The 118,639-nt window shown below is 44.8% G+C and overlaps 1 protein-coding gene across 1 annotated transcript; it reads left to right on the top strand.

Annotated features, from left to right (window-relative positions):
- The first annotated feature begins 51,142 nt into the window (after window positions 1-51,142).
- TACR1 (tachykinin receptor 1) lies at window positions 51,143-116,449 on the top strand. Its single transcript, XM_088151948.1, has 5 exons — window positions 51,143-51,541; window positions 74,815-75,009; window positions 113,238-113,388; window positions 114,086-114,282; window positions 115,210-116,449. Exons 1-5 carry the CDS (start codon window positions 51,144-51,146, stop codon window positions 115,499-115,501), a joined length of 1,233 nt encoding a protein of 410 aa, XP_088008074.1. The 5' UTR covers window position 51,143; the 3' UTR covers window positions 115,502-116,449.
- The last annotated feature ends 2,190 nt before the right edge of the window (window positions 116,450-118,639 follow it).

Raw genomic sequence — 118,639 nt, 5'->3', positions numbered from 1 at the left:
CATGGCATCTAAACGAAGTAAGAGAGCTCATGCAGAGTATAGATATGCAGTTTAGATGGTGCAGTGGAACCACTGAAAGGTTCCTTAGAAGGTATGACTAAGTATAGCGCTAAAGTTTTTCTAAAACCTTTGAAAGCTGTTGAAGGCATAGCTGAGACATCTGAGGTGAAATTTTCAGAGCAACGTGTGAGAAAAAATTGCCAGCTTTCCTGAGATAAGCAGGAGACGAGCCCCCGGTGGTCCCTCAGGAAAAAAAACACATTGAGTTCTTTAACGATACAGCGGATGAAGCAACGTTTTCAACGAAAGGAGAGTTTTAAACCAAAAGTAGAATTTAGGGGCAAGTGTGGCTTCGTATCTGATGTTAATTCATTATTAAAAATGCATGCTGAAAGCACTGAAATGAGATGCAAAACTGTATTTTCACACTTCGAGGGAGACACTGATTCTGCTAAGCTGCCGACCGAAATCAAGAGCTTCTTTGGACTGTATAACCAACCTCAAGCAAAATGTGCAGCTTTGGCACACCTTCAGTTTATCTTTCAGGGTAACCTTCGAAGGTGTGCATCCAAGCTTCACATTTCTCTCACTGTACCATAACAGCTGCATCTAGTAAGAGGTCATTTTCAAAACTGAAAATTACAGAAAGTGATCTACCTTCTTCCACGTCACAAGAATACCTAGTTGGATTAGCAATGATCTCAACTTGAAAATAAAATTGGAAAAGAGTTTATGCCTATCTTACTGAGGACTTTTCATCCCAAAAGACTTGCAAAATTTCATTCTACTAAGCTATAGCTATGACACTGATTTCTGTTCTCATGTGAAGGTAGAATGAAGTCTTCATCATGAGGCTCTATGATGAAGAACAGGATTTTGGTGTTTCCTTTCATTTATGAATTAGGATAACTACTTTTACAACTACATCATGAGTTGAGAATTCTTGCATATCTGAATAGTATGGTAGGTTGCTGATGGGTTAAAATCTTAAACTTCCATGGGGACCTCCAATGACAGTTTTGCCGCAGGTCCTCAAAATTCTATAGTCACCACTGACTTGGCCCTCTATTATATCCAGAACATGCAGGAATTCCAAAAGTTCTGTTTGGGTTCCAAGATTTGCTAGTCTCACGAGTTTAAAAGTGTCTAGTAGGGAACAGAATGAAGAAAGCAATACAAGAAGTTACTTAATGGTTCTGTAGCTTTATCTAGATGTTATCCAAAAGGTAGTGAAGTTGGTGGTGCTCAGTGTTAGTGGGGAAGAACTCTCCTTGGTCCTGGGCAATAGCAGCTACCGGCTTCAGTGCCATCCCTGGACCTTCTTCAATGGCCCTTCTTTCCCTGAGGAAAGTTTCCAGTATTATAGAAACTCTCCTTGACTTCTCTACTGCATAGATCCCCCCCATTATATAAATATAATTTTGTTGGCAAAATGATACAGCAAAAGACTGCAAATGTGACAGTGAATAAATGGTTAGAGAGTGAAATTGAAGCCTGGGAAACATTTCTACTGAAGAACATCTCAGCATGACACCTTAATCTCACCACAAACCTTCCTTAAAGGCTGGAGAATTCTAAAATTGTATAAATGTTACTGAACGAACAATCTCATCTCTTCTGCATTCTTCAGTCTGCTCTCCACTTCCTTTGCTTGGCTGTTAGCAACCCTGATTGCTTCCTTATAAATAGATTTGCTACACAAGAAACCTCATAACTTGAACGGTCTCCAAGATAACGTATTAAGCAAAGTTAGCCAAGAATCATTGACAGAATAAAGGTTCTACAAGCACATAATATGGACAAATTAATGACAAGAGGAAAGAAGGGAAAAGAAGAAGTTGTCCAAATAGTCTTTGGAGACCAGGAAACCAGAGGACAAATGTGATAAAACATGTTAGTGTATTTCCAGTTTGGGTTCCCACAGAACTGTGATGATGGCTTGGTCTACCTGCATGCCCGGGTGAGTGTTTGATCCCTTTCTGGAAGGGGTTCAAAAATGCAAAAGATAATGTCTTGAGTTACTTTTGCCCAGGAGACATCTTTTCAAAGGATCAGAGCCCAGGGCCTCGTGAAGAAAACCTGTCTGGGGAATTGCACACACAGCTCCTACGAAGGAGAGGCAGCAGCACGGTTGGAGAACAAAGTGGTATCTGTGCAAACTGTCCTACAGTCCTTAACCTAGCCTGGAGGAATTGCAAACTGGTTCCAAGAGTTGTGATACTTTTTGAGGCTTGTCCGGACACACAGCGACAAAAAATATTTCAGATGCAGTTCTAGAAAGAGTAATGAAAGGAGAGGGGGCTTTTTTGGCTATGGGAGAAAGAAAAAAAAAGGGGGGGGCTGTCATTTTTCAGAGGAATTTAAAGAGCAGCAGGGGGTCATCTGCCAGGGGTGCTATAGTGGTGGATTCCCGCACTAGGCAGGAGGTTGGACCAGATGGTCTCCAAGGTCCCTTCCAACCCTTACATTCTATGCTTTTATGATCCAGATTGGGTCTTGCTCGGATCCTCATCAGCTGTCCTGGTTAAGGTCTCTTCCTTCCTCACTGACTGGCTTTCCTCAAGTGCCTTTCCCACCTTTGCACCTTCTGTTTCCTGCTCTGCCTCAGGCCCAACACTACTTGCCTGATGGCCTTGCTCAAGGGATGCCCAAAATCATGGCAAATGAAGCCTCACCTTTCCTCTTGGGTCTACTGGAAAGGAACAAGGAATTCGCAGCAGTATTTGCATTTGGGACTGTAAGCCAAGCTTTGTTTTCCCTCTAAGGCTTTCTCTAAATCCAGCTCCAGGATTCTGGCTTCTCTGATGCGAAAGCATGTATTCCACCCTAAATCTGCAAAGAGCAAGATTGTGAAGCACAATGATGAGATGGGCAGCCATATACAGGTGGTCCTCAGTTAATGACCTCTTGTTCAGGGACCATTCAAATTTACAATGGCACCGAATGAGTGGTACTTATGACCGGTCCTCAAAGCTCTGACCGTTGTAGCATCCCGTGGTCATGCAAACACAATTTGCGACCTTCCCTGCTGGCTTTCCATAGCAAAGTCAGTGGGGAAGCTGGCAGGAAGTTGGAAGTTGAGATCATGTGAAGTCCTTGCTTAACGACCCACAGTGATTCGCTTAACTATGGTAACTGGGGACTGATGGAACTGTCGTCACTAAGCGGCATGGTCATGTGACATCACGCTTTATGACCACATTGCTTAGCGACAGAAATTCTTCCAATTACCGCAGTTAAGCGAGGACTACCTGTAAACTGAAATACTTACATAAATACATACATACATACATCATACAGGGAAAGGAAGATTCAGGAACTACAGCCAGGTCAGTCAGCCACTGATAACTTTGAAATTTTCTGGAATGGTTCATAGAGAGATCAATCTGTACAATCAATTTTTGAAAACAGAAATTAGCAGAAGACAGCACAGAGTTGTCATGGAGTTAGTCCTGCCAGCCTGATTAACGTTACCTTAGTTTTGGTTTAAGCAACTTCCTTAACAGACAATGAGATTGCTCTAAATGCAGTATTTTCATTTCAGCAAAGCATGACAAAGTACCTTGTGATATGATGATTAGCAAGCTAATTACGTGGGGCTGGATGGGAGGACAGTTAAATGGCAGCATTCCTGGCTCAAAATCATACTCCAAGCAGGATCTTCAATGGTTCTTCCTTAAGCAGAAAGAGTGATTAAATGGGGTGCCACAAGGATCAGGCTAGAGTCCTAACTCTTCAATATTTTTGATTAATGATTTGGTGGAGGGAATGTTCATTAGCTTTGTAAATGACGCTAGAATGTGTGGGATAACTCCGGAAGACAGAAACAAATTTCAAAACTGTCTTGGCAGGATGGAGGCAGTTTACACTTAGAATAACATAATGAAATTTGGGAGACAAATGCACAGTTCTTCACTAAGGAAGCAAAAATCAAATACTGTATACCACCAAAGAGGATAGGGGCTAGCGAAAACGAGCTGGTAGGAGTAATTGGCTGCAAACTGAATATGAGCCAGCAGGGGGCGATGGCTCCGTAAAAGGCAGTTCAGACTGCATTGGCAGAATTTTAATTTTCAGATCAGAGGAAATCATCCTCTCACTTTATCCTGGTTTAGTCAGGCCCACTTTGAGGCCTGAGGCCAGTTCTGGGCACCACCCCTTAAGAAGGATTAGGGGAAAGTGGAGCTGGCTCAGGGAAGGGCCGTGAGGAGGACTGGGGGAGATGCGTCAGCCTGGCTTGGAAGAGGCTGATGCTTCACCCGTGCGGCCTTGCTTGCTGTCCTTGGCCACTGGCAGTTTAAGGGAGGTGGGAAGGCGCCCAGGCTGAGGAGGAACCTTCCATGCAAACTGGACGGACCAGCAGGCTCTGTTCCTGCCTGTGCTTTCCCCACACCTCCGATGTGCACCAACTCCTAGAACTGACTGGGGGAGCCTGGGCTCCGTCTACACACCTGGGGAAGGCTAACCTACAGGTCACGCAGGCTTTCTTGAGTGGTCCCCTTCACAGAATCATAGCATCATAGAACAAAAGAGTTGGGAGGACCACAAGGATCCTGTAATCCAAGCCCCTGCAACGTGCTTTGCACGAATTTGGCCAGGTTTATCTATAAAGACATTAAGGCACCAAGGGGACATCACATATCCTTGTCTTGCTCACTCCCTGCTCCATGTTGAATCATTCACTAAGTGTTTCCTATATTTTCACACATCATATGCTACTCTTATCACATTCAGCAACTAACGTCAACTCCATAATTGCACTTAACACACCAATCTTCCTGTTTGCCACCTTTCCCTTTCTATAGGAGAGTAATGACAGCATTCTTCCCATCATAGAATGCAAGAACGGAAAGGTGTCTTGGGATCATCTAGGGCAGTGTGCTTCAACCTTGGCAACTTTAAGATGGGTGGACTTCAACTCCCAGAATTCCCCAGCCAGCATTCTGGGAGTTGAAGTCCACACGTCTTAAAGTTGCCAAGGTTGAAACACACTGATCTAGTCCATCCCTCTGTCCCATGCAGGAATCCTTACAGCATCCCCAGCAGTTGTCTGTTGGGTTCATTCAGGATGTTGCACAATTTTTCATGAATCTCATCTCTGGTATTATTAGTACTATTATTAATCGCATCAACCTGTAGGACACCAATTCATACTTCCATATATAAAATTCATACGTTTTAGCCCTTTCACATCCTGTTGCCATATCCCACCAGTTTGGAAGGTATTAACACATTCAGGATGCCTTAAGAAAGTAGGCTTCAGAACAACTCATTGATGAGAACAAGATCCAGATATCTCAACTGATTCTATTATTATTACTATTCTTTTATAGAAATGCAGACATACAAAATTTTATTGAAAAAGAAGTAGCAGGAGAGGGGTGTTTATTTCCCAGATCACTTTTCAATCAGCTCTCATTCAGCTGGTTTTCCCTTCCTTTTCCCTTCCCATCTGGAGCAGTGACTTTGATCAGAAATGAGAGTGCAGGCAAAAGATTCAGCCTTCAGTCAAATTTGCGCCCCCCTCCCCATTTCTGCATTGTAGTTCCAAAGGACCTTCTGCTAGGAGAACTCTTGATCATGGAACAACTCTGGCTTCTGCGTTTTGGTTCTTCCTCAGTACAAAAAAGACATATCAATACAAAAGCCACATAGAACTAGGGTTAGTTTCTCTTGGATAAGCAAACTTCCAGATTAGTGAATATGCCTGTCCTTAAATTTCTAATGAAGCGAGACACATCACGTTCCACCACAAGGTAATTGAAAATGACTGGAGTCTGGGTGAGATGATCACTTGGTGCCTTTTCTGCAAGAAGACCTGGAGTGTTTTCAAGAGTCATTTCCATATATTAAAGAGCTATTTGATTGAAGAATGATCGCTGAATTGCTCCAGGTTGCATCTGTTAAGGAATGTCGTCTAGTGGGACCCAGGAAATATGCTTTTTCTGTCACTGCGCCTGCCCTTTGGGAAACCGTTCCCCTTGAGATTAGGTTGGCCCTGATCCTGCTGGTCTTTGAAAAGGCCCTTAAGACCTGGCTATCCTCCCAGGTATGGGGGTTGAGAGGTCAGGTGAGCCTGTGAGTTATTGTAATTTATTGCTGACCGTTATTCTCAGCTGCCATTCTTTTTATTTCTGTTCTATATGGTTATTTTTTATTCTTATATTGATATTCTCAGTAGCTGGGCGGTCCTCAGAGGCAGAGAATAAAACACAGCACAACAAGGGGAGGTTAGAGAAGGAAGAAGGGTAGTTAAGGATGTGGAAATCAACTTTCAAAGCAGAACCAGGGAAAGACAGCAGGACTCGGATGGAGTCTGAGGGAGGAGCAAGCTTAATAGGGACTAGTATGCCCTTGGCGGGTCATTTGGCAGCAGGCTCAACGTAGATGATTCCCTCCAAACACAGAAGCCAGGCTGACAGAGTGCTGACAGAGCAGGAAATAAAGCCACGCAGAGTGATGTGTCCCACAGAGGTGTTGAGATCAAGAGGGGGGTCCACCAGCCAGGCTGAAAGCCTGGTCACAACAGGTGGCTCAGATTGCTCCTTCTCAGCCCCGACCGACAACAGGAAGTGAGTGCTGGCCGGGTGTCTCTGGCCAAGATAAGCAAACAAGCCACTTCTTGTCAGGCCTCCAAGGTAGACCAGACTAGGAAACCAAAGCCACGCAGGCCAACGCTACTTGTGTTATAAAGCGATAGCAGCAGAATCTTGCAAGTCTGAATGTGCTTCCCGTTCCCCCCTTTTATCTGAGAACTAGGGAGGGGCTTGTCTGGGGTGTTTTCTCAGGTTACAGCTCTGCCCTGGACTCAGGTTTCTTTTATCTGACCACGTCTTGGTAGCAGCTCTTCCTCCTGTCCCTCAAGGCCATTCCTTCTTCTCATTAAAGTTCTAGAAGGGCTTCTAGGCCTCATTGTCTCAACTGCCAAGCCCTGCTCTCCACTTTCCAGAACCTGACTTAGTTACTGCAGACCTCCTTCTGCAAAGTCTTGTTTTACCCACCCACCTATGCAGGCCTTTTATGGCCACAGCAGTTACTGCCTGCTGCGGTGACATTTACACAATTGCTGGCTATCGTTTCAAACTTTAATGAACTCTTGCCTCCAAAACCCCAGGCGGCCACCCCATTACACCATTTCAATTGTCCTCTAGTACTCTTTCATTCAGCCACGTATTAATGCTCTAATTCATTCATTAAATTTGCACAAAGGAAAATGTCAGATTTGAGAAAATGTACAGACAGTGTAGCAGTGTGCAGAGCAGGAATGGAGAGCCCAGGACTCTGGTAATGTAGAGACCCAGCAAAAGAATTCCCTGTCATTTTTTGTCAACCTGTTTCATGAGTCTGAAAAATGAGAATTCGATTTCAGCATTGAAAAAGAATTTAGGAAAAATTTTCATAGGTGGAATGTGCTAGTTTTTCACTTCTTTTGTGTTGTGGTGATCTAAGGATGTGTGTATGTGGGTGAGTGCCTTGTCCAGGTGTGTCTGCAGGGTGTGGTCAAAAATGTCAAGATGTCAGCTGCGATGGTGCAATAGACACAAATAAAGAACAGGTGTAGCTTATATTGCACCATCACACTGACTTTTTTGACCATGCTCTATGGACACCTTTAGTCCCGTCTTTCATTGCTTAAATCTCTCCCCCTCAGTCTTCAGCATCCTGGATGACCTCCTTCCATTCAATCCTAAGGAGGGTCCCCAGCAGCAGTGCTGCCATCACCAGTTGGGAGAAATCCTGGCCTTGTGGAATTACAGAATTTCTCCTTTCCTGAGAGAAATTCAGGTCAATCTGCCATCCGGCTCCTCCAGCAGCCCATTAGATGGAGAATATCAAAGGCCATTTGTTTCCTGCTCTAATGTTAATTTTGTCAGGCATACATAATTCAGGACAAGATTGCTTCAGAACCGACAGACAGCCATAAATCTATCAAATCAAGTTAAAGAATTTGTTTTTAATATAATCCTGGTACACTATTTTATTAGCCATCTCAAGCAATATGTTGACATAGTTCTTCTATTATTTAATTCTCAGATTAGGCTATTCAGGTCTTCATCTTATATAGCATCCCATGGAATTCACACTCAAACATTGCAATGGGTGCTCTATTCTGCAGATTATCCCAGAAATGGATATTCCTGAATTTAACTGAGATATCTTTTTGAAACTTAATCTAAGTGTTTTCTCTGAAAAATGTATTTTAAGATTTTTGCGTCATTTGACATACATTACACACCAAGATTTGCATGTAAGTTCAGTTCTGTATTCCACTGTTATCCTGAAGGGAGCTAAAGTTATTCATGTCATTCACTGACATTGACAGTGAATTGAGGATGGTCACCACCAGAGGCTATTTGGCTGATTGGGGTTGTAATATTTTCAAACAAAAATAATAATTAATTTGTAATGTAGGGTTGCCTTTCACACAGTTTCACAATAAGTAGTGTTGCTCTGGGAAGTAAATTCCTCATCTGAGTACAGAAGCAGCTCTATTTGGCCAAAAAAGAGAGGGAAAAAACCCACCTTATTCACTGATTTGCACACTGATTCCCACACCTCCACCAAGGGCACATCGTTTGTCATCCGATTTCATCCATTTCTATCTTCTCCTTACTTGCCATAATGACTAAACCCAAATGTCATTCTTTTGGGGGTGGGGAGGGGAGGGGAGGCCAAGCCACAGACTTTCTGAAGATCAGGTTCTCAGGACACCTTTGACACGGGGCTCCATCTGACTGACGAAAGGGAGATTGATAGCTTTGCTGCCTATTCATCTGGCAGTTGGGGGCTGCCAATGATTTTCAAAAAACTTTTCAAAAAGTAGATGAAAAGGGCTAACTAAATTAAGCGCCTGATGCTGCTCTTTTCTCATTAGAAGTATTGCAATGCTGAAACAGCTTTTGGAAAAGCCTCAAGGCTTCACGGTTTATCTCTCAGACTTGCATCCGAGCTTCAAGTGGCCTTGAAATGTGGATGTTTTGGAAAGGTTTCGTGCAGCCCTGGGGGCAAATGACCACTGCTCTTCCTTATCTTTGTTACTCTGCAGGGCTTTCCCCTTTCTGCTATATCAGCGTTGGTCCCATCATTTGGCTCTCTCTTGGGGATCAGAAGCATCCATTACAAACATCAGAATGATGACCCTGTTCATGGCCTCATCGCATGAAGGCTCTGCTCTGAGGAAAGGAGGAGGCCCTGGGGATGTCTCCAAGGGTAGTTTGTGGCTCTGAAAATGCAGAGAAACAGCTAAAGTAAATCCTACTTATTTCAGCTTTTTAAAATTAAAACTTCAAGAGGAGCCTCTGCTTCATCAGTGTCACTGGGGTGAGCACGTCTTTTGAACTAGCATGGTTGCTAGGTGGCTGCTAAAGATGGCCTTCTTTCTTGTCTTTTAATACCAAATGTCTTTCGCTAGATTATGTTTCCATTATAACTTTTAGCAGAGGCATCAGTCTCTCTGTTACTGTTTTCCAGATGGGTTTTCGATTTCTGAAATTATGATGGAAGAGGTAGTTTTTGTTCTTACTCTGGCTAGATTTCTTCTCTTATTCATGTCTTTCTTCAGTGTGAGCAAAATACGAGCAGTGAAAGCATCATTATTCTTCCAGAAAAGGAGAATAAGGAGAACTCCAACCTTCTAAGAAGGCATTAGCAACATGGCCTTCTACGGCTGGTGGTGGGGCAAAAATCAGGCTTGCTTCAGGGTTGGGAGGAAAACTCGCCTGATCACAAATAAATATTTGGTGCCCTTGTTTACTGTCGTAACGAGACCATAATTTCTTCTATCCCAGGGAGACTCCCTGGTGGCTCTGACCCTTCCTCTGCTCTGACTGCTCACAGAAGAACATTCAGAAGGAATGGGGGTTTTCTGCAGTGACTCCTTGAAAACTAACAGTTTATTATCACTTAACCCTTCATGGATCATAATCCACTTTATTAGATGCATGGAATAGATTCCCGAGAGAAGTGTGTATGAGTCTGCCTATCTGTGACTGAGAGAAAGGGGGGCTCATGAAAGGCACAGTTGCTTTTGAAGTGACCAAACATAATGTCCCAATGAGGTGTGACACATTATTTCACCGAGCATACTTCAGTTAACGTAGTTTACATACATAATCTGCTTAGAAGACTTGATCTTTATTTATTATGTGACAAATGGTGTTAAACCTTGGAAGGACTCCCAGTCTGGCTGATATGTAATGAAATTTTTGTAGAATTTGGCCAGTTTCTCCTACAGCTTGGTGAGAGAGGATAGCATAGATCACACTAAGGGATGTTACTAGATTCCATATTAATATGGTAGAGTACTTTCAGGTGAGATCTGGGACTGGGTTGCATGCCAAGTGACTGAAGACTTGAAGAACTTGAATGGCAAAGCAGAGCTGCAACTTAGAGGGGCATCATGAAGAAGGTTTGGCTTGATGTTTGAAGGTGAAGAAGCATACAGATTCAAATTCAAGAGAGAAGCACATGCTTGTAATGGGAAGTAGGAATAGCCTTCAGGAACAGGAGGAACAGCTGCAACCAAGACAATGGTAAGATAAAAGAAATCTGAGTCGGGGGCAGAACTGTAATGTGAGAAAGTGACTTAGACAAGACCTTCCCTAGTTCTCACAATGATAAAGGGAGGGAGGTGGGAAGCATATTCAGACTTGCAAGATTCTGTTACTGTAACCTTATAATAAAAGTAGTAAAGGTAGTCCTCGACTTACAACCATTCATTTAATGACCATTCAAAGTTACAATGGTGCTGAAAAAAGTGACTTATGACCGGTCCTTGCACTTATGACCATCACAGCATCCCTCTGGTCATGTGATCAAAATTTTGGGGCTTGGCAGCCAGCATGTTACAGCATCCCGGGGGTCACAATCGCCATTTGCAACCTTCCCAGGGGACTTCCAACAAGCAAAGTCAGTAGGGGAAGCTGAATTTGCTTAATGACCACGTGGTTCGCTTAATGACCGCAGCACAAAAGGTTGTAAAATTGGGTGCAACTCACTTAACGACCACATTGCTTAGAGATTGAAGTTTCGGTCCCAGTTGTGGTCATAAGCTGAGGACTACTTGTATTAGCATTCATAACTTCGGTTTCCTAGTCTGGTCTGTCTCATAGGTCTAACAATGCTTTGGCAAGAAGCAACAAGGGCCTCACCATTTGGACAGTTCAATTTCAGCATTAGGATCATTGAAGGATCATGAACTCGGTTCTATCAAGTTTCCTCAACTGCAGCTTTCCAAGACAGATATGTTGTGCTCCCCAGCCAGAAAGTTCAAATCACTATAGGCTGCAAACACATATGGAAGGACTCACTTGGTCAAAGAGGCAAAGGGCAGCAGGAGCCATCCTTTTGTAGCACCGTACGGCCTTCCGGAGTAGTTAACTTAATTGAGTTGGTGATGATGACTTCCAAACTCCTGCCCTGCAGGATTCATCTGCACTACTAGCTGAAGGGTCCAACTGGTCGACTTGGTGAAGCCTCTAATTTTTAAAATATTATTATTATTATTATTATTATTATTATTATTATTATTATTTAAATGTATATCCACCTGACTCACAGCAACTCATGAGGGATCGCCTTCTTGTGGTCTGATTCAAGTGAGCTCAGATGCGGTGTGGTCGCATCAGAGAGATCATAGGGCTCGATCTCTTGTGTCCTGATGGACAATGGGATTTCTGAGTGGCTACTGTTGTGAGTGTAGCCTGTTTCCCAGAACAGGTTCAGACGTTCTCTCAGGTGAGACATGGCTGTTGGTTACACGCAGAGTCAGATTACTGCAGCCCCCTTTGTTGGACATTGAAGAAGATTGGTTATTTGAAAACTTGGGCAAACGCCAGAGGAGTAGCTGGACTGAAGCTGGAAAGAGTGGGTTTACTGTCTCTTCCACAACCTCTGATTCAAGTTTTGAAACTTCAGAAAAAGGGAAGCCCAGATAAAAGGAAGCTGGGCTTCCAAACTATTTATGTTCTGGGTTTGTATTCAGTGTTATGCTAAAGTCTAAATGCTTTTATTTTTCTGTACAAGTTAAGGAATGGTGTGTAACTCCAGCATTTACAGGTGCTGGAGGCATGTTCAAATGATATCCCTCTAGAATATTCTTGGGATATGTGACATTTTGTACCCATACCCTGGGATCTGAAATATTCTGGGCAGAAAACCCTGGCTTCTTTGGCTGCAGAGCAGAGCTATCGTACGTACTTGCATGGAACATTGCATTTCCTTTTTTCCTTTTAAGTTGATTTTTTAGATGTTATGTTAGCTGCTGACCTGTAGGAGGCACTATATGACGGGCTTCCTCCTCATCTGGACTCTTCTGGCAGAGGTTTCTGCATACCAGATGTTCTGCGTTTAACCCTTTGACGGGAGTTGGACTGACAGGGCCTACATTCGATGACAGCAGTGCATTTAGCTTTAGAGTGCCTTGGTCTGCTTTCGGTAGTAGGATAGCTAATGATGTATTGAAATATCTTGTATTTTGTTGCCCCTATTTTGTTCTCTGTGCCTGATTTCTTCTTTGTGCTACTTATTTCTTATACTATTTCAAAATATAGTAAAATAAAAAAAGAGTGGCTTTTTTTAGAGAGTCACTGTGAGAGACTCTTAGCAAGATTTGCAGAGGAGAAAGGGAGGGGTTACAAGGATTCCAGCAACTGATCTATTTCCTCTCTATGGCCAGTATATCCTATTGTACACTAGGGCAGAGAATCGTCTCATTTTCTGTCAAGCGGACTTCTGTGATCTGGAGAGAAGGCAAGTTCTTGCGCTGAAATTCTTGCAGTCAGCTCTTTACATAAGGGTCTCCCAAATCCTTTTCATTTTAGGAAGAAACTAGAGCGGATGGGGCTTTGCCTTTCACCTTACAACAGGCCGCTCGGTGCTGCATGTGGTCGATCAAGGATGGGCCACTGCACGTGGTCCCTGAGTCTCCTTTCTATGGTCCTTAACACCTGCATTTGGCTGAATATTTTCTTATATATTTCAGTTTCTCTCCACTTTGGTATAAGGGGAAGCAGATGAAAATGCACTGTCAGCCCTAAAATGGGCTAACACAGTTAAAATGATACTGATAACCTGCCCACCCACCCAGCTCAGGCCAAATCCACTCGCCAGCGTGGTCTGGTCCGATAACTTTGTGGGGCACTCCTTCCCCCGCAACGTTAAACGCGGCTCTCGGCCACCAAATGTTGCCCGTCCCAAGCTAGGCTGGGCAATGGAGTTGAAAAGTACTTTATCAGCACTATCCTAGGCTTAGAAGTAAGCCCCCTTGAATTTTAAAGACCTTCTTCCTGGCAAATGGGCACAAAGTTACAGGCCAAGCAGGCCGGGGGCTGCCTCCCCAGGCATGGCCTCCATCAACAGTTCAAGGAATCTGCTCAAGGCAATTCTTCGCGGAAGAGCTCGTTTGCAATCAAGGAAGCCTGATTACAGTTCTGCTGCATTTCACTAAAAGAACCTCATTATATTTAACTCTGGCATGATTTTGTGTGTCTGTTTCTTTTGTTTGTTTTTTGTTTGGTGTCTAATCTTGGCTTAGAAACAGATGCTCCAAATTACTCGGTGATCCATGACACTTAAATAATTTCCTCTTGTGCTGGTATTTCTTTTTGTTGTTGTTCTTATATCTATTGTTGCTGAAGGTATTCCCTGGCTGCCCGCTTGGTAGGCAAACAGAGTTGTGTGTTTGTATGGACTGGCCTTTCTTAACTTGGTGGTCTCCAGATTTCTGGAGCTAGGATTACAGTGTCTAGCATTCCAACCCACCTTTCTTTTCCTTCCTTGCACTTTTGACACTTTGGCTCATAACAACATGCTAAATCTTCATGCCAAGTCAGCAAGGCTCAAGGGCTATGCTCACAGGACCTCCAGACAGGATTCACACATTATGCTGAGATCCCGTAGTTGCTTCCTTTGTGAGAACAGCCCTTGATCAGCAGAAGGGGGTGAGACAGCTTGCTTTGTGGGTTGCCCAAAGACCCTTGATAGTAAGGAGATGCAGAACTGTAATAAGTGACCACAAATACATCCTGGAGTCCCCAGGAGATGCAGCAGAGAGCATTGGTTTGGTTTGTTCTGCTTCTCTTTGCTATCCCAGGACAACTGCTTGGAGATCTGCAAAATAGAACTAAGCTAAGCCCGAATTTGGAGCCAAATCTTCCATAATGTCCTGTTTAGGGGATTTACTGGGTTTCAAGTGGAGCTTCAGGCAGAAGTCATGGCCTGGGCTAACTGAATCCAAGGAAATGCTTCAAGCAATGGCTTTCCTTAGCTAGGACTTCTGATGTCAGCTTCCTACAGATGTCTTGAATCCAGTGTGTGCAACCAGTAAGGAACAGGGCAGGCAGATCTCTTATGTTCAAGAGATAGGCATTATGCCTTTGGGCACCAACTCTTCACAGGAACTCACATTAACTATGGTGCCCACTGCATACAAAGGAGTTCCCAAATAGGGCCAGGCTGTTCTTTCCTTGGCATCAGAATGCCCTTTTGGTAGCCTTTCTTGCTGAATCTACTGCCTTCTTGGATACAGAGTCCTTGTTAAGACAAGACACTGGAACAATGGCCATGGAAGATCCAGGGACTTTTTTAATGGAATGGATTGCAAATGATCAGTCCAAGTATTCTTGGCAACAGGTTTTCAACCCCCTCCAGCTCCAGCTTTAAATAGGAAAAAAATATCTGCTATTCTTGACCCTTATGAATCTAAGTTAATTTCACCAACTTAACACTCTACTTTTAACCAGATTTTCAGATTTACAATATTTTAGTGCTGCTTCATAACATAAAAATCTTTGGGAGATTCACAATAAATATTTAATGGGACAGGAAAAATGCAGCTTAAATAAAAGTGAGATTGGCAGTCAATGCCAACCCAGTGCCAACTGGTAGAGAAAATATCTATATAGGAACAGTCTTTATCTTCCTAGACTCCCAAATTCACTGGCATGATGACTATAGCTATAAAACAAGAGATGTCTGTTACTTGGGACAGACTACAACACATCTAGGCAAAATATTAAAATGCAAAAACATCCCACTAGCAACAAAAGGACATATTGTCAAGGCCATGGTTTTCCCAGTTGCAAAAGTTGGACTACTGAAAGACTGAAGAAAGAAAAAATTATGCCTTGACTGTGGGGCTGGAGAACATATCTTGGAGCTTTGAGTAGAAGAAATAATTCAATACCAGATGAAGTAAAACCAGATTCTTACTAAAGATTCAGTATTTTGGACACGTGATGTGAAGGCAAGAGTGCTAGAAAAGATCCTAATGCTTGGAAAAGTGGAAGGCCGTTAAAAAAACAATGAGGTCAACAGAGACTGTCACTGATGAGCCAAGCAAGACCTTTCAAGAATGCAGAGAAGCTGCTACTGCCTTGACAGTCCTGGTGAAAGGATGTCTGTTGAGTCATGAAGAGTCAGACACGACTGACCAAGGACAAAATGAAAGCAACCTGGTGACATTCAGGAGGGAACTTCAAACTATCCTCTTTTGCTGTGCTTTTAGAGTCCAGTATTGGGGTGGGCTGCTCTTATATATTTCTGGCCGGGTGGATTAACTTTATTCTTTTATTGCAGTTATATGCTTTAAGGTCTTTAAGGTCTTAATTGTTTTTATTTACTAGAAGCAATCTAGAATGGAAAGATTGGGGCAGCATAGAAATAAAAGTCCAAATCGTCGACCCAATGGACCTTGAATCCAAGCAAGGTTGTTGGGCTTCATGGGGCAGGAACAGGTGTACCAAGTCCACTTTTGACTAGGACTGACATGCCCAAAGCATCACATTTGTTCTTGTTCAGGTACAACCAGCCACAGTTGGTTTGAAGACCTAACAGCTTTGAAGATCCCACAAGAGGACAGGTGGGCACTAGAGATTAGGGGTAAGGTTTAGGGAATTTTTTATTACTAAAAGGCCAAGAAGGAAGGGAAGAAAAGTGAAGGAATAATAAAAAAAGGGCTGCTGATCTATTATGCCAAGGCAGCAGGAGAGAGAAGGCTGAGGAGAAAGGGAGAAGTGAGGGAAAGAGGCGAGGAGAAAGACCATGGTGGGAGTGGAGAGAAATCAAGAAAGGAGGCATTCATGAATCTGCTTGATGCTCAGAAAAGAAAGGAAGGAAAAATGCTGTGCAACAGAATCAGATCCAACAAACCAGAAGTCAATCTCAGGATTTGAACTGTTTATGAGTGTTTGTTGAGGGGAGGGAGGGGAGCACATCTGAGACCTCTTGCCACCTCCCCACAGGTCAGCGTTGTCAGGCATGTCCTTCATGAAAGATAAATCCCAATGAGCTAATTCATCGAGTGGGAGACCTTTGCATGGCTTGGATGATATCTTGGTGCATCAAAAATAAATTGAGCCAGATGTCTTTGAAATTGTTGCTAGATGAGAATAATAAAAGATAACACAACACTTTAGCATCCCACTGAAAATACCTAAAAAGATATTGATTTAACATTTTGCAGTTATGGCTGCAGAGACATTTACGATCTTTTCTGAATAGCTCTTCCATCTTAGCTGTGAGTAGCTGGGGGCGGGGATGAGAAGCCCTTTTTTGTCCTACTTAATATTCTGCCCTGTTTCTCAAACTAGCCTCACTTTATGGTTAATGTGTGCAACTGCTCTCCTGATCAGATCAAGTCTTGTCCTTCGCTTTCTGTCTCCAGCAGTGGATGGCTTCATATTCCAGGTGATGGGCAGCTGTGTTAATGAGTCTATATGCGTGGGTGTTAGAGGGCAAAAGATAGAAAAGGATGGGGCATAAGTACTGTAGAAAACAATATGGCTGCATTTCCATGGATCTCTCTTAGTCTATGCAGTGTGTGTCAAATCATAGGCTGAACTGTAGACAAAACACCAGGATGCAACCCTTCCCTTAACACTGTCCTTCTGCAGCAGGATACTAATCAGCAAATGCTGGACACCAGCTCAGCACCATTGGCTGTCCATTCCCTGAAGGCTCACACTTAATTATCCAGCCTTTAGGAGGAAGGGGCTAGACTCCGGTGATCTCACGGAGATAGATGTCTCACAGTGGTTTCTGGAAGCTGCTCACCCAGAAGAGCCTTTTTGGTCACGGCAGTGAGAATGGTGCACCTTGGTGGATTGTCCTTTGTCTCCATGCTTGCCTAGCTGGCCCCGGGTGTTAGGACTGGCAGGGCAACCAGGCTATTGCTCTGATCTGCTTGAGAAGAGCTCCATCCAAGGACAGACGCTCTGTCTCAGGGCTGAAGCCAGACCTGGAGGCATGAAAGGTCCAAGTGGAGTGGAACCAACTGTCTCTCTGGATCAGCCCTGCATTGCTGCTTGCTTGGCCTGCTATGACCTCTATCCTCTGCCTGATAATTGGCAAAGACAGAAAGATATTGGAAAATTGAACGCTCTTCAGCCCCAGCAACTGCCTTCCAAACATCATTATTTCTCTCTTTCTAGTGTTCCTTACCTGAGCTCTTCGGTACTGGAGCTCCTGTTGTCAAATACATTGAAGGGAACAGAGTGAGAATGAGAGATTGCTGTGAGCCCTATTTTTTTGTGTGCTTCCTAAGGAAAGGATTCAATTACACAACACATGTTGAGGCTCTGCTCAGCAGCTGGAACTGGAGGGGGCTGCAGGGACAACCTTCCACAGATTCCAGGGCAGGCCCACCAGGGAAGATGGATTGAGACAGGTCTCAGGTGAAACAAACTTCTCAAATTCTGCTGGAGGCTCAGCTGAAAATGATACCAAGAAAAATGAACCTTTCAGAGCAGCAAAGAGGATGGTTTTCAAATTACACCCTAACCCAAAGGATTTACTTTTAGTGTCAGGGAAAAATTATAAACATTTTTTTTTAAAGACTGGAAGCCTTATGTGGACTTTTTGTTGAAAGAAGAAAAGACTGAATTGATGATTTATGGATTTGGGGATTAAAAAGGGTTAAAGAGGAAGGGGAAAGAATAAGATGGCAATTACTTGACAGAAAAAAGGACAGAAGTCATAATTCTATGTTTTCTTTCTTTCTTTCTTTAATTTTTTATACTTTTATTGTATTGAAGAATTCTAAAAAAATATTTTAAAAAAGATAAAAACACTTTAATGACCTAAAGATCCCCAACGTTTTCAGCTTAAAACAGTCTGCGGCATGAAATTTAACTGCTTCACTAGGCATTTTCTTTTTTAGTCCTATCCACACTGACAGGGCAAAATTGCTGTCCTGCACGGTCCCTTCACTGTTTCTCCCTTGACCCTCCTGCTTCTCCTCCTTCTCCCCACCTGTGTGGACAGCTCCCTACTTTCGGCCTTGGTGGCTCCTTTCAGATCCAGAACAGGAACAGTCTGGCCCTCAGATGGTAGCTCAGTATGTAGGCCATAATATCTTTGGGAGGTCCATCAGTGTCAGAGGTGCAGAGCCTGAGGCTCCAGGATCCTTGTGGAGACCTCAAAGACTTGGTGCAGATGCTACAGACCTCCAGAAGTTGTCACCAAATTGTCATTTTTAATGGGACAGGAGAAAATGGCTATTATTAAATACATAACTGGAGATATAAGTATATAAATAGAATAGATAGATAGATGATAGATAGATAGATAGATAGATAGATAGATAGATAGATAGATAGATAGATAGATAGTATATACTTAGTATATAAATATAAGTATAAACATATACATTATATCTATCTCTATATATATCTATACACACACACACACACATATTTAGATGGCGGCTGGATAGTGTAGTGATTAGAACACTGCCTTTGACGCAGGAGACTGGGGTTCAAATCATGGCTGGTACCTACCTTACCAGTAGGGGTCCTTGGGCAAAGACCCCCTAACACTTCACCTGCCTACTTCAAATATGAGAGTGACACAAACTAAGAGAGTCATGCCGGCTTGGACGTCGCCCGGATTAACAAGGTCTGCATCAGATGTTGGGGAACCACCATACATGGACGAGATAAGAGAACTTGGAATTGATGGAATGCTACTACAACAGCAGACCTAATGAGAGGGGATATATGAAACATATGAGGAAACTATGGATGGACAGAAGACCTACATCCACACTAACTGAGAAACAACTAGTTACCCAGCACTTCAATATAGTGAGGAGGAAGCTGCTCTCACAACTTGAAATAGACCAACTCCACATTGCAACCCAGACTCAAGCAGACTTGGAAGAACAACTGGATGTGCAGCCAACACCTGAAGCTGGAACATCACTGCCACCTCCTCCGTTACAGAGCACAGCAGCTGATATGAGGCAGAAGATCATGTATAAACTAGCTGCAATCAACCCTCGAGACCAATTACCAAGGCTCAGTGGAGAAGTACCATCAGATAGTATGCTAGAAGATGCCAACAGAGCCCTCCAGACAATCCCTACTACCACCATAACTGAAACCAATGAATTGGTATATGCTACAGCCGCTGTAATCCTGGAAATGCTTGGCTACACGATCAAGAAGAACAGCAGTACATACCCACCCTGGAAAATGAGATTGGAGGCTAAGATCAAGGCAACTCAGAGAGAAGTCAGTCAGCTGATGGAACTACAGAAGCGTGTGGAGATTAAGGATAAGACTTGGCTACTGAAAAAATACATGGGCCTGACTCCATCTGAAGCCCTAGAGACTGCTAAACAAAGGCTCACAGCACTGGCTACCAGGCTAAGGAGATACACTAGAGAAGCAGAGGCCAAGAAGATAAATGCCCTGTTCTCCAAAGAACCATCCAAAGTGTACTCCCAACTGCAGTGCAACCACAGAGTAACAGCTGAGCCCCCAGCAGCGGAAACTGAACAGTACTGGAAGAACATATGGGAGAAAGAGAAGACGCATAACACCAGTGCAAAGTGGCTGCAGGACCTGAAAGCAGACCACAGCAATCTCCCAGAACAGGAACCAGTCACCATCACAGTAGCAGATATCCAACAGCGGGTCAAGAACATGAAAAGCTGGACAGCACCTGGCCTGGACATGATCCACACCTACTGGCTAAAGAACAGATGAACCAACTGCCAGCAGCAGGCTCCCACCCAGACTGGCTAACACAAGGAAGGACAGTGCTGATCATGAAAGATCCTCACAAGGGAACAGCTCCGTCCAACTACCGGCCAATAACCTGCCTCCCCACAACATGGAAAGTCCTATCAGGCATCATAGCTGCCAAGCTACAAGACCATATGGGCCAGTACGTGAGCACAGCTCAGAAGGGCATTGGGAACAACACCAGAGGCTCAAAACACCAGTTACTCATAGATAGGGCAGTCACCCAAGACTCAAGGTCTAGGCAGACCAATCTGAGCACAGCCTGGATTGACTACAGGAAAGCCTATGACTCAGTGCCACACACATGGATCTGTGAATGCCTGGCACTATACAAAGTCAACAGGACACTAAGGACCTTCCTCAACTCAATGGGACTGTGGAAGACAACACTGGAAGTCAACTCAAGACAGCTCACACAAGTGGCCATCAAGTACAGCATATACCAAGGTGATGCAGTGTCCCTGCTGCTGTTCTGCATAGGCTTAAACCCCCTCAGCCAGATAATCACAAGGTCTGGATATGGGTACAAGTTCAAGAGTGGAATCACCATCAGCCACCTCCTCTACATGGATGACATCAAGCTGTATGCTAAGAGTGAACGAGACATCAACTCACTGATCCACCTGACACGGATCTACAGTGAGGACATTGGGATGTCATTCAGACTGGAGAAGTGTGGCTGGATGGTAGTAAAGAGAGGGAAGGTGGTAAGACTGATGGGGTGGAACTACCAGTGGGCAACACGGAGACCAGCTACAAATACCTTGGTATCCCCAGGCACAAGGAACCACAAAGAGGAGGCAAGGAAGACAGCAACTTCCAAGTACTGTACCAGCAAAGGATAAGACAGGTCCTGAAGAGCCAGCTCAATGGGAAGAACAAGATCCATGCCATCAACACATACACCCTGCCAGTCATCAGATACCCTGCTGGTATAGTGAGCTGGCCAAAGGGAGACATGGAGGCTGCTGATGTGAGGACACAGAAGCTCCTCACAATGTAGAGACTGTACACCAGCCAGAAAGGGGGGGGTGCTGTCTGGTGAGTGTCACAGCCACTGTCCTGGATGAAACCCAGAGCATCCAGAAGTACATCAGTAAGATGAGCTGCTGAGGGAATGCCTGAGGCAGCAGCAGACATGGAAATTCAAGCAAAGGAAGTGCCATGGCAGGACAAGCTCCTGCATGGGATGTACCATCGACAGATAGTTGAGTGGCTGACATTGGGAAATCCCACCAGTGGCTGGAAAGGGCTGGACTAAAAGACAGCACAGAGGCACCAGTCATAGTAGCACAAGAACAGGCACTAAGCACCAGATCCATAGAAGCAGGGGTCTACCACACTAGACAGGACCCAAGGTGCAGATTGTGCCAAGAGGCCTCAGAGACAGCCCAACACATAGTGGCAGGGTGTAAGATGCAGGCAGGAACAGCATACACTGAACGGCACAACCAAGTAGCTGGCATTGTGTACAGGAACATCTGCACAGCGTATGGGCTAGACCCCCCCCAGGTCCAGATGGGAGATTCCGCAGAAGGTTGTGGAGAATAACAGGGCTAAGATCCTGTGGGACTTCCAGATCCAGACAGGCAGGTGCTGGCCAATCAACCAGACATCGTGGTAATAGATAAAGACCGGAAGACAGCAGTAGCGATAGATGTAGCAGTGCCAAGTGACAGCAACATCAGGAAGAAGGAGCATGGGAACCTGGAGAAGGACCAGGGCCTGAAGGAGGAAATAGAGAGGATGTGGAAAGTCAAGGCCAAAGGGGTCCCAGTGGTGATAGGGGCCCTCGGGGCTGTGACTCCTAAGCTGGGCAAGGGGCTCCCACAGATCCCAGGAGCAACCTCAGAGCTCTCTGTGCAGAAGAGTGCAGTGCTAGGAACAGCTAAGATACTGCGCAGAACCCTCAAATTCCCAGGCCTCTGGTAGAGGACCCGAGATTGAGGAAGACACAGACCACCCATAGGGGTGAGAGGGGAATTTTTTTATTTTTATATAATTTATATGTTTATATAATTTATATATACTTTATAAGTATATTTTATAACTTATATATGTATGTATGTGTATGTATGTATGTATGTACGTACGTATGTACAGATGATAGATAGATAGATAGATAGATAGATAGATAGATAGATAGATAGATAGATAGATAGATATACTTTACATGTTATGTATTTAATATTAGTTAAGTATAAATATAAATGAGATGAAATTTTTACTCCCGATCCTACCAGGATTTTCTGGAGTGAATCTCCTGGTGCATCATCTGATGTGCATGTGAAAATGATGCGTATCCCTAACCAAAGGAATTTCCCCTGAGAACATGACCTGTCAGATCTTTTATTGTTGTGATCCAAGACCAGCATACATCCAAAAATAAAACTAAACTAAAACTGCAGTTGGGGGAGACCGGTGCAGGGTGTGCTAGAAACATAAGTGCTAAAAGTGAGTAATGTAAAACTATGCAAAACAGAAAAGTGCAAAACTGCTAAAAACAACTGAGCACATAAAACCCCGAGTCATAAAATAGCTGAAATTAAACCTAAATCTAGGGGAAGGGGTAACCAATAAACACTAAGAGGCATCTGATTAGAAAATAGAGGTTAACATTTAGAGGTTAAAATTTAGAGTTAAAGGTTGGGGGCTAAAAATAGCTGGTTTGGATTACCCTACGTACAGTGTTTATGAGCTTGGGCACAGACCTGTACAGACCGGGTAATTCAGGTGATCTGAGGCTCCCCATGTTTTCCACGCTGGTCCAGATTCTGCTCCCAGGTCTCGTTTCCCACCTGGGAGACGGAGACTGATAGCATTGATCATTTGCCATAGAGTCATTTTCGACTCCTAGCAACCGCACAGAAAGGTTTTCTCCAATGACGATCTACCCCTGCCTTTCAGGTCTTCCAACAGTGCCTCCATTGCCACTGTAACTGAGTGAGAGGGAAGAGGAGAAGCCTTCGGGCCTTCTTTTGCAGCAAGCCTTCTGCTCTCAAATCCAGGATTGATTTTTCTTCCTAAATAAAACTAGTCCAATTAAAACCTCAGGGAATAAATCTGATGAGCAAATATGTTGGCCTGCCATCTCCAACAAGATGACAGCACCTTGCAGTTTTAATTAGCATTAGTGGAGATTGCTGTGCTGTCTCTCAATTCCAACTGGGTCTCCGATGTGGTAAAGGATGCAAAGAAATGCTGTATTGGGGTACAGTTCTACAGCACCCCATATTCCATGGACATATGGGAAGAAGGCAGGGGCCTCTGGAACCTCTGCCGGGTAAAGCCCGACAGGCTTGGGCTGGGGGGTTCCATCTGACTGGCCAGGCTGGAGACAGCAATGGCAAGAGCAGAGGGGAGTCAAAGACGGAGGAGAACATCAACTCTAGGCCCAGCATTGCTGGAGCAGCAGGCAGCAAGCAGGGAGGCAGGCAAAGGACAGGGAGGGGAGCTGCCAAGAGCCAGCAGCCTTAGACGTGGGGCCTCCTCAGTATGGGCAGCAGATTCCAGGGAGGGCTTTTAGGGAGGGAAAATGCAGGAAGAAGGAGATACCTGTTATGGCAGAGACCAAAGGAACGTGTAACTTAAGATGTGCTACACGTAACAGAGCAAAGAGGAATCTGATTATATGTGCACGTGAACCATTTGGACTTTAATGTGACATTTCTTTTTCTCTTAATGACTTTGTTCCTGGTTTATATCTTGTCCCTCAATTTTATGTATTCCTGCACACACATATGCACCCTCATACATGCAGGTCTCAGTTCTAAGGCTGTCGAAACACACACAGGACATAAATGAGAGCGGGAAGGAGGCTCCAAACCACTTAGGAGAGGAAGTTGATAGCTGCCCTAGAATTTGTCTCAAAACGAGTTAAGTATATGTGCTAAGTTGCTTGGAGCACCTTTATGTAGAAAAGCATCAACAGCAGATAAGGAGAACAGCTCATGGTGAACACCCCAGCAGGTGCCTCTCTTCTGCCAGGTTCTTCTTTCTATCAGAGGATGCAGGAAGTGCCCCCTGAATTCAAGCTACCTGGATTTGCCTCTCCAAAGCAGACCAGCTTTAAACTGTCAAAGCACAAGTAATTGTGGTGATCAATCAAAGAGGGAGAGTTAGCTGTGGAAGGGATCTTAGGAGGCAAGGCTAATGGAACAGAAATTAGGGGAAGAAATGGTTTGTATTTTGATTTTCAGAAAGTAGAGCCTCCTTAGAAGGTAAGGAGGAGGAAAGGTACATAGAATCAAAAGCGGAAATACTTTGCATTGTGACTTACAGGAAATTTCCAGACAGATTGTTTTTAAGGAAAAATGGGACCATGGCATGCTTGGTCTGCCAACTTTTAACTTTAAAAAGTCACTCCACCCTTTGGGTGGATCCAGAATTGAACTGGATGCCTTCCAGGTAGAGCTGTGGGCATCAGCTGGAGCCTGGCAGAGCCACTGGCTTTCCAAAGTTCTCTTCTGGTTGGGTTCTTGAACCCAAACACCCGTCAATCCTTGCAAGACACAGCAGTTGAATACAACAGCAGCAATAAGAGCAACAGCCAATAAAGTGGACAAGTTACATTTTATGGGCCAGCAGGACACACAGATACTCTGGGTGGAGTTCAGCCTGGCACCATTCACAGTACCCCACTTGGGAATTCATTATCCAGGAGGTCAGCTCCAGCCCAGGAATGCACCCAGCGGCCCAGCCGTCCGGGAACTCTCTCACATTTCATGAATGTTTGTTCAGCTGAGCCAGTTCCCCTCTTGTAATGGAATGTGAGAATGACTCTGGAAGACGGGGAAGAGATGCTGCCCAGGGCATGATCTGATAAAAGGGGGAGGAGCCCCCAATTGAGAAATGGACAGAGAAAGAAACTTAGAAAAGACTCACCCTAACTGATCAGGCAGTAAATAGGGACGGCGGGAGATTTGTACTTTCAGACTTGCCAGATTCTGTTAATATAGCTGATCAATAAAGCAGAAGTGGCTCATCTGGTGGTGTTTCCTATCTGGTTTACCTGGGAGGGTTGACATCTCTCTATTTCACATCTGTTCATTTGCTGCCATTTATCTGCTGACCAAAAGCTTCTGGTTGACAATCTGTGCAAGACCAGAGCTTAAATCCTTCCTCCTCCTCCTCCTCCTCCCCCCCCCATTCCATTCCATTCTGTTCCATTCCCTGTAACGGCAATCCTGGTGCTTCACACTAGATTCCTCCTTTACCTGCCTCTCCCCCACACAAATGCAATCAAAGCCACTCACCTGACATTCTTGCTAAATCTGCAGCAACTGTTGGCCACGGGGTGACCAACTGTTTGGGACACGTTTTTACCCGGTGCGAGAGAGGGCCAAATTACACACAGAGTAGAGGGAAGGCTTTCACACTTTATTTCTGTACAGAAGCTAAGAGGCGCACTCGGGACCAAAATCCAAATCGAGTGCGCAAAGGGGCATTGTCCAAAGGTTTTTATACATTTCATTAAGCAAGTAACATTCATCACAATTCTTATTGGCTAAAACAAATCCATGGGTGAATTATATCATGCACATGTGTACTACACTGTGTACCCCATAATAAGCCATGAGGGGGGCTCATTAGCATCTGATGTTTATTCCTAGGGGTGTGGTTTTTACTATTATAATGAGGCAAAGGGTACTACAGTTCAACTTTTAACTAGCCACATATCTATAGTCACATATCTAATCAAACCAGAACAAGCAGGAGCAACACAGGAAATTCCTAATCCAACGGGGCCCCACAAACACAAACAGCTCTCAATACACAAACAGCCCACAGGCCCACACAACCTAACAGTCCCAGGGCCAGTAATATGGCAGCACCACTCACACTAGCACCCAACATCAACTAACCAGCTAATCAACCCACCACATACACCCTTCCACAAACTTCCAGTTTTACCCTCAATCCAATAGAGGTTTACCCCCCCCCCCATTCTCTCATTATAAGTGAGAACTTACCTTGGGCCGTTTCATAGCATCATAGAATTTTGGAATTAGAAGGGACCACAAGAGTCATCTAATCCAACCCTCTGTAACATGCAGGAAAACCAGTTAAACCTTCGATGAAAGGGAACTTCTTAAAGTCCAACCTCTTCTTAAAGCCTTCAGAGAAGAAGCCACAACTTCCATAAGTAGACTTCCTCCACTGAACGCATCTTACCACCAGGAACTCTATGATGTAAACTGCATGGACGTGACCAACATTTGGCTGTTTGGGTGTCAGATAATGAGAGCCCCAGGTTGGGGGCTATCCCTTTGGTTACTGGGGAACAGCTGTCAACTTCTACAAGTAGATCTGGAGGTGATGGTGCAACCAAGCCAAAGTCCAAGGCAGTCTGGTCACTGATTGTGCCAGTATTCAAAGAGGGAGCTCTTTATATTACAAGGAAATATGCAATGGAACATATAATGTGAGCTGTGTGAACTAAGGGAAAATTTTTAATTTTCAAAGTAGAAATGAGACATACTACATTGGAACTTAATGTGAACTTAGGTGAACCAGAATGGACCAACTTGGATAGATTATGACATGACAAACTATTCAGGGCATGACACCATCCAAAGAGATAGAGTGGCAATTATACTTAAAAAGGACATTGCTAAGTATGTGCTTGGCTGTAGTCCAATAAATAACAGAAGCATATTTATAACAATCACTGGATGTCCAGTGGCCATGAGGAAAATAAAGTGACTTGATTTTATCAAAGTATAAGTATAAGCAGTCATTACTAATGCAGTTGTAGAAGTCACTGAGCTTTTATGTGACAAACTGCAAGAGGTACAACATTCAGCTTCAGAAAAGGACAAAATACTTCTAATAGGTGATTGGAGTGCAAGCTTTGGAAATACAGGAACCTGAAATTACAGATTGATTTGGAGTGGTAAAGGTAATCATGCAGCAGTTGGTTAATGGAGTGTTGTGATGGCAATTCTTTGTTTCAAGCAACACGCATAGAGACTCTATGCACAGACAACAGTCAAGTTTAGTACATAACTGGAAACTGAAGATGTAGAAGTGCTGTCAGCCAGATGCAGATTATGGAACAGATGATGAGGTATTGGTATCAAATATATGGGTTCAAGTAGATTAGAGAAGAGGTTGACCTGGTGGACACACAGCCAGTTATGAGTACAGGTAAGAGACACTGTTAAAAGTGAAGCATTTTCTCCCCAGAATTTCAAAGAGGAAAAGATCCAAGTGACTTTCAGGATAAGCTGTCATAAATGCCACAGAGAGATAGAGGACAAAGCCTTGGGCAATAAGAATGGCTGAGCGCAGACTACCAAATCAAGCAAGTTAGGAGAATGTCAACAAATAGAGAACAATATCAAGAACAGGAAAATGAAAGTTGTTTTTAAGAAGAGCAGACAAATCAAAGGAAAATTTACAGCTAAGGTAGAATAATGGAGAAGATCTAACAGAGGCATATGAGCTTAAAGGAAGATGGAAAGTTCGTATTGAAGCCCTCTACAAAGGATGATAGAAGTGCAGAAACATTTGCACAGAGACAATATATTCAGGAAACCCTCACTAAAAAGTGAGGAATGATCAGCTGGCAAGAGGAAAGTTCCAGGAACAAAATAAATTCCTGTTGAACTGTTTAAAACTACAGAAGAGGTAACTAATGTGCTAACAAATCTTCATCAACAATATGGAACGAGACCAACGCTGCCTGGAATTTTGAAAAGGTCGATACCTATACAAAGGAAGGAGATGCAAGTACATTTAGAAATCCAGCTTTCTAGGTAGTTTCTTTGCAAAGGCTCCTCAGTAAAAATTCTTGAACTGTTGTACTAAGGCTTGACACAAACAAAGTTCTGTGTAAGATCTTACAAGAAGAATAGAGCCATAAATGGAGAGAGAAAGGCTAAATGAGCAGGCAGATTTTGGAAACTGCAGAAGAGCACAAGATCAGAGAGGTAAGAGTCAGATGAGTAATTGACACAGCAAGAAAATTTAAAGAGCAAGAAAATTTAAATCTTGTTTGGGGAACAAATAATATATTAATAGTTTTACTGACTACAGCTAAGGCTTTGATTGCATGGCTCATGCCAGAAAGTGAATTACAACTAACATGTTTACCAGAACATTATGAGGAACCTTTACAAAGAAGCTGCTATGAGAACTGAATTTGGAGAATCAGAAGAAATGGAATAAGGTGAGGATGGATCCTGTCTCCATATAAGTTTAACTTGCACATAGGATATATTGTAAGAATAGCAGGATTGCAGGGTGGGTTATTAGGAATATGAATTATGCAATGACACTATTCTGTTAGATGAAAGTAAAGAAGACTAGCAAGAACTCATTATGAAAACAAAAATGGAAAGTTAAAAACTCAGGTTAATATGAAATATTAAGAAGACAAAGAACATGCCATCCAGCGTGCTTAATAATGAAGAAGTGGAGATGGTAGTTACAGTAGTTTCGTTTTTCTTAGATTCATAAAGATGAATAATGGGGTGGAAGTAAATAAACTTAAACTTTCCTAAGTAATGACAAAAATCATGGAGAAAAAAGGTTCAGAATAGTGGAAGCAATATTCCAGTGGCCATGAGAGGATGTCAACAAGGATCCAGAGAGAAACGGCAGCCACTGTCAAATGATGGATCTGGTGACAGCTAACCAGTGGTACAACGGACTGCAAGAAGAATCCAAACAATCCCGGACCACATAAAAATTAACTGCTCATCTGAGCAAACACGAAGTCACGCGTTTTGGGCTAGCGTGGTGAGCAGATGATGGACTAAGAAGGTAGGGTGGTCAAGAAAAGAACGGGGGCTGTCCTGGAAAGAGCTATGAGATACTGCTTGACAAGTCACAAGGGTGAACGTTTGTCCATCAGGAACTGCACTTGACTCAATGACACTTAACAAACAAATGTATTGCAATTATTATTTAGCCATGTATGTGAGATGGGCAGCTATATAAATTGAACAAATAAATATATACTTTAGAAAAAACAATTATTATTCATGAAGAATCAGGGGTGTGAGGGGTGTGATCAGAAAGTTAAGATGACAATGACAGTGTGATCAAAGCTTCACCTGTGTTTATGTGTATTGTGTGTGCAATGCAGATAAAAATGGGTGGAACTTCGATTGCACCAGCATGGCTGCTTTCCTGACTTTTTTGACCACACCCTGCAGACACCCCTGGGAAGAGTCCATGAAAACCAAGTGCTTCCTCTTTTCATTACTGCTTTGGATGTTTTCATCTCTTCTTTGGACAACATCATCTTAATTTGGAAGGAAAATGTAACTTTCTTGTTTTGCCCTGGAGTCTCTCCTAAGCCTTTTATGTTCTAACTTCAAAACCCATTTTGCCTCTCACTTTGCTTTTCATCTGCTGTTGGAATTCTTTTCCCTCCATTGCAAGAAGCCTTCTAAAAGTACAGGTGAACTGTATTTCAGGAAGGAGCCTTGGGACTTTGGATGCAAATTTCAAAATTAATCTCAAGAGTTGCTATGGTTAAACAAGCTGGTGATTTAGTCAATGTTTGACTTGGGCTGAAGAGAGGTACTTGAGTTTTGCAGATGACTTCACCTAAGGCGTCTTTCTGTCCCACTGGCACACGACTCATTCAGAGGTGTGCTGAGTTTGTGCCAAGGATTTAAAAAAATTAATGACTTCAATCTGAAAACCTGTTCTGTAGACATAGGCAGGGTCTAGTTTTGAAATCTGGCCCATCAGAGGGGAACAATGCAAGGTGGGGAGGCTCCATTCAGGGTCCAGAAGCCTTGCAAGCGAGACCAATTAATTCACTATTTGCTGGACTTAAGAACTTCAGAGTGATTGTAATTGAAGAAACAGCAGTGCATTTCAGGGCAGTTTTTATTTTGCCCAGGCTGAAAATGAAAGACATCTTTTTTCTGAAGATCAGCAAGATTAACTCTTGCATTTTGTCAATGCACAAGAGGTTGTGGGGACTTTCTTATTTGTATGTGCACGTAAACTGAGCTGGGGGAAAGGGGCACCCTCCCATACTGCATTGTCTCAGGGTCTCCATCTCCACGTCAAAGTGGAGGTGCCCTTCCATAAACAGAGTTCACACCCAGGATTGCTACTTCTTCCTTCGTCATCTCCTTTTAAGGTTTCAGCACTAGGAACATTACATCTCCCTGGGAGGAACTCAACTTTGCCTGAGAACAATGGGAAAATCAGAGAGCTGGAAGGGGGTTCCAGTAACTTCTTGTCCATTTAGAAATAAAACCTCATCCTACTGTTTTTCCCCACCCCAAAAGAAATTTCCAGCAGCAAATGTTTGATAGGGTGAGGCAAATGTCTGAGGGGTCATATAGCCCCATAATCTGGACCAAACAGCAAGTAACAGCATAAATGGCTCCCCTTTGAAGATTCTTATGGAGAAGACAGATGCCAGTGTCCACTGCTATAGCGACTGCCCTACAGTCTGTGGGGTATAGTAGGAGGGGGTGTCCAGACCCATGACCAGAGATGGAATGTGGGTTGTGGTTAAGATACTGGACTGGAGAAACCCAGGTTCAAGTCCCCCTTCAGCCATGGAAGCTCATGAGGTGACCTGAGTGACCACTTTCTCTTGGCTCAGCCTATCTCCCAGGATTGCTGTTGTGGGGATTATCATGTAAACCACTTTGCACTCCTGGAGGACAGGAGGATGTACATCCCACAAATAACATGTATAAAACTGGGGGGAAGAGAGTAACCTGCCTTCAAAAAGCAGCTTTTAGTGTTAACAATGCTTCATGAGTCAAGGCATAGCATAGATTTCTTCTAGGAAAAAATGTATGAATATGTCCTTCTCTTTGGTCAGGTGGCAGGAGCAACCTCTTATCTCAGCTGCCCCACCTGGGCTCTTCAAGGCATAAAACTTAACCAAACCAAAAGAAGTCTTCCCCCCCCCCCCACTCCCCCGGCAAGAGTAGGCTTGCTAACTGGAGAAGGACAGCTAAGCCAAGTCTGGTTGGCTGTAATATTACAGCTCTACTGAAGCTTGGTTTCGTTGTCCACCTTCACACAGGCACAGCTTGTTGCTTCTCAGACACATTGCTAATGGCAGAACCTTTGAGGAATCAGCACGGTTAGAGAAAAGCTTTCTTGGATTAGAGGAAGTGATAGCCTTGCAGAAGACCAGCTCCAACCAGGAATCTAGCCTCGGCGTGTATCAGTCCTCAGCATTTAAATCCTAGATATATTTCTTTCATTCTTTTGTTGATGACTTTTTGCATCTAAATACATGAGGGCTGGTCTACCTGGTGTGCAGCTCTTTGCTTCCTAACTTGCCACCTGGTTCTAGCAGTACATGCTCAACCTTAGCTGGACCCAGAAGCTAAGCAGAGTCAGGCATGGACAGCGGTTGGACAGCCCTGGGCCTTTGACTAGATGGGAAAGGAAAGGGGAACTTTCTGGAAGAAAGCAATAGCAGCACTTTCCATCTTGTGACCAGGAAAGCTTCCTGGACTGTGATCACCTGGAGCTGGAATCCAGGACACTTTCCTTTCTTCTTTTTAAGGAAACTCCCAAGGATCCTATCAAATGCTGCATGGGCAAGGATCAGAGTTCCCTTATGCCCGCAAGTCCTTTTGCTCAGCAAGGCTGCATAGAATCACAGAATCCTAGGGTTGGAAGGGACCTTGGAGGTCTTCTAATCCAGCCCCCTGCCCAAGGCAGGAGTCCTCCTCATACCATCTTGGACAAATGGTTGTCCAGCCTTTTCCTGAAAACCTCCAGTGATGGAGCACCCACAACTCCAAGAGACAAGCTGTTCCACTGCTTAATAGTTCTCACTGTCAGGAAATTCCTCCTTATTTCCAGGTTGGATCTCCCTCTGACGAGCTTCCACCCATTGTTTCTTATCCTACCCTTAGGTGCTATGGAGAATAAATTGACGCCCACTTCCCTGGGACAGCCCTTCAAGGATTGGAAGACTGCTATCATGTCTCCCCTCAGTCTTCTCTTTGTTAAGCTAAACATACCTAGTTCCTTTAGCCATTCTTCATAGGATTTGGCCTCCAGACTCCTTTTCATCTTTGTGCTCTTCTCTGCACTCTTTCTAGGCCCTCAGCATCTTTTTTGTATTGTGACCAGAACTGGACACAATATTCCAAATGTGGCCTCACCAGTGTGTTGTGGGGCGGTACTATCACTTCCCTTGATCTTGATACTATCCCTCTGTTGATGGGCCTATGCGGAGGAAGAGCCACCCTGGCGTCTGCCATCTTTAATCGTGCCTGGAATCTGTTGTCCACGGTACTCAGCTTGGCTCAGCTCTGCAGCCTAATCTATCCAGTTTTATGAAATGCCACGCATTCAGTTACATCGTTAGTAGAAGGGAGTTACTCACTTTAAGGAATTATTCGCATTACTCTCTTGAACTGGCTTGAATAATGAGAGGTGACAATGGTCAAAGCAGGATTTTATTGCAGCAGCACCTGTGTAATTACCACATCGGTTGCCATCTCGGACTACCCAGCTTTGATTAAATTAATGGAAAACAGCAACCTCTCTAATTAAAGGCAGCAGAAGGTCAGATCTGGACAAAGTTGTAAAGTGGCATTTTCAGCCTTGGGGGACGAGGGGAAGCTGCTGAAACGGCTGCAATGCAGAACAAGGCCGGCCTGACCCCTCGGACCCGACCGAAAGCTTTCAGACCCCACAAGCCAAGCCAGGGGATAGAAAGGGACCTCGCAAATTCCAGACAGGACTCGAATCGTGTAAGCAAGCTGGAAATAGGATGGCTTCTCTCTGGTGAACCGGGCTGGGCTGAAGAAATGTCAGATCTAAGAAGACTGGCTGAGTGAGGGGTTGCTTTCCTCGAAATGGTATAAATAAAGGTGGGGTATTTGTTTTATTTAATTTATAGTCTTGCTGACTCCCAGACCACATTGGGTGGCTTACAGCTGGGAACCAAAGTTAAATAAATCTAATAGGAATTGTAAAAATAGTAGCGAGGACATTATATAACAGTATTGTTTCTAGCTTCTCTCAAAAAGATAAGCTTGTCCAGACACAAGCCTCCTTTTGCATTTCTCCTACTTGTGAAACTGAAACAAATTGGCCACACAATCCATTTCTGTTACCTACGTTATTACACAGAAATGCGTAGTACCCAGTGGGTGGATCAGGATGGGGCGGACTCGGCAAAGGTTGAATTCTGCAGGTATGAGATCCTGCAGGAATTCATTGCTAACGCCCTACGAATAATTGTGATGGAAATAAAACGCGTCTTCTATCATAACAGCCTTATAAACCCTTTGCATCATGATGTCAGGAAGGCAGATTTTCAGAGAAAATGGAGGAATCGACTCTACATACTTTGGGCTTTATCTCCTAGAAGGTCATTGTGTGTTTGTGTACCTTCCTGAGCTTCTCAGAATCAATATTAAGATCCTGGAATTTCAGCGTGTACATTTTTAAAGTCACACATGCGAGTGAGTGAAATTCCTGTGTGCGTAAGCCCCAACTTGTGGTTCATAGGAATGAACAGGGATGTTGCAGATAGAGGAGAGTGTTCTGTGCATGCATGAGATGTTCCTGAGAGTCATAATCTGACCTGAGCAGGATTAGTGAAGCAGGTTTCATGCCCTTACAAAGAGAGGTACAGAACTACATTACAGATGCTGGCAAAGCTGAGCACCTGGCTGTATCCTGCAGAAGGAAAGTCCAAGAGCATGTGCATGGCAGAGGACCTGACCTCAGATTAGAGATCTCTTAGACAAGGGTCCTGCAGAGTGGCAGACAAGGAAGAGACCCAGAGTCAATCCTTATCTCTCTCTTTGTACCCCACTCCCGCCTTGTGGTCAGTAGGTCAAGATGTCTGAAGAATCACTGCCAGGGGATTTGGCTCTCCAAGATAGGAGAGGAACAAAGAGTTCAACTGCTAATTCCAAAGTAATTTCCCTGCTGAAAACAATAGAAGCAACACATGAAGAAATCTCTTTACCTTTACAATTTGCATCTAAGTAAAGCAACTCTCCCTATTTGGAGTGAAACTGAAGGAAAGTAAGAAAAAACAGGGAGCAAGGACTAAAAGATGCTGGGCACACTGGACGGAAGCAGCTTAGATGTGCCTCCTCCTCTCCTGGGTCCAAATATAGATGGGAAATGCATGGGCTTTGCTTCCTTCCTTAAGCCAACAAAGCTCGATGAAAGCATGGCATTTTGGGGAATAACTTCGGAAATAGTTGCAAAAACCCCCCCAAATCCTCTCTTTTCCCAGAAGATTATATTCTCCATTTGTAGATCTCAGCCCTTGGAAGCCATCTGCTAATACCATGGATCTGCTAATACCATGGATCACCTTTAAACAAGAAAGCAATGCCATTTTGTTCCCAAAACAAAAAGCAATGCAAATTTCAAGCTGGGGAATGTGAGAATCCAAGCATGTTTAGTTACAGTATCGCTAGTCACATTTCTCAGAAGGATTTCATCCATCTCTAGATTCTGAATTGAATCTAGAGTAGTCTAGACCCTTTGCAAATTGAATCTTTTGTTAACAGGACTGAAACTATGTACAACATTTATGATTTTACACTTGGCATCTGCCAGTTCAACTCAGTTAACAAACAAAAATAAACAAATCTGCATTGTTACTAGAGCCAGGGAGGATTAACTTGGCAGAGGCTTGGAAAAGCTTTTTGTTACAATTTCTCCCAAAACTTTGAGCCCCTGTGCATCCCTAGTCTGCCTACTGTTTAGATGTGAGAACTCTGAGAAAGTCTAGACCTAAATCCAAGTGTTCTTGCTAGTGTGCAAATGTGCCTATCACACAATTTCCTGTTCTAGATTTATGCTCTGCTGGCTGTAAAAACAAAGCCTGCCTTGAGGGACCCAGCCGGAAACCTGTCTCTGACTTAAAGCATAGCTTCCAGCAATTTTCTGGGATAATGTTGTTATGCTGTCTCATAGAGGAGATCCTAAGTGTTGAAAAGACATATGCATTTATCTGATGTGTTATTGCTAAAATGTATAAATTTTACCCCCTTCATGGATCACTGCCTTGTCGTGGCGAAGGGGCTTGCGTAACTCAGTGAAGCCATGAGCTATACCGTGCAGGGCCACCCAAGACGGACAGGTCATGACAGAGAGTTCTGACAAAATGTGGTCCACTGGAGAAGGAAATGGCAACCCACTCCAGTATCCTTGCCAAGAAAACCCCATGGACAATGTCAAAAGGCTAAAAGTTATGACGCCGGAAGATGAGCCCCTCAGGTTGGAAGGTGTCCAATATGCTACTGGGGAAGAGCGGAGGGCAATTCCAAGTAGCTCCAGAAAGAGTGAAGCGGCTGGGCCAAAGCCGAAAGGACGTTCAGCTGTGGATGTATCTGGAAGCGAAAAGAAGGTCCGATGCTGTAAAGAACAATATTGTATAGGTACCTGGAATGTAACATCTATGAACCAAGGCAAGCTGGATGTGGTCAAACATGAGATGACAAGATTGAACGTCGACATCTTGGGAATCAGCGAACTGAAATGGACGGGAATGGGTGAATTTAATTCGGGTGACCATTATATCTACTACTGTGGGCAAGAAACTCTTAGAAGAAATGGAGTTGCACTCATAGTCAATAAGAGAGTGGGAAAGGCAGTAATGGGGTACAACCTCAAAAACGACAGAATGATCTCAGTGCGTATCCAAGGCAAACCATTCAACATCACAGTAATCCAAGTCTATGCCCCAACCACTGATGCTGAAGAAGCTGAAGTTGACCGCTTCTATGAAGACCTACAACACCTTCTAGAACTAGCACCAAAAAAAGATATCCTTTTCATCATAGGGGATTGGAATGCTAAAGTAGGAAGTCAAGGAGTAATCGGAATAACAGGCAAATTTGGCCTTGGAGTACAAAATGAAGCAGGGCAAAGGCTAATAGAGTTCTGTCAAGAGAACAAGCTAGTCATAGCAAGCACTCTTTTCCAACAACACAAGAGACGACTCTACACATGGACATCACCAGATGGTCAATACCGAAACCAGATTGATTACATACTTTGCAGCCAAAGATGGAGAAGCTCTATACAGACAGCAAAAACAAGACCAGGAGCTGACTGTGGCTCAGATCATGAGCTTCTTACTGCAACATTTAGGCTTAAATTGAAGAATGTAGGGAAAACCACTAGACCACTCAGGTATGACTTAGATCATATTCCTTGTGAGTACACAGTGAAGGTGATGAATAGATTTAGAGGGTTAGATTTGGTAGACAGAGTGCCTGAAGAACTATGGACGGAGGTCCGTAACATTGTACAGGAGGCAGCAACTAAAACCATCCCAAAGAAAAAGAAATGCAAGAAAGGAAAATGGCTGTCTGATGAGGCTTTGTGGAAAGAAGGAATGCAAAAAGCAAGGGTGAAAAGGAAAGATATAAGCAACTGAATGCAGATTTCCAGAGAATAGCAAGGAGAGATAAGAAGGCCTTCTTAAATGAACAATGCAAAGAAATCGAGGAAAACAATAGAATGGGGAAGACTAGAGATCTCTTCAAGAAAATTGGAGATATGAAAGGAACGTTTAGTGCAAAGATGGGCACGATAAAGGACAAAAAAGGCAGGGACCTAACAGAAGCAGAAGAGATTAAGAAGAGGTGGCAAGAATACACAGAAGAACTATACAAGAAAGATCTTAATGTCCCTGATGTCCACGCTGGTGTGGTCACTGACCTTGAGCCAGACATTCTAGAGAGTGAAGTCAAGTGGGCCTTAGGAAGCATTGCTAACAACAAAGCTAGTGGAGATGACAGTATTCCAGCTGAGTTATTTAAAATACTAAAAGATGATGGTGTTAAAGTGCTGCACTCAATATGCCAGCAAGTTTGGAAAATGCAACAGTGGCCACGGGATTGGAAAAGGTCAGTTTATGTTCCAATTCCAAAGAAGGGCAATGCCAAAGAATGCTCAAACTATCACACAATTGCACTCATTTCACATGCTAGCAAGGTTATGCTCAAAATCCTACAAGCTAGGCTTCAGCAATACGTGAACCGAGAACTACCGGATGTACAAGCTGGGTTTCGAAGAGGCAGAGGAACTAGAGATCAAATCACCAACATTCGCTGGATCATGGAGAAAGCACGAGAGTTCCAGAAAAATATCTACTTCTGCTTCATTGACTATGCAAAAGCCTTTGATTGTGTGGATCACAACAAACTGTGGCAAGTTCTTAAAGAGATGGGAGTACCAGACCACCTTACCTGTCTCCTGAGAAATCTGTATGCGGGCCAAGAAGCAACAGTTAGAACCGGTCACGGAACAACCGATTGGTTCAAAATAGGGAAAGGAGTACGACAAGGCTGTATACTGTCACCCTGCTTATTTAACCTATATGCAGAGTACATCATGAGAAATGCCAGGTTGGAAGAATCACAAGCCGGAATTAAGATTGCAGGGAGAAACATCAATAACCTCAGATATGCAGATGATACCACCCTCATGGCAGAAAGTGAAGAAGAACTAAAGAGCCTCTTGATGAGGGTGAAAGAGGAGAGTGCAAAAGCTGGCTTGAAACTCAACATTAAAAAAACTAAGATCATGGCATCTGGACCCATCAATTCCTGGCAAATAGAAGGGGTAGAAATGGAAGCAGTAACAGACTTCATTTATTTGGGCTCCAAGATCACCGCAGACGGAGACTGCAGCCATGAAATTAAAAGACGCTTGCTCCTTGGGAGGAAAGCTATGGCAAGCCTAGATAGGATATTAAAAAGCAGAGACGTCACCTTGCCGACAAAGATCCGCATAGTCAAAGCTCTGGTTTTTCCAGTAGTAATGTATGGCTGTGAGAGCTGGACCATAAAGAAGGCCGAGCGCTGAAGAATGGATGCCTTTGAACTGTGGTGCTGGAGAAGACTCTTGAGAGTCCCCTGGACTGCTAGGAGGTCAAACCAGTCAATCTTAAAGGAAATCAACCCTGATTGCTCATTGGAAGGATCGATAATGAAGCTCAAGCTCAGATACTTTGGTCACCTAATGCGAAGAGAGGACTCTTTGGAAAAGACCCTGATGCTGGGAAAGATTGAAGGCAGAAGGAGAAGAGGATGGCAGAGGATGAGATGGTTAGATAGCATCACTGAAGCAATGAGCATGAAACTGAGCAAACTCAGGGAGGCAGTGAAGGACAGGAAGGCCTGGCGCAATATGGTTCATGGGGTCACGAAGAGTCGGACACGACTTAACGACTAAACAACACAACAATAAATTTTACTGAAATTTGAAATAGAAGAAGAACAAATGAAAGAATGTATGATAAAATGGGCTAAAAATTTTCATTATAACATACAAATGGAACAATGGGAGAATATGTGGATGAAAGGAATGAGATTTACATTATGTTATAAAGAGAATTTTTATAAAATGATGTATTGTTGGTATTTGTCACTGGAAAAATTGTCTAAAATGTATAAGGGTACTTTGAATTTATGCTGGAAGGGTGAACAACTACAAGAGGGGACTTGTTATCATGCTTGGTGGATGTGTAAAAAAGCTAAAAAAAATGGATCCAAATACATGCATTATTTCAAAAGATTTTAAAGATTAATATAGAACTGAAACCAGAGATGTTTCATTTGGGACTGATCATCAGAAAGTTGGAAAAAACTCATGGAACTTTGTTCTTATATATGATAACAGCAGCGAGACTTTTATATGCACAACCGTGGAAAGATTTGACATTACCCACAGTGGAAGAGTATGAATGGTGAAGATGATGGAGCTTGCCGAGATGGCTAAATTGGCAGTCTTGATTAGAGAAAAGACACTGATTAAGGTTAATGCTGATTGGAAACCCCTTTTGGACTTTTTGCATGAAATAGACAAAAATAAAATTATGATATATGGGTTTGTTTAGAAAAAATAGTAGAAGATAGAAAAAATGAAAGTTATGTTGAAACCCTAGAGTAAGAGGTCAATTTAAATTTATACCTATAACTGTTGTAAAAGAAAATCAGAAGTCACTTCTTTATATTTCCTTTCCTTTTCTTCTGTACTCTTTCTTTCTTTCTTTCTTTCTTTCTTTCTTTCTTTCTTTCTTTCTTTCTTTCTTTCTTTCTTTCTTTCCTTCTTTCCTTCTTTCCTTCTTTCCTTCTTTCCTTCTTTCTTCTTTCTTTACTTTTTCTCTTTTTTGTATCTTAAATATTAGTCTCAGTTTTTATCTTTCTTGCTTAAAATTTAATAAAGTTATATAAAAAAAGATGTTTCATCCACTCAGGAGCTGGCAGGATCCCTCATTTTAAACATTAAAAAAAAAAAAAGCCAGCTGGCCAGATTTCAACATCTGGAAGCAGGGCATGTCCAGGGAAAAAAGTCTCAAAAATGGATGGGATATTTCCTTACAACATAATTTCTTCATAAGATTGACAACTTCATATAATTTGTTTTCTGCAATGTATAGAATAATGATGGAGTTTATGTACATTTTAAAAATGCTTAAAAGTCAGCGTATTAAAAAGCTGACTCAGATGTGCTACAAACTGCTGCCTTCACTCTCACGTTGTGTTTTGAAGGGGGCTGCACCATAAACTGCCTGAGGATCCTGGATTTTTTTACTTGTTTTTCTGGGGGAATTTTTTTTTAAATGATGTCCTTTGCTGTGAAAAAAAAGAACCTTGGCTGCAACAACTGTTTCTATCGGCTAAAACAGTGAATGAAGAAAAGAAGGAAAGGCAGGTTCCCTTTCTCTAAGGCGGTGTTTCTCAGCCCCGGCCATTTTAAGATGTGTGGACATCAACTCCCAGAATTCCCCAGCCAGCATGCCACTCCATCTGTGCCGTAGCTTGACCATCAGCAGCTGACAGGGCACTGAAGGCCTGTCCGAAGGGCCTGTTTGCAGCCAGGATGGTGCTTATTTCACAGACGTGCTTCTCCCAAGGAGCCCTTCCCAATGCTCCTACACCTGCCAGCTGACTGACCTTCAAATGCTCCCACCTGCACCCTGCAGGGTTTGTTGTTCGAGACCTCCCAGCTGGCCTCCTGCTCTGAATCCTTGGTCACAAGGAGACCTGACTCTTGTCTTGAAACTACTGAAGATCCTGGATCCTTGGTGGGCCTCCCGGAAGGTTCTTGAAGCCTCTTCTTTGAGATGGAGCTGTTTCTAATTTTTTTTTAAGGGCCAAGCAACCTTAAGTGGAATGCTGTAGAAGTAAACCTAAAAACAAACAAAGCAATCTTAGCATCCCCTGGACAAAGCACCTGGGACCACCGGGGATGTTATTGTTCTCAGGACTTGGATTTTGGTCTAGCCTCCTTTGCTGAAGGCGGCCCACGCTGCAAACTTACAAGACAACGTGTAACAAAGGTTGCCTCAAATGCAATTTTCTACAGAAGGCTAAAAAGTTCTGCAAAGGCTCTTCCTTCCTATGCAGTCTTTTCTCTGTTTTTCGGTGCTGCCCCCAGCTGGATGAAAATGAGTTCAAGCTTCTGAACGTAACAGAGGAGGGCAGGTTGGAAGCATCTGACAGCTTTATTGGTTTTCTCGTGCACTCCTTCCAGAGATGCTTGTTCCTTGATTTGACATACCATCTGGACTCACACAGCTGTGGTTTGCTTAACTGGGCTGAGACAACATGAAGCCATAAATCCTGGTTTACAAGCTACAAGGGTTCACTCAACAATGAAGCGAAAATCAACCAAAACTTATCATGGCTTAACTCAAGGTACAAATGCAGGCTTCCTTTGGTTTGCTTAATGCCCACATCTAACCTCCTTGTAGAGAAGTCTTTTGCTTCCAAGTTGGCATGCTTGGACTTGGACAAGCCACCTCACCTGACCAAAAAAGTGTCTTCTTCCAGTGGCAATAGCCACTGGGTGCTCCTCTTCTTGAAGACCATCAGGAGCACAAGGCCATTAGGAAAGCAGATAACTACTAGACATAAGTAAGATCTAAATTAGGATAGGATTTCAATATGGAGCACCACTGAATGCCCAGAGAATTTGATCTCTGTTACACATTTATTGATTTAGTACAATGTTTATTTATTGTTGCCTCCACATGGACTCCCAGTGGTTGACATTTTCATAAAACCTTAAAGAACATTTGAACATGCCATTAAAACTGTAAATTATACACTGTAAACAAACCCCTCCCTTGGCATCCCCTCACGACAACCGTAAAGCATTTAACAACCATTAAATGCTCTATGGAAGAAATCTGTTCACACTGCTTTCCTAGGAGTCACCAGAGAAGGTGTCATCCAGATCTCCAGGGGATTAACTGTCCCATAGGGATGCAGCAAAAATGGATAAATATTGTTTTCTGGCCATTCTTCCAGAACTTCAAGGGGGACAGGAGAGACTTCCAACAACCTTAATCAAGACATAAGGCTTTATACTTTAGGATCAGCCTCTGGTACAAAGCCTGTAACTGGTACATAAAACCCTATTAAATACAACTTTCTGTTCAGTGTAGGAATCCAAATTAAAATCTTGCAGAAAAATGGCAGTCCAACCTCTAGTTTTCTGTAGGGTAAATATACCCTGATCCTTTAACTGTTCCTCACAGAGCTTCGTTTCCAGATGCTTCACCTTCTTGGAAGTCCTCCTAGGACTTGCTCCAATTTCATGCTGTCCTTTTTTAACTGTGGTGCCCAGAACTGGATAAATGTAACTAAGAGATCTAACTGGGCCAAGAGGGATGTGCTTTCACCTTCAAGGACCTGGCAAAGATCAACTACTGGAATGAACAATGCAGCATACTTGTATCTGAATCCTGATCTAAGATCCCTCTGAAGCTCAGCCACTACTCTCTTCTCTGAAGTTTCTCCAACAAAGGAAGGTTGGAGACAGGTGGTAGTCCTCAAGAGTGGACTGAGAGATGGCTTCATCACCTGCAGGCTTAAAGAGCTCTCTGGAAGGACCATCTCAGGAACAAATGGAAACCTGCCACCTGCCACCAGTCAGAGGAATCGTCTTGCCATTTTTTTCATCGGTTCTCATTGCATTCATTGACTGAGAACTTCTCGAATTATTTCAAAGGAGAGTAGAATTAAAAGGAAACTTTCATAAATGGAGAGTGATTTCTTGCACTTATCTGACAGGTGGCCACAGGCCAGGGAATATGGGAATGTCTTGCCTTTCATTGTCTTGTCCTTTTTCCATTGGGCTGCAGTGGTTTCCTGTCCTTCAATTCAGTCTTAAGAGAAGATATAAGGTGGAACTTCCACCCAGCAGGCTTTTTCAGCTGCAGTGCTATTCTCATGTCTGGTATGGTGGTGGTGAATACTGCCTTAAGAAAGTGTCAGAGAGTACTTCCACTGGACACATCTGGAGAACCATCTGCCCAATTTCTGTGTCCAGATTCCAATCTTGCTTGCCACAATAATTTGACAAAATATCACTCCAAACTACTTCATCTTCCTAGTTGAATGATCTGTGGTTTCATCAATTGGAAAACAAAAATCTCAACATTATGGAGAGCCTACATTGTTCTCACCTTGTTTTAATGCAAAGGACATCCTCAACCTGCAGAGCTTTACAATCCATTCGCAACAGGCTCATATGAAGTCAGAACTGGAAATGTCCCAGTGAATCCAATATCATTTATCAATCCCAAGGAAGTATTCTGAGAGCTGCACCTCTAGACCATCTCTCGTAAAGCAAATCATGAAAGACAATTCAGTAATGTTTTGCTTCTGAAACTACTTTGTGAAGCTAAGCAACTCGCCCCCACCCCCCAGCCCCTATCAAGGCTGCAATGAAGCTGCTGGTGGCCTCTTCTGACATGGTCATGGTCAGAGTGCAGAAGCCTCTTCTGGGCATGGTCATCTGAGGCCACTGGAGCTCCTCAATGAAGCAAACTAGGCCACTGCTCTGCCTCGACAAGACAAATAACATTTTGCCATTGAAGCAAATTGAGGCTGACTTGCACAGGCCTATTGTCTGTAATACAATTCCATCATATACATCTTGCACTCATTGGGAAATCCTGGAGAAGTTGTCATAAATGATCTTTGCCTGGTCTAATGGGACATCTACATCCGACCACAGTGCCTGAGAGTGGTGCTGTGGAACCCAGATCTTCATTGTACCTTCTGGATACCCAAAGCAGACATAGCAACCAACGTCCAATGCAAGCCCCAGTGAAGCATGGAGTGACAGGAAAACACGGCTCAGCTAGAAAATCCCCAGCCCAGAATCTATTGGTGAGAGATGGCAACCACATTTAATATGGGAAGGTCTTTGCCCCCAACTCTTGGAAGAACGTCTTTGGCCCTTCTCTCTTCTTCTCTTCTTCTCCTGAACTATTTCCTGGTGTGGACAGATGGAAGCAAGATCATACAATGGAGGTGGGAAGACAGGCCAGGAAGCAGAGCACTAAGGCTGGGAAACAGTTGAAGGGCTATCCACCCATCTCTGAGCTGGCGCAAAAATTGTGCCTGCGTAAATTTTTCCCATTGCCATACAATTTTCCTCTTCCCTGTCCAGTCTCCACTGCATCTGTTCCAAGTCATTCTTGCCCTAATTTGGGAGTGTGACACTGAAGGCAAGGCGACCAGCTCCTTCTGTGGCTTGTTTCTGCTCCTTTCAGCATATCACTAGCCGGGAGGAAAGATCCACCCAGTGGAGGAGGGTGACAGGAATGGGGAGGGCCTGATTTCCAGACTCTGCCTGGGCCTCTCTAGGGTTGTTTCTCTGCCCTTCTTCCCCTGCCCGACTGAGGCATCTCCCAAGATAAAATAATTATTAGCATAAAGGTACTGAAAGGGGCCAGGCCAGAAAGAGTCTCAGAGAAGAGGGGGCAGCCCCTGGCATGTTTCTGCAGCTAGTCTGCATCCTGTGGAGGAGGAGACTGAAAGGGCAGCCGCTGGGCAACCGCGTGCAGTCTTTCGTTGGTGGGGACAGAGTGACTGAAACTGACAAATACAGGGAAACTGGAAAATAAGTACAGAGATTGTTGTAACCTGGATGACAACAACAACAACCAAGGCTGCTGTGTCTACTCTGGATGTCTTCCAGAACAGTGCCAAAGCAAAACAGGGAAAAGCACATCCGCTCCGCCCCAGCCCCTGTCCTGTCTCTTGACGAAAGCCTGGAGAAGTTGCTTTCAGTCAGAAGTGGGGCAGGGGGGGAGCGCAATGCAGGAAGCCTAATGCGAATGGAGGGCAGATACCGGGAGAGGAATGGTCGTGGCGGAGGCCGCTGGTGACCAGAGGAGGCCTCCCCAGCCTCTGAGCGCGCTCTGAGCGCTCCCGCGGCAGTCAGCCGCCCTGGGCTCCAGACCAGCAGTGGCCCAGGATAGCCGATTTCACTCTCCTGGGCGTACTTAGGGGTGCCGTCTGTCGGTCTGGTCCACTTTGTGGGAACTGGCTGTTGAATTCTCGCGCCAGCTTCACTGTCATTCTGCGCTCTGGGCTGCGCTCTCTATTCTGCCCGAACAAGCAAGCTGCCAGGTTGTCCGGCACGCCAGGATAAAGGTCTCTGGCTTAGTTCTGACTGGACTGAAAATATTCGGTCTTCAGCACCTAAAGACGCGTTTAGCTTCTATTGATTCCTTGTCGTTCACGGATGAAAAGTTTTCCCTATTTTTTGTGTGTGCATAAACTGGTTTAGTTTGGGCTCCCGAGGTGAGGTTAGCCGCGTCCCTGCCAGCCTTCCAGAAAGCCCTTACAACGTGGTCTTTCCGGCAACCTTGGGGATCCCAGGGGGAGCCTGCAAGACGGTTGCATTGTACCTCGATGGTTGTTATTCTCCTGCAGTCTTGCTGTTTATTTATGTTCATTGGTTTTAATTGTCTGAACGGTCATGATATTGTTTTAACTGTTGCTGATTGTATGCCGCCCAGAGTCACATTCGCTGAGATGGGTGGCCACATACATTTGCTAAATAAATAAATATTACACCAGTCCTTTACATGCAAAGGATGGCCACTGAGTTTAGGACTGCAGAGGATGCCTCTTAATTAGAAAAATATTTACAGTGGTCTTAATATCTCCCTATGCACTGTATCAGGAATATTTAAAAGAAGGAAAAGTTAACTAAGGAAAACATTTCTCTCCAAGCATTCTTATCACCGACACTCAAGAAAGATGCCAAGCTATTTCTCCTCATGAGAAACATACTAACATTCATTATATTTTTAAAATAATTTTTAATTAAATTTCAGAAAACAGTAAAATACAAAAAGATCAAAAGAAAAAAAATAAAAAGTGCAGAAAAAAGAAAGGTAACGTCCGACTTTCTTTGGTACAGATGTACCAAAATCTGTACCAGGTGGTAAATTCACCTCTACTAACGTTCATTATCAAGAAATGCCATTTAGCAAAAAGGAAATCCATTACATGGGATCTTTAACTTTAGTTAAACCAATTTTGTTTACAGCAAATTTTGAATTTGTGGGAGCAAGTTGAGGAGAAGGTTCAAACCTATTTGAAATTTTAGGAAGTTAACAGCATCACAGAGTCTTTCTGGCATAGTTGTGTCTTGTTTTTTTTAAACTTTGTTGAAATAATACAGCTTCTTAAGATGCATTGGTACTTTGGCATTTCTCATTTTGAAGGGCTAAGATTATGAATTATTGTTGGAACCAGCTGTTGCTTAACTTAGATCAGCGTTTCTCAAGCTTCTCGATGCTGGCTGGGGAATTCTGGGAGTTGAAGTCCACACATCTGAAAGTTGCCAAGGGTGAGAAACATTGATTTAGATCATGCTGTTCACCAGAATAAAGGGGGAAACACAGTTTTAACAGAGGTACAGCTAAAGATGACTTAAGGCTCTCTCATTCATGAGCTGAGGATAAGATCAAGGCAGCATTACAGGAGAAGAGGAAAAATGGCCGTTGCCAGGTTATGAATGTGCCATAGTTAAATGCAAGGGGGAGCGCAGGCACTAAAACCCTGAGATGTGTAAAACACTCTACGCAGGCATAGGGAAGCCTTGCAGTCCCTGCCAGGACCAAACTGGCTTTCCAGGGTGGCAAGAGGGAAGGGAAGGCGGGCTGGGAGTGGGCGTTCCCCAGCGCACAGCTACGAGCAGCCAAGGAAAAGGAAGGCACGCAAAGTGGGTCGCAGGGAGGAGGAAAAAGAAAGGGAAGGGCTCTGCTCCCTTGTAAGACTGGACTGGGTCTCTTTTGGTCAGAACCTGGAACAATCAAGAGGTTCTGGCTTTCAGTCTGACCAGGCCATGATTCACCTGGAACAGCCCAGCTGAGCTTCTGACTGCAAGGGGGTTCTTCCGTACACATTTTCTTGTGCACGCCCTTCTTCGAAAACCTCCATCTAGCAAGGCGGGGTGAAATCGTAGATAGCGAGGAGTTTTGCTTCTTCGTAAATCTAGGGCAAAGATGCTCAGCTTTTGGGTGCTGAGGGTTGTATCTGTGTGTGTGTGCTACTCTGAGGACTGGGCTCCAAAGAGGAAGGACAGCCACGGTTACAAATGCAGGAATTGAAGTAAATTAAAAGGTAATTAAATGCAATTCACATAATTAAGATTAAGGCTACTTTTGATTTAAATTTAAATAACATTGAATCAATTAAATACATTTCAAACTATTATTGTCTGGCTGGGTTCACAGAAATAAAAGTGGGATATAAATCTAATGTAAACAAACATGCTAAGCCATAAAGCAGTTTAACCAAGCATAGTTCAATGCCCACATCTATATGAAAAATAAGCAATTTTCTGGATGAAGGTGATGGGCTTCCCACAACCCATTTTTCACCTAATCTAGTAGACGCCCATCTCTATGCATTTAATGTTTCCCCTTCTGCCCCATTACAGATGACAAATTCCACATGAACTTTTGAAGGAGCTCTGGCACAAGCCACAATGCAATTTATGGACAACATGCAGTTTGCCTAATCATGGCAGGACAGCTATTGCTCCCTTCCTCCCAAGGTCCTCTGTGGTTCCACAGGCCCAGAGGCCCAGCTTAGCTGTGTGGGGTTGCCTACAGCTCTGGGCACTCACTTACTCCTACTCTAGAATGCCAAAGGCATTTCACAGAACGGGGGAGAGAGTTGGCATCAACAACAGGGTTGGACTTTGAGGTCCCTTCCAATCCATGAAGGAAGAGATTCCTACAGTTTTTAGAATTCAACTTGGCAGGCCCTGGTTTCCTGCGCCTATAAACTGACAGACCTCTTGGGGCCACAGAGGTAGGGAGAGTTAGCAGGGAGAGGAGACCCTCACTTTCCTTGTCCCAAAGACCGACTCTGCGTGCCTCGTCCTTCCTCAGCTCAGCCTTCCCTCTCTGGCTTGGACATCCAGAGATAGACCCGACTTGCATTCCCTCCATAACGGAGGACACCACCACTCTCCAAGCTCTTAGCTTTCCTACCGTCACAGCTGCAAGCATCAGCTTATGAAATTATCCTCCTATACTCTCTCCACGCGTTCCTTCTGCTCTTAAGGCTATGGAACAACTGTGGCAGCTGCTATTGATGAGTGTGCAGGAGTCTCTACGTTGCCTTTGCTGCGTGTCTCCTGCTTCTCATGGCTGCAGCGACAGGATTGCAGCTGCCCAAATTAGCCATGTTCCTTCCTGGTGAGTGCTGATCTCAGACGGGCTGCCCCAGAGAATGCTTGGAATGCATGGCAAGTAGAGCAGCTGCGGTCTAGATCTTCCTGCACTCCATTTCTGAGCCCAGTTCAACAGGCTGATTTCCACCTGGGGTCAGATGCCTCCTCTCTCATCACGCTGCCTCTTCTTTGCAGTTGTCACTGGAAGTCTTGTTCTGTCTCCCTCCTCCAGAGAAGTTAAGGTTTATTTGTTAGATTAAATCATGGTGGCATAAATATCATTCCCTCCCCCCATTTTCTCCACAGCAACAAGCCTGCGAGGTAAATTGGGCTGAGAGAGCACAACTGGGCCAAAGTCCTCCAGGAAGCTTCCATGGCTGAGGAGGGCCTTGGACCTAGGTCTCCTCACTCCTAGTCAGTCCTTCAAGGCAGTCCAGACAGGAAGCCAAAACCAGGAGTACTAGCATTACCTTTATTGTGGGGTTACATAACAGAATTTCGCAAGTCTAAAAGCACTTCCCCCTCCCTTGCTTTTACTTTCCAGAGAACGAGGGAGGGTCCCTTCTGAGACACTTTCTCCACCCCCCTCCCTCCCTTGCACTCAGATTTCTCTTACTGGACCATTGTCTTGGCTGGGCTCTTCCTTTGGTCTCCCGAGGTTATTCTCACGGTCCATTACACTCCTATCCAGCACCTCCTAGACCACCCTGGCTCTTGGGCTCAGAAGAGGGGCTGTCCCAAGGTCACCCAGCCAGATTCTGTGTCCAAGGGAGGACTCGACCCTGCATCTCCCTGCTCCTAGTCCAGCATTTTCACTGCTGCCCTACCTTGTCTCTGGGGAGTGACAGAGAGGAACTGACCCAGAGTTCCCCATGGATCTAGGGTGGATTAGATCCTGGGTTTCCCTGACGCAAGTCTCACATCTTCAATACTCCACCACAGTATCTTTCCAAGGTTAGGGAAATGCCTGTAATTCTATCTATAATTCTGTGCATTTGTATAGCATTCCGTCTTCAAATTTTCCTTACAACGACCCCCCCGTGAGCTGGCCCCAAATCACGTTGGAGCTTTCTATGACTTCTCCCTGGGTCTCCCTGGGGCCATTCCAACCTCATGCCGACTCTCCAAACTGATGAGCGCTTGGGATAACCCCCTTTCCAGGAAGGTCAAAATACTTCTGTCTCCATTATTTACTTTTATTTCTGTTTCAGACGGGCAGCACAAACTGTATTATTCTTTTGAGCTTTTAATGGCTTTTAATGATTTATTCATATTTTCTTGGGATGAATGTTCCGCTTTTTGTTTTTGTTTCCACTATGATATATTGGTTTTCTTATTCTGTCTTTATCTGAATTTGGTATACCACCTCAAGCATTCAGTGGACAGAGGGCAATTTATAAATTTGTCAAGAAAATAAATGTACAGATGAGAAGGCAGAGACCAAAGGTTTCCAATTAATGTTATATCTGTGTTTCTCTGTGAAATCTGACTTCATACTGAGATAATATGCAAGAGTGGGAAACTGTACCAGAAAGTCAAGATGACTTTTGATACTCTAACCTGCAATTAAATATGACTCTGCTGAAGACAAAATGTATTATTTGCACATTCATATGCATACCTGCAGGCCAGGTTTGATCCCCCTTGTTACATCTCCGAAGTTTTACTTTTCAAAAGAGATAAATTTTTTAGCATTGGGTGCCAATCCCCCCTCCCACCATTCGGGTGTTGATTCTGCTTCTGCATTGCTACAATTCCTCGCTGGCATCTAGGGAAAGAACAGCTGCAGACACAAGCATCTCTCCACCACTTGGTTTTACACGCGTTGACTCTCTCTTGCTCTCTGTCCCTGGACAGAGTGGCCACAGAGAGGGCGCTCCCAAAACTGAGACTCAGAAGGGTTAGGACTCTCTCTCCTGCATTATTGTCTGTGTCTTTAAAGCCCTGTCCTCGGGCTTAGACCTGAAAAAACACAAACACACAGTGGAAGAAATAATTAGCCTTCACCAACCTTCAGAGTTGAGATGCAGAATGGCTCTAGCCACTGCCCCCTGCCCCCCCCCCCCCCGCAAGCCTTCTGGCTAGCTGGCAGCTGGAATTCAGCACCCTTGCTCCTGCTGCAGCTTGATTAGGTCTCCTGTTCCTTCCTTTCGCACCTTTTGCCCTGTGGAAAAGAGAAGGAGGCAGGGGAGCCTCCCCACCCCCCTGACCCAACTTAGGCAGGCTGGTTTTCCTTTTCTTTCAGACTTTTTAGTGTCCATTGCGACCCTCACCTGAAGTGTGGGGTACAAATCCTCTAAATCCATTGGTCAATCCAGGAAGAACTCCGAGCTGAGTCCAGAAGGTTGGACCCATGATTAGGGACCCAGACATCCCAATCACTGAACAAGGTGAATCAGTACTGGGAGTTTACATGAATGACTGCAGAGGCATTGATTTCATTCCCAGTGAATGGGACTTCTGGCCAATAATGCTTCCATTTTCAGAAAAAGCAGTGCACAGAACTATTCTGAGAAGAGAACAATAATCTCTTCCTGGGAATGTTCTTTTATTGATTTTATTTTACAAGGCTTATAAGCTGCTGCTCCAGTTGAAGCTGACTTTGAGTGGCGTTCAGTTCCCATGGGTTTATCCTAGGCCATTTGGTTTGCAGAACCTAAGGGTCTTTTTACTTAGTGTCACTTTTCCTTTTATGTTGCATATTTTATGTTGCAAACCTGAAGGAAAGGACTGTTTTATTTTTAACACTCCGAGAGACACATTTGGAATCCTTCAAGGTGAAGAGTTCAAATACAGCTATACTAAGTTTGGTCAGACCTCACCTCAAGTCTTGTGCCAGGCTTGGGCCAACATCTTTTAAGGAGGAGGGTTCAGAGACGTTGACCGGGGCACCAGAAACCCCCTCCTTCTCTGACGACCGGACCGAAGACAGCCGGGATATGGCCCACAGCAGTTCTGAAACACCCGGGAAGAAAGTCAAGGCTGTTCTCTCGCCATCCGGAGGCAGGCAGGCAGGCAGGCAGGCAGCAGACGGGCTTCACGCCGAGGAAGGACTGGCTCTTGGAAGAACGTTCCTAACGCGAAGGGTTCGCCAGCCGGCCCGAGGCGCAGAGGAGCGGCGGAGGCCGGGGTGGACCGCCTTCTCCTGCGCCGCAGCGGCCCCGGGACTCGGTGGCTGGACTGGCCCTTCCAACTCCAGACGATCCGGCCGGCGGGCCTCGCCGGAAGGCGCGGGCAGAGCTCGGTGCCTGTGCCCGGAGCCCGCCGCTGCCTCTCCCCGCGTGCGCGCCCCGGAGGGAAGCGTGAGTGCTGCTGCCTGCGCGCCGCCTCCGCCGCCGCTGCCCACCTTCCTTGACGCGCTGCCGCTGCCGCCGCCGCCGCCGCCGCTGTCGGGCTATAAAAAGCCGCCTCGCTGTCGCAGCCCAGCCGGGCGCGGACGCTCCAGTCGGTCTCGGGCTCGGGCGGGAGGCGGCGGCGCGGGGCGCTTCGCTCGGCGGCCCGACTTGGTCCCGGGCGGCGCGATCAACAGGCGCCCAGGAAGGCAACGCGGCACCGGCCGCTCGGCGCCCCCAAGCCCGACGGCTGCGGGAGCTGCTCCGCGGCGCGGCCAGCAGACCCGGGCGTCTCCTCCCGCTCCTTCGCGGCGGCGGCGGCGGCGGCCCATGCGGGACGGCGGCGATGGAGGCGCGGGAGGCGAGCGCGGCGGCGGCGCCCAACGGCTCGCACAACGCCTCCGACGGCGACAGCGACGGCAACCCCTTCGTGCAGCCGGCCTGGCAGGTCGCGCTGTGGTCGGCGGCGTACGCGCTGATCGTGCTGGTCTCGGTGGTGGGCAACCTGGTGGTGATCTGGATCGTGCTGGCCCACAAGCGGATGCGCACCGTCACCAACTATTTCCTGGTCAACCTGGCCTTCTCCGAGGCCGCCATGGCCGCCTTCAACACGCTGGTCAACTTCACCTACGCCGTGCACAACGTCTGGTACTACGGGCTGGCCTACTGCCGCTTCCAGAACTTCTTCCCGGTAGCCTCCGTCTTCGCCAGCATCTACTCCATGACGGCCATCGCCGTGGACAGGTGAGGCGCCCGGCGCGGCGCACAGCCGGCCTGCTGCTCCCCACGTGCCGCCCGACCGCGCGTCCGGCGGGAGACGGGGCCGCGGGGCTCCGAGGCGCGGCTCGGCTCGGCTCGGCTCGGCGCGCAGTGGCGTCGCCCTCGGGCGAGCTCGGGGAAGGCGGGCGGGATTCCGGCGCTCGGGCGCCCGAGGGAGCGGGACCGCCTCCCCGACAGCCACGGCGGGGAGACGGAGCCCCGCTCTCTCCGGCGCCGCTTTGAGCCGGGAGAGGGCGGGAAGCCCGGAGGGCAGCCGCGGGTGGCGGGCTCCGCTCCCGCGGCAGCGCCTCTCCTTCGAGCCCCGGCCGCCCGGTTCGGGGCCGGAATGGTCCCAGCGGCCGCCCGGTTCCCGACCGGCTTCTCAGTCGCCGGCAGCGGTTCGGCGAGGTTCGTTTGGTGGAGGCGGGAAAGCAGCCGCCCTCGCCTTCTCTCGCCTGGGCGCCCCCGGGAAGGTGGCTTGCTCGTTATTTCCGAATGAACTTGACATTTATCCTGCCTGTTTATCACGAGGAACCTCAGGGTGAGACCAGAGGCTTTTGCCCCCCACCCCCCACCCCCGCTTTTGCCCTCGCCGGCAGTCTGATGGCCGCAGGCGAGCTTCGTAAAAGGCTCGGAGGCTTCCTGGAGGGAGCGCGCGTGTTGACACCTGAGGACCCCATAGGCAGTCTGTCCTACATACCGAGCGAGCGCAAGGAAGTTCTCCCCAGGGGAAGGTCGCGGCTGCCGCTGGGCCTCTCTTGCGGGCTCCCTGCAGCTGGAACTGGCCCGGGGGAGGGCACGGACTCACAGGCCGCCTTGGCCCGGGGCGAGGGCCTCCTTGGGAAAAGCGGCCGTCCGTCAGACCCTGCTCAGCCTCGCTGCCAGCAGTTCTGGGCAAAGGGAGCGTCTCCCAGACTCAGATCCCCAGCTGTGGGCTCAGAATGGGCTGCTGTAAATGAGGAGGGCAGGTCCTTTCGTGCTCTCTGCTCCCGGGCTGCAGCATCAGGTCGTTCCAACGATTACTGGACTTTGTACACCAACAGCACTGCAAAAATGCTGGGTCTCTTGTTGTGTGAGAGCCCAGAAAAGAACGCCGTTCTCGCAGCAGCCTTATGAAGTGGCTTGGCTGAGAGGTAGAGACTTGCTCAAGGCAGCCTGAGTTGTTTGATGCAATAGCATCACTGTGATCAGTGCAGCACGGTTTCTTGCCTCTTACTTAGAGTCAGCTTTCTTTTTTACTGGATTGGAGAGAAGACAGGAGGTCGTCTAAGGCTGGTGCAGGTTTACTCAGAAACCATTCCCAGTGGCTCGTCACACCCTGTTACAGAATTCATCTGTTTTCTGGATTGGTAAAATGCCCTGAACCCGGTAGTCTGGCTTTGCACAATGTGCTAAGTCACAGAAACAAACAAACCTCAACAAGCTTGGAGATGATGGTGATGATGACGATGACGATGTTTAGATCTCTGTTCTGTCTTTCCTCCAAGGGCCCAAAGTGGAATAGATGTGCTCCCTCCTCCTGTTTGTTCTCACAACAACAATCCTGGGAGTCGGGCTGGGCTGAGGGAGTGCCTGGCCCAGAGTCCCTCACGGAGCTCCCATGGCTGGGGCTCCTTCTGGGTTCCCGGCCAGCTTTTCGGTCACTGGTAGCAGTTTGGCGAGTTTGACGGAGGCTGGGAAAGTGAGCTGCTCCTCTCTTGCTCTCGGTCTGGATGCCAGCTAGGGAAGATGGCCTGCTTATTTCTGTGCGAATTCGAAATTTGTCCTGCATGTTCACATCATCAGAAATTCATCCAGGGTGAGACCAAAAGGCAGCACTTTCGCTCACGCCTGGCTTCTGTCATTGCAGGCAATTGATGGCCCCTAACCCAGGTTTTCAAAAGGCTTGGCGGCTTCATGGAGGGAGTGATGAGAACCGGATCTCCATGGCTGACGCCCAACACCTTTACCACTACCCCCATTGGCTGTGCAAATGCTTCGGTGCCCTCTGCTGCCTATGGTGGGATGAGGGGCTTTCCAGTGCATGAACCCGGAAGGCGGACTGGGAGTCTCCTTGCACTGGTGATGGTTGGCCGGTGGGGAGATCTGCTGCTTTAATGAAAAACGTTCGCTGCAGTCCTTCCCAAGGGGGAGGAGAGATTTGCTCCCCACACTTTGTAAACATCTCCTTCGAATCTGAGGACATTCATACCTTTATGTTTTAGCGAGGCTCTTTGTGGTTTTGGAAGGATTTTATCCCCCCCCCCCATTTTTCAGTATTTCTCAGGGAAGAGTTTCATGGGGATTTTGTTTGTGTTCTGAAACCCGCCATCATTACATGAAATGAAAAGCATTCATTATTGTAGAACGTCAACAGCAGTGCAGGAAACATCTGCCCTTTACTACCACAGCAAAACTGGATTTTTTGTTGCTTCCCCCTTGACTACCCTAAAACATTCCCACCATAAAAAGCAGGGGGCTTATCTCTAAAAAAGAATAATGTCTAGATTGTTGCTTGTATTGTTTTCAGTTTGTTGCTTTCACCTGGTAACATGCTGGTGCATTCTAGTGAGAAGTCCATGGATGGCAGGGGCGCTTCCTGTAGGCTGCATCATCACTAATTTTGGATGTCAGATCGGCAGATCTTCATCCATTTGTGTTGCTGTTATTGCTGTGCAGTAATGAATGCTTTTCATTTCATGCAGTCGGGGTGGGTTTCTGCCATCCGTGGACTCCTAACTGCCAATATTTAGAAAGCTCTCCTTCTGCATATGCACAAATCTCAGAAGATTCAGAATAATGCAAGATGTGGTCTGTAGTCTGCAGAAATCTCCATTTCGTTTTTGTTTTCTTTCATTTTAAAGTAAGTGTCCAATCCTTAGGATTAACAACAACAGTTACTTTCAAGGGTGGAACATTTGAGGACAGAAGAGTGTCTGGGTGTTCACATGTCAGTTGGCTGGGACCTCATCTCTCCACAAGTAGCTTAGAAAAGCAGAGTGGAGGAAGTCAAAAGCAAAATTGGCTAAATAAATGAGGCAAAGTCAGGAAACATGCAGGCATGCAAATTGTGTGCCACTGAGGAATCAGATCACAAACCTGGCATTTCTTGTCGCTGAAGCGAGATTCCTTAAGTGCAGATGATTTCCTGTGCATTTAGATACACGCTAACATTCCTTTAATTCAAGCACCAGCATTTTGAACTGTTGATCAGTGGGCAGTTTTACTCCAAGATGGAAAGATGTTGTACCACTTCAGAGCGGCTGCAATGTCGAAGCTGCTTCAGCACCGGGAGATGTGGAGTCCAGGCTAGGTACATAAAAATAAAACCAGTCAGTAAATTAAAATAACAGCTGGAAATACATTGCTCTCTAATGCCCAAGGGATATGCTTTGTGCTGGGCATGGCTGCAGGTCAGGGAGAGAATAACTGCCTCAGGAGCAACGCAAGGACTATATTACTCATATTAGGCAGGAAGAAACCGAGCGGGGCAGAAAGTGTCCACTCAGTGGGGAAGAACGGTTAGCCCTTTCTCTGTCTACCATGCCGGTACAATACTGTCAGAGTTCATCGCTGGGGATACTTTTTATTAGAATCTCCCAAAGTGGCATGGAAGGGTGTACAGTCTTTTGAATTCTCCAGAGCTGTTGGTCAGGCAAGGTGTTCCTAACAAAACAGGATGGGGAAAGAAGTTAAATAAGCCCTTCGGTTTGGCCACATCTTTCATGCATGAGCTCTGCAGCTCCAAGTCAGTCTCAAGGTGATGGTTACAGGCTAGATGTAGAGTCAGCAGTGGGCATTGCTGGCATCAGAGCATGCCACATTTTCAGGGGAGGGTGGCTCCCCCAGAGCTCTGCCCACAGTCTCTCTCTTATCAGGATCGATGCGCACGGGCACCTATTCTAAGAAAGAAATAAGGAAAGGTATTTAAAAACTATTTATTTGTCAGGTTGTCCCACCATGTATTTCACTCTCTGTTTGGGGTTTGATTAACATTCGAATGCCAACAAAACCATTTCAGCTGGGAATGAATTCAGACCCGGTAGAATCCTGGGTGAATTCAAGATGCTGGTTGTCACCTTTAAAGCCCCACATGGCACAGGGCCAGGTTACTTGTGGGACTGTCTCTCCCTGAGGGTATCTGCCTGTTCTGCTAGGTTAGACAGGGTGGGTGCGCTCCCCGTCTCCTCCCGTAAACGTTGCCATCTGATGGGACCTTAGGAACAGCCTCCCGCCTGAGATCCTTGCCGTTTTAGCCTCCCAGAGGGCTGTGAAGACCAAGCATTGGGCTAGGATGGGGGTTGAGCTGTGAGGACGATGGGCTTGGTGCCTGGGGGGAAGGGTACTTTTGTTTTTAATCATTTTTTATGGATTGTTGTGAGTCATCATTTGAGATAGGTGGCCGTATAAGTCCTGCAAATAAATAAATAAATAAATAAATAAATAAATTCCATACAAAGAACACATACAGGAAAGGCAACGTTTCATGCACATCCTTATGTGGCAATGAATGCCACTGACCACCACGGGACTTCCTTCTGAGTAGATCTGCAGGGGAAGGGAGCGGAAAGTATATCATCCGCCCACCCCAGCAGATTCCTCTCTAGTTTCAATTCTGCCTTCATCACCTTTTAAGCAAACAGCCTTCTATGCGAAGTGAACCACTGAAGTCAAATCATGATGCTTAGTCCATTGGGACTGAGGCAGTCCATAAATCTTATGAACAAACAAATATTTTTGATTTACTTCCCAGCAAAATATATTTGCAATTAATAATTTTCAAGCAAGGGGTTATGAATAGTCCATTAAGTTACAAATAGGCCATTAAATTTCTCTCCATAAGATCTGAAGTTTCCCAGTGCGTTCTCCCCTCAGGATGCTCGATCCCTCTGTGTGCAGCTTCTGCCATTGATGGGTGAGGGTGCGAGGCATGCCTTCGGAAAGGCAAACCATTGGGAGCTTACGAAAGCCCTGTTTCCAGTGTTGTGTTTGGGATGCCTTTAAAAGCAGAGCCTGATGTTACCATCATCCGACGACAACGGTGAGGAGGTGCAACTGGCTGGTCTTTGCCACATTGCTTGTCTTGCATGCCAAGTGATAGAAAACAGAGCCCGTTGCCAAACTACTGAGGGTACTGAACTGGGTTGAGCAGAAAAGGGGACTGGATGTGGAACATGGGAGAGCAGACATTTATCTCTCCAGGGCCCTCCGGATAACATTTCACAGGAAATTCTAGAGGCAGAATAAATATTGCATCCATGGCCAACTGCTTCTGTTCAAATAATCCTCCTCCTCCGCCTCCTCTCCTGAGCCTGCCAGGTTTTTGAAATGAAGCCAGCCCACGGAAATTGCCATGCGTGGGCCAGAAGATTTGGGCCTGACGTGGGCCATGGAGGAGCCAGGCAGGCTCAGCCTGGTATCTGATATGTGGCCATGGTGGAAATTAAGAGCCCAGGAGGACTCGAAAGTAGAGCTGAGGCTGAATGGGTAGCCCAGGCAGGAAGTTCCAGGCGGCACCAGAATGTAAGGACTGCGCTAGCGGCCAGGGTGTTTTTTGCGGGGTGGGGGAAGCAGTTGGCAATGGCTTCCGTGCCTGAAACAAAGACGTGAAGCAAGCCTGTCTTTAGCTGAAGGCTCGACCAGAGGCCACTCAGGAGATTTCCGACCGGATGTCCCGACTGAGCACAACTAGAGCTCCTCCTGGGGCTGTTCTGAAGTGGGGGAGCAGAGCAGCCTTACAGGAAAACTCCGGTTGGGCTCCAAGGAGCAGGCGGTCAACCTGCTCCTCTCCCTAAGACAGGTCGCTGTAATTAAAACAAACACACAGAAAAGATGTACCCCTCTGCGGTGGGGATTTACACCTGGCAGATGGTCCAGGGAAGAAATGGTGAATCTCCACCCCCTCCCCCACTTTCCAGAACATGGAACTATATATATGAAACTCTGCTATATATGAAACCGGAGCATCCTCCTCCATCCCACAGTTATGGCACTCTCCTGTGCTGTTATGTTTCTGGTTAATTGTTTAAATTGTTTAAATTTATTTATATGAGTTTTTCTTTGCTGTTTTAACGTGTGAGCTGCCCAGAGTCGTGTGAGATGGGCAGCTATATAAATTGAAATAAATATATTTTAAAATAAAGGCTATTTCAAAAAAAGGGGGAAGGAAAGAAAAGGGGATAACACGTAGCACAGGTCTTGTGGACTTTGCCTGAAAATCTAACTTTCTGTAGAACAAAGGCAGGGTGGGAGAATCCCCCCATCAAGTTCTCCGTCTGCCTCTGGCCACCGGCTCTCCTGGCACAAATGCCAAGAGCCTCAATGCTCAGCAAGTGCCCTGGTGGGCCTGGGTGGGTTTCCCACTCAAACAAGGAGCCCATCAGTGCTGGGGACAAACCAGGGAGAGATTCGGAATCAGGCTCCAGTTGTGCAAGATGGTGTTTGTGTAAGTCAGCAATTCCAGGGAAACAGTCAGAGAACAATCCAGTAGGACTGAATGGCCGAGCCCTCACTCCCCCCTTAAACTCGTTCTTAGGATGTCGGCCGTTACGCTTACACGAAGCTTCAGAGGGCTGAGAATATTTTGTGTGTGTGGGTGTCTTTATAACCTTTGCCGAAAGCCAGCAGCTTAGGTCAGTGTTATTCTTCTCCTATCGAGGGCGAGGGAAACCTTGGCTGAGAGAAGAGAGGCTCCTTCTGAAGGAGGCAAGAGGCAAATGGGGGGCTTCTCTGCCTCCCATTCCCAGCCCCCTTGCTGCTGTGCTTAGAAAGAGAAAGGGTCCTCCTTTTTATCAGCTCTCAGCAGATGATAACTTTGAGCAGTTCCAAGGCCAGGCTTAACAGAATCTGTTGCTGATCAGGGAAGAATTCTGATTGCTCCAGCTAGATCTTCCTTGCGCCCTACAATACCTGGTATTTTATGAGGAGCCCAAAAGAAGCCCAGAGACCCTCAGACAAACACGAGGAGGGGTTCGCCCTGCAAAGATGAAATTAGCTCTTGCATCAGAGGGAGGAGCGTGGGGCCAAATCCCACGTACCTCTGACAGCACTTGGGGTAGAGCAACGTACAGCAGCTGCATAAAAGCTGCTCTAAGAATCCCATCCAAGGAAACGGCGTTTTCTACTCGTCCTCTGCAGAAGAAACGTCGAAATGCAGAACGCTGCATCCTTGCTGCTCCCGGAGCGCAAGTGACCTTTCTCTGCCGTAGCCACAGCTGTGCTGGTGTTCTGGGGCTGCTTGGGATTTTAGGCGTGATCCAGAGCGTAATGGCACCTGCCCGCTTTGAAAATGGAGCATCTCTGAATGGCATGATGGAAAGAACCAGTCCCTGGGTGACGGCCGGGAGTTGAAGCAAACCTGGCAGGTGGATAAGTCAGCGTTTTCGAAATACGAAATTCTCAGCTCTTTGGTTCGTGCTGGATGGGGGATAGCTTGTTTCTGTGCTCAATCAATCAATCAATCAATCAATCAATCAACCTGCACGTGCCAACATCATCTGTACAAGTGAAGAGACAGAAGCAGAGGCAAATGAGATTTTCCAGGGGGGTGATGGCATCGAGGAGGTTAATGTTTCAGTTAAGTGGGGGAGCTGCTTCTGAACCTGGGGCTCGTTGAACAAGCTAGTAGGAAGTTGCAGAGCATGCCTGGCACAGATATTGCAAAGGAGAAAAAAGGCTAATACAGTTTCCCCTGGCATATACATCAGTATTCTAGTTTTAATAGTCCTAGTGCAGAGACTGAGGAAGTCTCCCTGTGCCACAGCAGGGCTGGACGATCAGACCCCTTTAGCTAAGCACGAGAACTGAGCCCCTGTTCAGTCCCTCCACCATCGCCACGAGAACTGCTCCCGAGGGATCGTTTTGGATAATGTTGCTTCGAAGTGACTAGGAGCGTGTTCGTCCTCAGTGTCACAATGTTGTGTTTGGTTTCCATACACGAGCAACTTGGAGGTGCCTTTTGATTGCTGGCAGCAAGGACAGCCAGGAGCCTCACGACAGTGGGAAGAGCTGAGGCAGAGGCCAGAAAAGTCATCCTGGGCGGGGGCAGCATGGATGACACTTGCCTGAGATCTGCATCGTGTCCCAGAAGATGCTTGGTCTGCTGTGAACACGTATAGTGAGTCTACTCGCCATGCACTAGAACTCCTCGGCATGTGAAGTAGGAACACTGGTTTCCCATAAAAAATGCATGATGATATCTTCCATCAGATGACTGTATACCAGCATCCTCTTTGTTTTCTGCTTCCTGCCTAGAAGCATTTCCTCTCTCGTTGGAATCAGGAGTGTTTCTCAGGAGTACGCAGGGGCTTCAGAACAGGGTGCGCCTCTTGAGGTTCTGCTTCCGGGTGTGGGTGGGAGAACGCGAAAAAATCCGATGTAGTCTGATGGTAGCTTGTTCAGCATTGTAAGTTCGGAGCTGATGATTTCAAGAGAAAATTGGGAAATAAAACTTCTCACCTTCTCTAGTCCCAATTTATCAGGGGGTGCAACAGAATTTTTTTTTTTAAGAACTGCAAAGTCAGTGCCCAGGCATTCAGTTCACCTTCAAATCATTATGATGGCTGGGCTCAAGAAATATGCTAGACTAAGCTAAAATGAAATTAGGTGGTTTATGGCTTGGCATGTTGTAGGAATCCAGCTACTGACTTAGTAAGTTGACTGAACCAGAACGTCATGCTAAAATGGACTGTAGTCTGATTTATTTATTTATTTGGACATAGTATGTTATGTGAACACAGTAGTTGTGGTTTCTTATCCCAAGTTTAGTAGCAAGTTGTGTGAACTCAACCAGTGAATGTTGGATGATCTCACTCCCCACTTCTATACGTTAATTTGGTGTCTGCTCACAGCTTGGGCTGTTGATTAAATATGCATTTAAATTCATGCAGATAGCTCAAACCACACAATACAGCAGGAATGCATCTGTTTAAAAGCTACCTGTAAAGAAGATAAGGACATCTTCAAGAAAACGCTTGTTTGAAAAGAACGAGAGAGCAGCTGGATCAAGCCAGGGGTCCATCTTGCCCAGCTTCCATCTACCAGATGTCCATAAGTTGTCATCCAACAGCCAATATTCATTCAAGAGATGTGTTTCTGAGCTGAGTATGTCATTAAGTATCTAAAGTGTGCCCCTTCCCCTAAGGAGCTTAGAGTGGAGATTAAATTTCCTGTAGGGTTGGTCCAGAGGAGATTTACCTTTCAAAACAGGTAACAAGTAAAAGCTGGCTAGGGGTCTAGTCAAATTGCACTTGTGCTGTGACCTTAAAGCCTGGTCTTAGATCAAGTGCATTAACTTGTGTCTTCCTTCACAAGCAGAAGATTCATGCATAAATATCTGCAGAATGCTTCAGGGGCTCTCAAGAAAAATTCAGGAATTACCAGGGACATTAGTTAAATTAAGCAACAACCTGTCTTGCTCTAACTCCAGTTTCTCCTCCAGCTTGACCACCCGACTGGACCCTCATCCTTGACCTTGCCTAGCAGGGAAAACTGGGCTAGCCTTGTTCCCAGATTGAAGCAGGGTATTCATCAGCAGCGGCCACGATTTAGGGAGTCCAGGCTTAAGATGTAGAGGAGGCAGCTGATGGGGGTCCAGGCTGTGAGAGTCAAGCATCCTGAACTTTTGCCTGGAGATTGTGAGCTCTCCATTCAGCTAGAGCCTGCTGGGCTTGGTCTCTTCCTTGGGGGAAGAATTTAACAGCCAGTTTGCAAGAATGAAACTGGCCGCACTAGACAACAGCCTTGAATACCGCACAGTCCTCTGTGCTTTTTCAAGAAAATCGGCTGCCTTCCCTGAAGGCGTTTAGAAGCATCTCCTCAGTGGGAACACGTGAGGGGTGAGTGCACCCATTTGTTCAGCTACCCTTGATTTTGTAAAGTGATGTGGAGGAGTTTTAGACCAGCTAGCCAACATCGTGGGCACTTGCTCCCACTGGAACAGGGAAGAAAGGGTGGGGGCGGCATTTTCCTTTGCAATTAACTGGAAACAGAAGAATCGAAGCAAGAAGAAAATTGTGAGCCTCAGTGGACATTGTGGAAGGGAAGAAAAAGAGTGGAGACTTGATGCTCTTTGACACATTCTGAACAAATTTCTCAGCCAAGGAGGAACTTGTAGTTCTGCCAACTTGGGAACTTCTGGAACTCTTTTCTGGAGCTTGATTTTTATTTTTATTCTTATTTGGCCTTAGAGAAAAACATGGAGGCAGTGTGATGTTTGCAAAACGATGCTGGTGCTTTAAAAGGTTGCAGACTGCAAATGTTTACCTCTGAAGCATTCGGTCACCCAGATTTCCCTGAAAGGATCACATGGAGAGCGTGGGGGGGGGGGGGGAGGCAGCATTCAGGCTGTGGCCAAGAGCCCCATGGGCAGCCTGACACACACACCAAGGCTGACACTGCTTCTTGCACCAGCCTTTCCTCCTATTTTTCGGAAAGCTTGTGATAATTGGGCAGTGGCTACAGATGCTCTTTTGACTACTTCTACTGAGAAAAAGAACATATGCTCCTTTCTACCACAAAATGCTTAACATTGACTAACATAAGACTATTTTCTGAATAAAATGCTGAAATATTAATTACTAAGCAAACGTGTATGTGTATGAGTGTATGTATATGCTCGTGTGTGGAGATGTGTTTTTTTTAGTGCCTGCATGTGTACATAATCGACCCAAATCTGCTGCAGAATGAAGGTTCTGGACTGTAATCTGCCCTGCTGGTCCAGTGAGGCTTGGTTTCAGTCTTAGTTGGGACCAAGAGAGAGGGACTGGCCCAGACCGGGGGGATTTAAGCCTGGGCCTCCCTGCTTCCACTCCAGCACCTTCCCCTGCCTCGTGGGTTGAGAGGGAGGGGCTGACACGGAGGCCCTCGGAGAACCTCTGTGCCTGAGGGGGGATTTGAACCCAGGCCTCCCTGCTCCTAGTCCAGCACTCTAGCCATCTCACTGTGTTGTATCTTAGGCAGAGAGTGAGGGACTGGCCCAAATTCTCCAGCTGCCATGGATTGGAGCATAGGCCTCCCCACTCCTAGTCCACACACACACACACACACACACACACACACACTTGGAGTCTTGTAATGTTTTACAATTTTTTTATAAAGTGCTGGTCAGTGACCATAATAAAGATTGTACTACTGCTAGAAAATGAGGATATCCCCAAATAAATGTGCTTAATATCAGGGCAGCAGATACCAAATCTTTTTATCTCTATAATTGCAATTGTCCATGCATTTAAGATGTGATACTGCACATAATCAAAGTATTCCTTTATTTTCAAATCAGGGATGTCAAAGAGCTCCCCTTCCCTTTAATATCGGAGGGTGGAGAAGAAGTCGTAAAGCATGACACAGCAGTGGAGGGAAGAGAATTAATAGTACTTATGTGCCTGGCCACAGAAAGAAGCACATCGCCCAGCGAAGGGTCCTCTGTTTAGCCATCAATCCAAGGAAGACCAATTCCAGCCGCTGCTTAAATCACGCGCAGCCGGCATCGCATTTGCCCAGGGGTGTTTCGCTGTGATTTTCAGTGTATTTCCTCACAAGCAAGTGCCATGGAAATCAAGAGGACCAATGGTTTCATCTACTGAGATCGGACTTTTCATCGTCTGATTGGAGCCCTGCTGTGGTTCTTGCATGATTGTGCCTATGGATTTGCACAACAGCCAAGTTATAAAAGCCCTCCAGAGGGGTCAAAGGCCATCTGGCGCAGTTCGTTCTGCTATAGTTCTGCAGGGCAAAACCAAGGTCCCTTCTAGAGTTGGCAGGTCCAGACCTGGAAGGCAGAGCTCCTGCCCTGGGCAGACACAGCGTTTCTCCCTTGGGAGTCTGCAGCCACAGGCAAGCTCAGACTTTGCTGCAGTGAGCTGCCCCCCACTGAAGTTTTTTCCAAATATTTATACTTTCATAAACCCCAGGATTCTTCAGACCCACAGAGCATCTTGTGCTTCATTGAGATCTGTGGCAATAAGGCAAAGTTTGCTATCAGCGTAGATCTGAAGGGCCAGTGAGGAGCCTGGCAGTGGTTCTTGGGTGTCTGTGAGAAGGCAGTATAATGGACCCCCAGAGCAGGAGGATGGGCAGCCCTGGCATCGGGGCTGTTGAGGGCCTTGGAACACACTTGAAATGCCCTCTGCAAGTGGCTAGTCCTTTCTTTCTACAACCTTCTCCTAGGAAGCAAGGAAGATGAAGGCGAGATGACTAAGTCGTGGGCATGCACAGGCTGCTGCATGCCAGCGGGTGCCCCTCAGCTCACGGCTATTTCATGGGGTTGATTCAACAAAGCAAACCTAGGTTGACAGATCACCAGTGGCTCTGTTCACAAGACCTTCTATACCCAAACAAATAAACCTGGGAGGGCTTGCGTGATAGCCCAGTTCATACCCACAATACACTGAATGGGAACTTGATTTTAGCCTAGATGAGCAACCAGTCAATGGAACTGAAGGAACATGTCAGTAAGGAACCAACAATTGAGCCTGCCTCTGCCCACCGAAAATGACACCTTGTGCCTCAAACAGCCTGTAAGATACTGGAGCAATTGTCTGTGAGCAAGCCTCCCTAGCAGTCCCCATAGCAAAGGCCTGCTTTTCCTGATGTCCTTATCTTACTCACTGGTGATATGGGGGGGGGGGGGGGGGCTCCTTGTAACCAGGCCACTTTGAGCATATTGTTAAAACTGGTTAAAAATACCAAATAAGTACTAAAAACAAAAGTACAATGTTAAATCAAAAACACCATGATTGATAAAGTCAAAGCAATTCAGAATCCCAACGAAAGTTCTCAAAGGGCCTTAAAAAAACTTGGGAGCAAATTCTCTAACCTTGCAAGGGGCTAAGCAGTAGATCCAGTGATCCAGGGAGGGTGGGCTCCCCTCACAGAAGCTGGATGGACATCTGGCAGAGACCCTCTTGTGTGGATCCTAGGTTGGACTCCATGCTTTAAACTTAAGATTTCTGCCCCCCAGCTGCTTTCCAGGTTGCCAGCAGTGGCCAGAAACACCCTGGAAGTGAGTCCAGCCGCCCAGATGCACGCACCTCCGACACGTCTTTCCTCTCCAGCGATCTCAGAGCCACTAGACTGTTGAGGAAGAACCCTCGGAACCCTCCTCACTGTGGCCAAGGGGGACAAGACGGGATCCTTGTCCAAAGGGCCAGGTCTCCAACCTTTCTGGGACCCGCTGGTTAAGCAGGAAAAGCCTCTCTGAAGCCGGTGCTCTGAAAGCATGGGTCCGCAGCCTGGCCAGAGGAGCCTCTCAAGAAAACTGATCCCCTATTAATGAAAGGCAGACACACATCCCACAGAGCAGCCAGGGGGCCAGGCCCGAACCAAACCTCTGCAGCCTTTCAGCTGTACAAGCCAGCCTCACCTAACGTCTGGGCCCCAGGGCAGGGAGAAGAGCCAGGTTTCTAAGGCTAACGAGGCTGGGGCCCAAGAGGGTCGAGGGGGAGTGCTGTTCCAGAGAGCAGGGACTGTGATGACAAAGCCTGTTTTTCGTGTCCATTTGATGACAGTCTTCACAGAAGGGACTCAAAGCAGCCCCACTTTGCTGGATCTGGTGGGATGAGCAGAGGTGATGGGAAATAGGAGGTCCCACAGAGAGAGAGACAGTCCCACCTCTCACTTGGTTCCATGCAGGGTTTGCACTTTAAAAAATCCTCTCCAAAATAACATTTAAATACAGGTTTCCTCCAAGTGCAAGAAATGGGAACTGCTTGGGTGGGAAAAGTGAAAGTCGATGGAGAACAAGAGGGCCTCCCTTAAAGTCAGCATAATGTATTGCTTAGAACTGGGAGCTCCCCTTCAGATCTTCACTCAGCCATTATAAATCACTGATCTGCCCGGGTCATGTAAAGAGCTAGTAGCCATACGGGTGCAACACACTAAGCTGGGGTAGCGCTAAGATTGGTTGGTTAGTTTTGTGGTTCAGCTTGCTTGGTTGGTTATATGAATCCAACTCGTTGGACCACTGTGTGGCTTGTCATATTGTGCAAGTGAAGAAAGAAAGTAGCTAATTCAGTAATCAGGTTAAACATGTTCTGTGAATACAGCTACTTTTGTCCCTCAGCCTAACCCAACTCTTAAGGTTGTGAGAATAAAATAGCCTGCCCTGTGGTAGAGAAGGTTAGGATAGACATTTATGAAATGTAGCATATATTTTCCCCAAAGCAACAGTACTTGTCATGCTTGTTCTTTTCCAGCTGCAAAACTGGAGATGTATTTGCCAATTCCATGCTGCCAATTTTCTTCATCCATCCTCTATCAAAGCACGTGGTTGCTCCACAAATTCCACCACTTTGCTTTTTTTTCTTTCCTTTTTAAATATTACAGCCATTGATAAAGATAATACCTGTGCATGTACACAGAGCCCAGGATGAGACTACGCCAGCCTCATATCCTTGAATCTGACTAGAAAAATCTGGCCATTCTTTTGAAACAGGACACATTAAAATGAAGCAAAGTAGGGCACAAAGTAACATCAAAGAAATAAGGAAGGCTGTGCAGAGGTCCGGATTCAAAGGGCAAAGGATGATTCTGAGGGTGTAGCACCTGTCAGAACACCTTTCAGTAGCCGTGTGTTTTTCTGATGAGGCTGATGCCTGACCCCAGAAAGGAGCACATTTGCACCTACGCATACTCCAAATCACTTTTGCTCTTCACATCTGGATCTCTGCACTGCCCTAGTCATCAGCAGCATCTGTGGAGTAGGGGGTAAAAATCCACAAGATGGTGGTCGTGGTGTTGCACAGCAGGCCCCGTCCCTTTTGTATGTGTGTGCACGTGGGGTAGGGCTTGGGTGGCTACATCACACCCAGCGTCTTGTGGGCTTTGATTCCACAATGTTGGTACTCATTTCTAAAAACCATTTCTAACAATTTTCTAATCATGGAAAAAGAAGGAGGTGAAAATGTCTTGTTTGCTGCTGAAGGAGCAGTCTCAACTCTGGTAGTGGCGCTCGGCCATTGAGGGCTATTTTGTTTAAAGGCAAGGGGAGAACAACATGGCCAAGATGTGCACGGTTAAAGCTTTCTCCTCTCATCATGCAAGAACCCCACGGAGCTGCCTAATGAAGTGAGGTCATCTCTTCACAATAAGATGTGTGGACCACCAACTGGGATTAGATAACTCCATAAAGCATAATAGCAACGTAGTCAAGACGTTTATGTATTATCCCCAATAGCAAAGGGAGCCTGCCTGTCAGTGCTAGTTGCTGGGGAATACAAGTGGGGAACTCATTAGATTTCCCCTTGGCATGTAGTTGGCCTCTGGGAACCCTAATGCTGCCTAGAGAGGCCTTGCGTTTGCTCCAGCGAGGCACTTTAAACGTTTCATGTTCACCCAAGTGATGGAAGGACACCTCAGGGAAGTTGTGGACTGCACAGTCTGCTAGATCTGTTCAGCGAAAACTGAGATGCAGGAATAAGCAGGTATTGTTGTGCAAAGTCAAAAGGCACTTTATAAGAAGGGCTGCTGAGATGTTACTTGGCCGGATTTGTCTGCTTGAAGGGCATATTTGGGGCTGTTTCCCAGCCAGGCCTTTAGGGTGGTCAGTGGAGACTATCGCCCTCCTGAGTTCTCTGCCTGGCAGCTGACTTGGCGAAGAGACAGGTCGGCAGACAGCTGCATGACACAGACATGATGTGGGAACCACACCTGTGGAAGAAGGCTGCCATTCCTCCTTCAGTTAACCCAGAAGAAGGCGCTTAAGCTGCTGGGCTCACCTCTGCTGCAATTCTCCAGTGGAGTCTCCCTCTTCGTAGGGTTCCAGCCTTTGGCTTGGATGCTTTTTTCTAGAACAAATTGTATTTTTGAGCAACGGATGGGACAGAGCTATCTGCCGATGGAGACCCAACCACCTAAGCTCCTCTGTGTCAGAAATGTTACCTGGAGGAAATAATATTGTCCTTATTTTCAGAAAGTTACAATTCAAGAGCCTTCCGTTTAATACAAACATAATTACTGCTTTCAGTGGAAACAGAAGAGAACCCTACAGGTGAAATCTTTCTCTATATAATTATACATTAAGAGGCCAGATTTTTTAACTGGGTTTAGCAACCAGCTGTTTCTATTGTGTTTCTTTACAGCTGCATGCCAGTGTGTTTTGACAATAATAGCCAAGAAAGAAAGAAAGAAGCAGGATGCTGTAGAAACTTCCTGCAGAAATTTAACCGAAGGGACGTACCGGTGTCTGTTCTGTTGCAACCTTGCTACATTTTCATCCTTTCACTTCAGCACTTTATTAAATTCAGACCCCTCCCCTGGCTTTCCAATCTCATAGCGAGGTCATTTGGATGAGGATAATTATTCCTCTAATGCCATTTGTTTTGGTTTTTTTAATAAACTTTTTATTGGCTTTTAATTAATAACAAAAAAGAAAAAAAAGAAAAAACACAAAACACAAAAATAATAATACACTATTAAGAAGAAGAAAAAAACATTAAAAAGTGGTATTACAAAAAATGACAAAAATACAACAAAAGAAATAAAAATTTAGCATAGCATACCATTATAACAGTAAATAGTTAGAAATCTATACAGTATATATTTATTTAATGCAAATATTATTCAAATGCATATATATTTCCATGTATGTCTGTGAGAGCCGGACCATAAAGAAGGCTGAGCGCCGAAGAATTGATGCCTTTGAACTGTGGTGCTGGAGAAGACTCTTGAGAGTCCCCTGGACTGCTAGGAGGTCAAACCAGTCAATCTTAAAGGAAATCAACCCTGATTGCTCATTGGAAGGATCGATAATGAAGCTCCGGCTCAGATACTTTGGTCACCTAATGCGAAGAGAGATCTCTTTGGAGAAGACCCTGATGCTGGGAAAGATTGAAGGCAAAAGGAGAAGAGGACGGCAGAGGATGAGATGGTTAGATAGCATCACTGAAGCAATGAGCATGAAACTGAGCAAACTCAGGGAGGCAGTGAAGGACGGAAGGCCTGGCGCAATATGGTTCATGGGGTCACGAAGAGTCGGACACGACTTAACGACTGAACAACAAAAAATCAATTTTTTTAACCTACTGTATTTTGTATAAATGAGTCCCATATTTCATTATATTTGTCCATACCAAGTCTACACCTATAGGCAATCCGCTCATAGGCGGCAAGCGCAATCAGGTCTTCAGTCCATTGAACAAATGGGGCTGTACATTTATCTTTCCAATGCTGCAATATCAGCCTTTTGACCATAGTAAGGGGACGCAGAATCAATTTATGTTGTCCAGATTTCAAATTCCATGTACTAGGTATATAGTTCAAAAGAATATTATCCTCTGAAAATTTTAGCTTTTGTTGTGCAATCATGTTTACATAGTCCACTACTTTCTCCCAAAACTTGGTAAGTACAGGACGTGGTAGAAACATACGCTTTAAAGAGGCATTGTCCTTATTATATCTCCAGCAAAATGCTGTTTTTGACAATCCTTTTCTATTCAAACGTAATGGAGTCCAGTAAATTCTAAATATTATTTTTTGTTGTATAAGTCGTAGTTTGAGGTCCATTGACACTCTTGTTATAGAAGTTAAGACACTCTCCCATTGTCTAGGCAATATAGAAACCTCTAATTCTTTATTCCACTCACCCCTTAACATCTGCATACCAAATTGATTTATTGATAACAAATATCTATAAAAGCTAATAGTAGGCGTTTTGTAGTTCTAAAGGTTTTAACAAGTTGTTGTAGTATCTCAGGTGTCACAGAAGCTGAAAATGCTGCTGGTCCAAACTGTCAGGCCTAGCCCAAGAAACTCCAAGAGACCATGCAGAATCAATCCAGCAAGGTTTATTAGCTACAACCCATTTACAAGAATCTTCCCAGAATGAAAACCAGTTCCCAGGCTCAGCCAGTTCACACTGATGGATTTTCTTAGGGAGATGCCAGTCTCCTCCGTTATCTCTTCCTCGCTCCTCTGGAGATGAGAGCACATTCTTTACTCCCCTCCCACCATTCCAGCCCATCACACAAACAATGTTAACAAAAGTTGTAGCTGTAAATATTGCCATTGGGGTACGTCTGATAGATGATATTTATCTCTTAACACAGCATATGTCAAACATTCATCTTCATCATCTATCAGTTGGTCCAGAGTTAATATCCTTGCTTCCATCCAACTTTTCCATATCACCATCTTTTTCCCAATTTTTAATGTTGCGTTTCCCATAGAGTCAATTCAGCATGGAAAAAAGGATCACATATTTTTATTAAACATTCTATTCCATGGCTTTCTAACTGACATAATTGTTTCCAAAGATATTAGAGTTTTGTTGTATTTAGATCCTAATACTGTCCATCCAACCAAAGGTATTATATATATATGTATATTCTAATGCTGCCCAAATTGGAAAATTTACCCCAATTGTTGGCTTGCAGTATTTAATATTTGACAATAGGTAAGCGTGGAAAACCAAATCCTCCCTCAGTAATTGGTAGTTGCATTTTCTGTAAAGATATTCTCAGAATTGAAGAACCCCATAAAATTTTCTAAACAAAGAATTTATTTTTTTAATGTTTTAATGTTTTATATATTTATCGTTTTAATGGATTTTGTGAGCCGCCCAGAGTCCCCCATTAGGGGGAGATGGGCGGAGATAAATTTAATTAATTAAATAAATAAATATTTTTGGAAAATATTTTCCAGATATTTGAAGAAGAATTCCACCTGGAATATAAATTATTCTGGGAATAATATTCATTTTAAGAGATTCACCTTTCCCCAAAGGGTGAGGTTTAATGACTCCCATCTATCCATGTCTAAAGAAACCTCTTAAACTGAGTTTTATTTTTTGGTATACACATACCTAAATATTTAACAGAATGGTACAAATACGAAACTGATATTTCTAAAATGGATGGGTAACTAAATTTTCACCTACTGGCATCAGTTCCAATTTGGATCAATCAATAGAATGTCCTGCTATTTTACTCAAGGCATCTGTCATTTGCATCAACACTGTGAGGTGTAGAAATAAACAAAGAATGTCTCCTGCAAATAAAACCAATTTGTGTTCAGCCTCTAACACCATTTGTGCCATCTTTGTAAGTTCTTACCTTTAGCTTTTTATAGCTCTTTGTCCACTAATATTTTCTGCTATGAACCATAACACTGGGTTTTAAAGTTCCTCCAGAGATCACAAGGATTTCAGCTATGTACAAGAAGCAACTTGGCCTGGATTTGTGTGATTTCTTGTGCTGCAGAACTTCTGGCAAAAGATGAAACAAGAGCAAAGTAGGACTTGAGGATAAGCTCTGGTGAAGAGAGAGGCTGAAAGTGCACGTGAAGAGAGCAGGATTGTGCCCCGGCCACCTGCTTTCTTGTCAAGGAAATGGGAGATAGGGCTGGTGCTGGATCTTCTTCAGGGGTGATTTTAAGCAGAGCCCACTCAGAGAAGATGAAAATAATGATTTCTGAGGATAAGAAACCCTAACTCCAAAAAATGTTGATACTTGGGACTGTATCTTTGGCGAAAGCATGTTGAGAGTGTTCTGAAGGAGTTCCAGCTGAATCCTGTAAGAGCTGGAAACTCAGAAGTAGAACTTTGAAGAAAAAGGGTTTTGCACTGCAGGAGTAAGTGAGAGAAAAGATCTCCTGGGGCCATTAAACCACTGAAGACAAATATCAAGAACAACATTGGCGCATACAGTTCATGGCCCTGTTGGCCGCACACTAATGCTCAGAGTATGGGAAGTAAGCCAGATGAGATGATCTTCTATTATAGGAAAGCATCTAACAGTTGTAACCTAGTAGGATGATTCTCAGTTTTGTTGAGGATGTTAGGTACCATCATCTTGGGATCAAAGATCTGCAATGTGGGTGATACGCATGAGCTCTTTCATTCTCATGCAGCTCCCTGGTGTAAAGATATTTGAGCGTGGCCCTGAACAGCCCCACCTGGATGGAGGGATCCATCCTTCCCACTGCCATTAGCCAAGTCGAGAGGGTCTTCAGCCCTTGTTCCCCATAGTTCTTGCTCTGCAATATCCCATTTCACAATATCCTTTCTTCCCAAGGAACAGAAGCACTACAAAAGGAGGAGGTTGCATGCTAAAAATACCCATTTCTGCTCACAAATCTGAAGGGATGTGATTATCTTTTTTTTTTTTACCTACTGTGTTTTGTATAAATGAGTTCCGTATTTCATTATATTGGTCCATACCAAGTCTACGCCTATAGGCAATCCGCTCATAGGCGGCAAGCGCAATCAGGTCTTCAGTCCATTGAACAAATGGGGCTGTACATTTATCTTTCCAGTGTCGCAATATCAACCTTTCGGCCGTAGTAAGGGCACGCAGAATCCATTTACGTTGTCCGGTTGTCAAGTTACACGTACTAGGTATATAGTTCAAAAGAATATTATCCTCTGAAAATTTTAGCTTTTGTTGTGCAATCACGTTTACATAGTCCACTACTTTCTCCCAAAACTTGGTAAGTACAGGACGTGGTAGAAACATACGCTTTAAAGAGGCATTGTCCTTATTACATCTCCAGCAAAATGCTGTTTTTGACACTCCTTTTCTATTCAACTGTAATGGAGTCCAGTAAATTCTAAATATTATTGTTTGTTGTACTGTATAAGTCGTAGTTTGAGGTCTTGAAGTTAGGACACTCTCCCATTGTCTAGGCAATATAGAAACCTCTAATTTTTTATTCCATTCATCCCTTAACATCTGCATACCAAATTGATTTATTGATAACAAATATCTATAAAAGCTAATAGTAGGGGTTTTTTTTAGTTCTAAAGGTTTTAACAAGTTGCAAATATATATGTATTTGAATAATGCTTGCATTAGATAAATATATATAGATTTGTAACGATTTACTATTATAATGGTATACTACACTAAATTTTTATTTTTTGTTGTTTTTTTGTCACTTTTTTGTAATAGCATCTTTAATGTTTTTTTCTTGTGTATTATTATTTTTGTGTTTTTTTCCTTTTTGTTATGAATTGAAAAGCAATAAAAAATTAATTAAAAAAATAAGGAATGAATGTGGTGGGACTGCTGAAAGCATCTTCATAAAAATAAGCTGAGGAACAAATAACCAAACGAAAGAGAAGTTGTGGACATTTTCCCAAAGCAAACTGAATTATTCAAAACAGCGTGTAGTAATAATCAGGGGTAATTACCCAAACCTCTACTAGGAGACATACCTTGCCAAGCATGACCCTTTCTCTTTCAGAGGATGGAGGGAACACAAAAGGATGAGCTCTCCTTGACTTGACCTTAACTAATAGTTAGGACTAAGTAGATAAAGCAGAAGCAGTGAGAACTTTAGAGGAAAGTGACCAAGTAATGCTGGAGTTGTTAATATGAAGGGAAAGTAAAGCTGAATGTAATCAAATACATTCCTTGGATTTAATAGTAAATAGGATTCCATGACAGAAGAAACTAATGGGATAGGAGCCTAAGATTTGTGGGAGATTTTTAAAAAGGAGATACTAACAGTCATTTACAAATAATTCTACAAGGAAAAGAAATGAAGAAACAAATGTGGCTGCAGAAAAAGTTTAATGAAAAATCTAAAACTCAAGAAAGGCACATACAAGAAGTGAAAAGAAGAGTAGATCACCACAACATAGGAAATGGTTAGCCAAGGATGCCAAGAACAGCTAAAAGACCTTCCTCAGATCTGTTCGAAAGAAAGGCAAAGAATCAGCAGATCCACTGCTCCACAGAGATGGCACACTGCTCCCAGGGTAGCAAAGAAAAGGCAGAGCCACTCAACTCTTGCTTTGAGTCGGTGTTCCTTGAGCAAAGGATGTGTGTGGCACCCAACGATTAGGAAAGTCTGGTTGAAGGAGCAGAATTTCAGCTCAAACTTGATAGAAATATAGTAAAGGAACACCTACATTGAGGATATTCTATTGTAATGTTACAGTTCATCGTGGAAAAATGATAACATCATCATCATCATCATCATCATCATCATTTTAAAATAGAATTAATTTGTTTTATTCAATGTTGCATTTGTTTTAATTTGGTCAGCCAGCTTAGGCCACCCAGCTGGCTCAGCGGTTGTATCAGAATGGTCATCGATGGTCCCTTGTCAGATTGGAGGAAAGTCAGACCGGCTGCCCCAGGAATCAGTTCAGGGTGTTCTGCTCTTCAATATTTGTATTAATGCCTTGGATGAAGGGTGGAGGGAAGGCTGATCTGACCTGCAGGCAGAATGGGATGGCTCATAGCTGAGAAGACAGAAATAACATTCAAAATGTCCTTGATAGGTTAGAGCAGTGTTGACCAAACTTGGCCACTTTAAGATAAGTGGACTTCAACTCCCAGAATTCCCCAGCCAGCCATGGGAATTCTGGGAATTGAAGTCCACTCATCTTAAAGTGGCCAAGTTTGGACAACACTGGGTTAGAGGAAAGGGCCGCAAGTGACAGGATGAAACTTAAGTACAGAGTTTTTCACTTAGGAAACCAAAATCAAATGCAGAGGTGGAAGAGCAAAGGGATTGGTCAATCCCTGTCAACAGAGACAGGTGGTAGCCCTGAAACTGACTAACCAGTCCCTGCTTAACATACTTCACTGGGAAATGTAACTGAAAGGACCTTTGGTCCTTCTGTAGCCTGCCTGGCTTGCAAGTTCCTTTCTGTTGGCCACTGCTCGCATCAGCCCTGTCCCCTCACCTCCTCCTCTCACATAATATCCAAGGGCAACTGACCCCCACAGCTAAACCCTTTTCTCGAATTCCAGCTCTTCCCCAGCTTTCACTGACCGCTAGATGGCATCGCAGAGATATGTCTCTCGGCTGACACCTAGTGGTCAGTAGGCTGAACAGTTGACTGGCCGACCCATCATTTCAAGGGATTTAAAAAAAAAAGTTCAATCAGTAAACAATACAGTGGGAAAGAAAAAAATTGCAATGGAAAGAGCCATCGCAGTGTTGTGCATGCTAATTGGAAGAGGCTTTTCGTGCTGGGAATGAGGCTGGGTGGGGCTGGACTTGCAGCCCCGAGAACTGCCAGTCACAGTCTCACTGAAGCTGCAGGACAGCAGTCCAGCCCAGACTCCCTCTGGGGGACAGTAAGGGCGCACTGTGGGGCCAGCAAGATTTAGGGCAGCATGGCTTCCTGCCAGCTGCAGATGGGAAAGGAGCACAGCAAAGCAGCTGAGTGGATGTGGGCTTCCAACTGGAATGAGAATGAAGAAGCCCTCCTCTGCACATTTAACAAGGAGAGGCATATGGCTGCAAATGGGTGTAAACTTCTCTCTGTTGTCGAATATTCTCCTGCTACATTTTAAATCTCTCTCTCTCTCTCTCTTTCTCTTTTAAAGATATATGGCCATTATCCATCCTCTGCAACCAAGGCTATCAGCTGCAGCCACCAAGATTGTCATCTGTGTTATATGGTTCTTGGCTCTGTTATTATCATTCCCTCAAGGATACTATTCCACAACTGCACATTTGCCTGAGCGAGTGGTGTGTTTTGTGGAATGGCCGCAAAATAAGACCCAGGTCTCTGCAATAACGTGAGTTGGGGCGTTGCTGCTGTTGTTGGTGGGGGTGGGAAGAAACTGTTCTGTGGCCGCCTTCCAAGAATGCTGTGATTATTCCAGAGAATGCCAGAGCTGCCAAAGAGGACCCAGGTTCTCAAATTCCACCCTCTTCTGGTTTTCTGGCCTCCCTAGAACCAAATATTGTTGCTACGGGTCACATCAGGTCTTGGCTGCATTTCCTTCATTGCAGTGAACACGGGGATGGTCTACCCTGACATCCTCAAGTATCATATTTGGCTAGGAAAATGCCACCAGGGAGTTAGCCATCTACAAAACCAGTTTCTGTTTCTTTTTCTTTTCTATTTATAATTTGAAAAGGGAATTAAATAAATAGCAAAGCTCAAACAATTGACAACTACGATGAATTTACATTTGAAGAGCTAGGTGGGGAATGGGTGAGTTGTGAAGAAAGCGGCGTATTTTGACACAACATCCGTGCACTTTTTATGACTTGAGATAGCTACAGGCAAAGAACCCTTGGAGGAATCACACTTATGTGCCACTCTTCCACTGATCCTGGTTGGTGGCACATGGGTGCTATTCCTGAATTCAGATTTCCTGAAAAATAGCAGCTGGAAGACCCTGGAGGTTAATTTGGTCGTACCTAGCAGTTCAGGGTTGTTACATGCATCAGTTACCAATGAATACAAGTATATCTGCACCATTAAACTCAAAAGATTGGCTGGGTTCATACAGCATATGAGGTAAAGATAAAAAGGAGCGAGGAGGGGAACCCGCCTGTTTTTTCAGTGTGTTGCATCAACCAGCTATAATATGATTTATTGCTTTGGGCAAAGCTGGGGCATCCATGGAGGTGGGGGCAAAAAAATCACAATGTACACAAAGGCAGGGAAGCTTTGATTACACAGTCGTGGTCATTATCCTGACTTTCTTGGTGCCTCTGGCCATAGCGTGTTCGCAAACACAGCAATTATATTTTGTTTTCCTGGACTTGGAGCTTAGTGTGTTATGTGAATCCGACTATTGTCTGTGTAGCTGAATCTTAACACTTCGCTCTAAGGCGTTTGTTACCCCCCTTCTTTGCCGTCATCTGCAGACTTGATCATTTTGTAGGTCTTTCCCATAGGCACAAACACTGTTCTGTGAAGACAGTTTCACTGGCATAAAATTGGGTAAGATAGTTATGTGATATTCAGTGTTGTACATTAAAACAGAATATTTGGTATCCAGAACTTTGTGTACACATTCCAGTGAATGTGTGGGGAGGATGGTCGCATGTCCTGGGGTGGACTGGAACATCTGCAGAGTGCTTATGCACAGGTTCTGTGCAACTTTCATCATGGACCTTTTGCCCATTGAAGGGGGGAGATGGGGCCAGGGCCAAGATTTCGCCTCTTCAGCGAAATCAGGGCTGCTAGGAGCTGTGGTTACACTCGCTTTTGGCCCTAAGGTTTAACAGGGCCTCGGTTTAAGAAAACGTTAAGCTACGTTATAACGAACATATCGCTTATTAATTTATATTCCACCTCTCCACTTGGATGAGCCAAAAGCCGCTCATAATACCAGAACAAGAAATAGGAATATTTTACAATGACATTCAAATGCTTTTCCAAATTTAGAATGGTAATCTAAATCAACTGTTTATTTCAAGAATAACAATATTATATCATGTTCCAAAATGAGTATAAATAATCCGAATACAGCATCTGTTGCTAGGAAGTATCAGCTGGGGAAATGGTTCACAGAGCCAGCCTTTGGAAAATGGTTGGTCCTAACCAGTAAAATGAGGAGTATGGGATCATGGGGCCCATCCGGTCCAGCTGAATGAGCAGGCAAGCTGTGCTGAGCCAGGAGGACCTTCTTGAGAACTTCTGGCCTGACATGGGATGAGGTTGGGTCTCTTCCCAGACAGTCCCTTCTACTCTACCTCGCTGAGATTCTGCTCTCCTGCTGGATGCCAGCTGCCACCCCCTCAGCGGTGGTCTGGGGAAACAAGGTTAACCAAAGAGGGTTTTTTTTTTTTTTTAATCTGCACTCAGTCGTTACCGACTCTGCAGTGACTGCTTTTTTTGGGACGAGTCCTTTTTTTTTTTTGCAGTTTTCAAGGCAAGGTGTTTCGGAAGTGGTTTGCCAGTGCCTCCTTCCTAGAGCAGAGCCCAGCTGGTGAGCGCAGGAGGCGGGGTTTCTGTTGCTTCGCGCCTTTTTTGGGCGAGCGCGGCTTCCGCGCTACCAGCAACTGCTCCCGACTCCTTTTTGCAAGGCGCCGCCAGCATTTTTCCTCCCACCGGAGTGAGAGTACCCATTTATCTACTCACATAAGTTTTCGAGCTGTTGGGTTGACAGAAACTGGGGGAGGAAGCAGGAGCTCACTCTGCTACGCGAAGTATTATTGCTGCTGCCGATGCACTTGTGTTCTTCAAATGTCCTGCCTCTCCCATGAACTGGGCAACAGAAATGGGTAGGGAATATTCTGGCTCTGGTGGGAAGACTGGAGTAACCTGACTCAAATCCTCATTCAGGCATGAAGTCAAGAGGATCTGTGTCTTTGCCAAGCCTAACTTGTAGGGTTATTGTGCAGATGAATCCATCTAGAATTATGTATGTTGCTCAAAGCTTGTCAGCTCCTCAAGGTAGGCCAGGTCAGGGAACATACAATGCAAGAACTACTAGAACGCTACTTTATTGATATAAGATATAACAACAGAATCTTGAAAGCCTGCCAGTTTCCCACTGCCCCCTCTTATACCAAACAGGATCAAGATGAGGTTAACCTGAGTTTCTTTCTCACCCCTTCTTCTTTCTCAGGACTGAGTAGTCATTTACTTAACAGTTCTCGCATTCCTTCCTCAAGGTTGTCTCCATGCTCCTCTATGGAGCTTTTGAAGGAAGATCAAGTCATACCTGAAAAATTGAAAATGGGGGGAGACTTCTGAAGTGTCTGCTTGTGTCCTTGAGAAGATTTCGGAAATTGGTGTCCCTTTCAGATCCCATGATGCAAAGGTGTGGGTGGCTGGCCCTGGGCACAGGCTCGACTGGGCTGCGGTAGAAACAACTCTGGGGGGGGGGGGTTTTTTGGTCACCCATGGTAATTTGCTTCCTTTCTTTCTTCAGCATCATATTTTATTCAGCTCAGAGAACCTGGCTCCATTCCTGGGCAGCCCTTTCATGACGCTTGTGGTCCACTGTTTTATGCTGGGCAAACATTGTTGTCATAACGAATCTGATTATTGGCATCACTCTAAGCATTTTAGTGAGTCCATGGGTTACATTTTAGATGTTTTCATTAATAACTGGGTTTCGGATGTCATTGTAGATGCTGCATAACTTCCGTTTTTTAAATGCTAATCTCTAGTGAAAAACAGAAGTGGTGAATGCACAACAGTGAGTGACACAGGAGGGACAGGAGGAAGCGCGTGGCTGGTTGTTGCTCCGATTCTGTGGCTCCTGCTGTGCACATGTGTCCCAGTGCTAGTGCAGATGCCTCACGTCCAGCTCGATGCAGTCTTTGCCCACAAAAAGTGTGCATTCCACCATCGTGAGAAGTAGGACGAGCAGGCGGAGGGTTGACATTTGAGACTGATAGGAGCATCATCGTCTGAACTTTAAATGAATTTAAATTTCCAGGGATGGTTGCCTGGTACTGAAAGAACCAGCTGAACCTTTATATGTTCTGGAGAAGTTCTGGAGAACTGGTGAAATGCTGGAGAATTGGAGAAGGACAAGTGTTGCTGTCGAGTTTAAATAAGAATCATGATTAGAAAAGGAGGGGCAGGAACTGGGAACTATAGGCTAGTCTGACATTGATACCTGGAAAAATTCTACAGCAGATCATCCAGAGATCAATTGAAAAGTACCTTGAAACATGCTGCATGTGCCAAGCCAGCAGGGATCTGTCCAGAAGAAATCTTGCCAGACAAATCTAATCTAATTTTTGATCAGGTAATTTCCTTAACAAATTATGAGATTGATGTGGATGTAATATGATTTCAGCAAAGCATTTGACAAAGCATTCCATGCCATTTTGATTATCATGCCAGTCAAGCTGTTGCTGGATGGCATGATAGTTGAGTGAAAATTGTACTCAGGGCGCCCATCCATTGTTCCTCATCAGACCAGGGAGAACTATCAACCAGCCACAGGTCCAGTCCTGGGCCCTCTGTTTTCCAATATTTTTATTTATGTCTTGTCGGTAGAGGAAATACTTATCAAATTAATAGATGGCCTAAAATTGGATGGAATAGTGAATACTCTGGAAGACATAAATAATCTAATGAATTAGAGAAAGTAACAGAAAGAAATTTAATAGAGACAAAGCAAATGTCTTCACTTAGGAAACAAAAACCAGATGCACAAATATAAGAGGGAAGATACCTGACTTGGTAACAGTACTCATGAAAGCAGTCTTGAAATAATAGTTAATGGCAAACTGAATATGAGCCAGCAGTATGGTGTGGTTGAAAAAATGGCAAATACAGTTTTAGGGTGCCTCAGATTTAGGAATTAGAAAAATCCTAAGTGGAATAGTTCTTGTATTTTCTTCTGCTCTGCTCAAATCCCACCTGAGATTGTGTTCACTGTGTTCTGAGTACCACATTAAGAATGACTGAAATAGGTCAAAAGACAAGCAATCAAGGATGATCAAGGAATTAGAAACTATGCGCTATGAAGAGAGATTGAAGGAACAAGCACTGTCCAGCAGTTTTATTCCCCTACTCTTGAAACTTTGCTGGCCTCAACATGTTTCTTTGAGGCAAATCTCACATTCACAAACTAGCCCTGTGCGGCCTGTCACCCAAAGATCATGTGTTCTTCTTAGCCAGTTGGGCTTACCCTTTTTCAGGATCTTTACCCTCAGGTTCTTGCTACTACCGTTGAATCTAGGGATCTGCCTCATTCAGCACCTGAATGAACCTATCATGTAGAAAGTGATGAGTATGCTTCTGACAGAAGAAGAGATGTCTTCTTCTAAATCACTATCTAATATTCAGATTGGAGACAGAGCACTCAGCTCTCTTCCTGAAGGCCTTATGTAGGACAAATTGGAAAATTGGTACAATCTCTTGATTTGGAAGTTCTGCAGTTCTGTGGAAAACCCAGTCTACCAATTTGTGCAAGATGCTACTTGCAGTTCTCATCTACTACTAGTACTTCTAATCTTCCTGAATATAGCAAGAGATTCTAGGGTCAACCTGACTATTCTGCCATTGATCTCTTACCTTGTCAGAAATCTTTATAGAATGAAAGAAATATGCTGGATCTTGGAGTCATGCAGTTCTTATTCTAACTTCCACCTTCTGATTCTATTGTCGGGGAGATACCTCAGTTGGGCTCCCACTGCCAACAGTATTCTGGACTGACAGAAGCAAACTACTCAGTCTTGCTTGCAAATAATACTCCTTGAAGTCCTTTCCATCCAAATTACCTACATTCAGGACAGCTGAGGGACAATATTAGAAATGTATTGGACATTTTGAAAAACAAGCCACACTGATTTGTGTTGATGCAGAAAAGGCCTTTGACAAATTGAACTGGACTTTTTTGTTTATAATTTTGGAAGATATGGACTTTGGCTGGAATGTTATCAAATGGGTAAAATTGATTTATACTTCACAAAAGGCACAGATAGTTGTGAATGGAGAATTAACAAAACCTTGTGAGATACAGAAAGGGACAGGACAAGGATGCCCCTTGTCACCATTGCTATTTATTTTAGCTTTGGAAGTATTGAATAGAAATATAAGATGAGATGAGAGCATTGCTGGAGTGAAGATTAAAAGAGAAATATACAAATTATAGGTGTTTGCTGATGTGATAATTTTGGAAAATCCCCTGGAAAGAATAGAAAACTTAATGGAAAAACTAAAGGATTATGGAGTATTAGTTGGTTTTAAAATTAATAACCAAAAGACGAAGAATATGGAAATGGAAAAACAAATGGAACTGGTGGGAAAAAAAATGGTTTTAAGATTGAGAAAAAAGTGAAATATTTGGGTATCACTATGACTAACATGAATTATATGTTATACCAGAATAATTATGATGACATGGAATAAAATTAAGAAGGACATGTTAGACTTCCGGTGGAGGTATGGTGAGCTAAGCACGTCTTCCTGGAGAGTGGAGACGACCACAGCAAAGACCAAAGAACCAGTGAGTAGACTGATTCTTTGGAAGCTCTCCAAACAAGGAGAGGATGTGAGATCCCCAAACGTGCTCTGGACCACAGGAATCAATCAAGCTCACAACCATGGCAAAGCCTTTTAAAGAACACTAGGTTCACTAACCTCGCTTCTAATCACTTTTGAAAATTGCTTATCTAACCATTTAAAGCTATTAGAGATCTTTGGAATGACAAGTTTGAAAAGCCACCTGGTGTGTCTATCTACATTTCTGAAGAAAAGAAAAATTAACTATAAGTTTAAGAACTGTGCCATTTTGAACCAAGAATTAAGGGTCCAGACAAATTTGGAACACTGAAACTTGTACAAAATCCAAACTAGAATTTGGAACTAACTATATAAAATAAACAGCTTTTCGTGGGAACCAGAATTATTTTTCTACTGTAATTCATAAAAGAGACCTTATGATTTGAATTGGACACTAGAGGGGACTAAAGATGCCAGGAAAAAAAGGAAAAACCCACTGCCTTTGGTTTTGATTAGAATTGGGATTTACAAAATGACACAAAACACTATAACATTTGAAATATTAAATGAGATCTTTGAAGAATGGGGCCAGAAATTAGTAGCCACAATATCAACAATATCAGTAACAATGTCTGCTTCTATGAATTGTTTGTTGTTGTTGTTGTTTAGTCGTTAAGTCGTGTCCGACTCTTCGTGACCCCATGAACCATATTGCGCCAGGCGTTCCTGTCCTTCACTGCCTCCCTGAGTTTGCTCAGTTTCATGCTCATTGCTTCAGTGATGCTATCTAACCATCTCATCCTCTGCCGTCCTCTTCTCCTTTTGCCTTCAATCTTTCCCAGCATCAGGGTCTTCTCCAAAGAGATCTCTCTTCGCATTAGGTGACCAAAGTATCTGAGCTTGAGCTTCATTATCAATCCTTCCAATGAGCAATCAGGGTTGATTTCCTTTAAGATTGACTGGTTTGACCTCCTAGCAGTCCAGGGGACTCTCAAGAGTCTTCTCCAGCACCACAGTTCAAAGGCATCAATTCTTCGGCGCTCAGCCTTTTTTATGGTCCAGCTCTCACAGCCATACATTACTACTGGAAAAACCATAGCTTTGACTATGCGGATCTTTGTCGGCAAGGTGACGTCTCTGCTTTTTAATATGCTATGCTTGCCATAGCTTTCCTCCCAAGGAGCAAGCGTCTTTTAATTTCATGGCTGCAGTCTCCGTCTGCAGTGATCTTGGAGCCCAAATAAATGAAGTCTGTTACTGCTTCCATTTCTACCCCTTCTATTTGCTAGGAAATGATGGGTCCAGATGCCATGATCTTAGTTTTTTTAATGTTGAGTTTCAAGCCAGCTTTTGCACTCTCCTCTTTCACCCTCATCAAGAGGCTCTTTAGTTCTTCTTCACTTTCTGCCATTAGGGTGGTATCGTCCGCATATCTGAGGTTGTTGATGATTCTCCCTGCAATCTTAATTCCGGCTTGTGATTCTTCCAGCCTGGCATTTCTCATGATGTACTCTGCATATAGGTTAAATAAGCAGGGTGACAGTATACAGCCTTGTCGTACACCTTTCCCTATTTTGAACCAATCGGTTGTTCCGTGACCGGTTCTAACTGTTGCTTCTTGGCCCGCATACAGATTTCTCAGGAGACAGGTAAGGTGGTCTGGTACTCCCATCTCTTTAAGAATTTGCCACAGTTTGTTGTGATCCACACAATCAAAGGCTTTTGCATAGTCAATGAAGCAGAAGTAGATATTTTTCTGGAACTCTTGTGCTTTCTCCATGATCCAGCGAATGTTGGCGATTTGATCTCTAGTTCCTCTGCCTCTTCGAAACCCAGCTTGTACATCCGGTAGTTCTCGGTTCATGTATTACTGAAGCCTAGCTTGTAGGATTTTGAGCATAACCTTGCTAGCATGTGAAATGAGTGCAATTGTGCGATAGTTTGAGCATTCTTTGGCATTGCCCTTCTTTGGAACTGGAACATAAACTGACCTTTTCCAATCCCGTGGCCACTGTTGCGTTTTCCAAACTTGCTGGCATATTGAGTGCAGCACTTTAACACGCTTCTATGAATAGACTACGTTTAAAGGTTGTTAATGAAGGAATGACAGATGTGAAACAAATCTTGCTTGACCCAGAAATAGTGAAATCAGAAATATTGGATTTAAAAAAGTGTGGATTACAAGACAGAGAAGGTTTGTAAAGTGGGAATACAAATGACAAGATAGCAATCTGGATAAGGAATCTTTACTGGATATACAAAAGAAGCTGGCTGAAGTTTTAAAAATTAAAGGGGAAATGCAAATGATAAACCAAGAGAATGACCTAGATATGTCTTTTTACTGGATTTATAAAAAGAAATTTGTTAAAGCCTTGAAGAAAATAATGCAATGGAACAAAGAAGAATTGACGAGAGATCATATCCTATGACAATATTGGAATGAATTAAAGATTAAGATTTTCAGAGGTAAAAGGAAGGAATATAATGTTGGTTTATTTGGTCAAGGTTAAAATAAGACATGTTTTTATGATATTCTGGCAACCCTTTACTGACTTTTTCCTGACACCAGGATTGAAAAGTTGATATCTTATGGGTTTGCTTATAGGTAAGGGATGGGTTATGGGAAAAAGAGATATCTGTTTGTAGCCTTATAGGGGGTGAAGAGCTATCAAACATGCTTATATTTGTTGTGACAAAAATTGGAAGTCACTTCTTTATATATTTCTTTCCTTTTTCTTTCATTTCTCCTTCTCTTTTCTTTGGTTGCACTTTTTACTCTCTCTTTTTACTTTCTCTGAGTTTAGTTGTATTAGTTTGTATTACTGTAATTAAAATCTTAATATACAGTATATACAGTATATATATATATGTGCGCACACACACGCACACACACGGACATGATAAGTTGGAAGAAATTACACAATTATCATTGTTGAGGAGAGTTTCTGTGATAAAAATTAATGATTTGCCTAGAATGATGTTTTTGTTCTAAACAATACTTATTCTGATAACTGACGTACCATTCAAGCAGTGGCAGAAAGATATGTCTAACTTTGTATGGCAGGGAAAAAAACAAGGGTCAAATGGGAAGGAACAAGGAGGATTGGGACTGCCTGACTTTAAATTGCATCTTGCAGCCTGCTGTTTGGTTTGGATGAAAGCTTGGCTGCTGCTGAGAAATAAGAGAATGTTAGCAGAGCACGTTGGCAGGGTTTCTTATGGTACAAGAACATTAATGTTAATGTAAGTTTCAGTAATCATTTTATTAGAAGTGCCATATTGAGAATACAGAACAGATCTAAACCCAGACTGTGCCCGAAAATACCTTTATGGGTCTCAGCACAAGAAGCATTTTATAGGAAAGAAACAGCAGGCAAAGAGAGATGGTTTAGATATCGAGAGTTGTTAGAACAAGAGAACAAGAATATAAGATGAAATCAAAAGAACAACTGGCTGCAGAGGGATTTCGTTTTCAGTGGTTTTCGTATCCACAGTTAAGAGAAAGATTTAAGGTAGATAATAAGACATTTGGAACTCAGCAGCAGAAGACAGAATTTGAAGTTGAACTTTGTACAAATGATGAACATGCAATTGCTAAAATGTATAAACTTTTATTGAAAATTGAAATGGAAGAAGAACAAGTAAAATACTGTATGATAAAATGGGCTAAGAACTTTGGACATAATATATTGATGGAATAGTGGGAAAATATGTGGTTAAAAGGGCTGAACATTATGTTACAACTTAAAAGAGATTTTTTATAAAATGATGTACCATTGATATATGACTCCAGAAAAATTGTGTAGAATATATAAAGATACTTCAAATTGATGTTGGAAATGTGGGTGTGAAGGGTCATTTTATCATGCCTGGTGGACTTGTAAAAAAGCCAGAAATTTCTGGGTTCAAATACAAATAATGATACAAAGAATTTTAAAGATCAACATTCAACTGAAACCAGATTTTGTTTTTGCTGGATTGAATGGACACACAATTAGAACAGAGCCATGGAAGGCTGTTCTTATATATGATAACTTATGCAAGATTATTAAATGCACAGAAACAAAAGACTCTGAAATACCCACAGTAGAGAATAGGTGGTAAAGATGACAGAATTAGCAGAAATGGCAAAATTGACTTGTCTGATTAGAAAAAGGACAATAACCACATTTATTAGTGATTGGAAACCCCTTATGGAGTTTTTGCTGAAAAAAAATTAACTTGTGATTTAATGGTTCGATGATTAGAAAGGGTAGAGTTGTAGAAAGAAGGAAATTATGTTGTAACCTTAGAGATAGGGGGTAAAATAAAAATGTACTTGTAACTGCTGTTGAGAAGATTGGAAGCTGCTTTATAACTTTGTCTTTCCTTTCCTTTTTTCCTCTTTATTTTTCTATTTCTTTCTTTGTACCTTTTTTCATTTACTTAATACTTTTCTTTACTTTTTCACTTTTTTCTTTCAAAATTTGTATTGCTTTTATTCTCTTAAAAGTTTAATAAAAATTCTTTAATAACAATATCCAAATTACCTACATTCAAGCATATGTGGCAAAACATCATTTTTTGTGGGAGAAAGTGTCCCCACACTATCACATTTGCCAGAGAACAAGTGATAGATAGCCCAGCTGAGTTAGGCAAAGCTGTAATCTTTTGCTTGACGAGAACTAAGAATTAATCAGCAGCCAAGATTGTGGCATTGTCTATTAGCCTTCATTCCCACATTTGACTCCATTCTGCTGAGCTGAACTGGAGACTAAAGCTAGAATTGAGGACCTTCCATTAGATGAGGAAAGCTTGTCGAGAGTTTGCTGACCCTCTGGGCAGGATTCAAAACTTGGGTACAATGACATGTGAATGGGGACTTCAGTGACCCTATGTTGTCCCTTTTCAGAACCACGTGTGGTTCTGTTTATTGCTCAGTCAGAACTGCCAGCCTGTCCGACAGGGCATACATATTGCACTGCACACAGAAGCTCTCACTAGACGCCCAGACTGCCTCCTCAACTGGCATAGCAGCATCATAGGCACCAGATTCCAAGCAATGCCTTTGACCAAGGTCTTCATCTGCACCTGCCATTTGAGGACTACCTCGCTTATTTCAGGATATGTGGACCTCTGTAATGAAGGACCTGTGAATTTTGTTGATTGTCTACCAGGTTCACCATATTGATTATCCTCACTAAATTGCCTGGTGCTTCTAGGGCACTTCCTGAATAGCACAAAGGAGACTTTCGCACACAGAAAGAGACGATGAGAATAACCTCCATGGAGAAAACAGTACTCTCGCTTTCTTTTCAAGATAATCCATGATTCCTAAGAAGAATCTGGTGTCCCTAGGCCAAGAATGAACTTGGCTGAAGCTCCCCAAAGACTCCGCAGAATTAGCCAGGACTATAGCTTTACTAGGATGTCTGTTCCTTTATCAGACTCTCTGTGATACAAAGTTAAACACAACATTTTTCTGCAAATTGGAAGGCGTACATGCTATTTATATGCCATTGTTTACCAATTCAAAATAAGATAACTGATTGGATTGGCCAATTATCCATACATTTAATTTGAGTTCCTGCTACCTTTTTAGTCTTTTAGGCTCCTTACATTTATATCTTAATCATTTACTTATGCATTTTTTTAAAAAGATGATTGAATAGTGGTATCAAGATATTGTAAATAAATCATGAAAGAATAAATAAGTAGAAATGAATAGGTAGATTGCACTGGGAGATTACGAGCCACCAAATTTGTTTCAGATGTTTTCTCTAGAAAAAGGAAACATAATCTTTTAAATTAGAAAGTTTGTATCTTTAACAGTTTGAATGTCAAAGTGAATGTTTCCCTTGTTTAAGTAAAAAGCTTTATTCTTTGATATGGATTTTTTTCCCTTAAATCATAAAAGCAATATTATGCTCAGCTTTAATTTTACTGATGTATGAGAGAAAATGTTGCATCCAAGAATGTTAGTGGTGTTAGCATTTGATTGATAATCTACATTTGACATTTTTACTGAACGTGTTTAATAGATTAGCAAATTGCTTTGCAAATAGATGACCACCATCATGACATTTTCCTCAATGTAACTTTGAACTGCTTTTGACCCTCTGGGAATGCTGGTAGAACATCAGGATAATTACAGTCCCTTTCTCAGATTTCAGAAACCAGAAAGAAAGGCATCAAGGATGCAAAGCAGTGCCCTCTCCTGAAGGGTCAGTCACAGCAGATTTCCCATGGCATCGAAGCTCGGAGGGCTGGCCCCCAGGTCTCCCCCCAGGGTCGAGGAAAGTCTGCTACTTACAGTTCAGTAGAGCCCTGGTGGAATTGGTGGTCAAAGCCTAGGTCATCTGTACCATTCACAGCAGAGCAGGTGAAATGCAAGCAATTAGTACATTTCTAACTTCAAAGGTAGAGTAAGTTTATTTTGAAACACGCAAATAAGGTAAGACCCCCATATTATGCTGTTGTTTGGCTCCAGTGCCTTAAATGTAATGTAATAATTCGTGTCTCCCTGTGTTCTCTCTCTCTCGATCCTTGGCCTGTTTCACTACTTATTTATTTATTCAATTTGTAAGGCCACCCATCTCATCTTAGCGACTCTTGTAGCTCACAACAGATAAAAAACAGCAACAATCCAATAAAAACAAGTTAAAAACCAATATACCAGCATATAAAACCATCAACAATTATTTTAAAACAAAAATAATCCTGGTCAGCGGAATCCATCCTTGTGTCAGCTCAACCTGGCCATTGTAAAAGGTCCCCAGCATGTTTGTCCAGCTATCTCTGGACACATAGGATTTTTAAAAAGAATTTGAGGAGCTCGCCATCCCTGGGTTTCTCTGATGGCAGTCTTTTCAGCACCACTGAGTTGAAAGAGTGCCTTGGGCATCATCAAGTTTCACTGCCTGCTGAGTGCAGGGTTGTAAAGCACGTTCTACCACCGGCCTCTCCTGAGAAGGTGGGCTGCTCAGCACCTGTTCAGATGTTTCCAAGAAAGGTGAGCCTACCTCGCACCTCACTACTGCTGAATAATTCCAGACTTTAAGGAAACTTCTCCTAATGTTCAACTGAAATCTATTTTCTTGACATTTCTACCCATTGGACCTGGTCTGGATCAACAGAAAATAGATACCTGACCGCTGCTATCACATCTGTCCTTGTCAAGCCCAACACAGCTAGGCAACACCAAAGAGCCAAAAACTACACAGATTTCAGCAAGGTCTAGGGTAAATACAGAACCTTGGAATTCTCTTCCTCATTTATAGTGAGCTCATGAAGGTGGAGTCTCTGAATGCTTTGGAACACTTCTGCCCAGACCTCTCCCCCCGAGACTGAGTTGCCGTTAATGAGACAGGCTGTCAAGAACTCATCCGCTGCTACATTTTCCCGTTCTTCCCAGCCTCCCCACAGTCCCTCACAGTCCTCCCTCACCTGACCCCAACTCTGGCCCCGAGCTGCCTTACCCATTGGCTTCGACTATTCTGCTTCTAGCACTTCATCCTGGTTGCTCTCTTCCTCGCTGGCTCCAGCCTTTCAGTGGCCTTTCTGGCCCTGCATATTTTGCATCACCTTCAGCCAGCCTGACGTGGAATGGAGTGGAGCCATGACTTCCAGTGGCCTGGACAGTGCACATCGGTTAGCACTGCCCCAGAACACATTATCTTTCTCTCTGTTGTATCACACTACTGGATCATCATGTTACATTAGGAGCTTTGACTTTGGTGTCCCCCAACAGATGCCTTAACATTTTCTCTTCCAATTTGGGTTTTGTTCACTGTGGCCGGTTGCCGTATCTTGATTCTGAGTTGTGTGTGGGCTGCGTGTGCAGTGGTGTGCTGGAGCTAGCTCGCACCAGCTCGTGAGTGCCGATTGTTAAACTCTCTGGAACTTTGCAAGCTGGCTGAGTGCAGAGCTGATGCCTGGAGTGTTCATCAGCTGTTCGTGGCTCGTGGCACGGGGCGGGGGTGGCGGCAATCGGGTCGCCTCCGAAGCATTTACCAGCACACCTCTGGGCATGTGGCTTTCATGCCACTGGCAATTTGGAGAAGCGTCTAGAAAAAGAACGGCCAGTGCCGCATCCGACGAGGCAAGGCTAAAATGGCTCAGATACTTTGTGGTTTTTAAAGAACGCAGCACTAACAATTTACACTCCGTTTCTCTACCTGATGGAACCCAAAGCAGCTCGTGATGCGAACGCGACAAGACATCAGAATACCTTACTTCTGTCTTGGTCTGTGTTGGTTCAAGCCCAATTCAATATGATACTGAGCATTTTGTAACATTTAAAATGTTGCAATGTTACCAAGAGAAGAGAATATGTGTAGCTCAGGGTTAACGTTTCTCAGCTGTAGAAGACCAAGCTACTGAATTAATTCAGGAAATGCATACAGCGTCAAGTCCAAGAGAAAATATTGTTCCTCTCTATTCTGTGTTGATCAGACCACACCAAGACTATTGCATCCCGTTCTAAGCCCCACATTTGATGTGGTGTCCAGAGCAAGCAGGTCCAGAGGTGAGCAACCAAGCAACCTTGATGGAAACAACCTGAAAGGGAAAAAACTATGAGGAACTGGGCATGTTTAGGCTGGAGAAGAGAAGAGAGCTCTCTTCAAGTACCTGAAGGGTGTCCTACAGAAGATGGAGCAGTTTGTTCAAAGTCATTCCAGAAGACAGGTTAAGAAACAGTGGACTTAAAGGGCAAGGATGCAGATTTCAGTTGGGCATCTGGTAACCTAATGGTAAGAGCTGTTCAACAACGGAATAGATTCCAATGGAGGAGAATCTCTGTAGCTCAGGGTTGAGCTGTGGAGTCCGTGGGGCTCTCTGAGCCTGGCTTTTTCATTACCCGTCTAGGTAACATCTCCAGTGCTAGAAGGAAGTGGCTTTGCTCTCCGTTTATATACAGTGGCTTGCCCTGTCAGTGTTGGTGGGGGTGTCGTTTTCTCCTTGATAGTTCCTAGATAGGCTGTTGTTTACAGTTTTATTGTCTGAGTTGCTAGTTCCTTGATTAGGGTATTGTTTACTGCTTCACTGTTTGTCTGGTGTTAATCCTGGTGTTAATTTCTGCTTATCTGGGTGTTGATTGCTGGTGAGGAGATGTTCTGGTCTTTTTGTTTCCTTTTTATTGTCTCTTTTGAATAGGGTGTAGATGTTATTTATCTCCATGTGCCTGTTGATGGCTGACTTGTCTTAATACCAAGCTTCCAGGAATTCCCTTGCATTTTTGGATTTAGCTCGGTCTAAGATGCTCAGCATCTTTTCTCTTTTGAATATGAAATAATCACAATTAATATGGAAAATGTCAAAGAAAATAAATTAGAATTCAACATTCTACTGAAATGATAAACCAGAGAGCAGTGAAGAATGCATTTGCATCTGGCCCTGAGAGCTTCGAGTCAAGCATCCATTAAAAGCTGGCCTTATAAAAAGGAAAGGAGCCACATGTTACACAAGCTCAGTGCATCTGCATCAGATATGGAATAGTTGAAAACAGGATAGGCAACTGGTGGAATGAACTCTAGTCAGTTGAGGCCAGATTCTGCTATGTTTCTCTGGCTGAACAGATAACTCAAGAATTCTCTGACAGGATAAGAAGACCTGGAGACCTGTTTAAAGAACTAGAAGTAGAGAGGAGGAGGAGCAAGAGCAGAGTTACAGTGGAGGGATGTACTAGAGTCCTTCAGAGATGGACTTCAAGGTTTTTGAAACTTGTTCAAAAACACCTTGGTGTAAAGGTTGAGCAGTGGTAATTGTTGAGTTCTAAATGATGCTCGATTGTTCCTTGTAGATCTGTAGAAGGTTTCAAAAGGACCTCTCCAAATTGAAGGAATGTGGTACATTGTAGGTGTTGTGATATCCCTCACCATATTCACATATAGACCATATTTGTACAGCATGTTACTTGTAATTTCAATATTTTAAACATTTTCCACTCTTTTTTTTAATCAGAAAGTTGTCTCCACCTAGAGTTTAGGGACATTTTGTCACCAGGGTTCCAAGGACATGAAACGTTACGATTTTTGAAGAACGATTTGATGTGCTGTGTGGTTTCACTTAGGCATATGATTGTAAATAAAACAATTATTTCTCCCATGCGCTTTCTAGTAAACATTGCAAAAAGAAAAAAATCACACGTCTCTGGGAACTTGCTTCTGGAATTTCTCAAACTCATAAAAGTGGACAAGATAAACTTCTTCCTCCTCTTCTCTGTTTCCAACCTTCGGGACTTTCTTCTGAAGTCTTCTCTGTTCCCCATCAGCCCTTTCTCTTTCTATCTGATGTTTGGCTCCAGAAAATTCCCTTGCATTAATAAGAGAGAGTGTTTTTGCACTGACAAAAGCAATAAATTAACCAACTTGAGAGCCAGAAAAGGGAAAGCATGTACCACAGAACAGTGTTGTAAAAATGCATGTGGGAATTCTGTAATGCTTTTTCATTTGCTTTTTCAGGCAAGGCCATTTGCATCTGAAATGCATGTAAAACAGCTGGAAAGAGATGGTCCCACTGAAATGTACAGTATTTCTCTGCCCATCATGGTCAATAGAGACATTTTCCCTGGATTATACATCCATAATATGAAAATACAGTGCAGACAAAATATGTACAGTCAGTTTTCCTTTTGGGGAATGTACAACAAGGATTCAGATCAGCTGAATGCTGAACAGCTCAATGCTGGCCGGGTGACACAGCTGTGCGTGGCAATATTGCCAGAAAGGGTGGACTTGAATCTGGGTCTCCCCACTCCTGGCCTTACCCACAGTAGTTCTCTGTGGTGGTTTAAGGTGGTGGCTTTGGTCACATCACATGCCTAAATGTACTTGAACCACAAAAGTCCATTTTAGCCTAGTTTAGTGTGTTGGGTGTACTCAGTTTATGATTCATAAAATATGTGGGGTAGATCTGGGAAGCACTGAACTTTAGGGTTTGGAATGGGCCATATGTATAAGGAGAGAAATGTCGCTTGGGAGATTTGGTTGGACAATATTTTGCGATCCCTCCTTCAGTTGAGTTTGGCAATGAATTTGGCTGATTGTCTCTTGCAAGTGGGGGAATCTTGGCCTCAGCCAAGATGAGGTTGGTGTTCAGGTGGGTGTCCAAACAAGTGATTTAGATTGCTGCTCAATGAACCGCAGGCCAAGGGTGAATCCTTGCAAGCTCTGGAAGGCCAAGCCATATTTCTATAAATAGGAAGAATTTTATAGAGCTTGAGTTGGGAGAAATTGCAAAGGTAGGTGAGGACAGCTGTGATGAATGGAGCTGTGTTACCTTCCCTCACCAGTCTTTCCAGTTACGTATGGCATTTGGTATTCATCATTCCTTCTTATGTTGGAAGAGAGATGTTTCATCCAATCAAGAGGTAAAGAGAAACAAAACACAATAGCCCATAGATCTGTAAGGTCAGGACTTTTGATAAAAGTGTCTACAAAAACAGGAGAGAGGAGATTAAAACATCTCGGACTACTGACTCTTTTTTCACCCTCCTACCCACCTTTGAGTAGGATGCTCATTCTATCCACACAATACAACAAAGTGCTGGTGTTTGTTTCAGAGGAGCTGCCTTCTAGCATCTCTGCTTTCTGTTATTTCGTACCACTATCTTTTAAGCTGATGCCTCAGTTTTTCAAGATGAAGCCTAATCTTTCCATAATTTATTAGTTGGGAGATGCTTTCAGCACACAAAGCAAGTATTTCCACGTCTTGCACTTCTCCAATTAACTCTCTCCCCCTGCTTCCACTGTTCATTTCTGCACAGAAATAACATGTCCAGGCTGATCAAATCACATAGTTAACCAAAGTTTTGGAATTTTGTCTTTGTTGCTTTGCAAGCTTTACTTTTTAAAAATTCTACGACTAAAGCACGGAACTATTTTCTTTTCAGTCTTGACAGACTGAGTTAGAAGAGTAATTCCACTAATTATTGTTTGTGACAATTCCTCATTTCTATGATAAAAACGTGGCTCGTTCCCGAAGCTACCTAGAGGTTTCCTGCATGGAAGAACTTTTTCTTGGAATGGGGAGAGTTATATGAATGGGACAGAGGAAACCTGAATGGGGATTGGACTAAGGAACGTGAGCTTTCAACCTCATTGTGGCTTCTCCTGGGGTGGAAGGCTTATGATGAGCTGCCAGGAAATGGGGTGAAAACTCCTACAAGATGAACTTGCTTAGAGTGCTAGTTATTTTGATAATAATAATAATAAGATGATGATGATGATGATGATGTATTGAATTTGTATGCTGCCTGACTCCCAGTGACTGTGGGTGCTTTAACTGCTTCCTCATTTCTGGGGCCAGCCCTCATTTTCTGACACGCAAATCATTTTTCCCAGGAGATAAAAAAACTCAAGAGGGTGGTCATAACTGTGCCATTGAAGCACATGCATCACACATGAAAAAGGTGCAGGGCTCCAATGGCACAATTGTGACCACCCTCTTGACTTTTTTGACACACCCCTTCCAAGGCCACTGCACTGCCTTTTTTTTCTGGCCACATTTCCAAACCAGACGGTTGGTGGCAGCCAGTCACGTGTTTTATTTTCTGAGAAGGCCTCTGGAACCTCACCTTGAAGCAGGGGGTGGGGATCTTCAGAAGGCCTTCTGGGACTCCTGGAGTTGCAGATGGACATCCCCAGGAAGGCCAGAATGTCAGATGGTGGCTGCCCCCTGGAATCCAATTCTTTCCCCTCGTGTGGGGCTTTGACGGGTGATTGCAGGCACCTCCGTGACCTCTTTTATCTTCCCCTTGGGCATGCCTTTGCCTGCTTCCCCTTCGGTGTGCACCTCGGCAGGGTTCTCCTCACCGCCATCACAGCCTGCCCTCACCTCTGGCCTCCGCTGCACCATGAGAATCCAAAAGATGGAGGCAGCGCACTCAGCCCCCTTGCTGTGCGCAAACCTCTCCCCCCACCCATTTCTCTGTCTCTCTTGGGCCAGTGTGCACGATGCATAACAGTCTTGTGTTTTGGATTTTTCCCACTTCTTTTAAAAATTGGAAAACCAGCAAAATGAAAACAAACCAACAAACCCCACCCTTTGCTCTTTCAGTTATTGGGAAGGAGGAGAAAAGGCCCCAAACTGGCTGGCCCAGAAGTTGGTACTCATGATATAGGGAGAGACATCCCTGAGTTTCCTCAAGAAAAGACCATAAAAACAAGATGGATAATAAATTACTTGGGTTGAAATGGCTTTCAGGCTAATCCAAGAACCAGAATGGAGCCGTAGCCAGGTTATAAAGACCCCAGGCAGATTTTGAAAAGAGTGACTACGTGCAACCATTTTCTCCCTTGAGACATTCATGCATCAAAATGTTTGTTTCTAAGCTGAAAATGAAAATGGGAGGCCATTCAGCACACCTCTAATGACACATAATCAACCTTGCTATGATTGAGAGCTTGTATCAAATTTCTCTGCCCTCTAGGCACTTAAGAACTTATATTTTAAAATACTATTTTATTTGAATTACAGTTAAAAGCCATTCCAGAAAGGTACTTTTTTCAGCTGTCAAAATTGTTGAGGCTGATATTGAGAAAATGCTGCTCGGAATAATGGGACAATGTACTCCTCCAGATATTCCTAACTGCAATTTCCAGCAGTTCTCAACCTTTGGCCATCCTGCTTGGATCTGTTGGAACCTGTAGGTCACCAAATCTGGAGGGTCCCAAGTTCCCCATTCCTGCGGTCGTCCTGGGTATGTTTGAGTTAATGTCGCTGTCTGGTTTGGCTTTTGGCTTTGTACTTCTTGTGCTTTGGGGCCTATAACCTTCTCAGAGACTGGGCTTGCAACGTGCTCGGTATGTTGTTTTGCAAAGGCTGATAGCCACTGGTAGAAAACTTGCTCAAAGAGTAGAAAGACGGGGATAGAAACTCTTCTGTAACATTTTTAGCCAGTGCTGGCTGCCCAGTAGGGCACATGGCTGTTACAGCCACATGTCAACTCTTTGCCAACGTACCAGCTACTTCCTGTATCTGAAAGCCTCCTGGCACCGTGCAGAAGAAGCTGGGTCAGAAGCGGCTGCACTAGTAGCATTGCAGGACAGTCACCCCGGGAGGTTTTTCCCTTGTATTCCCTTCCCCAGCTTTCGAAGGAGGGACTGGCTTAACACCCCTTATTAGTTCCTTTGTTGAGAAACAAAGCAATGGGTGGGAATTCCTAATGGGATGAACTCTGCAATTATGAGTGTATAAATATTTATATCAAGCACACAAGAGACTCCTAAATGCATTTCACTCTTAATTATAATCTTCCCCGGCTTCCCCAACCTGGCATCCTCCCAATATGTTCGATTTTCAAGCCCCAGAACTGTGAAGGCCACACTGGAGGTCCTAGATGGGTTGCCCTGGCTCAACAGAATAGAAGCATTACACTAAAGGGGACTGAAAGCTTGGCTTTTCTCCCAGGCCTCAGTGAGGGTGAGGGAACCCCCTTGGATTGGGAGGGTTTCTTTGTTCCTTCCATTCCAGTCTGGTTTCTATCATCTTGCTGTCTTTTATTCCTTATTTTTGTTTCTTATTGTATTTTTTAAAAAATGGTTTTACTTGTGAGCCCCCAGAGTTGTGGGGGTCAGGCAAAACAAATTTAATAAATAATTAAATAAATATTGCATAATACATCCTTTCTGAGTTCCAGAGAAGTTGCTGAAAATTGCCTAAAGGTTGTTTACCAGACATGGAATAAAGACCCTAGTGATTTACTCTTGGCTGTAGAAGGGCTGAAGGAACTAGCAACGTTCAGTCTGGAGAAAAAACACAGGAGAGGTGATATCCGTGTTCAGGTGCATAAAAGGATGCCACAGGGAAGAAGACCGTGAACTGTTTCCATTGCTATAGACTTCAGGATGAGAAATAATCAGTGTAAGTTGCAACTACCTAGATTTCACTTAAATAGAAGGGAAAACTTCTAGTAAGATCTGTACAAGACTGGAATAGACTACCTCCAGAGAAAAGGCTGGGCAGCCACCTCTAATTAGTTTTCCTACACATTGCAGAGAGTTGGACCAGATGATCTTCCAGGTTGACAATTCTATGATCCTATCATCTCTTTTATTTGGTTCTGTACTTCTGTTATCAGTTCTCGGTGATGGAAAGGGAGGCACCTTCTGCATTCTACCAAACAGTCTCTTTCCTAGTTGACTCTCGGTCTCCATGTTATGGAGCTACAGTTCAGACTGAATGCTGGCAGTTGTTGCCAAGGGCTCAGTTCGGGTCACCTTCAGTCATATGTGCCCCTCCACCTCCCAAGTTCAGTGTTCCAAAGACCAGAATAACTTCTCATCAAGCAGATTGCTCCTAGATAAACTTCTGGCATATTTTGTTGCTGCAGCGAGTTCTAAAATGAACCTTGTGTGATGTCAGTGTTTATTCTTGATGTGATATCTCATATTTCAGCATTTGCCATACTGAAAGAGCTCACATTTGAGGAGTAAATAATGCCTCTCTGGGAAAATGTCCAGCCCTTATTCATGTCTCCCCCACAGCAGCTGAATCATTTCCAGCCAAAAAGATACAGAGCCTAAGTTTCAGCCCACATACTGAAGGTTTCAAGACTTAATTTTGAGACGTAAGCAAGATCAATGCTTATCAGTAACATAACTGAGATTTTATCCCTGTGTATACTCAATTTACTCATTCTAGCATGTAGTCAAATAATTCAGCCTCTTGGAAGCCATCTTATCCAGAAGGGACACTAAGCCCTTGGGGAAAGGCACAAATTAGAAGGGGTGAAAACAATGTACTGGGTCTTTTGCCTCTGTCAGAAGGGAGATGAGCTAGGGCTCAGCTTTAAAGGAGAATACGGTATGGGGAAGAATGGAAATTACTGCAGATGGAATGGAGAGCACTGGAGGAATGCAGTTGTTCCTTGCCACAAACTCTGGAGGAGGACCAGGAGCTGAGGCAGTTACAGTAAAGAGAATTGGTTCACTCCACACATTTTATCTGATAGCTGAATTTTGGGGGAGGGGTGGATTGCATAACAAACTGAATGATAAATTAATCCAACAGCCTGGTTTCATGCAACATGCATAGAGACACCAAATGAATGAAATCTAATGCTAAGAGTATGTTAACATGATGTGCAAATGCAATCAGTACATCTACCCTTCTGTAAATACAGCCAAGTTAGGATTAGATCTCTGTCAAATAAATTAGAAAACTCAGCAGGGGCAGATACTTCTAACTTAGTGCTGGGAATATACTGTTCTCCCTGCAACACACAGACTCACACACAAGCAATTAGGGTGATCTTAAGATGAATGAAGTACCCAAAAGTGAAAGAGTGGGAGAATCACACTATGTAATGGGAACGTCATTTACCTCATGTGAGCTGAATGTTGACATAGTGAAGAGGTGACATTTCTATATACCGTGTGATAAAGATGTACAACTACTGAAAAATGTGTTTTATTTCATGCTCAGAACAAAGCAGCTCCATCCATAATCTTCCATTGGAAAGTTGCAATTGATTACACTCCAACGGAACAAAACTCCAAACAGTTCAACAGTTCTGTATTTTGTCAGAATCAAACTTGAAATGTTTCAAGAATTCCAACCATAGAAAGCAGTGGGAACTCAGAATAAGACCCTTGCTCCCTTGTTTCTTTAGGGTGAAAGCAACAAAAATAATTAAGATAATAATCCAATGGCTGGCGTGGGTCTTCTGGGCTGTGTGGCCGTGTTCTGGAAGTTTTGTTTCCTAATGTTTCGCCAGCATCCGTGACCGCCATCTTCAGAGGACAGGAGCACAGACAGGAGCAGTTCTCTCTGTGCCCAGGATGATGTGACCCTTTTGTGGGTATTGATAGAGATCTGAAGGGGGGGATTGGGGGGTGTGTGGGGTGTGGGGTTTGGGTTAACGAGTGGCTGCTTGTTTTGGTGTCACCATATGTGTGTATCTTCCTGGGGATTAGGCAGGGTTTTTTCTTCTATTGAGTTGTTAACGAGGGACTCCTGGGGGTGATTAGTATGTTCATTGTGTGAACCGTTCACAGGTCCTGGTGGTTGAGCTGAGTTCGTTGACCTTTTGCAGGCTGTATTTTTCAGGATTAGTAGCCAGGTTTTGTTGAATTTTAGACTCTCCTCTTTTTTATTGAAGCTGTGCTGGTGTTTGTGAATCTCAATGGCTTCCCGGTATAGCCTGGTATAGTGGCTGTTGGTGTTGTCCAGTATCTCTGTGTTTTCAAATAGGATTTTGTGTCCAGTGTGCTTGAGAGCATGTTCAGCTACTGCAGATTTTTCTGGTTGCTGTAGTCTGCAGTGTCTTTCGTGTTCTTTTATCCTGGTATGGATGCTGCGTTTTGTGGTCCCGATGTATACTTGTCCGCAACTGCATGGTATGCAGTATACTCCTGCGGCGGTGAGGGGATCCCTTTTGTCTTTTGCTGATTTTAGCCAATATACCAGGCTATACCGGGAAGCCATTGAGATTCACAAACACCAGCACAGCTTCAATAAAAAAGAGGAGAGTCTAAAATTCAGCAAAACCTGGCTACCAATCCTGAAAAATACAGCCTGCAAAAGGTCAACGAACTCAGCTCAACCACCAGGACAACGAACTCAGCTCAACCACCAGGACATGTGAACAGTTCACACAATGAACATACTAATCACCCCCAGCAGCTACTCGTTAACAACTCAAGAGAAGAAAAAACCCTGCCTAACCCCCAGGAAGTTGGACTTTTGGAAGTCACACATATGGTGACACCAAAACAAGCAGCCACTCGTTAACCCCACACACCCCCACCCCCGTACCCCCCCCACCAAACCCCTCCCAATCCCCCCTCCCCTCAGATCTCTATGGTTGTTGTTTAGTTGTTAAGTCGTGTCCGACTCTTCGTGACCCCATGAACCATATTGCGCCAGGCCTTCCGGTCCTTCACTGCCTCCCTGAGTTTGCTCAGTTTCATGCTCATTGCTTCAGTGATGCTATCTAACCATCTCATCCTCTGCCATCCTCTTCTCCTTTTGCCTTCAATCTTTCCCAGCATCAGGGTCTTCTCCAAAGAGATCTCTCTTCGCATTAGGTGACCAAAGTATCTGAGCTTGAGCTTGAGCTTCATTATCAATCCTTCCAATGAGCAGTCAGGGTTGATTTCCTTTAAGATTGACTGGTTTGACCTCCTAGCAGTCCAGGGGACTCTCAAGAGTCTTCTCCAGCACCACAGTTCAAAGGCATCAATTCTTCGGCGCTCGGCCTTTTTTATGGTCCAGCTCTCACAGCCATACATTACTACTGGAAAAACCATAGCTTTGACTATGCGGATCTTTGTCAGCAAGGTGACGTCTCTGCTTTTTAATATGCCATCTAGGTTTGCCATAGCTTTCCTCCCAAGGAGCAAGCGTCTTTTAATTTCATGGGTGCAGTCTCCGTCTGCGGTGATCTTGGAGCCCAAATAAATGAAGTCTGTTACTGCTTCCATTTCTACCCTTCTATTTGCCAGAAATTGATGGGTCCAGATGCCATGATCTTAGTTTTTTTAATGTTGAGTTTCAAGCCAGCTTTCACGCTCTCCTCTTTCACCCTCATCAAGAGGCTCTTTAGTTCTTCTTCACTTTCTGCCATTAGGGTGGTATCGTCTGCATATCTGAGGTTGTTGATGATTCTCCCTGCAATCTTAATTCCGGCTTGTGATTCTTCCAGCCTGGCATTTCTCATGATGTACTCTGCATATAGATTAAATAAGCAGGGTGACAGTATACAGCCTTGTCGTACACCTTTCCCTATTTTGAACCAATCGGTTGTTCCATGACCGGTTCTAACTGTTGCTTCTTGGCCCGCATACAGATTTCTCAGGAGACAAGTAAGGTGGTCTGGTACCCCCATCTCTTTAAGAATTTGCCACAGTTTGTTGTGATCCACACAATCAAAGGCTTTTGCATAGTCAATGAAGCAGAAGTAGATATTTTTCTGGAACTCTCGTGCTTTCTCCATGATCCAGCGAATGTTGGCGATTTGATCTCTAGTTCCTCTGCCTCTTCGAAACCCAGCTTGTACATCTGGTAGTTCTCGGTTCATGTATTGCTGAAGCCTAGCTTGTAAGATTTTGAGCATAACCTTGCTAGCATGTGAAATGAGTGCAATTGTGCGATAGTTTGAGCATTCTTTGGCGTTGCCCTTCTTTGGAATTGGAACATAAACTGACCTTTTCCAATCCCGTGGCCACTGTTGCGTTTTCCAAACTTGCTGGCATATTGAGTGCAGCACTTTAACACCATCGTCTTTTAGTATTTTAAATAACTCAGCTGGAATACTGTCATCTCCACTAGCTTTGTTGTTAGCAATGCTTCCTAAGGCCCACTTGACTTCACTCTCTAGGATGTCTGGCTCAAGGTCAGCGATCACACCAGGGTGGACATCAGGGACATTAAGATCTTTCTTGTATAGTTCTTCTGTGTATTCTTGCCACCTCTTCTTAATCTCTTCTGCTTCTGTTCGGTCCCTGCCTTTTTTGTCCTTTATCGTGCCCATCTTTGCACTAAACGTTCCTTTGATATCTCCAATTTTCTTGAAGAGATCTCTAGTCTTCCCCATTCTATTGTTTTCCTCAATTTCTTTGCACTGTTCATTTAAGAAGGCCTTCTTATCTCTCCTTGCTATTCTCTGGAAATCTGCATTCAGTTGCTTATATCTTTCCCTTTCACCTTTGCTTTTCGCATTCCTTCTTTCCACAGCTATTTGTAAGGCCTCCTCAGACAGCCATTTTGCTTTCTTGCATTTCTTTTTCCTTGGGATGGTTTTAGTTGCTGCCTCCTGTACAATGTTACGGACCTCCGTCCATAGTTCTTCAGGCACTCTGTCTACCAAATCTAATCCTCTAAATCTATTCATCACCTTCACTGTGTACTCATAAGGAATATGATCTAAGTCATATCTGAGTGGTCTAGTGGTTTTCCCTACATTCTTCAATTTAAGCCTAAATTTTGCAGTAAGAAGCTCATGATCTGAGCCACAGTCAGCTCCTGGTCTTGTTTTTGCTGTCTGTATAGAGCTTCTCCATCTTTGGCTGCAAAGTATGTAATCAATCTGGTTTCGGTATTGACCATCTGGTGATGTCCATGTGTAGAGTCGTCTCTTGTGTTGTTGGAAAAGAGTGTTTGCTATGACTAGCTTGTTCTCTTGACAGAACTCTATTAGCCTTTGCCCTGCTTCATTTTGTGCTCCGAGGCCAAACTTGCCTGTTATTCCGATTACTCCTTGACTTCCTACTTTAGCATTCCAATCCCCTATGATGAAAAGGACATCTTTTTTTGGTGCTAGTTCTAGAAGGTGTTGTAGGTCTTCATAGAAGTGGTCAACTTCAGCTTCTTCAGCATCAGTGGTTGGGGCATAGACTTGGATGACTGTGATGTTGAATGGTTTGCCTTGGATTCGCACTGAGATCATTCTGTCGTTTTTGAGGTTGTACCCCATTACTGCCTTTCCCACTCTCTTATTGACTATGAGTGCAACTCCATTTCTTCTAAGGGTTTCTTGCCCACAGTAATAGATATAACGGTCATCTGAATTAAATTCACCCATTCCCGTCCATTTCAGTTCGCTGATTCCCAAGATGTTGATGTTCAGTCTTGTCATCTCATGTTTGACCACATCCAGCTTGCCTTGGTTCATAGATCTTACATTCCAGGTATCTATACAATATTGTTCTTTACAGCATCGGACCTTCTTTTCGCTTCCAGATACATCCACAGCTGAACGTCCTTTCGGCTTTGGCCCAACCGCTTCACTCTTTCTGGAGCTACTTGGAATTGCCCTCCGCTCTTCCCCAGTAGCATATTGGACACCTTCCGACCTGAGGGGCTCATCTTCCGGCGTCATATCTTTTAGCCTTTTGACATTGTCCATGGGGTTTTCTTGGCAAGGATCCTGGAGTGGGTTGCCATTTCCTTCTCCAGTGGACCACATTTTGTCAGAACTCTCTGTCATGACCTGTCCGTCTTGGGTGGCCCTGCACGGTATAGCTCATGGCTTCACTGAGTTACGCAAGCCCCTTCGCCACGACAAGGCAGTGATCCATGAAGGGGTCAGATCTCTATAAATACCCACAAAAGGGTCACATCATCCTGGGCACAGAGAGAACTGCTCCTATCTGTGCTCCTGCTCTCTGAAGATGCCGGTCACAGATGCTGGCGAAACGTTAGGAAACAAAACTTCCAGAACATGGCCACACAGCCTGGAAGACCCACACCAGCCATCGTATTCCGGCCGTGAAAGCCTTCGACAATACATAATAATCCAAGCTGATCTCTACCAGCCAGCAAATTTGCAGGGCAATAAGTCCAAAGAGATTATTTTAAAAACATACAGAAACTACATGGAAGCCACTCACTTCCTCTGGAAGGATACTAATTGAAAGGAATGTGAGAACAGATTAGGCAGCACGTTAATCTCACCTTTCAATGATGGCTCCAGGATAGGCTGCCTGAAGGTTGGACGAGTTGCGGGAAGATCAAACAGGCAGGCAGAAAAGGAATATCGGTCAGACATTAACACAAATGGGGTTTCCTTCAAATGTGTTTAAAGTGGACCTCCTAATGTAGGTGGCCGTCAGAAAACAACATGGACTGATTCCATCTCAGTACTTTGCAAGTTCAAGTAGTAGATGTCATGAGGGAGGTTGAGATGGACAGGCTGTCTAATGACTCCCCCCCCCCCAAAAAAGGCTCCCATTTCTGTTGAAGAAATAAAAACATTTATCAAAAAGAAAAAGAAAAAAAAATCACATTTGCTGCCCAGGAGAGAGAACTCACTGGTTGTATGCTCACATTTGAAATCCTCCTCAGCAAAGAACAGAAGAGAAAAATTATGCACAAGCCCTGTCAGCAGAACAACTCTTTTTCTATATCTGCAGTGCCAAAAATGCGGAAAAACTCTGTGTCAATATGTTCAGAGAAGTCTTGGCTGCAAAATGCACCAAGCCCATCTCAGTGGTATGAACAGAGTGTACAGTTAATGTATCAAAGCTCGCCAAACCACCCCAAGTTAACTAACATAAAGTCTTATGTACTGTATGACAGGGTTCCTCAACCTCATCAATTTTAAGATGGGTGGACTTCAACTCCCAGAATTCCCCAGCCAGCCATGGCTGGGAGTTGAAGTCCACCCATCTTAAAGTTGCTGAGGTTGAGGAACCCTGATGCATAAACTCTTCTAAACACAGTAGAATAGTAGCCTCTGTTTCTGTTTCTCCACTGCTGTCAAAGATTTGGGATCAAAACAATGTTTGCTTCTTTAACATGGACATTTTCTTTGATAGCCCAGTTTGGATGAGGACATTCAGAGAGGGTGGCTATGTTCATAGTACACCTTGGAGCAGTCTTTGGCCAGCCACATTTTAGATTAGCATATTGTGCCCACTGCATGGCCGGTTTATGACTTAGTAAATCCTTTGAGCCCAGATATATATTTTTTAGGGAGAGCTGCTGGTATGTGCGAATCTCAGATAGAAGTAAGGATATGAGAAGCTGGAAGGATGGACTACAAATGGGTACAAAAGTAATAAATACATTTGACACAGTTAGGTCAGTGATTGGGGTCCAGGAACATAATCATTGACTTATGTGAAGGTGCCAATTGAGGATGGAAAGGCGAAAGGAGGGGTGGTGGATGAACCCATTGCAATTCAGCTGCTGTAGAAACTAGATAGACCCATGTGGATCTTCATCTAATATGACCATCACTCAGGTGTTACTCTGGCAATGGAAGGGACAGCTGGATAAACCACAAGGGATCTGAGCCAGGAATTCAGCCCAATATGGTTTGCTCATTAAAGTCAGTGAAAGGTTCAGTGTGTGACCCAGGTACATTGGTGTCTTAGGGACAGATCATTCCTCACTGTTGGCCATACCCAACCTGTAAGAACTTCAAAGGGTGAGGAAAGAGAGCCAGCCCTCTGTAGTCTTCAATGGTGGGTCAGCAAAGGCCAGCAAGAGAAGATTCATCTTAGGAAACAAGAATGGTACCTCCTTGCATGAAAGATGGGGTGTCACTACATCACCTGTCCTGAAGAACAGGACTTTTCACTGCATGAAATTTGCTGCCTTCATGGCTAAACTCTATGCTGCCTTTTCCCCTCCCAAATCATTGCAATTATGTGATATTCTGAAGGCTGTCCCCTACTTGGGCTGTGGACAAAATTAAGGCAATGTCAGGGACACATGACAGGACAAAGTTGTTGCCAAGGCATGATTGAGCCAAGATTAAGTGTAAATGCCCTAAGTGGTTTTATCATCCCTCAGACTGGCCTCTAGAAATTGAGATTGGGCAGTGTCCCCTTTGGCCTTGTAGAGTTGAGATGGGTAATTTCCATGTTTTTATGGGAAGCCAGGACCAAGGGCAGAATAGTCAGGCCAAATCAAACAGGAGAAAAGCAAATGATTCTACTGTACTCTGTAGCAGCAATGTTAATGAAAAAAATTATTTCTCCATCTCAGAACATTTAACATTTCCAAATGTTTAAAGCCTTCTACAATCTGGCCAGAGCGAATATAGATTGGAAAGTCCTTTTCACCCATTGGCCCTTGCAGATAGAATTTTGTTTAATTGGACAAGGTGTTGCAAAGATAGGGCTTACCAAGTGTGGCTTATTCCACGTCCAAGACACTGTCAGGAAGCTGCATACAAGCAGTTCTAAAACAAATTCGCTGAATCTGCTTAAGCTTAATCCTGGCCAAAAAGAAGATATGATTGGTTGGTGGAACTGAGGATTATAGAAGTAGTCTCTGTTTGTTCACAGCATGGTATGCTCCTGGACCAGATTCTCTTATGGAATTCCAAGTGACAACAGTGACTAGGAGCATCTTGTACCAATTTTGACGTGTCAGTGAAGGTCTTTCCTAGAACATTAGGTCTAGCCTCTTCAGATTCGAATTACTCTACCTCTTGAAGATAGCATGGATATCTCCTTTGGTTCAAAATACACTGGTTGGATTTTTGTCTGGAATCAAACCAGAACTAGACAAAGAATTGTAATCCAGTTGCATACTAAAAATATTTTCAGGAATTAACAACTTCAGACCAATCATCATGTCTGCTAGAATAAAACGACCTCATGTTTGCCTTCTAAAACCAAAAAGCTCATCTGTAGGAGTTTGTTCTATAATTGTGAACCATCACAGCCACACAACCCTTGGCAGAGACACAATATGGAAGGTCTAAAATTACAAGACAAGAATTTGTCTTCATCAAATTCATTTGGGAAGACAAGCATTTGTCATCTCCCCACTCCCCTTGCAAAGCAGCAGTCTCTAAAGCAAGACCTGATCGTTGTGCGTGTGAGCGAAGGGAAGGAGGAGGGTGGCGAGTGAAGAAAGACCGGGGTAGGGGGGAGGCTTACCCAAGCAACTTGCGACCTCCCCTGCTGGCTTCCCCATTGACTTTGCTTGTGGGAAGCTGGCAGGGAAGGTTGCAAATGGTGATCGTGTGACCGCGGGACGCTGCTCCTGTCCTAACTGTGAGCTGGTTGCCAAGCACCTGAATTTTGTTCACATGACCACAGGGGTGCTGCAATGGGCAGAACTCCGAGGACTGGTCATAAGTCCCTTCCTTCAGCACCATTGTAACTTTGAACAGTTGCTGAACAAATGATCATGACTCGAGGACTACCTGTATTATAAAAGCAATATCACTGAATGATCTTTATGTCATTTCAAATTACCCCTGGTAATTTCATCGATTTGCATCTTAATGGGAATACTTTGGGGGATTTTTGAATATATTTTAGTACATGTGGCAATCTTTAAGTCAATTTAAATGTCCCTCTTGTTAATGAGTTTGTGTGCTGCTACCCAAAGAAAAACTCCTTCTCCAATTTTGGATAATTTACCAGGTTTGGGAAGCACTGGGCAAAGGGGTCTAAGCTGGGTGGGAATTCCTAGAAAAGGAGATAGTCAAAACATTCTTTTAAATAAATCCATTAGGGAAAAAATAGCTCACAGAAGGAGAAGCCAGTGTGACTGCACAGAAATCTTAGGGAAAGTCTGGAAATCAGAATGTGTTCATCAGAGTACATGGATTTATAGATGGATAGATAAATATGCAAGGTGGAAAAAGGAATTGGTCGCCAAGAAAGAATGTATATAGAGGTTGCCCAGAATTGTTGAGATTATGTCAGAAAGGCTAGAACTGAGATTTACAAAGGATGTTAAAAAGGAATTTATTTTTCAATATTTTTAGATGTCCTAAATAAAAAGGAAGAAAAATGAAAGAGTATACCAGATATTCATTAAAGATGGGAAAGGGAAACAGATAACAAAGAAAAGATAGCATTATTCAACTCCTATTTGGTCTCAGTCTTCTCTGGGAAGTTATGCATTCCACCAGAGCTGATGGAAGGAGCAGGGTTCCAGCTCCAGTTTGGTAGAAGCCTAGTGAGAAATATCTACTGACTTTGATAGCATCTTGGGCTACTGACAGACTGCCTGTCAGGTTCAGCTGGCACTGCACGCCTAGGAACTTGCCCAGCCGCGCTTTAGTCAATTTCAAGCTAATGAATGGGCCCCCTGGCGCCACTTCACTAATCTGGAGCGGATGCGTTGTGTTAAGCCAGAGGGCCGTGGGCGCTATAGTCACGAGAGTTTCTCTGTCGAACGGGGCAAACCTTACATAAAGCCAGGACTCCCATTGAGTGCTACCCGGTACACACCAAGGAGCGCTCACCTTTTTTCCCTGCAGCCAAGACCGGAGAGGAATCGATTAACGGCACCAGGAGATGGCAAGCGATGGGGAAACCGCTTGCCAGCTGGGCAACCAGGAGCCCAGGTCCGAAGGCGTGATGGCGGGACCAGTCCGGGGCGAATGGCGCACGGACACAGCCAAGAGGGCGCCAGAGGACGGGTGGTCGTTCGGCGGGGGCAGGAACCCCAACGGGTCACCAGCATGGGGGGGTCGCGAGGAGTCGTGACTCGGAACCCAAGGCCCGGGAGCGTGAGGAACGATTCACCCGACTGGAGGCCAAGATCGAGCAGCGGATGGACACTGTCCAAGTGATGTTGCAGACCATCTTCCGGCGGGGCAAGGCCTCAGGGGCAGAGTCGCAGGCAAAGAAGGAATCGGGCGATGCCAGCAGCAGTGAGGGTACAAACTCAAGAAGCTGCACGGAGCCTAGACCAGAGGTTGCGCAGATGGCTCCAGTCCCTAGCGTGAGGAAGAGGGGACCCACAACCACGGCAGGTTCGCGGGGCGCCAAGCGGGCGCTCAGCAGCGGGATGGAGCCAGAGGGCTTGACGGGACGTGCGGTTCCCGGGAGCAGCAGTGCAGGGTCCAGGAGCCAGGAGCCGGAGGAGAGGCTGGACCGGCTGGAGGGCGACCTCCAGCAGCAGACGACAGCTGTACCGGGCATGCGGGAGGCATGGCGTGGCGGACCCAGGGCCCCGGCTGGGGCAGCCGCAGAGGGCGGCGTGGAGACCAGGCTAGCAGAAGTGGTCAGCCTGACGGGGAGCACGAAGGGGGGTCGGCGGCCAGCAGAGGTGCCCCAATTCAGGAGCTCAAGGAGCGAGCTCTTGGGGGGCCCCCAGCCACTAACCTATCTCCGTACGCAGGACAGGCTCCACTCAGAGATCCAGGGGGGAGCACCCAGTAGGGACGACCTGGAGGCTCTAGTGAAGTGGAGCTGGCTGGCGGAGACGGCGGGGGATGCCGGAGACCGGGGGAAGCGAGAGGCGCGAGCCCCGATACCAGCCACAGCGGACCAAAGTGAGGCAGCACCAGAGGCAAGGCGCAGGAGCCGATGGAGGATCGAGGTTGGAAACGCCCGGCAGACTGCAGGGACCTGCTACCGGTGTGGAGGCAAGGGGCATCGGATGGTGCAGTGCCCGTCGAGCCAGGGGGTCTTGGCGAGCTGCACAAAGGACGGGGGCCGGTGATTCCCGGTTACAAGGAACCCCGACCGATCCTGGGAGGAGACAACAGCTAGTGGAGTGGTGTGCAGCGGAGCTGGCTGGCTCACGAGGAAGCCCGGCTCTGCGAGGAGGGGAGAGCGAGCCAGCGGGAGGCGACGGCCGGCGACGCTGAGGCGCACCCCAGAGCAGCCAACGGAGTGGCAGCATGAGGAAGGGCGGGACAGAAGAAACTACTCGCCCATGAGGATCAGGGTCCACCTCAAGGGGGTGAGATAGGAAGCAGAGGCAAAAGTCGACGCCTTGCTGGATTCAGGATGCACTCACTGCCTGATCCACCTGGTACTGGCATCCGCGCTGGGGCTCAGAGTGAGGAGACTCAGGGAGCCCCTCGCACTTAGCCGGTTGAATGGATCGACGGCAGGGGGGGACCCGGCGCAGTATCGCACTGAGCCGGTCAGTTTGACAGTGGGGACAAGCCGGGAGGAGCTAGGCTTGGTAGTTGCCCCGGTGGCCGACCATGCACTAGTGCTGGGGCTGGCATGGCTTACGCGCCAGAACCCGCACATCGATTGGGTGGCCAAGACGGTGCGGTTCGGCGGCACCACCAAGCAGACGGGGTCGAGCCGCGGAGGTGGCACGGGAACAGGGGGCCCCACAGAACTCGGTGAGGTGGCGGCTGCGCAAGGAGCCGAGGGCCGGCGAGCTGCAGCAGCAACGGCAATGGGGCCCGGGCAACCAACCGCACACGAGGTGGCAAGTGCACGAGAGAGTGTGGCAGCAGAGACAGTGCGATTCGACGGCACCACCGGGCAGGCCAGGTCGAGCTGCGGAGGCGGCGCGGGAGCTGAGGACCCCACAGAGCTGGGTGAGGTGGCGACTGCGCGACGGAGAGCCGAGGGCCGGCAGGCCGCAGCAGCGACAGCAGCGGGGCCCGGGCGACCAACCGCATGTGAGGCGAATACGAGGACGGCGCCAAGGGCGACCGACAAACGAGGGGGGTCAGAGACCACCGAGGTGGCGGTGGCATCGACGACGAAGGGCCCTGCAGCAACGCAGGGGTCGGCTACAGCAGAGACGGTGGCAGCGGGAACCGAGGGCCCCGTGGCAAAGCAGGCGGCGATCACACTGGCATCAAGAGCGGGGGCAGGAACGGCGCCGGGAGCCGACTGGTCCGCGCCAAGCGTGAGTGAAGCAACCGGCGGTAGACCAAGACCTGGCCGCGGCCAGGGGGACCTGGAGGGTTGTAGGACCCTGAGGGAGCCGCTGCTCGAATCGATGGACCCAAGGAGGACGACCCAGCTGGAGGTGAAAGGCGCAGCCCAACCCCCAAGGGAGAAGCAGGGGAAGGGAGCCGAGCTGGAGCTGAGGCGGCGCTGTGCGGAGGCGAGCGAGGGAGACCCCTGGTTGGTAAACAACAAGGACTCCCTGAAGAAACAAGGGACCTGCTGGGAGCACAAGGGGAGGCTCTACGTTCCAGAAGCTTGCCGGGTGGATGTGCTCCGGAGAGGGCACACCGAGGACACTACGGGACATTGTGGGTTTGTTAGGACTTTCCACCTCCTGCGTGAACAGTTCTGGTGGATACGAGGGAGTACGTGGCCAGCTGCTCGACGTGCGCAGCGGCGAAGGAAGGGAAGGAGAACCTTCGGGGACCCGTCCTATAAGTGACTCGGCCATGGTAAGGCCAAAGCCCCAAGCCAAGGAAAGGCACACCGTTATGGCAGATTGGGGGGGCAGCACCCTAGTAGCCCAATTAAGAGGGGGACTTGTCTTCAGGGGGGCGGTATGTCAGGTTCAGCTGGCACTGCACGCCTAGGAACTTGCCCAGCCGCGCTTTAGTCAATTTCAAGCTAATGAATGGGCCCCCTGGCGCCACTTCACTAATCTGGAGCGGATGCGTTGTGTTAAGCCAGAGGGCCGCGGGCGCTATAGACAAAGGAGAGATCAGCGAATTGAGGAAGAGATCAGCGCGCGAGGGGATGCTCCCGGCTGGGCGCGCGACAGAAGCCCCAACGAAGGCAACGACCATGCAACAATCAAAGAAACAAGAGAACTGGGCTGAACCTGCCATTCCAGTAGAAGGGGGGGATTACAGGGGGCAATCTGCAAGCTAATTTGTAATATGTAGACAACTATAAAGGAGTAATGTAAATGTACCAAGCCAGTCCTGGCTTTGCTTGTGACTGCTACGTTACGCATGAGTAAACCTCTTGTGAACCACACGTGTCACGAGAGTTTCTCTGTCGAACGGGGCAAACCTTACACTGCCTACATCTCTAGATATTCTGGAGATTTGGTGAAGCATTGAAGAACTAAACGAGGGCAAATGTCCGGTTCAAAAAGAGAAAACCCTAATTAAACCCAATCCTTATTAATGAAATGGTGAAATTTGAACTAGATAATGCCACTATTAGATGGGCTCGTAATTAGCTGAATGACTGCACCCAGAGAACACTCATAAATGGCTCCACATCAGACTGGAGAGCAGAATTAGGTGGCAGGCCACAAGGGTCTGTTCAAGGGCCTTTGCTGATCGACTTTTATTTATATCTGGATAAAAGTTGAGGGGATGATCATCAAATTTATAGGTGACACAGGGTTAGGAGGAATGGCTGATATATTGGAAGAGAAACAGACAGCCTTGAATGGTGTATTAGAATGATCAGGATGATATTTAAGAAGGAGAAGTTGAAAGTTGTGCATCTGGAGAGAGAAAATCTCCGAAAGGCAGAATGGGATTGGCAGTAGTACATGTGAAAAAGATCTGGGTGTTCTAGTAGATCACAAGTTAAAGATGAGCTGGCACTGTGATGCAGCTGCTAAAAAAGCAAATGCTATTTTGGCATATATTACCAGGAACACATCATGTGGAGCAATTGTCCCAGTGTCCTCTGCCTTGATCGGGCCCCACTTGGAATACTGTGTGTAGGTCTAGCCGAAGCGGTCTGAAAAAGATATTGAGCAAGTTTGGAGGGGGCTGCCAAGATGGCGAAGGATCCTATGAGGAATGGGTAAAGGAACTGAGAATGTTTAGCCTGCAGAAGAGAAGGTTGATGGAAGATACAATAACTGTCTTTGTGGATCTAAAGGGTGTCATACAGAGGGGAGCGTAGACTTGTTCTCTCTTACCCTGGAGGACAGAACCAGAAACAATTGGCTGAAACTACAGGAAAGTAGATTCCAGTTAGATAAGAGGAATTTCCTGATGGCAAAGGCCGTCAACCAAGGGAATAGGGTGCCTCACGAACAGAGGTGTTCCCTATCATGAAGGTCTTTAAACAAGAGCTAGATAGACATCTGTCCGAAATGATTTAGCAGACCCTGCACTGATCATCTGGCAGTTTGACCAGAGGGCCTCTGAGGTCATTTTCCAACTCTATGATTCTGCAAATGCAGGGAACTACTTAGCAGTCACTCTGACACCAATATCTGGGATGATTTCACAGCAAATCATCAAGCAATCAGTCTGTAAGGACTTGGAAATGCTGCAATCATCACTGTAAGTCAGTGTGACTTCAAGAAGAGTAAGTTTTGCCAGATTAATCTGATGTATTTTTTTCTCATATTACTACTTTGTCATGGAAATCTGTAGAGATAATATCACTTGATTTTAGCAAAGTATTTGATAAAATAGACTGTGACATTCTTAGCTTGCTATTTAAGTGTGGGTTGGGTGGCATCATTATTAAGTAAATATATAGTCATCTTAAAAATGGTATTCAAAGAATGTTCAGCAATGTTCCTCATCAAACTATAGCAAGCTATCAATTGAGGTGACACAGGATTTGATCCTGGCTTAATACTCTTCCCCACTTTTATTAATGATTTGGCTGAAGAGGTAGAAGGAATGGTTATCAGGTTTGCAGATGATTCAAAGCTGATTGGAATATCCAGAAGGGCAAACACAATTCAAAATAATCTTGATGGATAAAAGAAGTGAGCTAATAACAGAATGACATTTAACCCACATCAATGGAAAGTTCTTCACTTGGGAAAAAGAAATATGTGAATTAGTAATAGGATCTTGGAATGGAAGTGGATCAGAAGCTGAATATGAGCCAGCAGAAAGATGGTTGTGAAAAGGACAAATGTATCCATGGAAGCATCATTTCCATCATGAAGAGTTACAGTTACAGTTTAATCATTATTGGTCATAAACCAGTTCAAGTATTGCGTCTATTTCTAGCTATCCCATTTTAAGAAAGTTCCAGACACACTGGAAAAGGTTCAAAGAGGGTGCTCAGGAGACCCAAGGGTTGGATCCTCTTTATTATTTTATTTATAAATCAAATTTATATGGCTGCCCATCTCATGAAAAGTGACTCTGGGCAGCATACAACGGTCAGATAAAAGCAACACATATATTAAACCATCATTATAAAAATATAAAAATCCGTATTAAAGATTAAACATTATTAAAAACAAAATATACAAACCCCAGGCAAAGAGAGAGTGAATAAATCCACCTTAGTAGTAGAGCCATCTGAACATGTCTCCGGTTCCCTGGGCCCCCCAAGCCTGGTGACATAACGAGGTCTTGAGGGACTTCTGAACATCAAGAGGGATGGAGCTAACCTAATTTTGGGAGGGGGGGGAAAGAATATTCCATAAGGTGGGTGCCATGGCAGAGGAAAGACAAGGTGTATGATGGCCCTCTGCAAATTCCTGACAGGATACCACTCAGACACAGGTCTAGGGCTGTTCTCTTTCATTCCACCATGATGGGCATGGCATGATGGTTAATGTTACAAGGAGACAGATTTTGGTTCCATGCGTGAACAGAGCTGTTTGCTGGTGGAACCAGCGGGCTTCCCTTTATTGGGTGGGTTCAAGCAGAGGCTGGACAGACATCTGTCTGGGGTGCTTTCATTTGGACTCCTTCCCTGGGCAGGAGGTGGGATTGAATGCCCCACGTGGTCCTTTCTAATTCTGTGATCCTGTATCCTGCAGGTCATTGTTGAGATATCTATCTGTGTGTTGTTAAGAATGGACACCAACTTGATGGCACATAACCAGTATTGGTAGGGGACTAAAAGTATTAGAAAGATTTTTCCCAAGTTGTCAGGTGTATCATCTAGAAATTCAGCCTAAAGCCTGTTTTTCTTCCTCAAAAAAGCAAGTTACACCATCATATATTTGTCGTGAAATTGTAGCAATGTTCCAACTTGCAGATGCATTTGTAACCAAGAGTAAGGTGGGCAGGATGTTCAGGCTGGGGGGAAAGCACCTCTTTTATTGTCAGATTCTTAACACTTGTCCCATTTATTCCAGGTATCAGTTCTGTATGACTATACTAGTCTACATCTTGCCACTCATAGTGATAGGCTATGCCTATATTATGGTGGGCATCACCTTGTGGGCTAGTGGGATACCAGGGGACTCTTCGGACCGCTATCATGAACAAGTATCTGCCAAGCGCAAGGTAAGGGGATTGGACTATCAGGAGAAACTAAACCAGAAGGAAAATCCCTGCCAAGTTGAAAGGATGCATCCTCAGTTTAGTTCAAGGCCCACATGTTGACTGAATAGACAGAGCTAGAAACAGGTAGCTAAGCTCTCTTGCCAATCATTTGGAGTCACTTGAGATCAGTTATTTCAAGAATGGGAAAGGAGTGACCCTCTAGATATCACCCCACTAACACCAGATAGCATAACTAATGATAATGGATGCTGGGAATTGTAGTTCAGCAATATCCCAAAGGCCTTAGGTTCTCCATTCCTATTCTATGTCATTGAGTTACATAAATTAAAAATTAGCATATTCTAATTCCCATCTTGTAACTTGGCTCGTTCTCACAAAGGATCAAATAAACATAATACCATTAATGTTGTGAAGAAGCTCTTGCATTCTTTGAAGAGTGAAAGGAAGAATCAGAAGGTTGCAGTCCAGCTCAGGACCCTGGCAAGGGATGTGATGTCAGGCTTGACATCTTCCCGCAGCTGGCCTGCTGTTTCCAAGCCCCAGAGCAGTTACAGATATTTCTCTCCTTGCATGGCGGTAATGTTCTGTGAACCCCATGGGCCTCAGCACCACTAGCCAGCTGGAGCTGCCTTCTTGCCTCTTCATTTCGACTTCTTGCTAATGGTTAAACAACTTGATGGCTCTCCTTGTCTGGCAGGTTGTCAAGATGATGATAATCGTGGTTTGCACCTTTGCCATTTGCTGGCTGCCTTACCATGTCTACTTCCTTCTACAACTTTTTAAAGTTGAAGCGTACTCAGAAAAGTACATCCAGCAGGTCTACTTGGCTATCATGTGGTTGGCCATGAGCTCCACTATGTACAACCCAATTATTTATTGTTGTCTCAATGACAGGTAAGACCTTCTCTTTTGGATGTGCTTATTATTATGACAGGTTCAGTTGAATAATAAAACTAAATCAGATTCATGCATGTCAGTTGTGACCAAATATGGTCACTTCATTACTGTAATGCCAAACTCCGGAGTTGGGCTGGTTTTACAATAGTGGGTGGTCAGTCAGGCTACTAGTAGAGTCTTTTGAAGCTTGGCCTCTGAACATGATCCATTTTTGCAAATTGCTTTTCTCCAGAAGGCGTAATCGAGGACACTGCTGCATTGTTTACATTCCCCTAAAGTTCAGGATTGCCCAGCACCGAATGTGCTTTGCTACTTCTCAAGTAGTGTTGTTCTGTTGGGTAAACAAAGAAGGCTCCCCTAAGATTAGTGAAACTGGGTAAAAGAAGTTGATTGGCTGTTCATTCACTTTACAAAGCTGCATGAGTTGAAACAGGGGTAGGCAAGATTGCATGAATGAAGCAACTCCATAGTAACTCGGAATCCAGCTTCTTTCTTGGGAAGCCACCTTCACAAGTTGCAGCTGCCACACCATGCAGTTAAAAGTGTGGGCAGGGGCATCAAGGGGGAGGGGTGTCTACTAGAATACCAACAGTCTGAGGGGTGACATTGCAGTGGGGGCAGCATTTCCTCCTGCTTTACCCAGGATGCAAAGTAAATAAAATTACAGTACAAATCATGCACATTAACATAATTTGTGCAAATTGGGCTCTGTTTTTAACAGCACAGGGAATGCAGCTTTTCTTAGCACAGGATGAATGTTAAATATTAATACAGAAGACACTTGAAACATGTCAGCTCCGAGGATAATGAAAGGCGTAGCATTTCACAGGCCGAACGGAAACCCGGCTTGGCCGGTCCCAAGGCGGCTTTGGCAGGCGCTGGGCAGGCTCTCATGCAGCTGCTGTGCTCTGTCTCCTTCCTCAGGTTCCGGCTCGGCTTCAAGCGCGCTTTCCGCTGGTGCCCGCTTGTCCATGCCAGCGAATACGAAGGACTGGAAATGAAGTCGGCCAGGTACCTCCAGACCCAGAACAGCATGTACAAGGCCAGCCGGATGGAGACGACGGTCTCGTCCGTCATTGGCAACCCAGAGGAGGAACTTGATGACAGCAGCAAATCCAGGCGCCTCTCCGTCGATCTGACCTCCAACGGCTCCTCCCGCAGTGACACTAAAACTGTCTCAGAGAGCCTGAGTTTCTACTCCAATACGCTTTCCTGAGCAGACTCGAGACGTGGCCACACTTGTGATGCCATTTTCATTTCTCTCATGGTGCCCCCTCCCCCAGCAAACAGGCCATTCCTGGGACTGTGCATGAAGCTTTCCTTCTTATTCCATGTGGTTTGTCAGATGTTGCTGTTCTCCATTCATAAGAGGATTCCTAGTTATGATCCTGGGCTGGACAGAAAGATCGGTCCATTCATCCCATCTGGCCTTTCCTCCTCCACGTGCCCAGGATCTTTAGGCAGGAGTCATTTGGTCGTCTCCCCTCTTTCGAGTTGCCATTGCGGAAGGAGGGATGAGACTGAAACTTTTTTTTTTTTTTTAATTTGAGGGGTGCAAATGAAATGTTTACAAAGTTGGAGTTTCAAACATTAATTCTTTTTGGAAACTTGAACTCAGTTCAAAATCCACATTAACCATTTCTTATACAAATCAGAAGATTTGAATTTATATATTTTGTTCTGATACTGTTTTGTTCCAAAATGCACTTTGAGTTACTTTCCTTGAATAACTGGTATACTTCCAGGATCGCTTTTCTTCCATCCATCCATCACCTTTTTTTCCTGGGGTTGGAGAAAGGCCCTTGACTGCCTCTAGTGAGGCGAATTAGTTCTGTCTGAGGATCCCAGCCCTGCTTGGCATGCCATCCCCAGCACGAGGCTATGTTCAAGACTTTCTTAGTGCTTAGTCCCCTCAGTGCAAACATTAGAACCCATTACATGTAGAAAACCACAGGAAGAAAGGTTCAGCTCTATTTCTTCTATTAGCAAGAGATGTTTCTTCTTCTTTCATGGGAAAAGATTGCAGCCCTACAGCCATCCACCCAAAACATCACTTGGGATTTTCCAGAATCTCCCAACATGATCATAGAAATTGGCCAGGACATGTTTGAATCTTCCTTGACATTTTCTCCTTACATGACCAGCAAAGCAGAGAGGCTGGAGCGGGGGGGGGGGGGGGGGGCAGCAGCCTGTCAACCTGTAAACTTCAGGAACGATGCCTTTTTGCAGCAAACATGGCTTGAGCTAAGTTGCGGCTGGCCAAGGACCAAGATGAATGCGTGATTGTAATGCAGAGCCTGTTTCGGCACCAAGCTCCTGTGACAGGGATGAATAGGTGCTGGCTCTAATAAGACTGAGCCAAATAGCATCTTAGGAAAGCTGTGTGGTAATAAAATAATGAAACGGGATGGAATGAATTGTGAATGGAAGTATAGGAGGCACGTTTCAGCGTGAGCCATATATCCCCAAAGTCGTCACGAGGGAACCTTCAGCCCCTGAAGCAAGTGACCTCTTCCAGTTATGGGGAAATGTGGAGGGTACAAGAGAGGCACATGGACCTCCAACTCTCATCGTGGCCCAAGTGCTGTGCTGCCTCAGCCCAGGCTTACAGGAACAACAATATCAGTTCCTGTTACATACAGCAGAGCGGGATGAACGCTCGCCTGAGCCAGTACGAAAAGTCTTCTCCGAAGAGATTACAAACTAAAGTCAGTGGTTCGGTCACCTGCCACCTAACTCTGAACATACGTGTGCCTCCACACCTACAATACCTTTGTAACGAACCTCTTGTGTGACAGAATATTTTTCACTGCGTAGCATCCTGTACAACCACACAGCAGCTGGGGGGTAATTGCTGACTGTCCTGGAAAATGGTGCAGCCCAGTTTTTCACAGGCAAATGGCCGAACACAACCGTTGTTAAAGGACTCTTGCAGTATCTCCACAAATGGCAGAGGAGCAGCGTCACCAAGCCATGACACTTGCGCCAAGGCCCTCTCTTGCAATGGGCCCAGAATGTGGTGGTGTGGGCGGTGATGTGCACGGGACACTGCTGCTCTGTGAGCTGCGCTGGTTGTTGGGTGCTTCTGGGTGCGATTAAAGGTGCTGGTTAATACCTTAAAAGCCCTTCATGGCCTGGGGTCTGGTTACTTGTAGCTACCTATCTTCCACTGTTTCTGCCCATTCACTAAGACTTGGCAGAATGAGTACATTCCAGGCCCCGTTAATTAAACAGTGTCATCTGTCAGGACCTAGAAATGTGCCTTCGCTGTCACAACACCTGCTCTCTGGAATAGGATCCCCCTGCAGATCGATATGGCTCCCACCCGGACGATGTTCCAAAAATCTTTGAAGGCCTAGCTGTTCCCCCAGGGTGGGGCGGCTGCGGAGCCCCTCCCTGTAAGCTTCCCCCCTCCCCTGTTTTGCTTGGTTTCTGTTCTCTTCTGGGTGGACTGTGATCTGTTTCTCGATTGTTATTGTTCTTGGTTCTAAAGTGTCCACTGCCCAGAGTCCTTTGGAGCTGGGCAGCCTCATGAATAAACAAAGCAAGCAAGAAGCAACTGACAGCTCAGCCCTCAGTGGTGAGTCATAGGATGCTCGGACTGCTGCGTGACTGAATGTAAGAAGCTCCCTGCTGGGTCAGACCCAACCACTTCTCCGCGGTTGCTTTCGATAAGTCCACACAGAAGGACTGAAGGCAGTATCTCCTCTTTCTTCCCTGCAACCGTTGTTCTGCCTGGTGGTGTACCAGTCCCCCTCTGCCAACCCCCAAAGGATTGGTCCGTAGATATATGTGCACCACGTGAAGTTTTCGCCGTTAAGTGGTGCCTTCTTGTATGAATGGACCATCAGCAAATCAGACATGATTTTTAGGAAGCCTCCACCCCTGCTTTTTATTCTGCTGTGAGACAACTAGGGAGTGAAGAATCAAGCAGTGCAATTGCACGTTTGAACCAGACTGAAAAGCGGATAGGACTTTTGAGGGCAGAGACAATGTCTTCGTTTGCCATATATACGTAGTTTCTTTCTTCTGCACATTGTACAAGTTTGGGGGCCACTTTGTATGTGCCTACATATTTTTTACTTAAATTTGCAGCAAGGTAGTCATAGATGAAAGTTGTAGCTTTTGCTGTGAAATGAAGAAAGGGTTCGGAAACGTGACCTGTATCCTGTCCTTGTACTCAGACGCTGTTGCTGTTTATGAAACGTTGACAGGCCAAGGTAAAGCATTCCCATCAGAACAGCTCATGTACCCAACTGCATCATATTTTGTGAGCCAAAGCCTTATAATTAAAGTTTTCTTGAGTTCTGGGTGTTCACAATAAAAGAAATCTTAGAAGAACTGAAAAGAGATC

Source organism: Python bivittatus, unplaced genomic scaffold (assembly GCF_059951505.1).
Source record: "Python bivittatus isolate LINGU-HERP-01145 unplaced genomic scaffold, Pbiv_v1 ctg000680_np1212, whole genome shotgun sequence".
NCBI classification, from domain to species: Eukaryota; Metazoa; Chordata; class Lepidosauria; order Squamata; family Pythonidae; genus Python; species Python bivittatus.
The sequence above is the reverse complement of the archived record's forward strand: the minus strand, read 5'-3'. Positions and strand labels throughout refer to the sequence as shown.

Excerpts from the sequence above, each read along its gene's own strand:
- TACR1 (XM_088151948.1), top strand. The coding sequence starts at position 51,144 with ATGGAGGCGCGGGAGGCGAGCGCGGCGGCGGCGCCCAACGGCTCGCAC. Across the intron at positions 51,542-74,814 it reads ACGGCCATCGCCGTGGACAG|ATATATGGCCATTATCCATC; the intron begins GTGAGGCGCCCG and ends TCTCTTTTAAAG. Across the intron at positions 114,283-115,209 it reads TATTGTTGTCTCAATGACAG|GTTCCGGCTCGGCTTCAAGC; the intron begins GTAAGACCTTCT and ends CTCCTTCCTCAG.